The following is a 144,179-nucleotide window of genomic DNA, read 5'->3' on the forward strand; positions in this document are numbered from 1 at the left end:
ACAGTCTGCAATTATGTACACTTAAGAAATGTACCTTAGGGAAGTCATTTCTCGCTATATATCTCAGTTTCCACATCTATAAACGGAGAAACTTAAGTAAGATAGCTCAGAAGTACTTCTCTTCTTTAAAATTAAAATTATTCCATGATTCACTGAAAAAATTTTTGTTACTGGACCTTAAATGGTGATTCAGTTTACAAAAATGTGATTTACATGCAAATTTGGGGGAAATAGGTCTACAGAATGAGGCATACTGTTTTTCCTTCCTTGCTGAGGAATATAATTACTTTAAGGTAGGAAAATCATCATTGATATATATATTTTTAAAAATTCTACAAAATAATTGTGCTGTCATTAATTCAAGGTCAGGCTTTTCTATTGTTATCTTCTGAAAGCATTCATTATCAAGTTCTTTGCATTTTTTTTTACAACTGACATGGCCTCTGCCAAAGAGAATATGCCAAGAAAAGGTCAGTAAATGCTGAGGTGAATCAATTTGCATAGCAAAAAAAGGAGGGTGTTTCCATGGCTTCTAATAGAAGCAAAGAGAGAAATGTGAAAAATGAAAACTAGTTTGCAGTGGCAAACAAAATGAAATGGTCTATAAATATTTCATAATTTTAGCCCCATAAAGTCTCATTGTTTGGTGGTTATCTTTATTATGAGTAATCATGGGTTGCTTTTTTGTTTGTTTCTGGCTTTTTCTGCTGATCTCTGTGCCATACATCTCTGAAATAGCACCCACTAATTTCCTTTTTATTTACCTCATTCTGGTATAGAGCAAATGTTTGTAGTCATCAAGTAGGAAGTTAGACATAACTATCCAATTTAAACATATAAAGTACATTTTTAGAGTCAAAGAGTATGGTGTATAAAAATGAAAACCCAAAGATAAAGTCCTCAGTAATGTTTTCCTTATGAAATAGAATAATCTTTAAGATACTCTCTGTTTTCCTAACAGGTTGGGAAGGTCCTCAAAGGAGCAATTGTTTTGCTCCTCATGTCTTGGAAGGGTGTACACGGCACATCAGTAGCAGAGATGGGTATGGAGTAGCCCTCTTTGCTCAGAAGTGGGGCACGCACCTCTTGTCTTTGCCTGTGCATGGCCATCCTCTCTTCCTTTGTTGACAGTGATTTCATTCTCCTGAGGAGAACCACCGCTTTGTAACCCTAAGTTCAAGTGGTCCAAGTGGGATGACCCTCATATGTGTATCATCACACCCCCACATCACAAGCCTGTCCAACAGCACATTCCATCCCTCTGGCTATAGTGATTGGCTCAGAGATGACCACCTAGCCCAAAGGAGTCCACTGAGACTCAATCCTGGGATTTCTGCTGGAATTATTGGGGTGGGGAGGGTTACAGCCCCTCTTTTGGGAAATGAGGAATGGGGAGAGTGTCAGTCTGCAGCTGCTAGGGGCTACCTCATGTGGCAGAGCCTGACAGAGGAGACCAACCCAACCCAAAACACGACTGAAGACTAGCCTGGACCCACCCCTGGTCGTTCCAATTTCTAGAGTACATAAATTTTTCTCTTTGCTTAAGTCAGTTTGAATTGGATTTCATTTCTTGTAGTTGAAAGATTCCTGAGGAATTCGGAAAGTCAAGTTCTGCAGAACCTGGAGAAGAGTAAGGGCTCAAAGATGCCTGTGGAATGGAGTAGAAGAAGAATCCATGTTTGTTTAGGGATCTGTACATAGCTGGCAAAACTACAAACACATGTTATGAAATGGTTAACAAAAAAAACTCAAGATGGGGCCGCCCCATGGCTGAGTGGTTAAGTTCGCGTGCTCCACTTAGCGGCCACGAGGGTTTCGCCAGTTTGGATCCTGGGTGTGGACATGGCACCGCTCATCAAGCCATGGTGCCACAGCATCCCACGTGCCACAAGCAGCAGGACCTACAACTAGAATATACAACTACTTACTAGGGGGCTTTGGGGAGAAGAAGAAGAAGAAGAAGAAAAAGGAGATTGGCAACCGATGTTAGCTCAGGTGCCAATCTTAAAAAAAAAATCAAGATATGTATTTAGGGAAGAGAACGCAAAGGGCAGTGTTCCAATGCTGAATCTGGGTGTCGGCCACACAGGCACTTATTTTATTATTATTTTGTAATAACAAATTTTATACTTTTATGTTCAGATTATGTATTTCTATTTTTCTGAGGTTAAGAAATTTGCACAAAATCACAGGGCTTCTAAATGGGGTAGTATGCATACTTATCTCACGGGGTTGTGAGGATTAAATGAGACAAAGCATGTAAGGCTTTAGCATCATGCCTGACACACGGCAGCTGCTCACTAGATGTTAGATGTGGTTCTAATAATAACTGTTTGGGAATGTTGGGAGGATTACAGAAGAAAATGCATATTAAACACTTAGCACAATTTCTGGCATCTAGTAAGTGCTTATTTTAATATTTGCTGTTATCATTTTTATCAGAACTGGTTAATATGTTTTCACGGCCAGCATCTTCCGTAGAAGCACACCGTTCATAGTATTTGTGAGCTGAGCATTTTTCTCCTACCTTTCAGGCTGTCATAGTATAACACATTGCGTTGAAAAAGGATATGGTTAGAAACACTGGTTTATCTTTTGTATTCTTTTCCAGCCTTATGTTTCAAGAATCTTCACAACAGTGTAGAAAAATCTGAATTTGTACCTGTATTGTACAATACAGTAGTCACTAGCCACATGTGGCTATTTAAATTTATATTAAATTGAAAATTTTACTCCTCAGCGGCACTAGCCACCTTTCAGGTGCTCCGTAGGCCTGCGCGGCTGGTTGTGCTGTCACGGACTGCACAGATATGGAATATTTCCATCACTGCAGAAAGTTCTATTGGACTGCACTGTGCTGTCCTGGGAGTAATTAAAACCAGAACTGGAAAAGCATAAAGCCCTCCATTTGTGGAGCTGGGAGGGGTTGCACTTTCTGGTGAGGGCTTCCTGGCTGTGTCCCAAAAGAGGTCAGAGAGTGGCCTCACCTTGATCCGGTGACAATAATCCAGTGTCTCCCTGAGCCTTGCAGACTCCGAGCCTGACCTGGTCTGCACCTCCAGAGAGGGAGCAGGACACGTGTGATAACCAGGCCTCCTCAGTTTGGGTCATGAAATCAGAAGGCCAATCTGTCAATTTAGGATGGAAACACTCACAGCCCTCTGGCTCCCACACCTCTCTCTGTCTGTATAAGCAGAGGGGTGGTGATCCACAGTCAGAGCAAGGGCAGTCGCTTGTGTGGTCTGAATGTGCGGTTCTCCAAGTAGAGGGGAGACGTGCCTGTCACTGGGTCCAGACAGGCACGTGCTCAGGCCAGGAGCCTCGGGCCTGATGATGGTCGGCATTGCTGAACTGTACTCTCGGAGCCCCTTTTCCTTTCTTTTTTATTTTAACTCTTTGAAATAATTTTAGGCTCACAAGACATTGCAAAAATAATACAGAGAGTTGCTGAGTACACTTCCTCCTCCTTCCCCCAACACTAGCATCTTACATACCAGAGTACATTGTCAAGACCAGGACATTGACGTTGGCACAATACCCTTTTGCTTTGATAATCACAAATGGGTTTTTTTGCCCCTTTTTTGGGTTTTTTTGTGAGGGAGATTGGCCCTGAGCTAATATCTATTGCCAATCTTCCTCTTTTTGCTTGAAGAAGTCTGTCGCTGAGCTAACATCCATACCAATCGTCCTCTATTTTATGTGGGATGCCACCACAGCGTGGCTTGATGAGTGGTGCTAGGTCCGTGCCCAGGATCCAAACCCATGATCCTCGGGCTGCCAAAGTGGAGCATGTAAACCCAACCATTCTGCCACCAGGCCAGCCCCCCACATGTGTTTTATTGGGTCCTTACACTGCACCAGGCATATTGTCGTGACTACCCTATACTGGAGGTATTATTACTATTAGTTCCATTTTGTTGATAAGAAGACTGAAGCTCTGAGAACTTAAATATCTTTGCCAAAGCCAGTCAGGCTGTAAATGGCAGAGCAGGCGCTGGACTCCCCAAGTCTGACTCTAGAGCAGCGGTCTTTAAATATGAATCAATGCGGCAACTTTAATAAGCAGGCCTCAAAGGCCAGACCAGAAAGCATTTCTGTGTGTTCACTTTCACATCCTGCGTCTCCGAATCGATTCAGTGTCTGTTAAACCTGCACTTGCCTCAGTAGGGGGAGGGGAGAGCAGTTGACTATAGTCCCCAAATTCTGACAACTTGCTGCTAAACACAAAATTTGCTCAAACTTTTGATAAATTTATCATGTTTCAGAAAGGTAAGTAATAGCATTCAAAATATAAAGTGTAACACAGAGTAGTTGTACATTTTATAGTCTTCGGCTTCAAGAGCTCATCATTTGATATCATGGCTCATTATAATTGGGACAAATATTCAATAATCAAAAATATCCACCAGAGGCCTAATATTGGGGAAAACAGAAAAATTATAAACAGACTTACATTTGGGAAACAGGAATAAAATAATAGAAGTAATATGCAATGATAGTAGCTAACAGTTTTCAAACATTCTTATATGACAGGCACTGTTTTAAGCACTTTAGATATTTAAATATGTCACTTCTCCTATTCCTTACTCCATGATCTCATCATCGTCATCATCGTCGTCATCACCATCTAGTAGCTAACTGACAAGGATTGGGCACATACTGTATGCCATGCCGTCTGCTAAGCACTTGACACGATCGCATTTAGTACTTTCAGTCCTTGTTGTTATTACTCACCTGTCATCTCCTACCTGTTGGGCAGGTGTGAGGATACTGATAGCTTACAGGTATTGAGCTCTTAGAATGATGGATCATATTTATTCATCATTTCATTTAGTTCTCATAACAACCCTCTGAGGGTGGAAGCATCATTATCCCCATTTTACAGATGAGGGAGCTGAGGCTCAGAGACATGAACTAACAGGTAGCCGGTGAAGGAGCCCTGATTCAAATCCAGATGTGTCTCTCAAGTGGTCGAGGCGTACACTCCAAACGCTCTCCGATTTCAGAAAAGGAAGTTAAATGTGGGCCGCCGTCATTTAAAGAGGAGGCGACGCAGAGCTTTGGCCTTGAAGAGCGAATAAGCGAAACAGGAGAGGGACAATGTGCAGGAGTGAAGGCAGAAGCAAGGATGCTCGTGGCTTGTGTAACGTCAGGAAAGAAACCCGCCTGATTAGAATTCAAAGGTGAGACTGCTGAACGAGACTGGGTTCAAATCCCAGAGAACCTTGAGTGCTTTTCAGAGGAGTGTAGGCTTAACGAGACGAGCTCTTAGTTTAGGAAATCAGTTTGGACTTTGCACATGGTGACGGGGAAACTGTCGCTCTAAGGAGAACCACCTGGCAGCAATGTGCAGCATAGACTGGTGCTCGCAGCATTTTTCTCCCAGTGCTGACAGGCACAAGCAAGGGGACCCAGTGGGTCTCTGGTGAATGAAATTGCCTGTGCTCTCCCTGCCCAGTTTCCCTGCCATATCTACATATAAGAGAACCAGAAAAGAACGGAAACCAGGAAGAATTTTATCTGACAGGATTCTTATGAAAACATAGGTGTTCCACTAGGAAAAAAGCAGTTTGAAATCTACTGTTTTATACCAATGGAATGTACAAGAGATCGATTTACAGATCAGATTGTCAATTAATTAATTTAAAAATAACTGAGTAACTGGAAGCACTTAGCACTGGGATAGGATTCAGGGGTTCTCATCAGCTTTAAGGAAGATTGTGAGTCAAGGCTGTGTTCTGGAGCCCCGCCCACTTTGTAAGGAAGATGGATCCACTCAAGCAGCCCAGTAGACACGTCTCCTGCCCACTCTCCCTCTCTCTCCTCCTCCACCTCCAGCCACTATGATGAGGGCCCATTAAACAGACAAACACAAGAGAAAATGGAGGGGAGAATGCTGTAATAAGATCATAAAGCACAATTACCTCGGCTCATTGGCGAGGGCTTGGAAATACTTTCATTACAGTGAATTGCATCTATCGGCTCGAAACGTTTTCAAAGTAAACAAATGAGTTAGCAATTTACCACTTAGGATTCTCAAAGTGAGAGTTTATCCCACCAAAAGTAATTTTCCATCTCCTCCCCCTCAAGCCTATGCTGTCCTTTTGGCTACAGCATGGGCCAAAGGTTGATAATACTTCTGTATACATTTAGCAAACCCAACCTCTACCAAACTAGGGGAACGGCAAATGATACCGGTGGATAGAGACCCAGGGTGCTTTAACGTCAAATGCACAACTTGATGGCCGTCTCTCACCGTAGGACAGTGGAACAAGCAACTGCAGTGACTCAACATGAAGGGCAGGAATCTCCATAAAGTAATCTCCTGTTATCAGGAAATGTATTTATAACTATTTTGTAGATGGGTACCCATGTCTCAAAGAGGCATACGTATAGTCGAAAAAAACTTGAAGTAGGAAGCAGGAGGACCACGATGTACTCCCAGCTCTATCTCCTAGTTCCTCGGAGATGAAATCATTTGAATTCTCAGTCTCCTCGTTTGTAAAGCAAGTGAGATGACTTATGGTATCTCAACATTCCTTGTATCTGATTGATGAGCTCATCTAAGACTGATTACCTGTTCAAAACACTTACTCTAAACTTAGTGAGTTTACTTGTTGAGCCCTACATGTGGCCAAGATAAGGAATTTAAATTTGCTTAAAATTTTACCCCTGACACATACAAAAAGTGCTCTGTCACCAAATATTTTGGAAATGCTGCGTCGCACCAAGTTGGCCTGACTTCTTCTTACAGGACTTCTCAGGGCCTTTAATGTGTTATACAAATTGCGGCTCCTTAAGAGGTCTCCAAATTTATTTGATAATAAGACTCAATATTTTTCTAAGGAGAAACACTCACTGGCAGATGCTGTCCTAGGGTCCTCAGCCTCCAGTGTTAGACTCATTCTGCCTAAAAAGACAAGCAGGATGCCTTTGATAGACTACTTACCTTGAGAGCAGAGGTACCAGTCTTCTCTCCAAACTCTGACAAACGGACCTGCAGAGCAGAAATACTGATCACCTGTTTCCCTTACAAGATCTGAATCCATTTTTTTAGGGAATCCCTCTGGAAAAAATCCTGCCAAGCCAATGATCTAGAATTGTACCTGTTCTCCGCCATTTTGTTTTGAAGTCTTGATCTCAGTTGAAAGAGAGAGAGAGGAGAGGTTTAACATGAGTTTGAGGAAAATTCACATCATAGTGAGCGTTTTTTGCTTCTGGTTATTGGCTACCTATATTTTTCATGGCAACATTTAGGTAAGGCATATAAAGAGGAGAAGAAGCTGTAAAATTGAAGTATCTAGCGTCAGACCTACCTGGGTTGAAACCCGGCTCTACTACTCAGAAGTCACTGTGCTTCTGTGTAACATAGTTAGTCTCTCCGAATCTCACTTTCCTCATCTGTAGAATGAGGACTGTGATAGCAGCTACCCTGGAGGGAACTGGGGGTATTATGTGAGATGTATTGAGATTTACTGAGTACCTCCATGTGCAAGGCATAGAGATAGCAAGGCTTTACATTTGGAAATGGAGGCTCTGTTAACTGGTTTCTGTCTTAAATTCCTTTATCCAGATGCCTTATTATTCCAAGTCCTTTTCCTTGGTAGAAAAATAAATATGGTTCAAATTTAGGGGAGAAAAATTAATTGCTAAATGAAATTTACTTGTGTGGAATAGCTAATAAATATTGATCTGAAATAATAAAGAAGTAATTATCTAGCCCCAGTTTTTATCTTAAGAAAACTCTTTAGGGGCTGGCCCCGTGGCCAAGTGATTAAGTTTGCGTGCTCTGCTTCGGCAGCCCAGGGTTTCACCGGTTCGGATCCTGGATGCAGACCTAGCACCCCTTATCAGGCCACGCTGAGGCAGCGTCCCACAGAGCACAACCAGAAGGACCTACAGCCAGAATATACAACTATGTAGTGGGGGGCTTTGGGAGAAGAAGAAGGAAAAAAAAAAAAGATTGGCGGGGCTGGCCCCGTGGCCAAGTGGTTAAGTTCGCGCGCTCCGCTGCAGGCAGCCCAGTGTTTCGTTGGTTCCAATCCTGGGCGCGGACATGGCACTGCTCATCAGACCACGCTGAGGCAGCGTCTCACATGCCGCAACTAGAAGGACCCACAACGAAGAATATACAACTATGTACCGGGGGGCTTTGGGGAGAAAAAGGAAAAAATAAAATCTTTAAAAAAAAAAAAAAAAAGATTGGCAACAGATGTTAGCTCAGGTGCCAATCTTTAAAAAGGAAAACAAAAGAAAACTCTTAACTATATGAGACTTTCTCTTTTTCTTTTTCTCTCTGGAAAGTTACCAGATATGCTGCAGATTTGCATAACAATCTCTTCCTTTTAATGGAGTACGTAATATATAAGCCTTAGCCTGAAGGCCCATCTTAAGTGCTAAAAATATGTATTAAATATATTCAGCATTATAATGAATAAAACCTAAATCTTTTAGAACTAAATGTTCATCCTGACCCCTCGTATTATTTCAAATGCATTTTATATTAATTGTTTTAAGAAAACTCATCCTCCTGGATTAATATTTCAACTATTTAAAAATAGGTAAACTTTATTGTACATTATCACTTCAATAGACCAAATAATTTTAGTGCCTCCATAGACAATTGGCTTTCAAATTGAAGCATGGTGATTTATTTTTTAAAATAAAGAGAAATTATCAGCATTGAAATAGATTAAAATAGATGTCTTATTTAGAATTACAAAAGCAATTCCATTTTTCATATGTCACATTTAAAGCATGATTATTATTTTAAAAAGATATTTCAGACTGATATTGTGGGTTTGTTAATGAGAAAAGCCACTGTGTAATAGTGATAAAGGATAAACAGTGAAAAAACAAGCAGACTATCTCTTTTACTTCTTTTGAACCCATCTAAATGAAAATCATTTACACAAAGACAAATGGGACTCAGTTATGAAATTACCAGGCTCACCTATATGCTGTAATAACCAGAAGCCATACGAAGAAGATACACAAAATGTAATCCTCCAGCAAGCTGGAGTCAATTTTAAAATGAGAGCTTCATATACAAGAGTAATAAAATTCTCTTCATTCATATAGCGGAGACAATGTTGCAGCCTTCCAGTTCAAGATGGCAGACCAAACACACTTGTATTGCCCTTCCTCCTCAAATTCCACCATCAAATATTTGAGCACCTACTATGTAACAGGCCATTGAAATGAAAGTGCATTTAATGAGCTAGTGGGCCATCAGGAAGCCAGCTGTTGGGGAAAACTCCCAAACTCAGGAAGCAGAAGGATTAAACTGACAAGCCAGAGAGAACATCAAAATTACAGCCTGTACAGGACTAGGAAAATTTGGTGGTAATCTATTTGCCCTGAGGAGCAACAGAGAAAGTCCAGACTGCTCTTCTTCATCTTCATCTTCTTCATCTAAAGCAGGAGTCGGCAAACTTTCCATAAATGGCCAGATAATAAATGTTTTTAGTTTTGCAGGCCATACAATCTAATCTCTCTCTCAAAAATACTCCACTCTGCCCTTGTAGTGTGAAAGCAATCATAAATGAGACTAGACAAATAAAGCTTTATTTGCAAAAACAGGCAGTAGGTCACAGGGTTGGCAATTTGCCATTGTGGCTATATTCTGTGAAATAGAGAAATAAAAAAATTTTAAGAGGAAACTACCTTGCCAGAATTTTATCTCCAGTCCAGTCTCTCCTCTGCACCCCAGGCCTGTTTCCTGCCTTTCCCCACACCCAGTAATTTCCAGCACTCCCAGCACGCCCGCTGTCAATAAAATGAATATCAAGGATACAGTGAATCCTGGGGATGAATCTTGATGCTTCCTTCTCCACTCTTTGTCTCAACCAACAGTGAACTCGATCTGTTTCACTTCTTAAGTGAATCAGCTCACTGCTGTCCCTCTTTCCTGCCAAGGATGTTAGTAGAAGGCCCCTGGACCACTACCACAGCCTCCCATCAGATCCGTTCTCATCTCCCCTTTCCCACCTCCAATCTCTTCTCCACATTTTCAGTAATTTGTTCAGCGAATATTTATCGAGTGCCTATGTGCCAGGCACTCTTCCAGGCACTGGAGATAAATTGGTGAACAAAAGACAGTTTTTAAAAATCCCTGATCTCTCAAGGCTGGCCCCGTGGCTGAGTGGTTGGGTTTGCGCGCTCCACTGCAGGCGGCCCAGTGTTTCGTTGGTTCGAGTCCTGGGCGTGGACATGGCACTGCTCATCAAACCACGCTGAGGTGGCGACCCACATGCCACAGCTACAAGGCCCCACAATGGAGAATGTGCAGCTATGTACTGGGGTGCTTTGGGGAGAGAAAGGAATAAAATAATATCTTTAAAAAAAAAAAATCCCTGATCTCGTGGAGTTTATATTCTGGTCTACATGTGGGGTGGGTGGGGCGGGGCAATAAACATAATATAGAAGAAAATAATAGTGTGCTAGAACATGTGAAGTGCTGTAGGACAAAGCAAAATATGAAAAGGAGTCGAGTAAGGGACATCTGGAGTGCTGGGGCAGGTGTGAATTTAATTAGGGTGGTCAGGAGAAGCCTCCTTGAGAAGGTGAGATTTGAGCAAACTCTTGAAGGAGGTGAGGGTGTCCATCATGTTCCTGTCTATTTGGGGGAAGAGCAATCCTGAAAAAGAAGTTTCAGGACGAAGTTCCCAATGGAGGAACAAGCCTGTGTGTTCTAGGCCCCTCCAGGAGGCCAGTGTGTCTGGAGCAGAGCTGGTGAGAAGACACACGGTAGCTATAGTAGATGAAGCCAAAGACCTAGAGTGTCTGTGAGGGAAACGAGAAACTACTGCAGGGTTCTGAGCAAAGAGTCTGACTTACATTTTGAAAAAAGAGCTAAGGTAGCTGGGGTGATGAGAGGATGTAGAGGGCAAGGGTGAAACCTCCAGTCAGGAGGCGATGACAGTAATCCAAGCTGGAGACAATGGTGGCTCAGAACAAGAAGGGCAGCCATGACAGAGGGCAAGGTGGACGTGGTTGGATTCTAGATATATTGTGAAGACAAAGTCAACAAGATTTCTACATGGGTTGGACATGAGAGAGAAAGAGAGGGTCAAGGGTGACTCCAAGGTCATCTGAGAAGGATGGAGTTGACTTCAACAAAAGAGATTTGGAGTAGAGGCCACAAAGAGTTTGGTTTTGGACACTTGTCACACCGCAGTGGGGGTCTTCTTTTCAAAATCTACTCCTGTCATGCCTGGATATCATTATGTTTTCCCTCTTTCCCGGCCATACAAAGACTGAGACTACCAGTGTGGCCTAGGTAAGGCCCTCATTGGGTCCCTACCATCTCTCTGGCTCTGTATTTGTATGAGACTTACCTTTAGACTCATTCTTCCAGCCACACTGGCCTCCCTCCCTTCAGCTACTTGAATATGGATGCTCTTTCCAATCTCCAGCACAAGCTAATGCATGGAATGCCCTGCCTGGAATGCCCAGCCACCCTCTACTCCCACTGCGCCCATTCTTTATCTCAGTGACATCCTGCTCAGGCTTCAGAGCTCAGCTTAGATGCCACTATTTTAAGGAAACCTTAGGTCTCCCCATATGCTCTCTCCTAGTGCACGACATTTGTTTCCTGTAATTATATAATTGTATGATTATCTGACTCACATACTTCTTCCCCCTAGACCATAAGCTCCCAGGGGGCTGGATTCACGTCTGTTTTGCTAACATTGTACCTCCAGTGCCTTGCACAATATCTGGCATATAGTAAGTACTTAGTAAATGTCTGTTGAATGAATCAATTATGGTTTACTATCCACTAAAAGAAAATGCCAGCTTATACATTTCCTCTCTTCCAGATTCTTTGTGTAATTCTAGTATAAGGAATACTGAACTAGAAAAAACATGAAGGAATTAAAACAACATTATCATTTATAATAATTAGTAATATCATTATGCTCATTAAGGAGTCTAAGCCATGACTGATCCCTTTCCGTAAAATGTGGCAGGGCTCACCGGATTTCTGGTTCTCAGAAACCAGCTTCTATTACAGACTTGCGTCGTCCATCCTCTTGAAGACAAAGTCACGTGACTTGTTTAGGCCATTAAAACATGAGCAAAAATGACGTGCCTCAATTTCAGGCAGAGGTGTTTGACAGCTGGTGCGTAAACCACTAACTCCACCCACCTGTATTCATTTCCTGTGGCTGTCAGAAGAAATTACCACAACTGGGTGCCTTCAAACAACAGAAATCTATTCTCTCACAGTTCTTGAGCCTAAAAGAACGAAATCAGGGTGTCAAGAAGGCCACTCTTCTTCTGAAGGCTCTAGGGAAGAATCTCTCCTTGACTCTTCCAGGAATCCTTGGTGTTCCTTGGCTTGTAGATGCATCACTTCCATCTCTGCCTCCGTCTTCGCGTGGCATTCTCCCTGTGCGTCTCCTCTCTCCTTTCTCTTATAGGGATATCAGTCATTGGATTTAGGGCCCACTCCAATCCAGTATGACCTCACCTGAACTTGATTACTTCCGCAAAGACCCTACTCCAAATAAGGTCACATTTACAGGTACTGGGGGTTAGGATTTGAAAATAGCTTTTAGTGGGACACAATTGAACCCGTTACACCATCGTACACTGGCAATCATGAAGCACGTGTTCAGATGGAGCCGTCATCAGCCTGGGTCCCAGAGTGACCGCAATGAGACAGGTTTGTGTCTCCCAGTTCACCTCAGTTCAGACACACATCCGCTGAGTAGAGTGGCAGGCTGAATCACCTGCACCAGGTAAAGTACTCATCCCTGTAGCTTTCTGATGACTACATTTAATTGATTCATGTAAATTAAATGTGTCTACCCTGTACATCATTTCTTGTGCCCTGTCTCCAGACTGTCCTCCATAGCATATATTCCTGTTGATCGTCAATTACTTACTGAGTGCCTGTTGTATGTCTATCATTGTGCTATGTGCCAAGAGGGATGTGTGGGAAATTAGACACAGGGATCCTAATCTCAAGGAGTATATAATCTAATCTGGTGGGCAAGATAGGAAAAACTATATGAGTATTAGCTGAAATTGTCAGAGGACACCAAATAATAAGACTTGACAGGCAACCCTACCAGGGCTCCCAGTCTATTCCAGGCCCTGTGCCAAGCACTCTACAGGTATTACTCTTTAAACCCCATGGAGGTGTACCCCATGAGGCTCGTATTTTATACCCACTTTACAGGTCAGGAAACAGAGGCTTAGAAAGGTTTCAGCAACTTGCCCAATGGTCACTTGGGATTGCAATCCAGATCAGTCTGGGTCACAAAAGCAGGGTCCCCTGGACTTTCCTGTACTGCCTCTTCAATTCAGCCGAGCCTTGACGGGACGCTGGAATATGGTAGTCTACACTCTGGACTACACAAAGTTAGGTTCTGCTCACACAGTTCCCCGTGAGCTGAACTGCTCATGTGGCTATATCACCAGGGTGCAGTAAGAAGTAGAATAGAACAGTTAAGCTATTCTTCCATTTGTATTTCAGCGTTGGCAGGTTGGCCTTCCTACCTAACTGGTTTTTACGAACTAATCCAAACTCAAATTTTCACCTTTCCTGTTATAAGATGGGGCTAACTTTCACACTTCAATTTTCTGTCTCAGCCATGGATGCAAAGATTTTTCATTTGGGGGCCTCCATTTCTCCTCTGAAGCATTAAAACAATTAAAAGAAACAACATGAAGCCAAACCAACCCTATTCTTAAGTGCTTCCAACCCTGTTTCAATACAGCCTTATGAGGATTGTTTTCCAAACAGCTGTGTATGAAGCCATCCACTTTGAAATCTGTTCTTCCTATGTAGACATAGCCTGTTGTCTATGCTTGGAGAAGCAGGGAATACCCAAGCTGGCACTCAATAGTAGCAAATATGAAATCGACCATTAAAAAAAGAAAAGTTGTAGGAACGTTAAAAGCCAGGTTGACTGGTTTTTACATTTCCCCGGCAGCATTCCCATGCTAGCGTTGGCATGGAGACTAGAAAAAGAAACTTTCCACCAATCTGTCACTTGCTACTGTTTCCACTTATTTTACTGTAAGTCCAATTTTAACAATTTTTTAAAGTTAAAAAAAGAGTTTGATTCATTTTGTTTTCTGTTTCAGGATGTTTCTCAAACATGAAAACATGGGTAAGAAAGGTTATAAAAATAGTCAAAGCCTTGGTTCTCCCAATATTCAGCTGTTTAACATTCAGATAATTGTCTGCTTTTTTTTTTTTTCTTTCCACAGTTTGTCTGAGTGCTTTGGCATGGGGGAGCCCCACAGTCTGAAAGTAACTTTGTCCCGACTCTCCTCACTGCATTTATTAAAGAGGCTGAAAGACACATCTGCTTCTCAACAATTTGTGGATCTGAAGGGAACAGGGAAAGCTGGAGCTCCTGACGATTCAGGAACAAAGTTGGTCTTCTCAAAACTTGGGTGCAAGCAAGTTTGGCGAGGTTACACTCAGGTATTTTTTAAATCATTTTCGCTGAGGAAAAACAGGCTCAAGATTTGGAGTGAGGCTAGGGTCAGAGGTGGAGACAAACTTGTCGCCAGTCCTCTCATGGGCTGCCTAGAATCCAGGAGGCACTCAATTCATGTTTACACAAACGAACGAATCTCAGTAACGCTGCATGGCATCTTATAAGACGGAAAGGTGATTTTCCTGGGTTGGAAAGGAACAGAAGAGAGAGCTGCCTACCTAGGGCTTAAGGGGCCTCAGGCTGGCACCCGAAGCCAGGCGTTCTCATTTCCCTTTGGCACCATCCTGAACTGCCAGAAGCTGGCGCGATGCTAAAGGAGGGAGGAAACGCATGTGAGGAAAATCAGAGAGGAGAGGCTCGGGAACAGATGTGAGTATAAAGGGAAAGCATTTGAAATGAAAGAAATAAATTGGACTCCCACAGCTGGAAGGACAAACCCCTCCATGTCGTCAGGGATGTGGGATTAGGGGTGATTTCGCTCTCTCTTTGTTCTTTTCCCCCTCATCCACGCTTCCAGTTTATGTGTTTGATGTCTGTCTTTTCTGGTCAGTTACCGGACCACGAGGACAGACCCAGTGGCAGTACCTGGCATAGAGCTGGGTATGAAAGACTTCCTGAACAAATGAACACCGTCAGAGGCTCTTGTTCCCACCCCACACCCCCGGGCCCCCCAGCGCGCTCCCCCAATGTGGCCACAGCGCCTGGCGCGTAGTAGGCGCTCCCTAAACATCTGTAGAGCAAATGAGCTGCAAGTTTTCGGCGCGGAGCACGTGGAGCTTTGGAAACCAGGACGGCCGATGAAGTGGGTGTCAGATCACAAAAGCGACCCGGGCGCGTGCGACAGGCGGCGGCGGGCGAGAGGCGAGAGCGCTGCAGGGCGCGGGGCGCGGCGCGGGGGGCGCTGCCTGCGTGGCGCCCGAGGCGGGGGCGTGGGGGCCGCGCGCCGGCACGTGCTCGGCTTGGCTCGGCTCGGCCGCTGGCGGGGCGGCGAGGGGCGCGCGGGTGCGCGTGCGGGCGCGGGGTGTGTGCCCGCGCCGTGCCCCCTGCGCGTGCTGCCAGGCGGGCGCCGGCGTGAGTCACGGCCCTGCTGCCTTTATAACGGCCGCGAGGCGCGCGGAGCCGCCCGCCCGACCGCTGCTCCGCGTTCCGGCGAGCGCGCCCGGCCCGCGCCCCCAACGTCCCCCAACCGCCGGCCAGGCCCGAGGGCGCCATGAGGAGCCCGCGCTGCGCCCCGCTGCTGCTCCTGCTGCTGCTGCCGCCGCTGCTGCTCACGCCCCCCGCCGGGGACGCCGCCGTCATCACCGGGGTAAGCGGCCCGGGCGCACCTGTCTGCCCCGCTGCGCGCCCGCTGCGCCCCGGGCGCTGGGCAAGGGGACGCGAGGGGCACTGGAGGGTCGCCCCGGGCGGGGACACCTGCCTCAGTCGCCTCTTGGCGCACTTGCAAGAGCGCGCTGCTCCAAAAGCAGCAGACGGCCCGGGAAGAAAAAGGGACCCAAGTGTCACCCCACCGCTTTCATCACCACCTCTCCCGCTTGCTTCCCCCTTATCCCCCTACAGCCTCTCTCCCTGGGTTTGGTCTCTTTTTCTGTTAAGCAGAAAGAAGTTTTCTTTCAGTGTCTTCTCAAACGCTTTTTCGAGACCTTCCAGCCTTGAACCTTAAAATTTCAGGGCTCCTTCCTGAAACGCAAGGAGCAAGACGAATACCCCAAATCCCGAGTCTTAAGCCCACAGTGAGGAGTTTGCTCCCCAATGCATCCTCCGCAGAAACCCTTTGAAATAACTTGGTCGTGTGGGCTCTTCCTGCTGGGTTCCAGGGCTTTTTTTTTTTTCAGCATCTTGAGGTTCTCCCCGTAAAAGTTTTCCGTTTCCAACTCCTGATAAAGCACCTCCAGCGCTCCCGGGTGATTATGGAGCAGGTTGCCATGTAGATGTTTCGACTTAAGACGTCTTCATCATTTGGGGAGATGGGAACTAGTTCAAGCCCCTGCTGCTCCCACCAGCAGTTTTCTTTGTGTGAATCTGAAGGATGAGTTTACAGTACAAAGTAGAAAAGTCTAGTCTTCTTTACATCAGCAGTGCAAAACCGCTGCCATTTCCTGGTGGTTCAACTGCTTCACTCTTTTTTTTAAAGTCTGAAATTATTTTACACCTCCCTTAAATTATTTCGAATACCTAAGTGCACATTATAGGATTCAAATGAAACTTCTATGTTGAAATGATGATATGTAGATAATGAAATAACCTTTAAATTTAAGGGAAATGTCTTTTTGTCTTGAGAAACTAAACCTCTTCTTGTCTCCATGTTCATTAATAGGCTTAGAGCATATTGAAAGCCCTTGTACTTTAACAATATTTAGTTATATCCAATAGATATTTAGTTATGTGTCATGTTATTTACTAGAATAGTTTCGAGGTTTTTTAAAAAATATATTTGAATAGCTTTGTCAGTAGCCAGTCCATGTGGTTGAAAAGAAGTTTTTCCAGGTCTTTCTAATACATGAGAATTGAAACATGATTGGTTTTTTCTCCCCTCTTCCCCTGCTGGCTCATTTTAAATTTCTGCTAATCCTCTGAGCCCAAAATTCCTGTGCGATATAAGTATCTTTTTGTTCCATTCACAGGACAACACTGTTTGAATAGATCTGCAATGAGTTAAGGATGAAGGGCATTAGGAAAACAGCTGTCTAATTAAAAATATATAAACCTAGGCAATTCTTTGTAAATATTTCCAAGAACTGGAGCTTTTTGTTAAAGAATGAAATTTTATCACATTGGATGTTTATCTGTTAGAAAGGTTTAGACTGAGCTTATTATATAGTTATGTGTGCTGTTTTTGTTGTTTTAACTCAGCATTGCAAAAAGAATTTTAAAAAATTTCTCTAAAGCAACGTGGCAATAAAGAAATGTAGTTATGTCTCCATGACAGGAACCATCTGGAGTCAAATGAAAAACTCAGTAACTTATCTAGATACATCGTGTATAGGATGTTAAACATCCAAGTGATTGATTGAATTTTAAAAGATTTTGGCTGGATTTTGATTGTCTTATAAAAAGAGCTGGTGGGGCTCCGTAATTCCTGGTCTTGAGCATCTGTTGAAATAAAATACTGCCTGAAACCTTCACCTTAAATATTTACCTTTTTTTAGTAATATGTGTAGTTATTTAAAAATTGATTTATATGTCCACATAGATTTGTTAAAAGCATATTGGAAAAGATTGCGTACTGAACATCTCGTTTATGGAATGTAATGGCCACGTATACATGATTTCTGGCATACAGATAAAAATTGGAAAATGGAAATGTTATTTTCCTATAAATGTTCAAACACCCCAAGGTCAAAATTGTGGTTTTGGTCCAGATGCTTGTTTTAAATAGCCTGAGAAAAAAAATTCTAATCGGGGAAATAGACCAATTCTAAAGCAAGATATTTAGTTGGTCACTTTTAATGAAAAATAACAAACAAGGGTGTGCCCATATATTTATGTTTTGAGAAGCCCCCCAGACTAAGAACTTTGGAGTGTTTTAGTTGTTTCCAATAAATGTGTATTTAAATTTGGGTCTGAATTATAGACTTTTTAATTTCTTACATACATAGTACAGGATGTTTTTACCTTATCATTAGCAAAACAGATTACTGCCTTCCATTCGAACAAAGCATCCTATTTTTTTTGTTGGTTCTAGGAAAGAACAGTAGTTCTTCAGATCTATTTTCATGCAAATAAATTTAGACTTCATTATTTCCATTTAGTAGGGTATGTGAATTCCTCCATAGTTGATTCTTTGATTATGTGTATTTACAGTTTTTATGTTGGGAACAGATGCCTTGAGTAAGCACTGTTGATAGCTGCATGTGTCACTTGCGTTTCTAAATCTGATGGATCTTATAGAATAGTTCAGCTGAGTTTGCAGTGTACACAAAGGTATATCCTAAGCCAATAATTACCTTTTTGCGGGTTACTCACCCCAAAAAAGAGTAACATAAAGGCAAAAGTCTTGGTCTGTCCACTCTCACCCTATGAGATTTCTTTCTTTAAAGAGGAAATGGTGAAAATCAAGTCAGTGGTGTGAGAAACATCAAGTCTCATGAACCAAAATGCAAATATTTGAAAGAGAAAATGAGCACTTCTGAAATTTACATCAGTGCCTTTATGTGTCTGGAGCATTTCATGCCAGATTTAGAGACCATTTAAATCCCTTTTTAACATTGGGCCCAATGTGTTCTGCAGTTAATAGTCATAAAATCCTGTGATTCGATTTATGTCGTTCCTAATGGCCATGTATGGTATAAGACTAATATAGACTCTTTCTTCAAGTTCAAAGCCAATTCAGCCATAAAGCACTAGAAAAAGCAAGCTGCTTTTGTTTTTTTAAAAATCCTTGTTTATTTAAGATTTTCATAATGTGTGGGCCATTATCTAGGCCATTTTTTAAAAACTAGGAAAATCTCTTCTGATCAGATTTTATTGTGAAAATGTGCAAAGCAAAAGCAAGTGAAGATTACAGTTCTTTTTTATATATGTGATTATTAAAATCATAGCAGTTGGAATACCCTATGACCCAGCCATCCCATTACTGGGTATCTATCCTAAGAACCTGAAATCAGAAATCCCAAGAGTCCCTTGCACCCCAATGTTCGTCGCAGCATTATTTACAATAGCCAAGACGTGGAACCAACCTACATGCCCAGAAACTGATGATTGGATAAAGAAGATATGGTATATATACACAATGGAATACTACTCAGCCATAAAAAAAGACAAAATTGGCCCATTCACAGCAACGTGGATGGACCTCGAGGGTATTATGTTAAGCGAAATAAGCCAGTCAGAGAAGGACAAACTCTATATGACTCCACTCATAGGTAGAAGTTAGTATATTGATAAGGAGATCTGATCGGTGGTTCCCAGGGAAAAGGGGGGTTGGGGGGAGGGCACAAAGGGGGAAGTGGTGTACCCACAACATGACTAACAAAAATGTACAACTGAAATCTCACAAGGTTGTAATCTATCATAACATTAATAAAAAAAAAAATGTACTTCAACCAGAAAAAAAAAAAAAATCATAGCAGTTGGATATTTAAAGAGCATTTTTTTTTTTTTGCCGCTAATTTTAGATTTCCTTAGTTTGAGTCTTACCCGCTATCTACATTTATCTGTTTGTTTATTGCATTTCAGGCCTGCGACAAGGACCCCCAGTGTGGTGGAGGCATGTGCTGCGCTGTTAGTATCTGGGTTAAGAGCATAAGGATTTGCACACCTATGGGCAAAGTGGGAGACAGCTGCCATCCGCTGACTCGTAAAGTTAGTATGTATATTTGTATTCATGGTGGTTCTCTTACGTTTTGGTGCTTTAACCCTGAGCAAGGCGTGTATGACATGACCCCAGGGCAATGTGCGTGAAATGGGAAGTTAGAGAAGATGACAACAGAAAACCACCGCCTCTCTCCTCTCTGCTTCTGTTTTAAAGAATTGTGTCCTCTACCATCTTTATTTTGGTGATAATTTTCATATCATTGCTCTCGTGGCATTAGAAACATTTCATTAAAATAATTCTAAACACATGAATTTGCTTAAAAATTATTTAGGACTATATATATGTATATATATATGTGACTATATGTGTGTGTGTGTTATATATATATATATATGTACTGTGTATCTTCTTTGCAGACATCAGAGTCTAGAAGTTCTTGGAAAAGACTTTTGGTATCAGCCCTACCAATGAGGCAGAAGTAAATAAGTTTGTGTTTTGTTTTGCTTTTTTGCAGAACATCATCGAAAGTACAATTACTCTTATATCTTAATTTAAAAGTCCTATATTTTGACTCTATCTACAAAAGATTGTTTGTCATCCTAGAGGTTAATGATATTTAATTTTTCAATTTATCTTATTATCTAATAGCTCCACACTACAGTGACCTAAACAACGCTTTTGAAAAGTTATTGACAATGAGTGGCGTGACCGGACGATGGCGGATTGAATGGGGCTCTAGCCGCTGGGTTGCGGGCTCTCCTGTCTGTAGGGGCCAGGCGCATTTACGTGACCTCAGGCGGGGTGGGTTGGAGACAGGAGGGAGCAGAGAAGTCTGTGGACCCTGGAGAGTCCTTGCCCTTCAGATTCACAACTTTTGAAACACAGTTTGATGTCAGCAAAATCTCCTGGGGATGCCAGGTTGCAGCGTCTTGCTCTCCCAGTCCCACCTCCTGGTCTTACCCAGCAGGAAAGTGAAGTCCAGAGGCACCGAAGGATGCGTCCGAGGCTGGGTGGCCGGTGGAGGCCCAGCTCAGTCTCTCTGCCACGTTCTCTCTACACATTGTGTACTCTCATTTTAAAATAGACTGAATATTTTCAAAGCAAACTGAATTCTACCTTCTGCCTTTTTTTTTCTCATGTCATAGAGTTTAAAACTGTGGTAGAGCCAGACATCTTTCCTGTACTCCACAGTTGCAGAAAGCAGTTACTGTTCGGGCATTGCTGGAATGAACCTCATGAAATAAACTGGCTCAGGTTTAGTGCTATGAGCTGTAATAGGGACTCTGGTTGTTTGGACCCATCTGAAGACTGAATTTGGCTTTCCTGTGGTTTCCTTGAGAAATACTTCCTGTTACGTGTAGACTGTGCCTCCCCATGCTTTTACCACTCGAGACTAGACTGTCATTTTTAAACATGACATGCACCTTCTATTCTTGGCTGTTTTAGAACGGGAAAGGTTCTAAACCATTAGTCGTCTGTCTCCATGCCAAACTCCCCACAAGGAGGTGAAGCTGGCCCAGCCACCTTTGGCACTGATCTCCATTTTTTCATCACCCTTATCGAATGTGAGTCATCTTTTGTACTTTTGAACTGCTGTCGCTGAAAAGTTTACTCTTGACTCAGCCTTCTCCTTTAAGAACGAGGTTGTTTTCGTCCAGTGTGGGTATAACCTCACACGCCCCAGGTACTAGAACCATGCAGCCTGTTTGCTAAAACAAGTGACGAGTGACACAGTCCCTGGAACTGTTTTTGTATTAACAGCAGTAAGAGTTGCCACTTGATGAATGCAGTGATGTACCAGACGCTCTGTGGTAAATGTTGTATTTCTTGTTTAATACTCACAACAAGTCTGTGAACTGGGTTTATTTTTGTCGTGCTTTCCATACAACAGTAAGCCTTGGAGGGCTTTCATAACTGGTGGAGGTCGAAGGTAATAGGTCAGAGGGCAGGCACTGGACTGGACTTCTTTCTGAGGCGCCGTTGTCTCTGCGGTCTCAACCACCATACTCTTCTACTTCCGTGAAAGCTATCATGTTTAATTTGAACATTTTTTAGTCGAGTTAACCAAAACTGATTCGTGTGGGTAAAATGGTCACTGAAATAAAGGATAACGGTCCAGAGTGGGAATTTGTCACATCCTATAGTTCCGATGAGTTTTCCAAATTTGAGGTATCTTTAAAAGAGAACCAAATTCTGTTTCCCCGGTTCCTATATAGTTTCTGGTTCAGGTTTAGTGCAGGGTCAGATCTGAAAGTAAACAAAATCATTCTTCTCCCAAAAGTCCACCGGCAGCTCTACGCTTTTGATTTTATCAAGGTTTTAATAATGAAGCCTTTAATAACAGATTATGGTTTTCATAGCAGAATTGAATGATAGAAGAACTGAAAAAAATAAAGTTTTACATCTGATCTGAACTTTCCTCATATTCAGATGCCCACTTGAAATGTGTTTCTAGGGGCCGGCCCCGTGGCCAAGTGGTTAAGTTCACGCTCTCCGATTTGGCGGCCCGGGGTTTGGCCAGTTCGGATCCTGGGTGCAGACATGGCACTGCCCATCAGGCCACTCTGAGGCAGCGTCCCACATAGCATGGCCAGAGGCGCTCACAACTAGAATATACAACTATGTACCGGGGGGCTTTGGGGAGAAGAAGAAAAAAAAAGATTGGCAACAGATGTCAGCTCAGGTGCCAATCTTTAAAAAAAAAAAAAGAGCTGACTCTTTCTCACCAGTGTCAGGCTACTTCTAAAAAAAAGAAAGAAGAAATGTGTATCTAGAACTCAGTGTTACAGCTTTTCCCATTGGTTATTTTACTGTCTTGAATATACATTTTCATAGGTCATTTCAGTGACCCGTTTTTAGTCCCAGAGTTGTTACTTGTACTGGATGAAATTAACCTATCATGGTAAAAATCTAGTTTCTTCCAGAATATCTCTTGACTATTTTCTATTCAAAACAACTTGAGAAAAAAATTTTTTATAAATATATCCTAGTGAAACTCTGCTCTGAAGTTTAATGGCTCATTAGTAGATGGTACAAATGTAAACACCCTATAGAAAATTCTGTTTTAATGTGATGTATTCATTACCCCCCCCATTTTTTTTAGAAAAAATGAATTAACTCCTTGTAGTCAGAGGGATTCGTGTTTTAAAAACACAGGCTATGAATATGTGAAGGTTACACCTGTTCACATTTTAAACTTTCCATTCTGGTTTGGCTTAGTCATTAACCACAGAAGTCTGTTGTTTTAATAAAGTGAACAATATTTGATGAATGAAATTGAGAACTGTCAGTAGGAACTGATGGCCACGGAGTTCAGCTCACTATTTTATTCCAGATGCATCAATTAGCTTGTACCGTTTAAAGTCACTGTTTGGCTTTCATTTTGTAATTGTACAGTTTTTAACTTTACATTTGGTAATTCAAAACCGGAATAAAATATAAGTCCACCTAAGAAGAACAGGATGCATGTTTTCTAAACACAGTTTTAAGCAAATAATAGTTTTAGCCTGTATTCATTTTGAAGAATTAATTTTTTAACAAGAGTGAGTTACTGAATCATTTGTCTACGGGGAATACTTGGCTGTTTTTAAAAAAAAAAAACGCTAATTTCTATTAATACCTACACTTTTCAGAGTGTACAAAGATTGGCCATTTCCATCCCATTCTGATTACTGATTGACTTTGGAAGTTTATGATTATGTGATTAATACTCATATTTTTATTGCTTATTATGTTATTAATTTTTTCCATTTAAATAGCTGTTTCCTCAAAAAAATTCATCTTGTTTGTTTATTTTGCTTATGTTTATTTTGTTTTATGTTAAAATTTTTAGCATTAGTTTTGCTTTTTTTTTAGCTGCACTTTAAAACTTGACCAATACATTTTCCTTTTCTGAAGAAAAATATTTCAGGTTAAAATGTAGATCTTGTTTGTGTAAAAAAAAAAAGTGGAAGACTTAAAAAATTATTAGCTCTTTTTATTTTAGAACCAACCTAAATGGATGGTTGGTTCTAAAATACACAATTTCAGAATAGAGTGTAAAATTTTTTTAAATACTAACTAAAATATAACTAATATAACTACAAAATTTATTGAAAGATGTGTGGTAGAAAGCACAGTATGCTAATTTCCTCGCCTTTCTTGTCACGGATGTCAAGAGCCACCATCTCCATTTGGCAGCATCGTAGCTGCGATTACAGGTTCAAATCGACAGAGAGACTCACAAGACATAAGTGTGCTTGAGTCTGGTGCAGGGTTTCTCAGCCTGGGCTCTGTTGACTTTTTAGGCTAGCTAACTCTTTGTTGTGGGGGCTGTCCCGTGCACTGTAGGACGTTTAGCAGCATCCCTGAGCTCTATCCACTAGATGCCAGTAGTCCCCCTCCCCAAGTTGTGACAACCAAAAACGTCTCTAGACTATGACAGATGTCCCCTGGGAGGGTTTGTGGGGTGCAGGTTGCCCTGGTTGGGCACCACTGGTCTAATGCTACATTTACAGGCTTACAGGACACAGTATAGGAGATGCAGCATCCTGATTTCATTGGGAGCTTAGCAGCTACCCAAGCACACAGTTGCTTTTGCCTCTCATCCACATGGGGTGCTTGTGGCTGCCACAGATGAGAGACAGGGTGTGTGGGGGCTTCCCTTGACCCACGGAAGCTACTGCCATTATTTCTTGCAAATCTTTTATGCCTTCCTAGTCCCAGAGGCCCAGGGGCATGAACAGCTCCCCCAACCAACTGAGGCCAACCCCCATTCCCTGTTCTCCTTTAGTCTTTCCAAGGACACAGTGCAGTGGGAGGCCCAGGGCCATGTCAGGGCGCCTCCATCAGCCAGGGCCACGTGTTAACCCTTTACTCACAAGAGGGGAGTAGGTAAATAATTGCATTATTTAAAGTTATATGAATATATACCTATTCCAAAAGAATTTGAAGAAACAATTTGAAACTTTACCAAATTAAGATACAATGGCGCTCTTCATAGTTATTAAAACCAGAAAGTGTGGGAGTGTAGGATTTTTAGTTTTTATTTAATGCACTATTATACCATTTGAATTTTTTTGAACTATGTACTTCTATTGAAAAAGCTATAACAAAACTGATTTTATCAAAAAATATAATAAGACCAGTGCTTTTTATGTCACATGACTAGGCTTTTTTCCATGTATCTCATTATATTTTCTTCTTTGACGTAATTGGCTGTTTTGAGAGAAATCACAAAAAATACTTTTGTTTCATATCAGTGCTATTTTTTCTTTTAAAGTGTTGCAAGTGGATAAGAATCATACCTTCCTGAAAGTGCTGAAGGTTCTGCCTTGGGAATTTCTAGAATTTACTGTTTGGAATTCTAGGCTATTGGAAACGTTGAGTTGAATGCATAGTTGGTTCTAAAGTAAACCGTCAAGTTTGGGCTGAATGGCTAGCTCCTTGGCTGTATTCATACATCTGAATATGCGTCTTCTGTAAACACTCTGTCATGCGTTTGTGACCTTCAGACACCTATTAGGGTCGTCACACAGTGTGTGTAGATCTAGAAGTGAGTAGGCCGTTCAACAAATGGGCCAGTATCTACTGAGCGTATCAGATCAGAAATCGCGGTCTTTGTGGTTAGGAGCTCAGAGATGGAAGGGAGAGGGGAAACTGCTACGAGCTGGCGCAGTTAAGAAAGGCTTGCGGGAGGGAGGGAGGAAGAAACGCAGACTGGATCTTAAAAAGGGAACCGGATTCCTTAAGAAAAAGAAAAGGGCATCCAGGTAAACGAGGACCTCCAGGACAGTCTAATCCTGATGTTAAGGTTAGTTGGGACAGATCTCGGTTGAAGTTTATGCAATCTTGCTGCCCTCAATAAGAAACTGAATAATACAAAGATGTTTTTGAAAGTGTCGCAAAAACATATGAGCTTGTGGACACACTGCTGGGGTCCCTTCGAGGCCCTGGAGGGGCCTACACAAGTGAGGGCCTGTGGCTTCTTCGGCTGCGGTGTAGGTCCGTCTGAGTTTGGTGTTGTGAGTCACGTTGGCCCTGCCCAGTTCCGGGCAGCGGTGTGCAGGTCATGGGAAGCCCCAGGACCTGAGAAGGTCACCCCTTTACCTTCAGGAGTTCACAGCCTATGGGGGGGCATTGGTGAAAGACGGACATTTCACAGATCTTTTCTTTGAGTGTCTCCTGTGTACCAGGCTGAGTGCTGTGTGCTCGTAACTAAGAGTCCCTTTCTGAGAGAGCTTGGAGTCTGGGAAGGGGTGCTGTTTGAGAAGAGAGCAAAATTTGGAAGAAAGTAGGACTGGGTTTGACTATGACCTGTTCCCTTTTTAGCTGGGTGACCTCAGGCGGGCACATTACTTCACCTCCGGAGGAAGCCGCTTAGCTTGTGTCAAAACAAGGCAGAAATCTGGCACACGGGTTTGGTGTGATGTTCAGACACGATGCCTTATGATGCTTGGCCCGTGGCAGGCTGCCAGTTTGACATTCCTTTTCTGCTGCTTTCAAGGCACCAAGAACCAACCTGACAGGCCAAGGAGTAACCGGGGTGTCATGATACACCAAGCGCAAGACTGTAAGCACCATGAGGGTACTTAGTAGTAGCTGACACTATCTTACTGGTTATCTATATTTCGTCAGTAAAATTTAAACTCCATGGTGGGCAGGGGCCTCTTCCTGTTTGTTCATCACTGTGTCCACAGCACCTAAAACACGGCCTGATATGTCGGTGACACTCAGTAAATGTCTCTCGAAAGAATGAGTAAAGGAAATGTGCTTGGTGTTTTCCATGTGTAACAGCTTGACATGCTCCTGAGAGTTGTAGTTCACTTATTTCAGGCTCCTTTTCCTTGAATATTGCCGCGTATGTTCGTTTGTCTCAACCTCGGCCCTGTTTGGCATTTGGGGCCAGATACGTCTTTGCTGTGGAGGGGTATCCTGTCAATTGTAGGATGTTTAGCAGCATCCCTGGCCTCTACCTACTTGATGTTATTAACACCTCTTCCTCCAAGTTGTGACAAACAAAAACATCTCTGGACAGATGTCCCCTGGGGGCCAGAATCGCCCCCAATTGGGAACCGCTGGCCCACGCAGTAGTTTCAGGCTTAGTGAAAAGAAGCTCTTAAAGTCTTAGGGTCAGGACGGATCGTAAAGGTCGTGGGTTATACCTTCTCTACTATCCATTTATAAGTGTCCAAGCCAATCCAGCTGCACCCACCTCCTCTGACATATTCTCAGTGCCAACAAATGAGCCAGCCAGCCATGCACCCTTTGACACACACAGTGACGGAACCATTCTGAGCACATGGCTGCATGGAGCCGGCCAGGCATGGTGCCCATGTGTAAACACTGTCGTTAACGCCTTGAAAGCAATGCCCTTGCAAAAAGATGGAGTTGGAACAGCTCTGCCTGATCGCCACATTCATGCCCTGCCCTCCTACTGCTTCCCTTTCTTCCCTTTGTTTTTATTGATCTCAATCATCTCCCTGGCCCTTCCAGAAGCATTTTGAAAATGGAAGGCAGGAAAGAAGAAAGAGGAAGAGGAGAAAAAGGAAAAAGGAGGTAAGAAGAACATGAGTGTGGCACCACCCAAAGATAACACCCAGAATAATTAGCCTTGACCATCGTTGGGCTCCGTAGAGTTGGATCTGTCCTATCAGTGCAACCTAAAGATGAGGTTGGAATGGTTCTGCCACTGTCTGCAGGCAGGCTTTCTCTAGGGAGAAAGAAATTGTTTAGAAGGCATCTGGAAGGTGCATCTCAGAGTTTCCCATAAGGACAGGTAATTGGTTTGGGGCGGCCTCTTTTAGTGGAATAGAATAGGAAATACTCTAGAATGATACCTAATAAAGCATTTGAGTTGGGAAACAGGAAGGATGCATTTTTCTGCCCTGTGTAAACTGTAGAAGGATCCCTGAGGTATGAGTCTGTAATATCTTGCCTCTCTCGCATTACCCTGAATTGGAGTAATTTGCCATCCTGTTTCATGGACTATCAACTGCCTCCAGGCCTGGGGTTCAACTTTCTCCCTCTAACTTGCAAAGCAGGCAGATTCTCAAGAGGGCGCCATTCCCAGGGGAGGGAGAATGATTTTTGCTCTTCACCTCTAGAAATCATACATATTTTGAGGGTTCTGCACTTGCCCCTGGCACAGAGAACTACCATGCCGGTTACTGGTTGACCTCCTCGACCCAGCTTCTCTGGTGGCAGGGCTCTTAGAAATATCAGTTCAGTGACTCTTGGAATGACGCTGACGTTTCACTGCTGGCTCTCCCTGTATCGGGGTTTGGTTTGTTCCGTTTCTGCAAATCAAGCTTACCTCCTTCCCTAATTTTCCTTTTGTTCCCTCCCCCACCATCACCACTGGAATTTTGACTCCTTCTGACATCTGTGTGTGAACTTATATATCCCTCATTGTCAGTGAATTTGCATTTGCTCATTGTATAGATGTGGTCATGCCCATAATGTTATGCTCTCTTTGAGGAGCTTCAACAGCAGGACACTATAAAAAGAACTAAAATGAGAAAAGTAAAAGGCCGTATAGCTTGGTGGTTAAAAGCTTGGTCTTTCTGATCCAGCTGCCAGCCAAACTGCAAGTTCTGGAGATGTGACCTTGGGCAAGTTACTAATCTGTCTGTGCCTCAGTCTCTCATCTGTAAAATGGGTGTAATTAAAGTATTTGCTGTCTTCACGGAGTGGTTGTAGAGATGGGAAAGGATAATCCATGGAAAACTGCTGAGCATATGGCTTGATGAATAGTTAACATTCAATAAATGCTAGCTAGTATTATTAAAAGAAACTTCTCAAGAATAGTTTGGCTTTTTTTGGTTTTTTTGATGTTTCCTGCTCTGACTCAGTGTTCTGTTTTATTTTAGGTTCCATTTTTTGGGCGGAGAATGCATCACACGTGTCCATGTATGCCGGGCTTAGCTTGTTTACGGACTTCGTTTAATCGATTTATTTGTTTAGCCCGAAAGTAATCACTTTGGAGTAGAAACTTGAAATGTGAACAGCCGCACGATGTCTGTAAAGTCTATTTACTTGTGATTGTGCCAAACAAGTAAGATGCCAGAAAGAAATGCTGTTGCTTCCTCAACTTTCCAAGTAACAGTTCTAGCTTTGATTTTTAAATGATGGTTTTTTTAAATTGAAAGAGGATTTTAATTTTGGACAGAAATGTAAAGTGCAAGGCATTATGGAACCAGTTCTCATTTCCCTGTTTGTGTTTTGGTTTGGTTTTGCTTTTTTTTTTTTAATGCCAATAACTCACCCATTTTCACAAAAATGAGGAGAACAAGAATTTGATATTTTGTTACAGAAACTTATTTTTCCTTAAACCCCTGTCCCCAAGCCCTGGCCCCAGATACACACACACACACACACAGCCCTTTGAGTCTCGTCTCTCACTCGTCAAGGAATTTTAAGTCTGTCACTTTATTCTTTGCCATTTCCCTCTCTGACCTTCTAGCATTTTAAAGTGTGCGCGTGGGGTCCATGTCCTTTAACTTGCTGGCAGAATCACTGACAAGAATCAAGCTTTTTGCTTGATACTTAAACAGTGGAAAGAGTCTAGTGGAACCAGCTGCTCCAGACTTCTCTTCTGTGGGGTGGAGGTTGGGGTGCTTCTGAATTTCCACTGAACTTGCCTCTGAGATGGACTTCAGGTCTGCTGTTTGACTGGGGGGAGGACAGGAGGCATGGAAAGTCAAATTAGTCCAGATTTGTAGATTTGGGGTTTTTTTTTTTTGAAGGCTTTTCTAATACAAGATTACTTTTATTTCTCTTTCTCTTTATAAAACTTTTTTTAAAGTCTCATAGTTAGAGATGTTCCAGAAAATGTCACTTGAAGAGGAAGTATTGATTTTAATCTGGCATAACACTAGTTACCATTTTTAAATCGGTATTACGTTGTAATTTAAACTTTATCTGTAACCAAAAGGTCTGTTGTAATGGATTGCCTGACATCCTGCCATTTGTACCTGTATCAATATTGTGTAAAAATTCTGTATCAGAATAATGACAGTATTGTATATCATTTGATTTATTTTAATATTATATCCTTATTTTTGTCACAGTTGTCGTCAGTTTTTATTACAAGGAAACTCCTCTATAGCTCACATTCTAAAGTGGGTAAAGACTCCAAAGTTGGTAAAATAGCACTAACGGCATGTGCATTTTCATTTTACATACAGGAAAGTTCTGTTTGCATGAATTTTAAGGTAGTACAAAAAATAAACAGTGTGTAAATCAGTGAGGTTTTGGAGCACAACGGAAAATTATGACATGCAAAACTGACTGTAATCAGGAATGGACTCATGGGATTTCACTGTGTTGATCTGGCCAATAGTGCCGGAGTGTTTGTCATGGTTAGGCAGGTGCTAGCCAAAAGGCGATGCCCGTGTAGCCTGGCCTTGAAAAACCCACGGAGTATTGTAAATGATTGAACGTCGCAAATAAACAACTTATGAAATGCGTTCAACTGACTAAACTTGACCATGCCAACCCACTAACTGTTTCCAAAAAAAAAAAAAACTGTCCATTTGTAGTTCTTTACTCAGCCAGGGCTTACAATTGTACATTGTGTGTAACTTTACCCTTGGGGTTAACACGTCCCATGAATGTATGGGATTTTGCTGTGCTAATTGCCATACTTCATCATAGAAGTATTATTTTTGGTTCAGTTAGTTTGTTTTCAAGAAGCTTTCCTCAGCCCAATGGTGTAGTGGTTGGGTTTGCGTTCTCCACTTCAGCAGACTGGGGTTCCCGGATTTGGATCCCGGGCATGGACCTACACACTGCTCATCGGCCATGCTGTGGCAGAAACCCACATACAAACTGGAAGAAGATTGGCACAGATGTTAGCTCAACGGCAGTCTTTCTCAAGCAAAAAGAGGAAGATTTGCAACAAAGGTTAGCTCAAGCCCAATCTTCCTCACCAAAAAAAAGAAAGAAACATTCCTCAGTGAATTTGTTGAAAAAAAATTCAAGTGGAATTGTGGGAAAAGAAACAGGCACTTCCATAATTTTGCTCAATGTTGTTTTTATATAGTGTTTGATACATCCTTTTTCATAAGTGGTGAAAACTTAATAGGGTCAATCATCGATTTTCACCCAAGTTAGAAAACATATAGCTAATTTTTATAAAATTTTACTTTTACGGATACCAACTCAATTTTTCGAAAAATCACTACCTAAAGAAGTAGACTGGGGCCAGCCCAGTGGTGCAGCAGTTAAGTTTGCATGCTCTGCTTCAGTGGCCCGGGGTTCACTGGTTTGGATCCCCAGTGCAGACATGGTACTGCTTGGCAAGCCACGTTGTGGCAGGCGTCCCACATATAAAGTAGAGGAAGATGGGCATAGATGTTAGTTCAGGGCCAGTCTTCCTCAGCAAAAAGAGGAGGATTGGCAGCAGATGTTAGCTCAGGACTAATCTTCCCCAAAAGAAAAAAGTAGACTGTGTGTTCATAGCCAAGAGAACTGTACCTACTGACTCACTGCCATCCAAAGAAAAATGGGACTTTGTCATTTGTTACCTTTCCCCTGGGTTATTATTTTTATTGAGGAGTAATGCTCCCTTTTTTTAGTGTACAGTTCTATTTTGTTATTATTTTTTAACTTTTTATCAAAATTAATTTCAAATAATTGTTTCAAAAAACTTGTAATCATGCGTCGTGGAGGTTCATACAAAGTTTAGTGCTGTAAAGATCATAATATTGCTGCTTCTAGCCCTGGGGATAGTATCTCCCTGAAGCTGGGACTTCATTGGCCAGAATTTCTATAAGGTTAGGTAAAGTGAGAATTTACACAAGAAAAACTAAGTCAACAATCTACGGTGATGTAATTTTTTTTTGCTGAGGAAGATTCTGCCTGAGCTAACATCTTTGGTAAAGTTACTCTTTTTTTTTCTCCTTGAGGAAGATTAGCCCTGAGCTGACATCTGTGCCAATCTTCCTCCATTTTGTATGTGGGGCACCGCCACAGCGTAGCTGGTGAGTGGAGTAGGTCTGCACCCGGGATCTGAACCTCTGAACCCCGGGCCGCGGAAGCAAAGCACCCGGAACTTTAACCACTACAACACAGGGCCGGGCCCTACTTTGAGGTAAATATTGTGAATGGATTCCATCTATTCTAAGGTAGAAATAGATCTGATGCCAGAAGCTACGGACCAAATTCAAGTGCAAATTTGAATTTCTTTGCAAACTTTGACTTTAATGAAAAATGTCATTTCTGACTTCTACCTTTTTTAAAGCAACATTTTTTTAACCATAGAAAAATTTGTGCCAAAACCATTTCCATAGAAACCCTCCTGTCTAACTAAAGGTCTCCATCCTTCCAGCATTTCAGTCTATGTAGTCCTTTTGTTGGAACTTGACAAAGTCAGTCCAATGATAGATCAAACACGTAAACCAATTTTCCTCCTCATTGATTTTAATATCAGAAATCTCATCCCACTCTTTTCTAGCTTCATTTTATAGAATATTAAAGTTGGGGACCATTTTAATTTTAAAAACAGGACTTTTTGGTATTCAGTGAGTGTCACTGTCTAAAATTCACCAGCAACATTTTATGATCTTTCTGTTTCAACATGTTGCCATGTATTTCAGGTAATATCCTCAGAATTAATATTTCTTTCATTCTCTAATATCTTCTCCCTAATTTGTTAATCCTCAGTGCTTCCTTCTGCATTAAAGAGGACTATGTTTCTTCTAGTATGTTCTCCTGTGTCTCGAAGACAACAATCATTAACAACATAATCCTTAAATTTTATTACCCTCCTCCCTGGCACTTCCAGAGAACATAGTTCCCAGAATCAGAGGTGCCATTAATATGCTGCTCTTGAAGTACCACTCCATTGTTTCCATCATCTGCACCCTCAGAGATTCTGGTTCCATTTGTCTGGGGTGAAGCCTGAGTGTTGGGATTTTTTTTTTTAAGCTAATCGTTTAATTCTAAGGTGCCCCATGGTTGGCAGCCACTGAGAAAGAAAAGGAATACGCCTCTATAGAAAGGCTCCTGCTTCCACATGACATCACTTGATGAGACACTTTCCTAGTTAAATTAGAAGTCAGGAGAGCAGCTAAATGTCTTTTCTTGCCCCCCTCGAAAGTTCCCATGATGCTCAAGCATAAACGATTCCACTTTCTTTCTCCCATCGCTACTTCTAGCGGGAAGCTCGCAGAGGGGTCCCACTTGAGAATGTTAGTGGCAGTTCTGTAGCTCATCTGAGGAGTCTATCCAAAGTTCCTTAGAATTAGATTAGGGAGGCAGGCCCGGGTCTGGCAGGGCAGGGAGCCGCAGCTGCCCAAGATTCATGCCCTGCCTCTTCCTTTGGGTGCCCCTCCCAGGTGAGTCAGTCTCGGAACTCCCGAGCAGGTCCTCCACTCTCCCATCTCAGGATTTGTCTATTTTACTGGGCCCGTAAATCATCAAAATGCTTTAGAAAGTCCAATATTGCAGCAAATTGTAACTGAGTAGCTCAGACTAGTAGGCATTTCAATCAAACATATATATGTCACAAAAGAATAAAAGCAAGACAGTGGAAAATTATGGCGTGAGCATGATTTCTGATGATGAGATGCACAGGCTAACCGCTATTATGTACATACAGAGTATGTGTCCTTGTGTCCACGGGGCATTTTCATTATTATGAAGCCTGGAACACCCACTCATGTTGTGCCAGCTAGGCAAAACCATGGCCTGCTCCTTGAAGAGACCACTGCGAATATTTCCAGGCATTCTCTCACTTTAGCCCAGGATTTCTCAACCTTGGCACTACTGACTTTCTGGGCCAGATAATATTTTTGTTATGGGAGACTGTCCTGTGCATTGTAGGATGTTTAGCAGCATCCCTGGCCCCTACCTACTAGATTCCAGGAGCTCCTCTGAGTTGTGACACCCAAAAATGTCTCTAGACAGTACCAAATGTACCAAATAGGTGTGGGGAGGGGTAAATTGTCCCCCTGGTTGAGAACCACTGGTTTAGTCTGAAGATATTTTGTGTCTGCTTGTGTAAAACTTGTTTCAGTATCAAACAGAATTTGAAATGACAGTATTAAAAAAAAAATTAAACCTCCAAATGAGGCTTTACAAAATTGGCATCCTAAAAATAAAAAACTATTGTTTTGCATTCAAATTAGTGGAAAGCTAAATATTTGATACACTGTAATAGTCAGTCAAAGAAATATCAGTTATCTGTCAGCTCTGTAGTTTACTGTTTCAAGGAAGAAATTTTTATATTGTCACTCTTTCAAGCTGAAAGCAGAGGGCTCAGATAAATTGACTTCAATCATAGATGAAAGATTTCACATCTTTAGAGTGCACTTATAAGCAAATTTCCACATTGTTTAAATTTTCATCATCTTGATTAAAATATGATGTAATTTATGAAAAATGTTTTTGTTGCAGAAATTCAAAAGCTTTACAAGGAAAATTGGAGAAAATGATGTTTAAGTTAGATCTGAATAACTGTTGAGAAGTTTCACAAATTGAGTTTTCTCAGTCTGTCTGAGAACAGACACATTCCCCATAGACAAGATTGAGGCTGGCACGAGTGTATTTGCTTCATTCCTGAAAACAAACTAGCAAAACAACAAAAAACATTTTATTATGGAAAGTTTTAAAACATAAACAAAAGTAAACAAAGTTGTATAAGGAAACCTCATATATCCATCATTCAGTATTTTATTATCGGTTATCATCTCTGTGCCAGTCTTGTTCCAGCTCTACCCACCCAACCTCCAACCTCCACCTCTCCTGTATTGTCTTGAAGCAAATCAATTTGGTCCCTTCTTGATGGGGTCCACTAGTCACTATCCACTGTGGGAAAGACAGCCATATTCTGTGTGTCACCAATAACATCAATCTTTTTTCGTACTTTCTTTCTTCTTCTTCTTCTTTTTTTTTTTTGGTGAGGAAGATTGGCCCTGAGCTAACATCTGTTGCCAATTTTCCTCTTTTTTTGCTTGAGGAAGATTGTTGCTGAGCCAATATCTGTGCCAATCCTCCTCCACTTTATGTGGGATGCTGCCACAGCATGGCCTGACAAATGGTGCTGGGTCCGTGCCCAGGATCTGAACCCCCAAACCCCAGGCTGCCAAAGTGGAGTGCACGAACTCCACCACTACGCCACTGGGCTGGCCCCTAATCTTTTCTTTTAATGACAGCTCTCTGCTTAGATGTTTCCAAGGTCCTTTCACTGATCAACCTGTACTCTTGAGATATATTTTTGAAATCCCAAGTTGGCTTTGAAATGGAGGAACAAACTATTTCAGGCCCAGAATGTGTACACGAATGAATATTTGCTCCTATATAAAATTTTAAAAGAAAATATTTGCTGTGCTGGCCCCATGGCCTAGTGGTTAAAGTTCTGCATGCTCTGCTTCAGCAGGCTAGGTTCATGGGTTTGGATTCTGGGCACGGACCTACACCACGTGTCAGCTGTGCTATGGCAGTGACCCACATACAAAATAGAGGAAGATTGGCACAGATGTTAGCTCATGGCTAATCTTCCTCAAGCAAAAGAAAAGAGGAAGATTGGAAACAGATGTTAGCTTAGTGTGAATCTTCCTCAGAAAAAAAAAAGGAAAAGAAAATATTTGCTGTTCAAAGTAAAAGATTTACAGAGGATATTGTCAACAATGGCGGTGTGATTGGGTTCTGGAGAGCTGAATGCTGTCTGCAGTCGTTAGTCCTTTGGGCAGCAAATGTTAGTACTCCATTAATTTTCCTGGATTTGGTTAGGAGAGGGAAAATCTCAGAATGGAAGACATGGCCAGCAGACTTCAATTGTTTTCCACAATTCATTCATCCATTCTCATTTTTTTTCTCTCTCTCTCCCAATCCACCACCTAGTAGCTTTAGCTGGGCACGTGACCGCTCATCTAGACATCTAGGGACTGCATTTACCAGCAGCCTTCAGCTAGATGTGGCTGTGTGACTAAGTTCTTAGCAATAGAATATGAGCAGAAGTGACCTACCTCACTTGCTTCAAAGGAAATTGCACCCCACTTCCTCTCCAGTGGGGAGATGCAACAATGAATCTGGCTACTTTGGACCCAGAGAATGAAGGCCACTGGGGAAGAGAGCAGAGTTGACCCACCAGCTGGATCGCTGGATGACCTCCTGAGGCAGTCACCCAGAGCCCCAGAGAAACAATTAAGCCACCCTTATTTTGGGTCTCTGTTAAAGCACGTCCACCCCTACCCTAACCAATGCAAATAGAACCCTTCTTTTCAAAAGTGTATCGTTTGGGTATATTTTATACTCCCTTCTGTTGCCTTTGAAACATTGTTTCTGTGTTCTTTTTTAGTGGTTGCTTTGCACAGGGTGGGATCAACCCTCCATCCAAAATGGGTTTGGATGTTGCACTGATGATATGGCACACATCAGGAGGATGGGACAAGATTCATCACTCACAGCATGGGATTTTCTGGCGACAATAAAGCAGGTGCAAGTTGGTCCAAGTGTCAATAGCGAGGCACTTTGGTTGGTTTTAGATTTTTGGGGGCCAGAAGGCAGAGAATTCCTACCTGCTGGGGCTGGCTAGCCCAGGTGTGGGGCACAAAGGAGAGGGGAGGGTGGGGCCTGAGAGCTGTTAGTGTTCAAACATCCAAAGTAGAGTTTTCCCTCTTTATCACAATCCTGAAATAATATCTTAAAAAAGAACCTGATAACCAGATGGAAGAATCATCTTCAAATCAGAAATGGTTAAACTTACTTCTCTACTTTGGTCATGAGAGCATTAATATTCCAAACACAAAGACAAGGTGTAAATCCCTTTCTTGCTGCCACTGTTCCAGGTTCTGAAAGCTGTCATCTATCTACGGATTAAGAAATGATGGAGACAGGGAAAGGCACTGAGGCCCATTACAACAGTAAATTTTCTTATGATGTGTAAATGAATTTTAATCTGGCCCAGAGATGCTAGAAGAAAAGAAAAAGAAATAAACTTTCAATGACAAACATTCAGTGAACAAAGCTGCTTTTCAAACTAGCCAAAACTAAAGTAATATGCCGTTAGCAGAAGACTAGTCACACCTTTGTATAACTGTGTTCCTTTCAAAAGAGGCAAGTTATTAAATATATATTTAAAAGTGTTTAATTCTAATAGCCTTTAAAAAACTTACTAGGTAACTTACAAATGAAAAAAATCTTTTGTCAGACCACATGTCACCATACTTATAAAGGATTAGAACAATTATGCAAATAAATTCTAGAAATAGCTCTGGGTATCCCATAATTCCTCAAGATAGGTATGCAAATTAAGCTGATCATGCCTGTGGGTTAAAGAATTACACACTGTACAGTTACCCTCTTTCATGTCACTCTGCAGAATGAATACCTGTGACAGAGGTTCTTTCCTGTCTCCTCTCCATCTTCCTCTTCTACCAAGCAGATTGTCATGCAAATTGGTCAATTCTCAGGGAAGTATATGGGGAAAATGTATGTGGGAATAAAAGGGAAAGAAAGAAATGCTAAATGAAAAAGACAAGGAAAAGTTTCATCTTGTGGATTTTAAATTTCATGATCTCTAGAGAATATTTTAATAAGGTATGTATTCAGTCAGCATTGAAACTTTAATAATATTTCAAAGCCTTTTGAAATTACAGTACATCTGTATCTTCGAGAAAATGAAACCATTTATTGCACTGCCCAGGTTCCAACACAGATTCTAACTAAAAGGCAATGTGTGCTGCTCAGATATCACATCTTGGCAGAAAATAAGACTTCCATCCTAGAAAGCAATGCAGACTGGCATAATTCAGGTAATATAAATGTATCAGAGAAATTTTTAAATATACACTTTTCCAACAGTTTACATGTTCTCTACCTAGAGAAGGCTGGCCACTTAGAAACTTAATTTATAAATGACTAAATTATTCCTCCTAGAAGCCAAGCAATAATAGCTTTAATTTACCTGTCTCCTTAATGTTACGGAGAAATAAGAGTATTGCATTTACGCCTTGACATTGCAATTTAAAACATTTTGTGTGTTTGCTCTGTGTAATTTGAAGTGACTTCAAGACTTCAGGCTTTCAGATATAAATTTCAACCTGTTTATTTTTCTTCAATGCCTGCAACCAGGAGACAGAGTGGGTTGAGTACCTACTCAAGCTTTTCCTCCTCTTTTCCCTTGACTAAAAGCACAAAATACCCTTTTTTGTAATGTAAACTGCTACTCCCCCTTCCATTGGGAGGGGAGTACAGTGGTCTTGAGGGCTGCCTGTTTGATTTTGATTCAGTTCTGGCGTATTTCTAATCAATAGCGTCTTTGCTGGCTCTCCTTGCAACAAGATTTTATGTAACAAACTTCCTCCATTCAAATGACCACAGGCCTTACTGGCACTCGAACTTTCTGATAGAATCGCAACAGAAAACTTTGAAGAGAGAATTTATGTGGTTTTATTTCACTTAGAGGAATTTATTTTAAAAATGGACTCCAGAGTGAGGAGAACACAGGCATCAGAAAGAAATGTAAGAACCTAGGAGGAGGGAGAATATGGAACGTGGACAATTTTTGTTCCGGTCTTCTGGTTTCTCCTGTTTCCTCAGTTGGGTAACCAGAGATAGAATGCCTAGGGCCCTTTGCAAACAATTATTATCCCCAAGCTCTTTATCTAGATCCCTCTTTTGGCATCTGTCATGTTCTGCCTTGATTTATGCTTTGGGGCACGTTTGCCAAGTTGCTCTGATTAGCTTGCTAACTCATTAGCAAGAGAACTGGACCTTGCTAATCCCTGTGTCCCCATGCACTGCCCAGCACAGAAACTGGCTTCTTTTTAGCTTACAATACTATCGATTACATGGATTCATTCAGGTGGTCTTCTGGATTCCCGTAACTAGATTTATGATATCAAAAAGCTTAAAGATACACTGATCAAAACAGTTTTATAAAGTGCATTTAAACAGAACTAGCCTAGTAATAGATACCTTGCTAATCTTGTAAATTTATTTCAATCTAAGAAGTCAAATCAAGTCTATCTTACCATATTTCCAGAGCTGGGTTCATTTAACAGTTAACAGCAGGCTGAATGATCTGATAGTTGGAAAAAGTGAATTAAATAAGTCTTAAGTTTTAAAAAATTTGTGAATACATTTCAGGATATTAAGCATACCTGTCAAAGGAGTGGAGGAGACGGAGCAGTTTTAAGTGTTGTAGCAGTTAATTGTTGAATATTAGTGCCTGAAGCAATAGTAGTTTTTATTTCAAGACCAGAAGTCTAGAGATATGAAGCTGCTTTTTTGGTTAAGCTGCTCAGCAAGGTTAAAACAGATGCCTACTCTTTATCTTTCTGGTCTGCTATCGTCACTGTGTTGACAGTATCTCTTCTCATGGTTGGAAGATGGCTGCTGTGGCTCCACACATCACCAAAAACATCCCAAAAGGAAAGAAGAGACAGGACAAGAGCATTCTCTTCGTGGGCTGGGTTAGACCCCAAAAATCTTGTTCAAGTTGGAGAAAGAGCATAAGGAAGCCCTTGGACTCAGATCAAATTTGCTTTTAGCTCCGTGTACTCCAGAAGCAGCTAATAAACAGTGCAGAGGATGTTGATATCAGTCTAGAAGATGGGTGGGTGGAGACAGTTTTCCATTACTTCCTTTGCCCCTCACAGAGGGGGTCCTGAAGTTCAGTGGTCTTGGCAGGTCACACAGAGTGACACATCTGCCTGGTGAATGGAGAACAGTATTTGGGGTCTGCTAGATTTTATAACCCCAGCTGCCTCAGTGCTCAGACAACTTAAAATGCAGTAAGACAATGAGTCTGCTACTTAGAGGGCCATGGCACTCGGACCTAATGACTGAGTTTGGAGCCTTGAAATTTTACAGGGCCTGCACAGGACATTCTCCTCCTCTCGGTAGAGGCTAGTCCACCCTTTCTGTCTAGGAGTTCACTTCTTATGTCTGATAGCTTAACAGCAGTTGAGTTGGAGAAAGAGGGAGTGAGGACTTTGGACACAAGGAGCAATACACACAAAGGCATGTTGGTGTGACACTGTCTGATATGTTCAGGGCACTGCCAATGACTTGGAGTGGCTGGAGTACAGGTCCTTAGAAGGGAATGGGAGGAGGTGAGACTGGAGAGGAAGCAGGAGCCGAAGGCATGCATGAAGCCCAGGAGTGCAGACTTCATGGAGGTGAATACAATGTACCATGAGAGCACAGAGGAGGGGCGATTGGACCAAGAAGGGCTTCCAGAAGTCTTGGATCCAGGTCCAGCACAGATCCGATGTTCAACTAGGACCCAGGGCTACAGTTGTACAGGTTAGTTAAGCCCATGCCATCCTATTGCTAAGCATTGTGAAGCTTTCCAGGGAGAGCTTATACAAAGGTAATCAGAGAAGGGAGAGATGGAAATATGATGGGAGGATGAGGCCAGGGTGATGGAGGGGCCAGACCATGAAGGGCCTTCTGTGGCAGGCAAAGAAGCTTGCACTTGATCCAGTGGGCCTTGGAAAGACAGTGAAGGGTAGACCCAATCCCACCAACTCAACGACCCACTTGCAAAACTGAACTCTGGCTCAGCCCTAGGACCCAGGACCCTCTTACCTCTTAGAGGACAGGGCATTTGAGAATGTAAATGGCTGATGGTGAGACCAAAGATGGTGGAAATAATTGTCATGTTTTATTTATTTTACTTTTGGTGAGGAAGATTGTCGCTGATATAACATCTGTGCCCATCATCCTCTATTTTGTATGTGGGACACCACCACAGCATGGCTAGATGAGCAGTGTGTATGTCTGCACCGGGATCCACACCTGCAAACCCCGGGCCGCCAAAGCGGAGCACGTGAACTTAACCACTATGCCACTGGGCCGGCTCCTGTGTTTTATTTATTTTACAAAGATAAAAGAAGGAAAAGAAGAAAGGAAAGGGAGGGAGGGAGAGAGGGAGGAAGGAAAGGAAGAAAAGAAAAAAGAAAGGGAAAGAGGAGAAAAGGGAAAGTAGAAACCAATATGGCAAAACTGACAAGATCTGGTGAGGCTGAATGATGGGCAGAGATTATGATGTATCACTATGGTTATTGATGTGCTATATGATTCCTCACTTTGCTGGAGATGGTTCATTTTTTTAAAGATGAACAGACACTTCACTTGGAAATGTAAATAGATATCGTCTTTCTTCAAAGCTATTTATCAAAAGACCTAAAAATGCTCATTTTTGACCCAATAATTCCATGCTGGGACATGCAGACAAAGATTTATATACAAGAAATCTGTTTTCATTGCTTCAAGGACAGTGACAACTCTCCCCTGGAGGGCAGGGGGAGGCGTGCTAAATTAACTCCCCAAGTAAAGAAAATGAGCTATTTTAAGGGAAGTCTTCCCCAAATACACTGTATATACTGTACCTGTCCTGGTACAACGAGTAGAATATTCTGAAACACAACTAACCTTTTCCTGATGACTTTTTATTAACACAATTAACAATCAAAGTACATGCTAACAGATTCATTGATCCAAAAGGCTGTGGAGGTGTGAGGGGCTTTTTGCCCCTACATGGCTTGTTTCTCCGCCTCTCTTGGTTCTTCCTCCTTTTTCCTTTACAGTCGGCTGTCATTTCTCATTACTCCTCACTTGAACTCTCATTAGAAATCACCCATCAGAATAAAACAAAAACAAACCCAAACCAGACAACCCAGTTTGTACACAAGGTGTGTAAAGTAAACCACGTCTGAATGGAGGCCTGGAGGTATGCCTCCAACCGTCTGGGGAACTTGTTCAAAATGCTCTTTCCTCCGTCCCACCTCAGTCCCTCCTAATACGAATCTCTGGACCCTGCAAGCACTTAAAGTCGTTCTTATAAATGTAAAAATTTGAGAATCACTGGCTTATGGATTCTCCTATGAAAAAACATCCATGAACTCAAGGCCATATAGAGCCAAAGGGTTGTCTCTGTGCAGTCGAGCTGCCGCCTAAGGCTTGAGTTATTCAGGAGTTGGCCGTGATGGCTGGGGTCCTGTGTCAGGCCAGGTGCTAAATAGTCTGAATATCACATGGGCTTAGTGACTTCTATTTTTTGAACTTGCATCACTTGGGTGGGTGGGGGATTCGGTGAAGAGAGGTTTACTTCCTGGTCCTCTCTTGTCTTTAGGTTAGCTGAGATTTCTGATGAGGGGCCCTTGGATAATCTCATGACCTGGAGAGAAATAGGGTAATAATTACTCATATTTTCCAAATATGAGACTGTCTGCCCAGACTCATTGACTTCTACAGACAAAATAAAACAATGCAGACCACTTACCAGAGATAAATTAAACTGGCCACATCCTCTTATTATGACTTACCATAATAAGACTGAACTTAGTGGACTGAACATTTAATAGTTTATATTATGCTCAACTAAAATAAGCTTCAATAAATTTACTGCACCCATTTTTAAGTATTATTTTTATCAAAATGATTACTTTGTTCACATTTTTTTGGTATGTTCATAAAAAACAGTTTTAAAGCAGTATACATGTCTACTGCTTTTTCCCTTTAAGGAGAAGATTTGCAGATTTTTATCTTCCATTTTAAGTTAACAAGCCTCTGAATGTCTTAGATATGCTGATGGTCAACCAAACTAAACAGCATGCACCAAAGGCTAATAGAACATGAGTACCACACCTAGATGCGTATTAACTCTAGTCACAGCCTCAAACAACAGCAGCAACAAAAAACCACTCCAGAATGAAAATACTGGTATATTTGTATAATGCAAAGAGAAATACAGATATAAATCCTCAAAACGGAAGGTACATTAATAAAAATGTAGCATTATAAGCAAAAAATATACAGTACTTGCAGAATTTAGTTGTTCAATTTAAGGTTACGCGTCTAACAAAGATTATTCGAAATTATAGTTCTCATTATTAATTTTTAATAACCGTCAGTAGAACAGCACAGCTTAACCTAGCAAACATTTTAAGGAAATGCTTTATCTCCTAGAAGTAGAGTATCATTATATTCCATTCATTTATACCATGAACAAGAGAAGAACAATTTTCAAAGTGGAAATCAGTTTCATAAAACAGAATAAAACCGGGCTCCTCAAAAAGCACAAGCTGCTTCCATAAAATTATTTTAATTTTTATTGGCAAAAAATACCTAAAGTTTTGATTTAGCACTCTGCTTCTCGGAACCCTCCCTGTCCAGGAACCACAATCAGCACTTACAAAAACATGCAATACCGTACTTTCTCCACACCGTTACGAACCAAAACACTTCACTCTTTTGAAAGTCACAATTTTACAGAAATGTTTCCACGCAAGATTGGTATAATACAGAGAGCAGCTGTCGCTGACGTGTATTTTCTAGCGGTATAAAGTAACGTGGGAAACACATCTTGTTACTTGTTACTGCTTAAGAAACGACTGCCTTGCTTCTCGCTCCCATTTCTGCTCTTCAAATTCGGGATCGACCCTGAACAAAGTTCTCAACACTTTCAAGAACCAGAGCAGCCCAAGTGAGCCCACGGCTGGCAATCCAAAGGGAACTGAAGACAATCTTGCCCCCAGTCCCCTGCTTCCAACAGAAGACCCTCAAGAAATCGAACTTGTGAAGTCCCCTAGGTTCCTCTCCTTCACTGCACAATGTAATGCCACTTGAGGTTGTCAAAAATAGCTTCTGTAGAAAACTGGCCATGGTCTTTAGGAAACGTTGCATGAAGAAAATTAGTTTAGCCTTTATTTAAAAAAAAAAAAAGAAAGAAAAGAAAAGAAAAAAGAAGAACACACGGAGTAAAAGACGTCAGTACCAGTACAAAGACGCCAGGGCCTATTGTCAGGATGAAAATATATTCAGGAGACCAATGCGGGGAGGAGGGGTGGGGCTGGAACACGGAAACCCACCCCTTCCCGCAAAAAAGGAGTCTGTACCATCCAAGGGTTTATCCTTTTGGAGAGTCATTTTGAAGGCAGCTTAAAAAATTAAAAAGGGGGCAGAAGGGGAGAAACGACGTCACCGTCCAAGCCAATGGGAAAGGCCGGGTTGGGGCGCACATGGTGGGAGAGCCCTTCATAGCCCGATGCCTTTCAAGTCGCAGGGGAGGGGGGCCTGGCTGGTCTGGGGGCTCTGGCAGCAGGGGAACTGGGCCCGGAAGCAGTCCCTCAGCTCCCTGTTGAAGAGGAAGCACACGACAGGGTTGATGCCGGCCTGCGCGAAGGTCAGCCACACGGAGGCCGTCAGGTAGGCCTGGGGGACCGCGCCGGGCCGCACCAGGACCCGCAGGTAACTGGCCACGACGTAGGGCCCCCAGAGAAGCAGGAAGAGCAGCGTGACGGCGTAGAACATCTTGCACAGCCTCTTCTCCGTCTTGAACTCCTCCAGCACGAGGAGGCGGCGCGCGCCGCGGCCGGGCCCCGCCGGCCGGATGCCCACGAGCGCGGGCGGCGTGGGCCCGCGGCCGAAGCCCGCCGTCCAGTTGGCGGCCGCCTGGCCGGTGGCGCCGGGGCCGTGGAAGGTCCAGTCGTGGCTGACGGCGGGCACGAGGCGCGCGGGCCGCATCTTGCGGCGGTCGTGGATGAAGAAGAGCAGGCGGAGGTAGACGAGGTGCGTGGCGCCCACCACCACGGCCAGCAGCAGCAGGAAGCCCAGAGCCCCCGGGGCGCCGTCGGGCCGCTGCTCCAGGGCGCACGGCGCCTCCTCGTCGTCGCCGCCGCCGCCGCCGTCCAGCACGGGCGGGAAGGCCGCGGCCAGCGCCAGCGCCCAGGCGGCGCACACCAGCATGGCGGCGCACGGCCAGCCGGCCAGGCGCTCGGCGTAGAAGCGGTGGTGCGCGATGGCCAGGTAGCGGGTGACGCCCACGCCGAGCAGCAGGAAGGCGGCGTGGAAGCAGAAGAGCGCGGCCAGGAAGGCGAGCAGCTTGCAGCCGAGCGCGCCCGGCGGCGCCCCCGTGGCGGCCGCCGCGCGCCGCGCCGCCAGCATGACGGCCGGGAGGCAGGCGAGCGCGCGCAGTCCGTCGGCCAGGCACAGGTCGAGCAGCAGGTAGTACGGGGCGCGGTGCAGGCTGCGCTCCCGCACGATGAGCAGCGCGAACAGCACGTTGCCCGCCAGGCTCACGCACAGCAGCAGGCTGAGCGTGGCCAGCTTGAGGCCCAGCGCGGCCGCCTCGCCGCCGCCGCCGCCGCCCGGCTCGCTCGCGTTCGCCATCGCGGCCTCCCAGGGCCGTGCGCGCCGCTCCCGGGCCGCTCCCGGCCTCGCCGCTCCGCAAGCCGCCCGGCCGGGTTCCGGCGCCGCGCGGGCCCTGGGCGAGCTCCCGGGCCGCCGGCGCTCAGCCCGCGCCCGGCTGACCCCTCCTCGGCTCCCCGCGCCGCCGCCGCGCCGCCGCCATCTCAGGAATGATGCGCGCAGGAGGCGACGGCCACTCCCTGCGCCGCGGGCGCCGCGGGCTTCACTGCGGACAGGGCCGCGCCGCCGCCCGCAGCCCCCCGCATCCTCCTCCTTCTGCTCCGCCGCCGCTGCCGCCGCGCCTCCTGGCTCTGCCCCCCGCCGGGCCCGCCGCCGCCGCTGCTGCCGCTGCCGCCGCCGCCGCCGCCGCGGAGCCCCCTCCCCTCCGCCGGAGCGCGCAGCGTGGCCGCGGCCGCCAGCTCCGCCGAGGCCGCCCGCGCCGCCCGGGCCGGGCCGGGCTGGGGGCGCCGCCGCGGCAGCTGCGGGGCCGGGAGGGAGGCAGGGCCCAGGACGCAAGGTGGCGACAAGTCGCGTTTGGCCCCAGGTAACGGGGGTCCGGCGGCGGCGTCCGGCGCCCGCCCTCGGGTCACGGTGGCCGTGCGCGGACGGGAGGATGCTTGGGATGGCAGGGTCGGGAGGCCTCCGGGGGGACAGGAATATCTGGGATGAGCCTTCTGCCCGCAAGCTAGTAATAGTTAACAGTAGTAATCACCATCCTCCTCATCATGGAATCGCTAATGTTCAGGGAGCGCTGATGGGGGTGGCCGTCTTCTGGGGAGCTTTACAAGTATTAGCTCCCTCTCAACGGTCACAATAACTACGAAGTTGGTCCTGTTCTCAACCCCACTTGTACCTGAGGAAGCAGAGGCTTGGAGGTCAAGGGAGTTGAGAGCCGGTAAGTGGCGGGGCTGGCGTTGGAATTTCACTGGGTCTGATTTCCAGGGCTGGACTCACAGCGACTCTGGCCACCCCAAAGTCCCAGTGAAGACATATGTCAGGGACAAGAAATTCAGCCTTCTCTTCAGTGACTTGGAAGATGAACCCCATGACCCCTTCCTCGCAGGGTGTCTATTTTCTGGGTAAGCCTGAAAGGGCAGCCCATGTTCTGGTCCTCAGACACACCGAATTCTCTCGAGGCTTTGCACATGCTGTTCTCTCTGCCTGGTCCAGCCCCACAGAGGGCTCCCCATCCTTTGGGGCATCCTTTTGACCTGTCATTCTTACTCTGTATCACTGCCCATTCATTTCCTTCTAGCACTTATAATTTACCATTACATATTTTTATTTCTTTTTAAAATCTTGTCCTTCCAACTAGTCTCTATGCTCCGTGAAGGCGAGGGACCATGTCTGTTTTCTGCACCACTGTATCTGAAATGCCTAACATAGCAAAGCCAGATTTAGGGACTCTGTTGTTTCTCAGGTACACTAATTTTTTTGTTTTTAATGCAGAACCTTATTATTGCCTACCTACTACGTGCATGGCAGGCACTCTGAGGGGCATTTCCAGCATAGCACGGGATCATACAAGGCCTTGATGGTTAGGGTGAGGAGTCTGAACTTTAGTCTGTAGGCAGGAGCCTCTGAAGGTTTTTGAGGAGAGTGACATGATTTGAGCTGTGCTTTGGGAAGATGATTTTGGCAGTAGTGTTTAAGAGAACTGACTGAGCATAGCCTGGAAATCTAGTCCAGAGCCTCAGACTTTAACATGCACAGAAATCTCTGGAGACCCAGTTAAAATGCAGATTCTGATTCAGTAGGTCTGACATGGAGCCAAAGATTCTGTGTTTCTAACAAGTTCCCAGGTGATGCTAATGCTGCTGGTCCACAGACTACACTTTGAGTAGCAGGGACCTTGAAGACAGTTTGGACATTTTGCACAAATCTAAGTGATGGCCAATGATGACCAGACTTAGGACCTCCAAGTGGCCAGGGGCAAGTGGCTGACCAGGCAGGTGTGCAAATATTTGTTGATAAAAAAGAGAAATACATTTTGGGGGATATTTTGGTTAGGTATTGCATTTTGATAATTATAGCTAAAAAATGTACATGAGTTTATTTTCCTCATAAACAAGAAGTCTGGAGGTCAGTGGTTGCCATCATTGGATTACTGGCTCAAGGACTGAGTCTCTGAAAACCCTTTTAGCACTTGCCTTGTGATCAGTAGGCTGCTGACACCCCAGTCATTGCTTCTGCATTCCAAGCAGAAAGAAGAAAAGAAGCAAAGAGCAAAAGTGTTCCTGCCATCTGAGTAGGCCCCCTCTGAAGAGATTTTTAGAAGTCCTATGTTATTAAAAAAAAAAAAATCTTACACGTCACTGGCTACCACTATCAGGAAGGGAGGTTGGGAAATGGTTTCTTTATTTTTTAGCCATAGAGAATGAGATCCACCTTGATGTGGACATTAGCACTTGGGCTGCCTCTGTTCCTTGTAACCTACACAAATACACCAACTCTGGTTCCTTTATGATAGTATTAACGGCAATCTCTGTTTACTGAGCAGTTGCCGTGTGCCATGCACTGTGCTGAATACTTGATGCGTGTTCTTTCCTTTAATCATTATGTGGCTCTGTGTGGTGGGTCCTGTTACAGTCTTCATTTTGCAGTTGAAGTAGAGAGATTACCGGATTTGTTCTGGCTTTCACCACAAGTAAATGTGGGAGCTGGGATCGCAAGGCAGAAAGTCTGACTCTAAAGCCCACACTCATAACTACTATACATATTGCCTCTTAATCATAACTGCCGAGAAAGGTATTGAGTTTATAAAAATAAAAAATCAAAAAACTGCTGATGTTCATGTTCACAAAATTATAGCCCCTTCAGAGAGAGAAGGATTTTTCAAAACCATCTAATCTAACACTTTTCTAAACATACTCATTCATGACTGAGTGGGACCTAGAATCCTGGTTTTCTCCCTCCTAGGTCAGTACCCTTCCCACTTAGTTGAAATGAAATAATATTATTTGTTCTAATGAACACATGGCATTGGACAAGTCACTTAACCTCTTGGAATCGCAAATGTTCCCTTTTACGAGATAGGACATTGGCCCAAATGATTTCTGAGTGTCCTCAGCTCTGAAGTTCAGCTTGTATATAAGAAAATGAAAGTTAGATGGTTATATAATCATCCCAAATGGGGAGAGATTTATTCCTCAGAAAAAGACAAAAGAAGAGACATTAGTCCCGTATAATTTACATTTCTCTGTGTTTTCTACTTCTCTCTATGGCTCACTATGCTTCTCTTTGGGATTTGAGTTGGTTTGGTCATTTGCCCAGGATCAAATAGCAGAAGCAGCAATATAAATTATATAAATCATGGCTCTCACAGCATTTATATGTCTGCTTCTTTCATTCTCAACATTTGTTCAGTAGATTAATACTTAAGGAAAAACTATTAACATTTCAATGCCAGAATCACCTTATTTTCCTTTTATTGTTTCTAGGAAGCTTCAGACAAGAATTTAAAATAGTTTCTTAGGCACCAAGTTATGTGTCTGCATCTCAAAGCAAAACAGCTCTGTGAGATTTTTCCCTATAAGAAAAATTTCCATTTTGCCTATAACCAAATTCTTCCTTTTTAAAATTTTTTATTATTTTTTTTTGAGGAAGATTAGCCCTGAGCTAATATCTGCTGCCAATCCGCCTCTTTTTGCTGAGGAAGACTGGCCCTGAGCTAACATCGGTGCCCATCTTCCTCTACTTTAAATGTGGGATGCCTGCCACAGCATTGCTTGCTAAGTGGTGCCATGTCTGCACCCGGGATCTGAACTGGCGAACCTGGGGCTGCCGAAGCGGAATGTGCGAACTTAACTGCTGCGCCACTGGGCTGGCCCCCAAATTCTTCCTTTTGCACATAGATAAGTTGGGATTTCCCCCCAAAATCAGTTCTGTCCCTTCTGTGCTGTACATGTTGATGGTGTGAATGGTAATGGACATCTGGACTGTTGAGAGGAGCTAGTTGACATAGCTTGACAGATACAGTCAAGGTCAGAGGTGCTGTGGTCAGGGGAGTCAGTTTGGCTGATGTCTCCTCCCAACCTTGGACCCCTGGCCATTGAACACCAGGTTAGAAGAGGTTGGTTTGACACTACCCTATCCCAGCTCTTAGAAAATGTGAACCAGAGTCTATGTCCAGTGAACATTGGGTTATCAAAGGATAGCATGGAGTGACCTCTCCGTGGGAGGGAGTTATAGCTTCAGGAATGAAAATGGACTTGGGGTTAGGTGTATCTCGGTTCATCTCCTAGTCCCAACAATTACTAGTATGCATCCTTAGCCAAGTCCCTTGCCTCCTCTGAACTTCAAAGTCATGTTGTGAGGAGGATTCCATTAAATGTAATCTATTTACAAAGAGTGTAGGACAAGGTGTGCACACAGGTGATGTGTGATAAATGGTAACTACGGTTCTTCATGTTTGCCCTTACCGGGCTATAGATGCCTTGGCTAACCATGTCTTGATTGACTTTTATATTCCCCACCCCATCTTTGCCTAACCCTATACATAGTGGGTTCTCGGTATTTGTATAGCAGTTATGAATGTCAGTTTATGCAATTAGGGGTGCAAGAGATATAACCGCTTTCTAGAAAACTAATTCTGACTCCGAGTCGCCATTTTCCTTGCTGGTGGGAAACAAATGTAACTTTAGTGCTTCTTGGATTTCCTCATGGCCCTTTGCTTCTTCAGGATGTGATATAATCCCAGGGTGGTGCTCAGGTTGCATGGTACACAGACACTCAGGGTAGTGTTTGTGTGTGCATGTGGGGTATCCCATCTGATGTTTGGTCAGTTGTTGCCATGTTGTTCCTATCCTTGCAAGCCATTGTGGTTTAGTGATTCTTTGCTGCCTCATGCCAGACTTTGGGTTGAGAATCTGGGCTGAGGATGTGCATGGTGTAGACACATCCACAGCCACTCCTTTCATCAGTATGTCTGGGAAACTGGGTGCAGACCCTCTCCTCTCAGTACCCTCTTCTCCTCTCTTCTGCCTTCATCTCTGGGGACTCTCTATCTGCTCTGGCAGAGGGGAAAACAAGTTCTTCTTTGTTTCTCAGGACAATATAATTGGTCAGTTCCCCTGGGAATTTGTGGTCCCAGAATTTAGGTGTTTGGGAAAACAAAAGCCAGGAAGCTACCTTGCCATAAACCTCTCCTAGGCAAGGAAGCCTAGAGCCTGCTATAAGCTTGAATGTTGAGAGGGAAAGGGAAAAATAGAGGAAGAAAAATTATCAGTTCATATCTCAAAATATTGTTCTTAATGCATATATTCCTTGAATGAATGACTGAATATGTGTATATGCATGGCCTATTGTCACACTTCAGTGAAAACTGTTTAACAGCTGATTTTCTCCACATGCAAAGGAATGAAGTTGGATCCCTACCTCACACCGTGTACAAAAATCAACTCAAAATGGATCATAGACCTAAAAGTAAGAGCTAAAACTATAAAACTCTTAGAAGAAAACATAGGAGTAAGTCTTCATGACTTTACATTAGACAATGGTTTCTTAGATATGACACCAAAAGGACAAGTAATGAAAGAAGTAGATAACCTAGATTTTATTAAAATTGCAAGCTTGTGCTTCAAAGAACACCTTCAAGAAAGTGAAAAGACAATCTTACAGAATGGGAACAAATATTTCCAGATTGTATATCTGATGAGGGATTGTATCCAGGGTGTATAAAAAACTTATAACTCAACAATAAAAAGACAACCCAGTTTAAAAATGGGCAAACGTTTGAATAGACATCCCTCCCAAAAGACATACAAATGGCCAGTAAACTCAAGGAAAGATGCTTGATTAACATCATTAGTCATTAGGAAAGTGCAAATCAAAACCATAGTGAGACACCTCTTCACACCTACTACTTATCAAAAAGACAGACACTAACAAACGATGTGGAGAAGCTGGAGCCCTCATGCAATGCTGGTGGGACTGTAAAATGGGGTGGCTGCTTTGGAAAATAGTTTGGCAGTTCCTCAAAAAGTTAAACGTAGAGTTACCTTATGACCCAGCAGTTTCACTCCTAGATGTATATTCAAGAGAAATGAAAACACGTCCACACAAAAATTTGCACACAGATGTTCATGGCAGCATTTTTCATAATAGCCAAAAAGAAGAAACAATCCAAATGTCCATCAAGGGATGATTGAATAAAATGTAAGATAGCCATACAATGGAATATTATTCACTCATAAAAAGGAGTGAAGTGCTGATACATGCTACGACATGGATGAACCTTGAAAACAATGTACTAAGTGAAAGAACTCAAACACAAAAGACCACATATTGTACAATTCCATTTATGTGAAATGCTCAGAATAGGCAAATCCATGGAGATAGGAAGTAGATTAGTAGCTGCCAGGGTTAGGGGAGTAGAGGGAATTGGAGAATGATTGCTAATGGGTACTCGGTTTGCTTTGGGGGTGGTGAAAATATTTTAAAATTAGTGGTGATTGTTGCACAACTCTGTGAATGTCCTAAGAAACTACAGAATTGTGGGGAAAAAACCATTTCATATTAAAGTCAGGTTACCTCTGTCACCTTTGGAAATATCTTTATTAAAAGGTGGCTAGGGGCCTGGAAAGTGACGTGAACTTCCTGTTTTTCCATTCTTAGTAAATGTAGGCCTTCAAGGTGTGACTTCTTGTGCCCTCCATTGGAGGTGGCCACAGAAATAAGTCATGCCTTGCCATATGGCCACGTGTTGCCCCTTTGATCTGCTTCAGCATTTACGTGCTTTGATGCTGAAGTGAACTGGGGGGAGAGATTAAGAAATTCTTATTCAGTCAGTGCTTTCTATTGCAGTGTCTATCCACTAGAAAAGTACCATTTTTTTAGATCCAGTAGTACACTAAGGAGTTTTGCATACTTTAATTTATTCCTACAAAACTCTGTTCCCCCATTTTACAGATGAGGAACCTTGAGTCATAGTAATTAGAGCAGTTAATTACATACTCTGTGGCCACACAGCACAAAGTGGCAAAGCAAGGTTAAAATCTAGTCTGTCTGGTGCTGGCCTGGTGGACTAGTGGTGAAAGTTCCATGTTCTCCGTCCGCTTTGGTGGCCTGGGTTCACAGGTTTGAAAGCCAGGCATGGACCTACACCACTCGTTAGTCATGCTGTGGCAGGTGACCTACATACAAAATTGAGGAAGATTGGCACAGATGTTAGCTCAGGGCTAGTCTTCTTCAAGCAAAAAAAAGAGGAGGATTGGCAGTGGATGTTAGCTCAGGGTGAAGATTCTTCAGCAAAAAAAATCTAGTCTTTCTGCTCTGAAAGCCTGAGTTTTTAATACACACAGGGCTGTGTCAACTAATACATAATTGAGGGGAAAACCTATCAATATAATACAAATATTAAACTGGGGATTGCATCACCTGTTACAGAATTAAGAAAAAACGTTATGCTGTAGGCAGTATTTTAATCACCTAAAAATGAATACTTCCAATATTGAAAAGAAACAAAAATCTACGCTAAGATGTTATCACCATTTAAAATCTCATTTTTGAGGGGCTGGCCACGTGGCCGAGTGGTTAAGTTTGCCCGCTCCGCTGCAGGCGGCCCAGTGTTTCGTTGGTTCGAATCCTGGGCATGGAAATGGCACTGCTCATCAAACCACGCTGAGGCAGTGTCCCACATGCCACAACTAGAAGGACCTACAATGAAGAATATACAACTATGTACCAGAAGGGCTTTGGGGAGAAAAAGGAAAAAATAAAATCTTTAAAAATAAATAAATAATAAAATAAAATCTCATTTTTTATATTTCTGTGATAATTTTTGCCAAAGAGTTATAGCCATGGCTCCAAGTGAGAAAAAGCCTTCTATTGTGGGGCTCCTCTCTTTTCCATTATATTTAATAGCTATTTAATCTCCCTCTTGTGATTAAGTCATGTTGCGATCCTAAGTTTTACTTTTTAAAGGTTGAATGCAACCATCAGGACAAGGGGGCTACCATGAGTGCAGAAGATTATAGGATCAAACCTGTTCCTTAAATGTTCTCTTCTGTGTGTGGAATAATGGTGTGAATATTATATAGCAAAGCTGCTACTGCCATAATCCTCTCCTCTACCTCCCTCCTCTCTTATTTATTCAAAAGTCATGTAGTGCATTGACTGTTGTTACTTTCTATTCTAGAGAATTATGGAGACTATACTTTTTAAGATACAGATTTTTGGGGGGCACATCCTTATAAAATGCTCTAAGCTATGGAACTGAGGCCCACAAGACACATCTTTAGGGATGTACCTACTATTTCTTGATTTTCTATCTTGATTGTCTGTTGTCCAGTGACTTTCTTATAACAAATAGTGGAAGGCGAACTCTTTAAAATACCCGCCCTCTATATACCTACATCCCACACACATATGAATTCTTCCTCTCCCCCAAAACCAAGGTTTGCATTGGGTTTTGATTTAGATAAGGCACAAACTCTTTCATTGGCCAGAATAATTGTCATTGTTGGGGAGAGTATCTGCAAAATTAACACGGAATCTTACCTTAGAGACATGGCAGACAGATTTTTATGGTGAACAAGTCTCATAAAAGGGACGACTTTGTCATATTTATCCTTAGCCTGCCATATGACCTCGAGGAGGTCCGATTTCAGTGTCACAGGCATTTTGGTTAAACAGCTACATTTCTCAAAACCCCTGTGCTGCCACCCTTCCACCACTTTCTAACAGGCACAGAACAGTTTCATGAGGACAAGTTAGAGTCTGCTTGGCATCAGTGAGGTGTGGGATTGTAAACTTCCACCCTGTAGTATGGTTCACAGCTGAGCCATAGATTATAACTACATTTTGTAAATTGTACAACTTTTGGTTTTCCTTAGAGCTAATGATTGTCTTTTTTTCCCCGCTTAAAGCAGTATGTGCCTATAACTTACTTGACCCCAAACTTTCTGACAGAACCATACAATTTCACTCAGTATAGACAAATTCATCATCCAATCAATTGGTTGTATTTTTGTCCTTGGAGACGTCTATCCTGGAACCTGCATCCTCTTTACTTCAAGCTGGTCTGCACAGCTATTGCCCTGTCACTTCCCTTCAGCATCATGCTGGTTTCTTCATTCCCTTCCTGTATCAGAACTCTTGTTTCCTGGAATCCACATCTTTCTCTTTCTTGTTTTGTTTCATTTCATTTTTAGGTGATGTGCATACATCAATAGCTTCCTGAGAAAGGTGATTTGGAGGTAAATGTTTTAAGATTTTAAATAGCTGAAAATGCCCTTATTTTACCTCCATACTTAATTGATAGTTTAGCTGGGAATAGAATTTCTACTAGGTTAGAAATAATGACTAACGATGTAGAACATCTTTTCATGTGCTTATTTGCCATGTTTTCTATGTTGATGAATCTGTTCACATTTTTGTCCATATTTTTTCATTAGGTCATTTATTTTTTATTGACTTTTGAGAGTTTTTTTATGTATTCTGGAAGGCAGATCTTTTTCAGATATATGATTTGCAAATGTGTTCTCCTAGTCTGTGGCTTGTCTTTTTAATCTTTTAATAGTGTGTTTTGAAGAACAGAAGATGTTAATTTTGAAGTCCAGCTTATCAATTTGGGTTATTTTATGAATCCTGCTTTTGGTGTCCTATCTAAGAAATCCTTTCCTAAACCAGAGTCACAAAGATTTTTCTCCTGTGTTTTCTTCTAGAAGTTTTATTTGTTTTAGGTTTTACATGTAGTTTTATGTTCCATATTGTGTTAACTCTTGTAAATGGAATGAGGTGTGGATGGAAATTCTTTTTTTTAATTTTTGCATATTGACCATGTGTCTTGAAATTTTGCTAAACTCACTTGTTAGTTCTAGTAGTGTTTTTGGTTAAATTCTGTCAGGTTTTCTATGTAGACGATCGTGTTGTCTGTGAATGAAGACAGTTTTACTTCTTTTCCAATCTAGATGTTTTTTGTTTCTTTTTCTTGCCTTATTACACTGCTAGAACCTCAAGTACAATGTTAAATAGAAGTGATGAAAGTGGACCTCATTGGTCTCTTCCCCTACATTACAGGGGAAACATTTGGTTTTTACCATTAAATGTGATATTAGCTGTAGGCCTTTGTAGACCCCTGTAGATGAAGTAGTTCCCTTCTGCCCCTACTTTGCTGACAGTGTGTTTTTGTTTTTTCAATCAGGAATGAATGTTGGATTTTGGCAAATGCTTTTTCTGAATCTATTGAGATGATCACATGGATTTACTTTTTTAGTTTGGTAAATGATGAATTATAGTGGTTGACTTTCAGATGTTAAACCAACCTTGCATTCCTGATATAAACCCCACTTGGTTGTGATGTATTATCCTTTTTATATATTCTTGTATTGTACTTGCTAAAATTTTGTTTGGAATTTTTGCATATATATTCATGAGAGTTATTGATCTCTAGTTTTTTTTTATTATTATTATGCTGGTTTTGTCTGATTTTTGTTTGTGGGTGAGGCTGGCCTAATAGAATGAGTTGGGAAGTATTCTCTCCTTTACAATTTTTTTTGAAGAGTTTTTGTAGAACTGGTATTATTTTTCCCCTTAAATGTCGGGTAGAATTCACAAGTAAAGTCATTTGATGCTGGATTTTAATTTGTAGGAAGATTTTTAATTACATATTCAATTTCTTTTATGGATATATGGCTATTCCAGGTTGTTTCTTCTTGAGTAAACTTTGGTAGTTTGTGTCTTTTAAAGAATTTTTCTATCTCATCTATGTTATTAATTTCTTGTCACAAAGCTGTTAATAACATTCCTTTGTTATCTTTTACATATCTATAGAATATGTATTGACATCACCTATCTCATTCCTGATTTTGGTAATCTGTGTCTTCTCTATTTTTTCCTGAATAGTCTGGCTAAAAGTTTATCAATTTTTTGGATCTCAAAGAACCATATTTTGATTTTATTTGTTTTTTCTCTTTTATACTTCATTGGTTTCTGCTCTGACCATTATCATTTCCTTTCTTCTACTTAATCTCAGTCCAATTTGTGCTTTGTTTCTAGTTTCTTTCTTTTTTCCTCCCCAAAGCCCCAGTGCATGGTTGCATATCCTACTTGTAAGTCCTGCTAGTTCTTCTATGTGAGCCACTGCCACAGCATGGCAACTAACAGAACTCTTGTTCTGTTATGTGGCCCGTCTCTTTTCCATTATATTTAATAGCTGTTTAATCTCCCTCTAGTAGTTAAGTTTTTGGTGGATAGCATATTGTTGGATCCTGGGGTTTTTGGTTCTTGTCACTGTTGTTTGTTTGTTTAACCTGCTCTGCCTGGTGAAGGTAGAAGCTGAAGTTCCCCTCTTGGTCTTGCTGGCTTGGGTGGACATGGGGTCACAGTTTTTCCCATGGTGCTTGGTTAGCGTAGAGCAGTTATTGCATAAAAGTTTTCTGTCTTGTAGGTTTCTCCTTTTCTTGTACTTTGGCTAAAGAAAGAAGACTTTTCCTGGGCTTTTTTTTTTTTTTTTTTTTGACTCTGCTTGTTGGCATTTCCAGGGTGCCCAAGTATGGGATATATGAGGCAAAAAGAAAACCGAGGGAACTCACCACCATGTCATTCCTTGGGGCCCAAGATCCCCAGCAGGTGTGCCACCTTTCAGAGTCATCTTACATTTGTTTTATATATAATGTTTAGGTTTTTCATTGTACTTAGTGGGAGGAATTAGGAAAAGCATGTCTATTCCATCTTTGTGGAAGCAGAATTCTTCTCTGTTGTTTCTGAAAAGATATTTCACTGGATATAGAACTCTAGGTTGACAGATATTTTTTCTTTCAGTGCTTTAAAGAAATTGCTCCAGTGTCTTCTTGCTTGTGTTATTTCCTATGAAAAATCTTCTCTAATTCTTATTTTTGTTTCTCTGTTCATAACATGTATTTTTTCTGGAATTGAGCAGTTTGATCATGCTCTGCCATGGTGTGATTTTCTTCATGTTTTTTGTGTTTGGAGTTCACTGAGATTCTTGGATCTAAGAGTTTATATCTCTTAAATGGTCCCTCTCCAAAAGCAGACGACTCAACCAAACTCATGGCGAACGCTAACCTGCTGTTACTTTGTAGTTGAACTCTGAGGTTTACCATGTCCCATATTGTTTAAAGTGCAATACATACACATACATACAGGCATTAATGTAGGCATACGTTAATAGGCTTACATATGCTTTGTACACCAGAGAAACAAGCACTTTTCCACAGTGCTCTGTTTTGAACGTTTTGGGGCATAATTTGAATACTTCCCCAAGTCCAAGGGTGACCTCATTTTTCATATGATCTAGAGATGCCTTCAAGGAGGTGAAGCTTGCCCTCAAGAGGAGAGTCTGCAAGTGTGAGAAGCACAGGCTTGGAACCCAACCAACTTGGGTTTGAACTCCGTATCTCTTACTGTGTAATTGTGGGAATGTTGTTTAACCATTTTGAGCCTCCAGTGTATAAAATGGGGATCACAATCATACCTACCTCCTAAAGTTGATATGTCGAGTAGATGAGATAAGTAAATGTGTATCATAGTTGAACACTCATGAAATGGTAGTTGTTACTGCTGTTGGTATTTTTTTATTGATAGCCTTTATTTTTTAGAGCAGTTTTAGGTCACAGCAAAATTGAGGGGAAGGTACAGAGATTTTCCTTGTACACCCTGTCCCCACATATGCCCAGCCTCCCCCACTATCATAAAGCCCACATCAAAGTGATACATATGTTATAATTAGTGAACCTACATTGATACATCATTATCACCCAAAGTCCATAGTTTATATTAGAGTTCATTCTTGGTGTTATACATTCTATGGGTTTTGACAAATGTATAATGACGTGTATCTGCCATTACAGTATCATACAGAATAGTTTCACTGCCCTAGAAATCCTCTTTGCTCTATTTATCTCTCTCCCTACCTCCTGACCTCTGGCAACCACTGATCCTTTTACTGTTTCCATAATTTTGCCTTTTCCAGAATGTTTTTGGTATAATGTTATGTGGCCTTTTCAGACTGGCTTCTTTCACTTAGTAATATGCATTTAAGGTTCCTCATGTCTTTTCATGGCTTGATAGTGCATTTCTTTTTATCATTAAACAATAGTCCATTGTCTGGACACAGTTTATTTATCCACTCACCTACTGAAGGACATTTTGGTTGCTTCCAAGTTTTGGCAACTATGAATAAAGCTGCTGTAAACATCCGTGTGCAGGTTTTTGTGTGAATATGTTTTCAGTTTCTTTGGGTTAATAACAAGGAACACAATTGCTGGATCCCATGGTAAGACTGTGTTTAGTTTTGACACACTTTGGTTTAGTGTTAGACAGCCAAACTGTCTTCCACAGTGCTTGTACCATTTTGCATTCCTACCAGCAAGGTATGAGAGTCGCTCTTTCTATACATCCTCGCCAGCATTTAGTATTGTCAATGTTTTGGATTTTGGCTATTCTAATAGGTGTGTAGTGGTATCCCATTGTTGTTTTAATTTGCAATTCCTCGATGACATATGATGCAGAGCATCTTTGCATATGCTTATTTGCCATTTGTATATTTTCTTTGTTGAGGTGTCTGTTCAGGTCTTTTGCCCATTTTGAAATCAGGTTGTTCATTTTCTTAGTGTTGAGTTTTAAGAGCTCTTTGTATATTTTGGAGCTGTCAGCATTTTCATTTGAATTATTGTTATCTTAATTGCTTGAGCAAGGGCTTCATTGAGACCTCAGCATTCTAGGCTGCAAAACATGAAAAATCATTTTTCTATTGTTTTGGAGGGAGGTGGGAAATTATCTTCACCTGAAAAGACATAAAACATGTTCCTCTAGGATTACCTTGATCCAAAAAGAATTTCAGGCTGCCTCTTACATACGACTTTGACTTCACAGGCCCTCCATGCTATAAATCTCTCCCCACAAAATTAGCTCATGCCATGTGTTTCTCAACAATTGCCTTATTAAGTAGTGAGAAAAGCCTGTTCAACATAGCATTGCATTTCTTCTGTGTCTTCCTTGGAAGTCTGTGGATGAACGAAGGATTCTGCTGTCATCAGCAGTGGTGACAATACACCTGTTAGCAAGTCACTCCAACTTCCAGAGAACTGTTCTGGCCTAGATCATTCTGTAAAAAATAGTCACTAATGCTATAGAAGAAAAATATGTCCCACTGTAGGTGAAGGAGGTGTTTTATTATCTGATTTCCATTCTCCCACCCCTTCACTATGTGTCAATAGATTTATATCATGGGATTCATTTTCATTTTATGTCTTTTTATTTACGCACCAATTCTTTTGCAAGTAATTTTAATTCTCCTTTTTATGAGAGTGAGGCTCTGTGTCTGTGTATTCCTATATAAAATTCCTATATAAAATAATTGTTTTTAATGCAGATTTGAAAGAAATATAATGGATTTCAGCTACAACGATTTCTCCCTATTTAGAGGAGATGAACACCTAGTTAGATGAAGAGCGTCATTCCTCGTATAATTTGAATACATACTGTTTCCATGACAACTTGTACTTACCAGCTTGCCTGGTAAAAGAAGTGTTTGAATTCTTTCTTTGATAAAAGATTTGACCAAACACCGGGGTTCCAGTTTTTTAAATTCCAATAATTTAATTCAAGTTGGGGGCTATTTTTGCTTTTAACTTGGGCTGCTTTTGAGGAAGAAAAGCCTAAAGACCATTTTGGGGGTAACTTCCCCTTCAAAATAAAAGGAGAGGATTCACAGGCCAAATGCTAATGAGCATAGGAAACGAAGATATTTTTGCAGATCGTGATCATTTCTGATATCTTCCAGTTAAATTGAATCAACAGAGATGATGCAACAACTTATTAAGATGCTATTTGATTTGACAAAGAATGATTCAGTTATTCATTTCCATCTGGACATTATAATCATTAGGCTTGTTTCCTCACTGCTAATTTATATCTTGCCTTTATGGGTGGTTTGTGCCCTCTTACTGCTGAATTTCGATTCTTCTTGCAAGGAGTATGGTTTTATTAATGATTTTCCCTCAGAATGAAAGATAGGAAATTATTTGCATCATTAACTGTGCTTTTGCAAAATATGAAAAAGATGTTACCATATGTTATTGACAAGATTATGCTTCATATAATATAAAATATTTTAGTCCATAAGACAAGAAAACATGACCCTTGGGCATTTTAGGAATGAGAGAGAATTAACTCAAAGTTAGGATAATTCAGAGTTTAGTTCTGAGGGATCTGGAATGTTTTGAAAGAACAAAAATGATTCTTGGCTATCTCCAAGATCATTGTCAATGATAGTAAATATTTGTAACACAAAACACATGCAGACTGATCTGTGGGGCACCATGTTTATCATAACCCCCCCCACACACACACCTTGGAGAGACCACATTTTCTAACAGACTAGTGTGATCAATATGTGCATATCTTTCACTTCTCAGAAAAAGACAGCATCTTACCATAAAAACTAAGAAACTTCTAAAGAATTACCACATCATGCAACTTAACATCATATGCATATTATGTAACAAGTGAAAATCAACAGAAAAGGAGTAACAAGTTAACAGTATCTTTCCGTACTGGGAGAATGCCATTTCTGCTGATGGTAAAAGGAAAGAGATTAAGTAACTGCAGAGGTTTCGTTGGCCTAAAACGCTGTCTGAACGCATCTTCATGATTCCTATTGCAGCACTTTGCACAGTAGTTATGGTTCTGAAAATTTTATGCAATTACAGTATTTTTGGAAAACAAATAATGTGGCTTCATTTCAGAAATTGCTTTATTTTTCCTTTCCTAATTGCCCATCAATTGATAATAGCTTCTCAAATTTTAGTGTACGCAGCTCTCAGGAAGTAAATGGCTTATAAAATATTTCAGTATACATTTCAGTGAATATTTTAATCATAGAGGGATTCATTATCCAGATATTTACTGAAGACCCACTACATGAGCAAGCTTTACAATCGTCTGTGAGGGCTACACAGGTGAGCTCCCCACCGCAAGGAGCTTAGGCATCAATAATAGGGCAGTACGGTACAGGGGGTCATTTCGTAACATGGCACAGCACCTCCTAGTATTTTGCTAAGTTTATATTTTCTGTATCAGGATTTCTTACGCCGTAATATGATGTGATTATTTAAGCTTAAAAATAAAGCTTTGGAAAGCACAGTGCCCTTCCTCAGAGTACTGGCCTGCAGAATGTTCCCCTAAATGATGTCTGAGCTGTAACTGAAAGCTCAAAACAAAAGCTTATCCCAAAAGCAGCTAGCTTCTTAGCTGCAAAGAAGTGACCAGCTTGCTGCTGACTTATCTTAATATGCAAGCAATTGTCAGCTTGCAGGGGCCAGTGGGGGCCTGCACGATGAATGCAGAAAGCCAAGTGGCAAAGGCCGTGCTCTGTGGACCTGCTCCTGGCTTGACCAACCATTCCCGTTTGTCAGGACTGAGGAGGGGTTTTCCTGGACTTCCAGGACTCAAGTCCCAGTAGTCTCACGCAACTGGGACAGCTGGTTGCTCTATACACTCCTCTAAATCTCCAAAGAGCACAAAGGAGAACACCCGTATTGAACCCGCGTAAAGCTGTGGGGTTATCCCAGCAGGAAGTGTAATGAGGAAACAACAGCTGACTCTTGTGTGGCACCTTATGGCTTGGGCATGGCCTCCCCTCCAGACAGCACTGTGACACTGCTATCATTAGCGCACTCGTTTTTAATTGACAAAAAAAGGAGACTCAACGAGGATAATTGATTTGTCCCCAAATCACACAGCTGTTAAGCGTGGGCTCAAACATACATTTTTGGATTTTCCTCTGATCACATTGCCTCTCTGCTGTCCATCTTTTCCTCTCCTTTAAAAACTGCCAAAAACCAAGTTGAAGCTTGCTGGCCTTCCTCTCCAGGTCCAGTTTTTAATCTCAGTGATGCTCACATCTCTGGCTGATTGATTGGCCTGGGGAGGCATTAATAACTACTCTTTGATAAGGAGCCAGTGATTTGCAGAATGTATTTATTGCAGGGTTGCACATGATGGAGGGGAACCTTGGTAATCTAAATGCCCGACGGTAGGAGTTGGTTATATGAATCATTGGCTCTCCGGTCAGTAAAATCCTGTGCAGTCACAACAAAGGTCCCTTAATCTGAATTCTTAGACTGGCCACAGAGCCAATGTTTCTGAAATCATGGGACTTTTTTCTTAACCACGGAAAAGCATGGTTAGTTTCCAGTGTTCCCTTTGCCAGGGCAACGGGGTTCCTGCGGAAAGTAGTTTGGGTACCTGCTTAGCGATGGCTCTTGAGCTCTGGATCTCCTGCCCCTTTCAGGAGTGTTTGGTGACTGAGCTCCTGTGATGGAACTTGCCCTGGTCCTTGAAGGATGGTTAGAGCATTTGGATGGCCAGAGAAGAAAAGAAAGGTCTCAGGCCAAAGTGTGGAGATGTGAGCGCACACAGTGTGTTTACTGAGTGGGGAGTAGACAGATCATCGACTGAGTCAAGTTGAACCTCCCATGTGCCGTCCTAGGAACCAGGGAGGCAGTGGTGGAGGAGTGGTGGAGCTCAGGTCGTGGCAGAGCTGAAGGCGCACGAAGGGGAAGAGGGTGTGTTGAAATATATATATTTCCAAATACCTATGTTTAACATATATTTATATATTTCCAAGTACATGTAAATATAGGTATATATACAACAAATGTATTAGGAAATATGCTTGCAAATGCACTTGGAGAGGTGGGTTGGGTGGGGAGGACTTCAAATGCTAGACTGGAGATTTCAGAACTCAGCCTGTGAGAGCCAATCAGCCATTTAGGGCTTTTGAGCAAAGAAGTATCAGGGGAAAAGTACTTTTTAGGAAAACAAATATGCTGTCCACAGAAAGGATAAACCAGCAGAGGAGGAAGACTAGAAATGGGGAGATGAATTCACAGACTTTTTTCTTTTTTTTTCCCCCCCCAAAGATTGGCACTTGAGCTAACAACTGTTGCCAATCTTTTTTTTTCTGCTTTTTCTCCCCAAATCCCCCTAGTTCATAGCTGTATATTTTAGTTGCGGGTCCTTCTAGTTGTGGCATGTGGGACGCTGCCTCAAAGTGGCCTGAGGAGCAGTGCCATGTCCTTGGCCAGGATCCCAACCAGCAAAACCCTGGGCCGCTGAAGCGGAGCACGCGAATATAACCACTCGGCCACAGGGCGGGCCCCCAGTCACAGACTTTTTTCAGTCAATAGCTGTTGTATACCCAGTTCCTTTCCTTAACAAATCTGGGTGGTGTGCCATCCATGCGGCCCGCCCTGTTCTAGGCACCGGGTGCACAGAGGTGAACAAGAGGACCCCAGCCCTCTTGTAACTGATGTTCTGGTGTGGGAGACAGGCAGTAGATCAGTGCAGCTTTGACATGTGCTATGAAGAAAATAGTCGGGGAGGAGAGAGGACCTGCTCTAGAGCTGGAGGGTGCGGAAGGTCTTCCCCAGGGTGCCTGAGCCGGAGAAGGGGCCAGCCATGCACAACCGAGGCATTGGAGGCTCAGGAGAGGGGGCAGCATGTGCAGATGCCTCTCGGCCGTGGAGACGAAGGAGGGAGTGCAGCCATGCTCTTAGAAAGGCAGGAAGGATCCAGAAGATGCCAAGCCCTGTTGGCCACCGGGAGGTGTATAGGCTTTATCCCGAGAGCAGTAGGAAGCCAGTGAAGCAGTTCGGGCATGATCAAATTGGCGTTTGGGGACAATTGTCAGACTGCTGTCTGGCAGTGGGTTGGAGGGGCAAGTGCTAGAAGCAGGGAGACTAGCGAGGAGGGTATTGTGCTTGGCTGGAACTCGAGGTGAGGACTAGGAGTGGGTGGTACCACTGGGTATACAGAAGGGAGATGAATGCAAGGGGCAGGAAGAGCAAAACAAGAACTCCAGGGCTGATCAGTGGATTTGAATGTGGAGCGGGGGGACAACTGAAACTCGACGTCACATTTTCCAGGCGTGGTAACTGGGAGGACCTCAGTCTCCTCATTGCAAATGCTTAACAAGTGCTATTTCCTTCCCCCTTTCCCCTTCCACCTGCCACTTGGAACTAGACCCTCAAGGATCTTTTAGATTCCAGATAAGTAACATTGGTTGAGCTTTTTCTGTGTGCAGCTTGCAAGGCACGTTAGACATATTTTCTCATACATGCCTCAAAGCAGCCCCCTTAGGGAGCTCTCGCCATTATTTCCATGTTCAAGATGAGGAATCTGGAGCTCAGCAAGGTTAATAACTTGCCGAGGTCACACAGCTTACCCCTGGCAGGATCTTGGTGAAAGCAGGATTTAATCTCACTAAAGCAAGCACTCTTAAACCACGCTACAGTCTCCCCCGACGCCCTCAGTGTCCCAAAGGCAGTTCCAGCCTCCCCCATCCCTCCAAGCCATTGCCCTCAGACTGACCGACTGCAACACTTGCCTTTGCTGGAAGTGTCAGTCAGGGCCTGAACCCCAGGCCTTTGCCTTCCTGTGCTCCGTATCTAGGGACACTGAGGTCTGCCATCTAGTGGTCACTGCCTTCCTCTTTCTTCTGAGCTTTTAAAAGAAAGGAAAACAGAATTCCCACATACAAGACAGCCCTGCATATTTATAGCATCACACCCTGTAAACAGGAAACTTCTCAGTCTTAGAGAAGCAGCCCAGTAACATAAACATAGCACATTGCCAATGAGTTCCTCCGCCCATTCAAGAAACATTAAACATTAAAAAATATATATGTGTGTGTATATATATATGTTCATTCCACTGGGAAGTAAACTCCGTGAGACAGGGATTTCTTTTTCTGTATTCCTTCCTAATGAATCTCAAGAGCATAGAACAGTGGCATTTGCATAGTAGACATGCAACAGATATTTACTGAATGGAGAATAAATGAATACCTAACATTTGTTGCATCTTACTATACCAGGCACTTGACATGTACATTTTCTCATTTAACCCTAATGATGACTCAAGAGGTAGGGACTGTTACGATGCCCATTGCTCAGATGGGGAGACTGAGGCATAGAGAGCTTGCCAGATTTCGAGAGAGCCAGCTTTTGACTCAGGTTTTCTGTCTTTAGAGAGCCTGGGTTTAAGTACTGTGATAGTACCTCCTATGGACATCTGCTGTATGCCAGGCCTTGTGTGTGGCATAGCCACCATTTAGACAAGTGGTAGAAGCACCTCCAGGAGACCACGAGCCATTACCCTCCCATGTTTTGACTCTCTTGAATGAAGGTTCCCTTCCTGCAGGGCTGTGATAGAGGCGATAAATGGAGTGAATTCAGGAAAGGCTGGCTGGCCAACGAGTCCCTGTCATTAGCTGGCTCTGTGACTGTGTGACCTTGCACACTATACCCGAACATCAGTTTCCTTATCGGTCAAAGGAAGAGACTGAGTTAGGATCCTTGCCTTCCCTTCCAGCTCCAACATTCTGTTCCTGTGACTCCCAGGGAGCCGGATGTGAGTGGAAGAGAGAGGACCACTTGTTACTAGGCAACCAGCACCCGCCTCACCCATGTTGCCATGGTGATGATGAAAGTTGGGCTGATGGGATTACCAGCTCCTGCTAATTGCATATGAGAGCTCAAGGTCTCTGTCTCTTTCTTGCTTGCTCGCTAGCTCTTACTTTCTCATTCTCCTAGGGACTGTGGAGAGATCTCCTCTCCTCCATCTGCAGCATCCCTAAGATAGCCCTAGTGCAATGGAAAGCAATTGGGAATGGAGCCTGGCTGTGCCCATGAGTAGCTGTGTGACCTTGGGCATGTTACTCAGCTTCTCTGGGCCTCCATTTCCCCATTTGGAAAATGAAGGTGTTGGCATAGTGATTCCTGTCTTAAGGCTCTTCCCAGCTCTCAAATCCTTTGATGCCTAGGGAACATGTCAGGGGAGCAGACCACACTGTTACTAGGCAACCAGCAGGCACCCTGCCCAAGTTGCCTTGGTGACCGGATGCTGAAGGGGAGGGGTATAGCTGCTGCAGCTAATTGCTTAATTATTTATGAGTGCCTCAAGTCCTTTTTGTTGTTTTTGTTGATAGGGGCTGTGGGGTCACCTTCTCTTCCTCCCTCCTGCCACCCCAAGTCGTCTGAGTTGCGTGTTAACGCAGTGGGAGAACACGTTGGCCTGGATCTCAAGCTACCCACGTTCTAGTCCTGCCTCTGTCATTTCCTAGAGCTGTGGCCTCGGGTAAGTCACCTCACCTCTCTGGGCCTCAGTTTCCTCATTTCTAACATGATGGGTCTGCTTTGATAATCTCCAAGTTCCCTTTCTACCCTGAATTTCTAATTCCTGATGTCTGGTTGCAAAGTGGGGAAGGTCAGGGGAATTTTCCTAATTTGTTATTTTCTAAGGATGATTGTCAAGAGCAATAACAATAGTTAAGTCCCTTAGACATTTCAAACAGAAAGGGACTGGAAGTTACGCCCATCATTCTCTCCTTGCCTCTCCCCTTAACCATGTTGCCTGACCTCTTTTATTAATCTTTAGATCATTTACATTTTATTTTTTTGTATATCACCTGCTTCCACAATAGATTTGAGGGGTTCACAGTATAACATACATATGTGCGCAATTAGGTCATTAAAATAAAAATAGGAATAAATTAACATAAAAAGAGTGATGGGTCTTCCTTGGTTAATATTAATGTTATGATTGAGCTTCAAATGTAATTCTGAGCATCCTGGAAGCCAAAGCAAAAAGGAAGGGAGGTACATAATTGTTACTCAATAAAGAGAAATTGCGAAACTGTTCCTACTTCTAAATGCTGAAAGTAATTTATCATGTGATGCGTGCTCTCTTTTAGAAACGGCAAATAAAACTTTTAAAATAACCCTTTCTTGCTGAGGGTATTGGTAAAGGACATAAGGAAGAAGCTAGACTTGACAGTTTGACTAGTTCTAATCATTAGAAAGCAAAAACTCCCTTTCTACTGTAGACTTTTACAAAGATAAATGTCACTTAGTAAATATAAATTTTCAGAATCAACCATTATTTATAAATCAATTATACATAAATTCCTGTAACCACTTTGCACAGTAATTTAGCAATATGTGTCAAATTTTTTAATGCAGGCAAAAATTCTACCTCTCCAAATTTACTCTGAAATAAACTTGTGCAGATGAGAAAAGACATTAAATATAAAAATGCTTATGGTAGCATTATTTATAAAAGAAAATGACTGCAAACCACACAAATCTTGAGGGCTTGTAAATTGAGTTATATTACATCTTTTGAATGGATTCTTTGCGGCCCTTAAAATGAAGTAGATCTGTATGTTTTGATATGGAAAAAAGCCTTCAAATATATAATGTTGAGTAAGATAAGGAGGTGAAGCAATGGTATAAAATGCTTCCATTTCTGTTATAAAAGATACAGATAGGTATACAATTTATATATCTAGCTATATGCTTTTATGGGCATACTTGCATTTTTCTGGAAGGAAACTGGTAACACTGGTTTCCTCTGGGCAGGAAGATTGATAGTGTTGGGAGGGGGAAGCCTTACTATTCATTGCCTTATTTTTACTATGAGGACCTGTTAGTTTTCCAGTTAGACAGACAGTAGAGCTTGACAGTTAAAAAAGCCTAGACTCTGGAATCTGAATTACCTGTGTTCAGATCCCGGCTCTGTCATGTACTGTGTGACCTTGGGGTAAGTTTAACTTCTCCATTCCTCATCCATAAAAAAGCTAATAATAGTACCTTCCTCATTGGATTGTCGGGCAGATTAAGTGAGTTAATAAGTATAAAGTGTCCATAACAGCCTAAACAATGCCATAAATGCATTTTCCTGAAAGAAATAAAAGCAAAAAATAAACAAAAAAAAAAAAATGCATCTAACCAAAAGGACCCACAATATCTCAAAGCTGGAAGGACTTTATAAATATGTCGTTGCTTCCAGTATCACATGTTGTATAGAAATTATGTTTGAAGCGGAGATCCCCTAGCAGTGGTCTTGTTTTCATTGTTGTCTTTTTATCTGACCTTGAATACCTGTTAGAGGAGGCACCTACCCTGGGCTTCAGAACAGGCATTCACGATGCCCGTGAAGCCCCAGAACCCACCTGGTTTTGCGGTTCCTGTTCGAGACCATCCCAGTGAATGCTCTAGCTAAGAGCAGAACATATGCTAGGCCAGGTAGAAAACCTATGAGGAGGTGGAACTCTACATCCACAGCTCTTAAAGGCCAGAGACGGACTATCCGGAAATTCAAGTTTAAAGAGGGTGTCCATGCTCATGCCGGTTATGACGTGCGCTTACATGCTTTCCTCCTCCTTCCTTGCAGGTGCTTTGGGGCAAGCCTGGAAAATTTTGGCTGACTTTGGGAACCCTTCTTTGAAACTGGTCACACTTTGGGCCAGGCTTGGGCCCCTCACTGTGGGCACATGGTGGCCCCAGAGAGGGTGGGATGGGGACCCTGGTTCCTTCAAGTCAGCTGGGTTAGGAAATGTGCTGTCACCAGGAGGAATGCAAAGCTGACCTGTTACAACCACATGCCTGAGCCAGTGGTACCTGGCTTCTGTCTGTCTGGCCCTTTCTTTCTGCACTCTTGAGCATTCCAGTCTCTTTATCCATTTGGCCAGCGGTTCCCCTTGCCATCTATCTGTCTCATCCAACTGTGCTTCCATCTGCCCTTCCATCCTTCCTCCAGCCATCTGCCAGCTTTGCCACCCATCCTTCAGACTACTGGTATCTCCATCCACCCTTCCTCCCCTCCCACGTGTGCGTCGGAGACTCTATCCACTGGTCCATCCATCCATCCATCCCTCCATCTTTCTACAGCCGGCCTATCCATCTCACCGACCTCCCGTCTGTCCGCTGAACCAGCCCCATGACCTCTGTTCCGCTCACCCCCATAGCCCGTGAATCCATCCTCAGCCTCTGCTCTGCCCTCCCTCGGGCCGGCCTGTCCATCAGTCCCCTGCCCTCGGGGTCTGTGCCTGTGCCGAATCTGCCCTCGACCCCCCCGTGGGCCGGCCTGTTTTTGTTTGGCGGCCGGGGTCAGGCCGTGTCCCCAGCGGCCCCGCAGCGCGGTTCCCAGGCCCGGCGGGCGGCGGGGCGGGGCGGGGCGCGCGGGGCGGGGCGGCCGGGCGGGCGGGGCCGGGGGTGACTCAGCCGCCGCTCGCCCCGCGGTCCGCGCGTCCGCCGGCCTGGCAGGCGGGGCGGAGAAAATGGCGATGCCCCCGGCCGCCGCGCCCCCCGCAGGAGCCAGGGAGCCGCCGGGGCCCCGCGCCACCGCCGCCGCCGCCACCGCGCCGCCGCTCGGCCTGCAGCAGCTGTCGGCACTGCGGCCCGAGCCGGGCGGGGTCCCGCTGCACTCGCCCTGGACCTTCTGGCTCGACAGGTGAGGGGGCGCGGGCCGCCGCGTCCGGGCCCGGCCCCAGCCTCGCCACCACCGCCGCCACCGCCGTGCGCCCGCCGGGCCTGCACCGCCGCTTTGTCTCCGCGCGGCCCCGGCCCCGTGCGCTTGGGCGGCGCGGCCCCGACCCCGCTCCGCGGTGGCTCAGACCCCGGCCCCGCCGCGCGGCCGCGGCCCTCCGTGCGCCCGGGGACGCGCGCAGAGCCGCTCGGAAGCCGAGGTTCGGGCCGGGGCGAGCGGCTCTTCGGCGGCGTCGCCTCCCGACCGGGAGAGACTAAACGCAGCCCCAAAAGTTTCAGCAGCACTTTCCCCTTTTCTTTCCTGCAGAAGAAGGATGCCCGCGGGCGGTGGGAGATGGTGGGCCAGTCGGGGGTAATCGGGTCCTCGGTGTGAAGTGGGGAGAGTGATGCTGTGCTGGTTACCCCCTGGGGCTCTTGGGGAAGCTCAGGACACGACCTTCGCCTTGACAGCGCTCGGGAAAGTTGGGCAGCCCCCTGGGAAATGTGCGGGGTGATATCCTAACGGCACAGGGACAGCGGGCCCCTCCACCCGGGCCCCACCGAAGGACACCGCTCTGAGTTCTTTCTCATCCACTGGGCAGGCACTGCTTGAGCACTTCCAGTGGAGCCACGTACCTGCCAGGCGCTGGGGATTGAGTGCTCAGCAATTCCTCACCTTGTCGGCAAAGTGGGGACAATTATAGCTTTCTCAGGGGACAGCCCAGGTGCCATCTCCTTAGAAATGCGTCCCTGACTGCTGCACCGAAACTTGCACACCCTCTCCCCCATCATTCCGTAGTCTCCTGCCCTCCCCTGTTTTTCTTCATATTTAATGCTACTGCATTGTTTTATGTATGCATCTGTTTATTTTCAATCTGTCAACCCCTCAACACTTCCCCTCTGTTAAAGGTCAAAGAGCAGGGACTGTTTTGACACTTGCTGTCCCGGTATCTAAAACTGTGCTTGCTCCGTAGTAGGAGCACAAGAAATTTTTGACAAATGAATAAATGGATGAATGCAAAGCCCCTTCTTAGTAGCTGTCATGCAGTGGGTGCCCAATGATAACACCTCAGGCTTGTCCCAACAACTTACAGAAATTTTGATGACACTGTTTCTACTATGGTTAAGTCTTAGGAGGAAATGTATGTGACAGTTTCTGTGAAATTTACTTAATAGACACAAATCTGGTCTTAAAAGGCCTTGCATAAAGTGCCTGGAAGACTTTTAAAACTGATATTCATCTTTTTTAGAAAGATAAGCTCATTCCTTTCTTCCTGTTGGAATTAGTGCTCATTTATAAAAATTGACACTTGGAACCATTGTCGTTTCTGGGGACCCAGAGAAGTTGGGGGTGGGGGAGATATGTGAGTCTCATTTTTCAAAACATTTTCACTTTCATTATGAGATGCTAAGAGAGCATTTTACTGTCATAACAAGAGTGGTTTTGGCAAACTTTAGCAGAATGAAATTATGTGTCTTTGCTTTCAAAGGTGTGCTGTAACTGCTGTTGTTACCTGGTGTCTGGTTTCAAGGTATTAAACCTGGACCTCTGGTCTCAATTGTGGGACTGTTGACTGGTGGAAACAGTATCAAGAGAGTTTCCTTTTAAATAGGTCAAAAATTAGTCTACTTACAGGAGCAACATTTTAAGAATGGTCTAAGATATTAATACTACATAACAACAAACAACTTTTTAAGAAGGTCTGGGAGCTTTTAAAATAAGAACTCAGTAACTTCAATGAAGTCACAAACTATAGCTTTCCTACTATCTATTTGCACATTTTTGTTCTCTGAAAGCCATTAATCAAATGAAATATGTTATTGCCACAGTGTCCAAATCTTTAATAGAAATGGCTATATTAACTTAAAAATTATAATTAGTTCCAACGTTGCACATAGGAATTCATTTCGCTTGATCACTCATCCCATGGCTTTTGTTGAACTTTCTCCACTTCTCTGGGAGTCCATTACACTTAGGTAGTCTGCCCCCCATCCCCTGGGAGTTGTGAACACGTGTTCTAGAGGTTCGTTTGTAGCTTTTCTCCTGGAGAAACAGGATTCTAGGGAGCGTGGTAAGGTTCTCAGGAGAGCCCTCCAGGGCAGCCTTCACCCCAGCATGGCTGATGTCTGCCACCCATGGCATCACTTTTGAGTTCCCTGGCATCCAAAGGCCTCCCGCTACTTAAAACCTTCCTTTGCCACCTACCTCCTGGCCTGTCCTACCTTCCAGACTACTGTGTGATGAAGGACAAGCAATCTGGCCTCTCTAAACGTCCCTTTCATGTTTGTAAAATGGGGATAATCATAGGATATACTTCATAGGGCTCTTCTGAGGATTAAAGAAGAGCAGTGAATGTAAAAGATCCACACAGGTGTCTGGTATAGAATAAGTGCTTAATAAATGTTAACTACTAACGTTGTTATTCGATGCCGCAAATGACCAACCCCTCCTCCCCAGCAGTCCCTGGAGCGGCTTGTCTGAATTCAGTGTTAGGAAGCCAGCAACCTAAATTCATTCCTCCCATGCATGAAGCGGAGAGCCCTTCCGTAGAGTTATTGCATTTTCAATAGTAAACTCCAATAAGTGCTTATTTGGTTTTTAAAAAATTATACTGTATGGCTGAGGATTTAAGTACTTGGTGGGTACTTCTGGTTGAGGGTATAGGAAGAAGAGTTTTCCTTGCCTTTTCTGGATATTTAAAATCCTGTCCTGTCTTGATTCTTGGGGGCCACTCTTGGTTGTGTATCTCCGAGTGCTTTGTTTTCATCTCGTGGTGACCCCCTTTCCTCTGAGTTTTATCCACAGGACTCAGTCGTCAGGCCGCCTCTTGTCCCCATCAACACCAGTGATATCCAGTCACAAAGCTATCAGTTCCATCTATATGCCAGTGATTCCTAAAACTTTACACTCGTGCATCCAGCTCCTCCTCTCTGTCTCCATGTGGGTGTCTGATACACATCCAAACTCAACATGTGCCAAACCACCTCTTCAACTTCTCGCCCAAACTTGCCTTCTTCTGTCTGTCCCATCTCAGTTAACAGCAGTTAACAGCAACTCCATCCTTCTAGTTGCTCAGCCCAAAAATCTTGGAGTCATCTGTGACTCTCCTCCTCATCTCCCTCCCTTTCTCTCTCCTCTTCTCCATCCTTTTCCCTCTCTGCTATGTCCATTATCAACAAATGCTATTGATTCTACCATCAAAATGTATCCAGCATCCAATTCATTCTCACCACCTGCATCCTAGACGCTGGACCACACCATCTCTCTCACCTGGATCAGGACACGAGCATCCCAACTGCTCTTCCTGCTTCTACCCTTGCCCCCTACAGTCCATTCCCATCACAGTAGTGAAAGTGGCCCCTTTAATATGTGAGTTAAAGAATGTCATTTCTCTGCTCCCCATTTCACTCAGAGCAAAAGCCAAAGTGCTTATAATAGCCCATGAGACTCTGCAGCATTTCCTGCCTGCCCAGTACACCTTCCGCAGTACAACTCCCCCGTCTCCCTGTCACTCTCCCTCCTGCCCTTGCCCTTCTAGCTCACTTGACCCTTGCTCTTTCTCTGTCATCCCAAGTGTGGGCCTTTACCGCCAATGGTGCCTCTTGCCTGGAATGCTCTTCCCTCAGTCATCTGCTAGGCCTGCGCTTTCTTCTCCTGATCTCTGCTCAGATGTCATCTTCTCAGCAAGGCTGTCCGTGACCACTGATAGAAAATGGCATGCACAGCCTGACACACTCCCCATGCTCATGACCCTGCTTTCTTTTCTCCAGTGGATTAGTACTATTTGCCTGTCTTCTCTCACTAGAATGCAAGCTTCACAGAGTTCTTTTCCCCAGTGCTCTGTCCTCAGCTCCTAGATCAGAGCAAGCCCGTCAGCCTGCACTACATATATGTAGGTGGTGGTTGAATTCTACCCATAGTGCCTTTCCTGTCTCCTGTGGTGGTTCATACTACTCTGATTACTATTTCCAAAGCTGCATCTCTAACTCTAACCTCTCTCCTGAGTTCTGGACACACACTGCCTACCACGTGCTGGTTGACTATACCAGCATCCTACAAGTCTCTCAAAGTTGGAATTTTCATTTGGTCCCTGACTCCTCTTCTCTCTCAAGTACCCTACTCCACCCAGTTCTGTCCTTCAGATTATTGGTTCACATTGGAAAACTTCCTTCAAGCCTAAGCCATCCCCTCCTCTCTGTGTCCTTCCCTCTGCAGGCCCTGGTCCCCCCTAGCCCCTGTTACACACTGGCCTACCTGCTCCCAAGCTCTTCCCTCCTCCAGGCATCCCCCACCTGGGCTAGCAGGATTAGTCTTCCACCCCGCACGCCCCCACTGATCTTGTCATTCTGACACTCCCCTGCCCCTTTTCTCTGCCATGGTATTGGGTTTTACCTCTGTCTCTCACCACCTAAGGGTGCCTCTGTTGTGGAATTGTGTGCTCCAGACAGGTGGGATTCTGCATCTCGACCCCTACTTTTACCAGAGCAGCTCTGATGGTTTTGTTATTGTTTCTTTGTTTTTAGAAATGGACCACTTTTCTCCAGCTTAAAAAGAAAAGAAAAGAAAGAAATAAAAAACCATAGACTTACAGATTGTGGTACAAATTTCTACATTCCTGTTTTTAATATGACACCCACCTCCTTTTTAGCCTCATCACCTACCTCTTTCCAACTCCAAAATACCACTCAGTCTGTTCAGTAACAGCAAACTACTGGCCCTTTTCCTGGATAAACCATGGACTTGCCGGCCTCTGAGATTTGTCTCATGACGTTCTTTCTGCTTGGGATGCCCTTCTTCCTTTAGTCTACCTGAAAAGCTGTGATGCATACTTCAAGGGCCTACTGAGATGCCAACTCTGTAATTATCCTTGAATAGTCCCTGGTCCCGGCAGGATGAAGCCCACCACCTTTGTGTTCCCACAGCATATTTTTATAGGCCAGTATTTGTATTATGGATCATTTTTTTTTTTTTTTTTTTAAAGATTTTATTTTTTTCCTTTTTCTCCCCAAAGCCCCCCGGTACATAGTTGTATATTCTTCGTTGTGGGTCCTTCTAGTTGTGGCATGTGGGACGCTGCCTCAGCGTGGTTTGATGAGCAGTGCCATGTCCGCGCCCAGGATTCGAACCAACGAAACACTGGGCCGCCTGCAGCGGAGCGCGCGAACTTAACCACTCGGCCACGGGGCCAGCCCCTGTATTATGGATCATTGATGCTTCCTCTGTCCCTCCCTCTTGACTGGGAGACTCTCACTGCCTCCTGTCTGACTCCCAAGAGTGTACATTACAGTGCACATAGTAGGTGCTTAGTGAGTATTTGTGTTCTGTGTTTTTAGTCACAAAGGTGGCCCATCACATATGTCTCTCACCAACCCCACCCTATCAGAGTTTAGCTCCGCTCAGCCAGTGTTTCTCAAAGTGCAGCCCCTCACCACGTACATCACCTGACTGTGCTCCTTAAAAGCAGGCGCTGGACCCTGCCCCAGAGCTACTCATTCAGACCTCCGAGGTGGAATGTGCATTTGTAATAAATGCCTTAGGCATCAAAAGTTGAGATTTACTGCTCTATTGCTGATCAGGTTAATTGAGCATGTTACTTGCCAGTCACTGTTCTAGGTGCTGGGAATGCAAAGATGATGACAACATGGGCCTGGGCTTCCCAGGAGGGGTGTCTCACGTGCCATATGCTTCAGTAGCATCAGTGAAGAGTTCCACATATGCCGAGTTCTAGAGGGACCCACCTCTCAGGGTGTGGTGCTTTCAAATGCATTCCAATGGTGTGCTCCATAATAACAAATCTCATATGGGAAGGTGGGGCCAGGCTTGACAAAGAGGATCCCACAGTCATCCTTGTTCATAGAGTGGCCTCGTGGGACTGGGTGAGAGGAGAAGGCTGCGTGGAAGGCTATAGTTGATAGGGAGAGAGTGGCTGGCATCTCGACTTTTCCTATTTTTTCCCACCTTGTTGCCCTTCTGAACCCACAGGCACTCTTAATGGCCCAGGATTTTATTTTCTATACAAGGCAAAGGGTCTCTGGGTAGATCTGACAGGGAAAGGACCTGAGCAAGGGGCTCACAGCCTTTCTAACTGTGGGTCAGTGGTGGTTTCCTGCAGACAGGCCTGAGGTCCTTAAACATCTTAACTCAGAAAAGTACTAGTCCTTACCCGTACTAGCTGCTCAAAATATATATTTTCCTGCTTTTCATATTACAGATGCCATTTACTTATTTCCAAACGTGAGGCAGCTGGCAAGACTTTAGTTATCTGGCATGATGACAGTTCAAAATGTGGCCTTACTTAGTTCTCTTGTAACTCTTAATGCCGTTATAGTCATGCATTGCTTAACGCTAGGGAGACATTCTGAGAAATGTGTTGTTAGGTGATTTCATCATTGTGCGATCATCATACAGTGCACTCACACAAACCTAGATGGCATAGCCCACTACACACCTAGGCTACACGGTACTAATCTTATGGGACCACCCTTGTATATGCAGTCCATCATTGACCAAAACATCGTCATGCCTCGCATGGCTGTACTTCTCTTACACCCAGCCCCCATGTTCTGAAGGATTAGTTATATATCAAGGTGAAAAGAACCCCAGTTGCTATTTTCAAGGAGCTTATAGGCTAGGAGTGACAATAGATGAAAACAGGGAGAAATCAAAATCAAATAAACAAACATGTAAACATAAAATGTTTAGATTGTGTAAATAGTTTCACTAGTTTCGTCATTAACTGTTAATAATAGGCCTTGGACCATTTTTGTATGTGACTCTCAAACAGGAAGCTAGTGTAGCCACAAGCCACAGATGTATCTAAAAATGATTACAGATGTATCTAAAAATGATTACAGTGAAATCATCATTAATGGAGTGGAGGATGTACAGGGGGTGTCGGTTGCCATCTTACTGGGTCAGTGCAGATTTTCCCTGCGGTGGCTGAGCTTGAGGTTAGTAAGTTCAACAGGAAGACTAGCTTTTAGGAGCTAGATCCCTGGCTTTAAAGTTTTCCCCCTTAAGGTTGTTCTCTGGGTTGAAATGAGATGATCTCTCATAGAAGGTAGAATATTATCGTTCATTTTGTCACCAGCCATTTATTGTGTGCCTGTGCAATGGACATGTGTATCCATGACTTGGATATATTGTACCGTGTTTTGCATATTGTGCCATTAAATTTCAAATGTCTTTTCCACTTTAACCTTTTAATATTAACTACCATTTGCTTCAGTGCGCTAGGCACTGGACTGGGTACTGTTCACAGTTATCCACAGAATCCTCACAATGAGATAGGATGTATCAGCAACATTTTACAGATGAGAAAATTGAGGCCCATAGACGTAAATTATCTGACATCACACAGCTAATAGAGAACAGAAATGGGATTTGAATTAAGGACTGTGTGACCCCAAGCACTGGCATCCCTAACCCCACTGAACGCTGCTTCCCTGTGATTGGGATGCAGTTCTCCCATATTCCTTATCCTAAAATACGGGAGCTGCACAGGACTTGAGAGGTAAGCTGGCCCCGTGATTTAATTTCACAAATAAGGAAACCAAGGGCCCGTTTCATGGGAGATAATTAAACCAAGGATTCCCTGCTTCGAAATTTGCAGAGAAAAGAAGAGAGCCCTGCCTAAAAACCCGTGTTTATGTGCCTTTGTAGGCTTGTCCTTCACATTTAATAATAATCTCATCTTGATCATCTCTTTAGGTGATGAACAAAAAAAATCTGTGAGAATGGTCATTTTTACATTTTTCTTTTGATGCTATCATTCGTTAGCTTTTACTTCCCAAGTGGTTAGCATTTCTCTGGTGACTTGATTTAGATGACGTTGGCCAGCATGTCTCAAACTTCAATACAGATATGAATCACTTGGGATTCAGAGGGCCTGGAGACTCTGCTTCTCTAACTAGCTCCCAGGAGAGGCTGCCAGTTGATGGACCACACTTTGAGTGGCAAGGATGCGGCAGGGTTTGAGGAAACCTTTCAGCTTCTCTTTGTGAGAAGCATCTCCAGGTGTCCAGGTGGCTGGTAAGTGGTGCTGTGGCCCACTGAGAGCTAGCCAGGCAGTAGGATAATTTCCTTAGGTGTTTACAAAGGCCACTGTCCCTATAAACTCTATTCATGAGCATAGCCTGCAGCCTGTCTTTAAGGGTGGAGTTTAATGGAGAAGACACATTTGGACTACTGGGAAGTCTGAATTGAGGATTGCAAGCTGAAGGAGGGTTGGGACTATGTTTGGTGCAGAGTTGTGTTCGTGGCACCAGAGCGTGGGTCATGCAGTGCTCAGTTTAGGCTGGTGACTAAGAGCAAGGTTGCCAGGCAAACCTTGGTTCAGGTCCCAGCTCTGCCACTAACCAACTGCGTATCTTTGGGCAAGTCTCCTTACAGCCCTCAGACTTAGTGTGCTATCTTAGTTTGCAGAGTGGGGGTGCAACCGTTGTTTACCTCGTGGTGTTTTAATGAGGATGAACTGAGATAATGCATGCATGTAGCACATGATATGAGTCTTTCCAATTATTGGGGGCTCAGTAAGTATGTCTTGAATAAGAGAGCAGTTAAAATGCCTTGAATCATTTCAGACTTAAACTGGGCTGAAAGAGTTCTGTCTTATGGGGATTCTCAGAGACCTGCTTTAATGGGTAAAGATGATTTGTAAATAGCACATTAACTTTTTGCACGTAAATGGTGCTTAGGTGCCTGGAAACCATTGAAGTAGAACAGTTGGTTCAACCTTATTGGAGTTCCTGCCTTCTCCTGACTCTCCAGATTAAAAGGAATTTTTTTTTTTTTAAAGATTTTATTTTTTCCTTTTTCTCCCCAAAGCCCTCCAATACATAGTTGTATATTCTTCGTTGTGGGTCCTTCTAGTTGTGGCATGTGGGACGCTGCCTCAGCGTGGTTTGATGAGCAGTGCCATCTCCGCGCCCAGGATTCGAACCAACGAAACACTGGGCCGCCTGCAGCAGAGCGCGCGAACTTAACCACTCAGCCACGGGGCCAGCCCCAGATTAAAAGGAATTTTAACCAGTTCTGGATAGAGAATCTTAAGATGCCTTTCCTGTCACTGTGTTAAATTGAAGACATACGGGAGCAATATAAAACTGGACTTGGGAGTTTGGGTCTTAAGTAGCATTAAGAGCTCCCCTGGCATCTTTGCACTAATCATCTACTTGACCTCGGAAGATCCCTTCCCACTTCTGCCTTATCCATAGCAGCTTCTGGATTCGCCGGGTCCGAGTGGAAGCAACCCTCACTGTAGCTGTGGCCTTAGGCCCAGAGAGGCCAGCACCTGATGGGCTTTCTTTCAGAGGCTGGATGTAGGGGTTTCTCAGCTCTGCGTGTAACTCTCACAGACTTCTTAGCATTCTTACTCTCTGCCCCACAGATTAGAAAATGTGCTTGATGTCTCTTAGTTCGAATTGCTTTCTCTTCTGTTCCTGTTCTTCTGCCCATGATGATGATGATGACGACGATGATGACATCAGCAACGATTGCTTATTAAATGCCAGGCACTGTGGAAATGCTTTTTATAGCAGTAGCTCATGTAGTCAAAGTAGCAGAGCAATGGGGGTAGAACCCGTGTTCTCAGAGAGGGGACGTGAGGGTCAGAAACGGTCAGGCTTGTCACACAGCTGGTAGGTGGCAGAGCTGGAATTTGAATTCAGATCTGTTCGTTCCAAAGACTATTCTCTTAATCCTTCTGCTTTCCTGCTTCAGCTCATCTGTGGTTTTTGTTTGGTAAATATCTTTTTCCCATGTCCAGCCCCAGAAAATGACCTGTAGATATGTTCTTCCTGAATTGGGTTCCTTGTCTCACATTTTGGGGTCTCATTATTGCCAGGGACTCTGGTGGCAACCAACTCTGTCCAGCATCTCTGCTTCTGCCCCCTCCCAACAGTGGCTACATGGATGGTGATGGAGGAGAGGATGGCAGGCAGGAGCAGTGGGTGGGCCAAAGAGGGAGTAGATGGCCTCAGAAGGAGTGAGAGAGGAATCATCCTAGGATGTGCTGTATGCCATGCTGACAGTGACTGCCTGGTTCTCACTGAGAGGCGTCCTCGTCCAAGAGGAAGACCATGGGCATCACAGCCAGACAGACCCAGAAAAGAACCCAGATCTGTTACTTCAAAACAGGCTCACTAAGCCTCAGTTTCCTAATTTGTAAAGTGGGGATAATGATACCAATTTGACAGGATTGCTCTAAGGATTAGAGATAATACATGCAAAACCTTCTCGTATAATACGTGCTTGATAAAAAGAAGCCATCATTACGTTAATATCCTTAAATCAGAGGGGAAACTCCTGGTGGAACAATTCAAACCCCTCAATCTGATCCATCCAGGGGGCATTTATTGTTCCATTGCTGTGTTCTCAGCTCCGGCTGCATACTGTGGGAGACTGGCATCAAATTCAGAGAATGAAAATAGGTCCTGATTCCCTGATTCTGTGATTTTCCACAGCTCTGATTCTCTCTCCTTCTAGGAATGGTCATCATCAATGTGTGTATTCCTCTCTCAGCTTTCTCTCCCACTTCCTCCTTCCCAGGCAAATAAAAGAGGATCTAAGTGTTGTTTCTTTGCCTTCTGGGGAATTCAGAGAGCAGGGGTGCCAGTTCTAGAACATAAATTCCATGAGGACCAGGGCTTTGTCTAGAATGATCATCGCTGTATCCCCATCAGCTAATAAAGGTGTCCAATGAATCTTTGTTGATTAAATAAATTATACATCCTCTGAGACTATTTGTTACTTGTCTGTGGCAGGGTTTCTCAGCGTTGACTCCACTGACATTTTGCACTAGATAATCCTTTGTTAAGGGACTGTCCTGGGCACTGTAGGAGGTGCCACAACAGCCCAGCTTCTAGCTACTAGATGCCAGTAGCATCCCCCTCAGTTGTGACAAGCAAAAATGTCTCCAGATATTCCCAATTGTCCCCTGGGGGGCAACAGCACCCCCAGGTGAGCACCCTTGTCTGCAGAGAGAAGGTTTGGTTAAGCTTCAGTTGGGAGGTTTAGGTTTGTAACATGAATGAACTAAAAAGATTTTTAAAGATATGAGCATATACTGTATATATGATAGGAGTAAAAATGTTCCTTTCCTTGAAACCCGCTACAAACATTTACCTTCTAGTCGCTACAACTGTCTCTTAGAGTGACAGGGAAGACGGGCTGTCGACTGTCTGCTGCCAAGGCTGCAGCTTTGCCACGAGCAGCCTGCACTGCTACTTTAAGAAACAGTAATAGTAGACGATACAGCTTCGGCTTCAACTTTGAATCAGCAAATCCAGTACAGACTGACCTGTTTCCAAGGCAGGTCATTTAAAAGTCTCAGCTTTTTGCCCTTTTAAAATGGGTTCTGTGGATACGGCCCAGTTTTGCTTGTTAAAGATGTCTGAGGTTCAGGCACGAGGTTGAAGCACGTTGCTGTTTTTCGGTGACTGTTGGAATCAGATTTGGCTTGCAGAAGAATGCTGTTCCTTGCACAGGCCGAGCCAACCATTTACTACCCTCAGAAGTTCTGACAACATTGTTTTTTACTTTGAAACCTGGATATTCATAAAATTGTTCAACAGCTGGAAGGAACCTTTAAGATCACAGAATCCAGCCTCCTCTAAGAAATTAGGAAACTTAGGAGCCGGCCCGGTGGCGCAGCAATTAAGTGCGCACATTCCACTTCGGCAGCCCAGGGTTCGTTGGTTCGGATCCCAGGTGCGGACATGGCACCGCTTGGTAAGCCATGCTGTGGCAGGCGTCCCACATATAAAGTAGAGGAAGATGGACACAGATGTTAGCGCAGGGCCAGTCTTCCTCAGCAAAAAGAGGAGGATTGGCAGCAGATGTTAGCTCAGGGCTCATCTTCCTAAAAAAAAAAAAAGAAAAGAAATTAGGAAACTGAGTTTCCATGGAACCTGACACGTTTTCTTTCAAACGCCAATACATATCATCAGATGTTAATCAGAATAGAGCTGTCATTGAGTGTGGTCCTGTTGGTTTTAGTGAGGATCTTCTCTATCCTGGTCTATTGGAAAGACTATTCTAAGAAAGTTATATGGACTACTATCTTGTATTTAAAATGGAATTCAGCAAAAATGATAGCCTTGATGAGAACACACAGAGGATTAATTGCAAAAACTCCATTAAAGAATGTCACTGTGGGGGTCAGCCCAGTGGCATAGTGGTTAGGTTTGCACAATCTGCTTCAGCGGCCCAGGGTTTGCAGGTTCAGATCCTGGGCGCGGACCTACACACCACTCATCAAGCCATGCTGTGGCAGTATCCCATATACAAAATAGAGGAAGACTGACACAGATGTTAGCTCAATGAAAATCTTCCTCAAGCAAAAAAAGAGAAGGATTGGCAACAAGTGTTAGCTCAGGGCCAATTTTCCTCACCAAAAAAAAATATGTAAGTGTGTATATGGCTTGGCTGGACAGTTCAGTCAGCGGTAAAGAGCAGGAAATCTCAGACAGGTCACCTGTATTCACATCACATTTTTGTGGCCTTGGGCAAGTTACAAGCCTTCCTAAGCCCTGGCTTGCTCACCTGGAGAATGGTGACAAATAGTATTGACAGCTGCAGAAGAAGGTTTGCAAGGATTCAATGCTGTAATGAAAGTAAAATGCTTATCACACTAGCAAGGTTTCAGTCTACACAGATTAGCTGTTGCCATCCTTGTCTTACACTGATAAGCACTGCCTAGTCGTCATTTTGTTCTAGATCCCTTTCTTGGACTCTGGATAGTAGATTTCTTCAAAAACACATGGACAGTGAGATCAAGCGGACCCTAAATGACTTTGTATAATTGTCTCCTGCACTAGAATATGAGTAAAAGACCAGAACATGGAGACAGAGGCATTTAAAAAAGAGGCATATTAAGCAGATGTTTATCAATGGTTTTTTTTTTCTAGGTTAAATGATATTATCCTGACATCGTATTTGCTTAAATTGATGTAATGCTGTATGAGGTGAACATTCAAATTATACTCATTCTAAACTCATTCTATACTCCTTCTAAATCACGAATTGAAGTGTAACTTTAAAACATAGTAAACATATGAAATACACAGTTTTAAAAATGAAAAAAATGCCAAGTACATTGCCTCCCTTTGGACCCTAACAACCCCCACCCCACCCCGTATCGAAGGAGGCCTGTGTATACCCTCCCGTGTGCTTTGGGTGATCCAGGGATTATTTGCTGGGCATATTTGGTGGAGAATTCAGCTAAACTTTTCAAAGGAAGAAAAATCAGATTGGAATAAATGCCAGAAGATTTTCTTATAAAAGCAATAGATCGTTCATGTGAAAATCTATTCAGAAAAAGTTCGAGGTTTTTTCCTTTTAGTTTTTTTCCCCAATCCTTTTATAATTCAAACTAAAAACAGCATAAAACCTCCATTAAATAGCTAATTGATATTTATCTAAGTCAATGCTTTCATATCCCCAAGCCCAGGCAGTCCAGACAGACTGATGGATGTGTCGCGGGCCCCAGCACTGTCATAGCAAGATGTCGAGTACCTCCCTCTTGACCACACTCTTCATCTGTTGTTTTAGGCTTCATGTCTGGCAACAAAATGCAATCATGGTGGTTCTTGTGGATTGACTTTTTAAAAAAACAATGTCCGGCATATTTATAAACAACTAGAAAAGAGTTGTAAACCCAGTGCTTTCGGGTAGATTTATTTATCGGACTTCGCCTACTCAACAAGGGTCCCCCGTTTGTGCCCATGCTAGTCCATACTTGTCTTCCTTAGTGACCTCCAAGCAAGGGAACTGTATTCAGAAATGCATTTTTGATATTCCAATTAGACACCAGGGAGCATTCATTGGTCCAGGGTTCCAAGAATGGAGTCTGAGAGCCCTGCCACTTGTGCCTCCCGCCCACCCCACATCTGGGCATGGTCCTTTGCTTTGCCATCTTCCCTCCCTCTGAGCTAGGTGAGTTTTGTGCACATCTCTAGTGTGTAATGGTTTAATTACTGTCCAGAAAATTCAACACCTTGAGGTTCCCTGGGGACTGTGTCTCTGAGGGTCAGTGGCTGCTAAAGAGCATCCCTTTTATAGATTCCAGATCCTAGTGGGTCACCTGGGAGCTGATACTTTTTCCTCTCAGCAAGCCTCATTTCTCACCCAGCAACCAGACACAGGACTTTCGAGCACTATGTGAGCGGTGAATTTTCATCTTAGGCCTGATGTAACTGGACCCCAACATTCTTGAGCAAGAACTGCTAACTCAGTATAGGGAAAAGGAAAAGGTGGCAGCAATTGAGAGTCTGAACTCAGGATCGAGGAGAGCGTGTCCTGTTACCCCCAATCCCAGGAGATGGTGTGAAGCTCGCAGTATCGCATGGTTTTCTGGGGGAACAAACCTGTAGTGTGTTGCCATCTAGTGGCACATAGGCAAACTAAAGATTAATGTATTCTGACCACAAAGTTCAGCAGAGCTAATTAAATCAGCCGGAAAAAATAACTGAAAGTATTTCCTAAAGGCAAGTGTTTTGGAAACCCATGCAAATTCAGGTGAAATTAAAATTGACTTTTAGTAATCATGTTTTCTTAAAGTTGGCAGAGGTCACTGTTTCTCAGGAGTTCATGAATATTTGCCACGGGGAAATTAACAAGTTTTTCCAACATATAGCCAGGTCAGGACTCTGCATTTTCACTGTCGTCAGTACGATAGGCACAGTTTCTTATCCAAAGCCCTAGGCAAAAGGCTTGGTTATTGCAAGGTTATTTTAGTGTTTTTTAAAATGTGATTTTAAGGTTTCCAATACTTTTTTCACTTACATTTGTGTTTTTAAATTAATTTTCCACAGAATAAATATGCCTATTTTTAGGTGAAGCAAAGATGTAACTTCACAAAGTTGGAATTTCACATTTTAAACTCTAAATAGCATCCCAGAAATGCCCAGTTCTGTGGTAGACCTGCAGACTTGCACTGTGAACTGGTTCATGAACACTGACGGCCTGTTTCGTTGTTTCTTGCCCTTTTGCTTGTTTGCTCAGATCCCTCCCTGGTGCCACAGCAGCTGAGTGCGCGTCAAATCTGAAGAAAATCTACACAGTGCACACAGTACAGGTAAGAGCGAGAGAGGGACGCACCTGAGTCACGTGGGACGTGTGTCAGTCACTTAACCACCCAAACTGAAAGCTCCCTCTGTGCCACAGCCCTGTCCAGGGTTCTGCCCTGGCCTCGGCTTTCGCATCCACTTTGCTGCAGCTGCCCTTGACGGGAACTACCCCATGGGCTGGCTGACCATGTGCCTAGGTGGCGTGCTCTTCTCTTGGTGACCTGCTAAAACCATCTACTCCCTAAACCTTTCACAGACCCTCATGAGAAGCAGACTCTGGTGTGGTTTTGAAGATGTCCGTCTGTGTTCCCATTCAAACACCAGCTCCCTCCCTGAGCTCTGTTCTCATCTGGGAGAGGCCCTGGCACCTATCTGCGGGGTTGTTGAAGGTTACAGGTCACAAAGGAAGTGCGGGATAGTGTTGAGCTTGAAAATGGAAGGTCTCAGACCAGTTTCCTACTTCACATTCAGATTCCATCATCCTATATTGGGCCAAGTATCATCCCCTTTATTCTGTAAAATTGGTATAATGATAGCACCTCGTGGGTCACTGTGAGGATTGAAGAAGATAATGTTTATACTGTCTCCAGCAGAATACTTGATGCAGAGTAGCTTCTCACCAAATGTGAGGTCTTAGTTCTCTTATTTCTCTCTCTCCAACTCTTAGGATGAACAGTTCTAAAAACCCCAGTATTCAGTTGATCACATTTCTGTTTTTTCCAAAAGCAAATTCTGTCAAGATTCTCCCCCTTTTCTAGTTTAATACACTGTTATAGACAGAATAAGCCTTTTAAGATTGCTTCATGCTTGCACTGACCATATGTCCTGAATTTTCTAGAAGGGCCAGATTTAGATTTAAATAGTTTTCCTGTTGTGCCCCTAAATCTTCTAATGTCTTAGAAATTCCAGTGGGTTGGCATCTAGATTGTGTCTCTTAGGCAGCCTATCACATGCAGAAGTAGCACAAAGATCCTTTTTTCAGACAGTGCTTCTAGGATCTGGTTCAGAAAATTGGGTATTCATAGTTATGCGGCCCCAGGAATCTGATTGTAAGGTGCCATGCATAGCCACTGAGGGCAGTAAGCTGGGTGGAGGACACAGTCCTGACCATGGGCCATTTCTGATCTAGTTGGGAAAATGACATAAGCATGTGGAAAGCAAAATAACAGTGCTGCTGTAAATAATCATTTGGTGCCAAGAACAAGCAGTGTCACAAGGGAGCACGTGGGCCACTGTCCAGAGGGATAAATGTTCTCAGAGTCGAGGAAAGGCCTCCCCTTGCTTCTCGCCTGTGGGACTTTATAGATTTTTGTCACCTCTTCCCAGCAGCCATTGTATAAACCTCCGGGCACTTGACTTTACAGCCTGTCCTCATATGGAAGTTCTTAGATCCCATTGATTTTTTGAGGTACTCATTAGCCTTTTTCTACTCCATTATGATATTGGATCATCAGAGCTTTGCCTGGGATGGCAGGGCACACGTTGGTAAAGTCAGATTAAGGGGTCAGTTTGTTTCCCTGACCCAGCATGATGACAACAGAGCTTTTGGTTGCACCTTGGCATCTGCATCAAGTTAGACAAGGGACTGATTTAAAGGACCCAGGCTGGCATATACTAGGAAATACTTTCTTTAAAACTTCCTTAAAAACTATATTGGGCTATAATTTATATTCAGTAAATGCAGATTTCTTAAGTGTATGGTTTGATAAATTTTGACAAAGGCATGCAAACATGTAACCACCCAGATCAAGATAAAAAAATTTCCATTATTCCAGAACATTCCTTCATGCTCTTTCTAGTTGGTCCTTCTCTTCCAGAAGCAGTCACTGTTCACGTTGCTATACCATACATTCATTTTGTCTGTTATTGAACCTTATATAAATGGAATCACAGAGTATTATACTGTATTGTGTCTGGTTCCTTTCACTCGGTGAATACTGAAGCATTGAATAAATGAATGAATGAGAAAAATAAATGAACCCCTTTCCTGAGTCACAACAGGCTCCTTGCATAAGGATCCATTCAGCTGTAGCCCACACATTCTCAATGTGGGCAAAAATTGATTCTCGGTGGGGTGAAAAAAATCTTATTCTTTTTATGTACAAAGCACAGATATATGTGCAGTACATATACAGATATATAGTCTCTCTGTGGTATTAAAATTTCACAAGGGAGTAATTAGGAAAAGGGCTTCTTGGGGTAGGGGGTGATAATGAGACACTGCTTTAAGTGGTCAGGAAGCCCTGTCCTATCTCTGATGCTCTGTCCCCCTCAGTTTCCTCACCTGTAACACTGAGATCATAACAGTGCCTACTCCCCAAGGTTGAGCGAGGGTTAAATGAGATTGCATATAGTAGCTCTTAGCAGTGCTTGGCACTAGTGAGCCCTCAGATGTTGCCAGCTTTTACTAAAGTGTTGTTGGATTCTACCCCTCGGCTTCGTCAGTTGACTGGCGAGGCTGTGGGCGAGGGTGTAGGATGGTTACACTTCCTGGGTTTGTGCTGTATCTGGTACTTACCAGCTTGGACAAGTCGCTTAACTTCTCTGTATCTGCTTACTCATCTTTAAGATGAGAATAATCATGATACCGATTGTATCATGAGGTTGTGAGGATGAAATGGCACAAGGAAGTAAGAAGCACATAGTAAGTGCCCACTACTAATAATAAGCTCGTCTGCCATCATTTGCCTACTTCTATGGAACAGGATTTTTTACTTTCCTCAGTCACGTTGTACATCAGAAAACTGTGTCCCACTACTTCTGGATTGCGTATTTCAAGCAGTTATTCCCCAGATTATCCCACTGCTAACACTTCTACTGATGAAAACATATTTAACTTATCAATAACTTTTGGGATTCGAGCCTGTGAGTGTCCTTAATATCTGTGAATAGTCCTTAGTATTTAAGAACTAGCCTGGGTGCCCATTTTAAAGGCAGCTGAGGACATGCTTTTGTCCCACCGTCTTTTTATTCTGTGATTGTAGGTTGATTCTTGAACTCTCACTCTGTCAGGACTAGAAAACCGCATCCCTAACCACGCCTGTGTTTTCCTCCCATATATGTTCAGATGAAATGTAGGAATGGCGTATTATTAATGATTGCTTTGCATAAGGACATAATACGTCTTTTTGTACTTGAGGCTCTTCAGGAAATCAGAGATGTCGGTGGGGATGGGGGAGGACTTATTTCCCCATTTATTGGGTGGAGAGACTGAGGCTGAGAGCTTAGTGGCCCAGAACAAACAGTCATCCGTGCCTCTGGGACCAGAACTCCCTCCACTTCGAGTTCAGTTCTCTTTCTCTTACTCTGCCCTGAATGAGGACAGACTGAAGAGTGAGGAGGTGCGTGCCTCCAGACGGCCCAGTGACCCCTGCTGAGGACACCCTCCTCAGGCCAACAATAATTCTCTCTGCCTGGAGTTAAATTTATTTCCTACTTCCCTGCCCTGCCTTTCTTGGAAAATTCCATTTTTCGTCTAGATGTGTATTTTTTTTCAGACGCATATTGATTCCTTTTACTCTTTTGTAAACATTTCCAAATTTTCCACATTTCTCCTGTGTTTTCATGTCCTAAATGGATGCAGGAGAGAATAGAAGACAGCTTCTGAACAAGCCTGATCTTACCTGTGGGAGAATGAAGAACTACTTTCCGTATCTTTTGCAAGAGAGGGCTCCCTCGTCCCCGGGGTCTTTCAGCCTCGCTACCGCAAGACCAAAAATTCCCCCCCTGAAAACTCCTTCCTGTCCAGCATTCTATCCCCCCTCAATTATTTGTGTTATCATCATCAAGATTTTGCCATACTATGTTCCTCTTGTACTGTGTTCTATACCCAGTATTTCCCGTAAATTGGCTTTTTACTTAAATTTTCATAAAACAGAAACTTTATATTTCTTCTGTAAATGGATATCCAGCATTGTTTATCATAAACAGAAGGTCTTAATAAAAAATATATACAGTCTATTAAAATTAAGAGGCTGTTCCTTCTGTACCTGTGTACTGCCAATGATATCAAGACATCATCCCTTATCACGAGGGTGTGGAGTCGTGGTGCTGTCATAGGTCCTTAAGTTAGACAACAGATTGCTTTCCAAATCCTTGGGAAATAGGGCTCTCCTTTTCAGGAGGAGAGGTTTTTTAGGTCAGTATTGATAATGGAGAATGATGGAAAGATTGATTCAGAGGACTCACTGCCCTGGACACAGATGGGCAACCCATAGAATGACCTAGAATGAACCACTTGGGTGAAGGGAGGGGTCTGAGGGAAGAGAGAGAGAGAGACTCCACACTGAAAAGACAGAGAGAAGGACCTGAAACAAGGTCTGGTTCATAGTTCTGTCTAGCGCAGTCTCAATACCTAGGATAACAGGATTCTTTATCCATCATTTCATTTATTCATTACATGTATAATGGGATCAGCATGTATAGTCATAACCCAGTTATGCAGAAATAGAACTGAAGTCAAATTACCTGTGGTCCTCTGTGTCTGCTGGCAGTGGAGGCCCTTATGTGGGTGGGGTGAGTGTTGAGAGGGGAGATTAAATCTTGCAAAGTAAAAGTAATTCAGTCACTTCAAATGTAAAACTGGGTCTCTTCTGGAGAAGATCAGGTTATGCCATCCCCAAATATGCCACTTTAGCATAGGGATTATCTTGAGCTGAAGGCAACTGAGAAACAGCAGACACAGGAGGAGCGCTCTGCCCTGCTCCTAGTTGCCTAGAATCAGGGCATAAATTTCCGTTTGTAAAGGTATCCCCCTGTCTCATCACTTGAGCCTGCATAACAAACCTTACTAAACAATGGTTATCTACCATATATTTCCTGGTCTCCTTCCCACAATTTACCACTTCTGGAGACCCAAACCCCCTTGTACTTTGGTCACTTCTCCACAGTTTGTCACCCTTTGTTACAGTGGCATAGAAGCTTCCCGGTCCAACCACTTCTTTGGGTTTTCACTTCAGTTCTGTGAAGACATGTGCCCTTAAAAATAGTAACATCCATAAAGAAACAGATACCTGGGGGCTTTACCCAGAAAGCAGGGTAAACACTGCTCTGCTCCGTTTCCCCAAACTTTTGTGGAGGGCTCTCTCCTGTTCTTTCAAAGTTTGAACCCCGTTTAGCTCCTCAGCCCAGACTTTGTTATCCATCGACTTCCTGTGTGGTGGAAACGGCCCTAACATCCTGTCCTTCATCTTAGGTACTCTTATGATAGGTCCTCCAAACTTTGGTCTCACTTTACGTCAAGCCTTTTTGGAATTCAAAGCAATACTCATCTCTGTCTCAAGTACCCAGCTCTTGCAAATCAGAAGCAGTTTGCTTTCAGCCTGTTGTGTCTTCTGTGAGTTAAAAACATCCATTAAGCTCTTCAGTTGCCTTCTTTGTTCCAGGCTCTGTCTGCCCTCCTCCTAAATACCATTGATCCAGTTGGTGGGAAGCAAGCCCCAGACAATTAGAAATACATAATGAACAAAAATATTTGTTTAATATTTCAAAAATACTCTCCTGCTTCACCTGCTATGCCCCTCAGAAGAAATGCTGGACATCCTGGGTTTTTGGAGTTGTATTTGCTGGGTGTTTTTGTTTGTTGTCTGTCACCACATGGCATTTTTTTCTTCTCAAGTATGTTCTCTTTTATTTTCTTCAGAAAATTCCAATAGAAAATTGAGGAAATTTGAGGAAATTTGCCAGTTTTCCTGGTAATGAATGATTATCTACTGGGCAGAAGACTGTCCGATGAGGCATAATTGCTCCAATCAGAACTGGTAGATTTGGGATTTATCACGTGGTCACCATTACACACCTCGCTTCCTTACATTAGGCCTACCATGCACTTTCCCTTCGCCTTTAATCATTAGATTATCCAATGAAATATCTGTATCAGACCCATTCTACAGAGAAGGAAACTTGCATTTCAAGGGCTATGTGGGCTGTGAAGGTTATCCTGAGAAGCTTGGTCTTAAATCCAGGTAGACTCCATTGGACAACCATCAGTCCTCCCTCAGTTCTTCAAGGGGAGGTGCCAGAATGATGCTCGAGAACTTACCCAACAAGGAGAGGACTCCATGGGCAAAGGGTGCCCCTCATACATTCCGCTCAGTTCCCTGAGGACTGGTCACATTGCTCTGCCCCTAATTGCTGTCCACAAATGTTGTCTGAATGAGTGATGCCCAACACTTACACCTCTCCTTGTCCTTGGGTTACCATTAAGGCTTTTGAAAAAAGCCCTGAACCATTATTAATAAATATTGTGCTTGGTTTTGCTTTTACTACAATCTACTGTTCGCAGGCCAGATACAATTAATTATAAATCTAATGGATTTTGAAATCTACTTGCAAGGCTCTATCTATAGTAAAATTTAGGTGTTTCAACTAAAATTAAAATGTGTTACAGAGAATACGATCAAGAATTATCAGGCTTCCAGGGAAACAGCCCTTTCACTTCCAAGTCCAGGGTTCCAAGGAGCTGTGTAGTGCTCGGTTCCTTCCTTAAGATATTTCCCTGTCATACATACCTAACAAATATTCCACATGTTGGTTGAGGTTTGCAAGAAGGAAACAGACCGATTTAATGCCACTTACTTCTTTAATGGGACTCTTTTCCATGGTGTCACCAGACGTTTTGTTCCCACTTTGTGTTCTTGCACAAATGGGTAGATAGGTGCTTCAGTAAGGACGTTGTCAGAGTGAAGTCTATCGCTGTATCTTCTTGGGCTGTAATCTCCTCCTGTCACATTTGCCAAGACTAACAAAATCAGTTGTCTCTTCTTGTTTTTAAGAGAAGCTTCTAAAGCTACAAACCTTAGCACGATCCTTGCAGTGTTGTTCTTACCTTTGGAACAGGAGAAGCATTTTGTTGTTTTTTCAAGGTGCTTCAAACACCAGGCAAAAAGTCAGGATTTGAGAACTTTGGCAGGGGTGTGAGGGCAGGTGCTCTGGTTTGGGATGCCTTTTAGGAGACTTGAAGTTTGTCAGCACCAAAGTCCTCTTGGTTTTACCTAAGGTAGGGATTTTTAGTTTAGCATAATCTTGTTTATATATTCCTCACAGGTCATTACCACATCATAGCTAGAGTCCCATGCTAGAGCTAAGGCAAGCTACCATACTGGATGTGGTTAAGAGCGTCTTCTGGTGGGAAAAGATCTTCAAACATTCCCTCATTCTGTGACTCCATGACCTGGTCCATGGCTTCCAAGACTGGAGAAAGATGTGCCTAAGACATTGTACCATCTTCAAAGGAAATAGCTTAGTGGTTAAGACACAGGTTTTGGAATCAAGCTGCCTGGCTTCAGATTCCAGCTCCACATAGTCATGTGCACAAACAAAATGAAATATTAGTGTAATCTTATTCTTAGCACCCAAGAGCAAACCATTTATAGGGTCCTCCATAAGGACAGATACTATTTGAAGACTTACTGTTACTTCAAATCTCTTTTCAGCTACTCCCTACATTAGCACCATTTTAGAAGAAGGGATCCAAGGTATTTCTAGTTAATAAATCAACTGACATGTAGTTTTTTGCTTTCAATGTAGTTTTTTGCTTTCAATGTTATCTTACCATTTATTGTTGCTGCCCTTGCAATTACTTCAGCTTTAATTTTTACACAAGACAGGCTCGAACATCCCATAAGGGTCGTCACTCAAGATAGGTAAAATTTCATTCCACCAATGCTACTCCATTCATGATGCCCTCAGATTCATTTTTCTCATTGTTCTATTGCTTGTGCTGTCTCCCCAGATCCACTGGGAGACCCAGACAATCCCCCTTTACTCACCTTACGCATGGCATGATATTTCTCATTTGTGCAGTAATTCTATGCATATAGATTATAGTGTAGCAATTCCATGGCCCATTCCAAACAAATGGGGAAGGGTTTTCTTTTTTGTAAACTCCATCTTCATCCTTATGCTAAAGGTGATACCAAATAGTCATGCTTGGACAGGTTAGTCTCTGTGCCTCAGTTTCCTTATTTATAAAACGAGGATAATAATTGAACCTCCTAATGAGGTTGTCATTAGGACACTTTACATAAACATGTAAAAGTTCATAGACCAAAGCCTGGACTATTACTATTATTGCTGTTACTGTTACTCTATTGTTTTTACATAACTGTTTCTATCTATCAGCCACCCTGTGCCTTGGTTGGTTCTGGCTGCTGTAACAGAATACCATAGACTGAATGGCTTAAACAACAGACGTTGATTTCTTACAGTTCTAAAGTCTGGAAGTCAAAGATCAGGGTGCCAACCTGCTTGGCTTCTGGTGAAGGCCCTCTTCCTGGCTTGCAGACACACAGCCACCTTCTCATTGTATCCTCACATGATGAACAGAGAGAGGGCTGCTCTCTTCCTCTTCCCATAGGGACACTAATCCCATCACGGGGCTCCATCTTTATGACCTATCTACCTCCCAAAGGCCCTTCCTCCCAATACCATCCCGTTGGGGGTTAGGGTTTCAATATATGAATTTGGGGAGGACACAAGCATGCAGTCTGTAGCACCATGAATCTTGGGCAACTTGTTACTTCAGCACCTGAGCTGTTCGCTGTTCCATCTAGGAGGGGAAAGGAAGGAGGATAGAACATCTAAGGTGATTCCTCTTTTCCTCCTCCTCTATACCCCGTCCCCCAATCCGAAGGGTAACAGACTCCTTCTAGGCTTAGACAGGAGACAGAGTCTGTGTAATAAGGAAATATGGTTCAGTACATATATCCTGCACTGCAGGCTTTCTTAGATGCCATCTACCTGTCAGAAAAATCATTAGCAAGATCCTTTCCCAGTTTTATGTGGAGATACTTTGCATAGGAATGTTTGCTTAACAACCATAGCTTCCTGAAGTGTAGAACTTGGCCCGACTTCAGCAAGGAACATTCTTTAATGTTATGTTACATTTTCTAGCAGAAAATTAGGAAGAATACTGAGAAAAATCTATTTATAATAGATCGGACTTAATGAGAATCTGATTTTTTTCTTTAATGCATTAATTTTATAATGTAGTGGCATAGTAAATCAATACTGGGTGTATTAAACAAAGTGTTTTTCTTTTAAAGATATTCTGGAGTGTGTACAATAATATTCCTCCTGTGACTAGCCTGCCTTTGAGATGTAGTTATCATTTAATGAGAGGAGAGAGGCGACCGCTTTGGTAAGTGTCTAACATGTAATTTGAGGTAAAGGTTGGAAGGATATGGCTGAGAACCCCTTAAAATATTTACTTCATGCCAAATTGGAATGCCAAAGTAATTTTCTCCCAGTGATGTTGGAGAGTAATTTTAGCTATTACTTAATTATGAAATAAGCCCCTGCCCACTACCCACTTCACCTTGGGCTCTAGGATGCTGAGTCAGTGCCTCAGTGTTCCCCCACTGAGCACCCCATTGCAGTCTCAACATAAGTAGTCATTATTAGCACACTGAGGTATGATGCAGGTCTCTGTATGGGGTGTTGCCTCATTTTGGTTCTTTCATTCGTTCAACAATGACTCGGACAGTGGAGGGAAAAAGCTTATTGGCTGGTGGGGAGATGAGGGGAACAGATGTGGTCTCCACGTCTATTGTATGGTTGAACAAAGATCACATCACCTCAGACATATCTGTCTCATGGACCACATAGAAAGTCTGTGTTACTGATCATGCCCAGGGCCTAGGGGAAGGCGTCCTGTAATAGCTTAGTGTAGTGATGAGGGTGGGGGCAGTAAGCCAGTTTACTTAGGCTGGAGTCCCAGTTAGTAATAAATCCTTATATCATGTCCCCCAACTCTTCTAAGTTATTTACTCCTTACTAAAATAGAAATATATCTTGGCTCACTTGATAGCATATGACAGAAACCTAAGCTGAGGGAGAAAATGGAGTTTTTTTGCCCCTGCAACTGAGACGTCCACTGGTAGGGCTGATTTCTGGCAGATCTGGGTGCTCAAATGTTAGTAGGAATCTGACGCTCTCCGTCAGATTGTCTTTGCTTTCCTCTGTGTTGGTTTAACGTTCAGGCAGGCTCTCCCATTTGTGGTGGCAAAATGGCTTTCGTAAGCCCCAGTCTTACACCCTACAAGGTTACCAATGACAGCATTCACCAGCCCCAATAAAATGCCAGGGCTGCCTCTCATTGGCCCACCATGGGTCGCCTTTCCTTCCCTGGCCAATCACAAAGACTAGGAAGAGGCAGTGTGCTATAGGCAGCCCTGGGTCATAAACCCGTCTCTGAAGCTAGGATGTGGAATCTACCCTATCGAAATGGGTCTGACATAAAAGTAGGGGACAAGTAGCTCCTTAAAGGGAAATCGGGGTGCTCTTACCAGAAAAGGGAGCAGATACTAAACAGGGGAATACAGCGATGCCTACTACAGGGGCCAAGTCTCCTCTTAGGCCTGCGAAATGGAAAGGCCTTCACACAGGTGAAGCATTTGTATTAATTTGTCCATCCCCAGAAAGTCTAGGAAATCTAATCCCCACCTCCTTGAGGATGAGAACCTGGTGTCCCGTCACCTTCCCTGCCCTTGTGGCCACTGAATCCTACTTCCTTCCCTCCCCATCTCCACCCTCTTCCTTTTTCTTTCATCTGCTTCTCTTTACAATAAGAGGACTGGGGGAGAATTTATTGACGAATGTGCCGTTGTTTTTTGTTTTTAATGTCATTTATTATTAAACTTAAATGTCTATAGAACTACTTAATTGTTGGGTATAACTTTAAATGTTGGTCTTTGATCCAGGGAAGAGGAGAGTAATGCAAAGGGTGGCGTATGGAAGATGAAAGTTCCCAAGGACAGCACGGTAGGTTTGTTCTGATCCCTTTCAAGGACTGGCTAAGCTTGGGATTGTTGTTGAGTGCATATGATGAGCATCTTGTGCTTTTTAGACAGTCTGCCTTGTAGTCTCAGAATAGGACGGAGGTGAGAGATTTCGTTCTGACCTTGGTGATTTTCTGCCTTACACTGTCACCTTGAAAATGTATTATTGTGTTTCTCTATAGAAATGGTCTAAGAGTATGACTGTATCATATAGTCTGAAGACCTCCATGCCTGGAAACTTTCCAGAAAAGCTGCTTATGGCAGTCTTTTCCTCACCAGCCATAACTAACCTGTAGGAATAGGTTTACATGGTGAGAAGCAGGATCCTTCCCATCCGAGGCCCGTCCCTCTTCCCCGGGGGGCAGAAGCAGTTCTGAAAATGCCCATGGCTTGGGGAATGGGGATGCTCGGGAGGCCTTGCATCTCACCATTCTTTTCAGTTTCATGGGAGGCTGTGCCCGGCCTCCTTCTGGGGCTGAGGAGAACCTGGTTGGTGGGATGGTCTGCTGGGACACCGCTTTGCAAGCCTCAGAAACCTAGATTTCCCAAGATTGGGGTCTAATTCATCGTACTGACTGAGAATGAACATTCAGATTTATTCTTAAGCCCCGGGAAACCAAAAAGCTTCTTTGAAAATGGATGAAAGGGCAAATGCTACCCACTGCCACCTTTTCCTGGTTTCTTTCATGTGGATAAGCTCAAAGAATTGAAAAGTCTCCAGGGACTCGTAGGTTTAAGCTGGAGCCATTTCACTGTAAGCACAAACCTGAAGATAGGACCAGATTTATTTGTTAAAGATGGAAACTATCACCAAGGTGTGTAGCTCCAGGATTTGCCGATTCTTTGGCATATATGATAAAAAATGTCGGGGGAGCAAATAACAAACCAGGCAGGGCTAGGAAGCTCCTCCTGCCCCTCTAAACAGGAGGGAAGGCAGAGAATATAAGAGAGGGAGAGGGGGTAAGTTGTTTTTCATCTCAAGAAGAACAAGCTTTCCTTTTCATGTCTTTTATTTACTCACACTAGACTTTGAATTCTAGTAGAAACAATCGTGATGTCAGCATTCGATGAAAAGTGGCTGAAAGGCACATTTGTCCTTTCTCTCCTTGTTAGCCCACTTGGCCACATTCAGTCACAAACAATAGTGCTTTCATGTCTGTACAAATGTCCTCGTCCCAAGTAGTTCAGCCCACTCTGTCGTCACCAAGTGGGAGTCTGGTGGCCAGCCTTGTCTGAATTCAAAACAAGACAGGGAACTTTCCCTTCCCCTAACTTCCTCTCTCCACCCTCAGCTTTGTCCCTAACGTGTAAGAGACTGCACATGGGAGAGAGAGAAAGTGGAAAGGATGCTCTCTACATGGCAGACAAGTAGACCAGAAGGGAAGGTCTAGGAAAGAGAAAAGAAAATCCTCCTTGAGAGTGAGAGGTCATCATGGTTAACTGCTATCGTCTTAGTTAAAAATTCAGCTAGGCTGCTTTCAACTCCTTAGAACATGGTAATAAACACTCTTATTATAGTTAATGTGTACTGAGCACCTGGCATATAGCAAACACGCAGCTATTTATGGAATGGATCTTAAATGTTGAGTCCTTTTGTTGCAATCACAGTGCTAAGCCCTTTGAACGCATTTGTTGACTAATGTCATGGTCACAACAACCCTGGGAGGTCGGCCTTGTTATTATTCCCTCTGCACCTAAGGAAACTGATGCTCAGAGAGGTTGATAACCTGCCCAGGTCACAGATACTAAGCAGCCTGTCAGAATTCAAACCCAGTTCTGGGAGAGTTCAGAGCCTGTGAACTGTGGCAAGGAAGATAAACGGGACCAAAAACGTTTTGATGGAGAATATCTAGAACTTTTAGGCCTCCAGTAACCTGTGAGTTGGTGCTGGCTATTCATTGGATGGCATTAGTAGTCCTAAGTAGAAGGGTCTCCAGTTTTTCTCACTGGTAGGAAGTAGACGAAAGTGTGTACTAATTCTTCCAGGGAACTGCATACGTCTACCCGTAAAGTTCTGTCTCTTATCATAAACAGTCTGTCTCAAGTGAATGGAAATTTGCAAGTCTTTAGTAGTCAAGAAAAGAAATTTCCTTAAGTGTTCTTTACTTGTATAACCCTTGAAGTACCTTATAAACTGCAAGAAAAACAGAGGAAAGGGTTTTGAAGAGAAGGATTTGACTAATAGCATTCAAATATAACCAGTTGATACATTTTCAGGCAGTGAGTGGTAAAGAAACCAGAAGGTTATGTCATTTGAATGCATTTTTCCCTCATTCTTCTGAACTTCATCAGGAGTTTCACTAGAAATTAGCTTTGTAACTTTGGACACCAAGTTTTTTGGACACGGAGTCTGTGACTTTGGATCACTTGTATCTATCTGAGTAAAGTTATTTGTAAAACGATACAATATGTGACACTATTGTGAGTGTTTACGCCTGTGATTTGGAGATGTGGGCGGGCTCCAAATATGGGCACGGAAAGTGCATGTGAAGTTAAAGAGAATGTGACTTGTTTAGCTCCTGAGGATAACTGTCTAAAAATACATATGTGTCCTTTTTTTTTTGTTTGGTTTGTTTTTTTGTTTTTTGTTCTTTTCCCACGCCAGTCCACAGTTTGGAAAGAGTTGTTGTTAGCGACTATCGGGGAGCAGTTCACAGACTGTGCAGCTGCAGGTAAAGAAGCCCACTGCTCCGGTCGGTGCCGCTGCTCACGTGTGTGTGGCTCATGCTTGTGATTTGCAGAAGTTTGTTTTTGTGTGTTTGACTTTTGACATGTTTTGAAGTTATTTTATAACTGTGAAGTTACTAGGTTTTTCTCATGTGATTGTGCCCTCTTTCTGTTATATGTGCATGTACACGTGTATATCATGTGTATATTATATTTATGTACATATGTGTATATGCATATATGTTTTCCCCTGTAGCTCATCTTAATAGTTGCCATAACCAGCTGTCCAAAATAAATAGGCAGAAAGAAAAGGAAATTTGGTATCAGTTGGGCTCTTCCCACAATACGTGGTAGGTTTCCTATTTCAGTTCTTCCAGAAGGGGAAAGTGCCTTTGGTGTCTACTGGTTGGGTAGGCACAGTCTTTTCTGTCCCTACCACTCCCTTCCCCCTGCCCTTTCTTGGTCCCCCCTCAAAGAAAGTATAAAGGGTAGGCAGGGATGCGCTCAGCATTATTACCTGTGACCCCATAATTGAGACTAAAATATAAGGTCTTCAGGACTACACTTTGGAGACCATTTTCAAACCCTGAGTGGATTTCTGAGAGCCTCCGTGAGTACATTTTTATTTTGCATTGTTTTTATCATGAAACCACTCAAAGAAGAGAATCGAATTGCTTGTTTAAAGTTTTTTTTTCTTCTTGAGTAGTTCCTTCTGAATGCTCCTGCGGTTAACATTTAGAGTAACATTTCTTCTTGTTCAGCTTTTAGTTAAGTTTTTTTTTTTCTTAACTAGTTGGCATTGATTAATTTGCCCTTAGATTTCTTAGCTGGTGCTCTCTTTGGGAGCCCGCATAGGCCAAGCCAGTGCCATAGCAAGTTTCAGATTCATCTCACTAGCCATTTCAAAAATTCTACTTTTGTTTTGCTTACCTCTTACACCACTTTTTATTCACTTAAGGCAAAACCTGGGTTAAGATGAAATTGTCTTAAAACTACAGATTCCTTCTGTTTTCATAAGGAGTAGTTAAGCAACCTCACGATATGCAGCCAAAAATGCGTCCTAGGCATAATTATAAACACATAAATTTCTGGGAGAGGAGGTTTCTGTATGAATTATTCCTGTTTCCAGAACCAGAGAAAATAGTCTAAGTAATAATAAATAGCCAGGATTGAGTAAAGAAGACCTATTGTTCTGTGGTTGACTTGGGAAATAAGAGGACCATTAACTATTAATCATTAACTCTTCCATTAACCCAGCTCTGCCACTTGAAGCAAGTCAGCTAATCTCTCTGGGCCTCACTCCCCCATCTTTAAACAGAGGCTCCTCCAAGCTCTAATGTCTTATGCTGCCAGTACCCTAAAATAATCAGGGTTTTGCTGTTGATTCTGCTTATGAAGATTACACGCTTGCTGATAGATCTGCCTTTGTATGAGAGCTGCAGCCTTTTTACCATGCCGTTTCCGAAAGTGCGGGGCTGGGAGCTACACCCAGTTCCCAGAAGCCAAGCCAAACTGAAATACTGACAGTTCAGCATGTTTAGCAGCCATCAATTATAGCACCCTCTGACCAACAGTGTGGAAATGGGCAAAACCAAAAGACTGCAGAAGGCCGATTTTTCCCCAAAAGGCTGATCTGGTGACTTCCTGGTCATTCTTGAAAGTGGTGAACGATAAACCTTCCCTCTTAACTTGATTTTATGTTCACATAAAATTTAACATTAAGCTCTAGTAAGTATATTTTAAAGGTGTAAATTGAAAAAATAAGAAACCTGCACATAAAAGACATTTCTTGATGGAATAATAAGTTCCTATGGATGGCCGTGATGAGGTACTATTTTTTTCTTTGGAAATTTTTGTTTAAATGTGACATATATACAGAAAAGTACACAAACCATGATGTGTATAGACTGATAAATAGTCACGAAGTAAGCAGATCCCTGTAACAAGCCTCCAGATCAAGGAGCAGAATATCACTGACCCCACAGAATCCTTCCTTGTCCTCTCGTCCCACAAAGGTAGCCACCAACCCAACTTCCAACACCACAGGCTGATTTTTCCTGCTTTCAAACACTTATGTAATGGAATCATTTAGTGTCAGTTCATACACAGTTAGCCAGGATCAAATTCATTTAAAAAGAAAAGAAGGGAGGGAGGGAGGGCATGGAAGGAAGGATGAGCGAAGAATTATTTTACTAAAGATGAACTCCTTAAGTAAATTGAACATGTCCTTATTTAAATTGTATCTGAATACTAGAATGTTTTAACCTTCAGAAAAAAATTGGGAAAACTAATGGCATAAATATTTAGATTTACAGAAAATTAGACAAATTAGGCAAAGCATGTTAACGAAAGCAAAATTTTCTAATTTCAATAATGTTTACCTTTCTCATTTGACTTATTGATGCTGAATAAGCGAGTGCAGAGAGCTGAGCCTGTCTCATTAATAGGTCCTAAACATGTAAACCAGGAGTCAAAAGTCTTTACCCCTATCATTTTGCTATAAATTACTGTACACAAAGTGGCTGCAAGGGAGTGTATAACAGGTACAACAAAACCTTACTTATCCAGCCAACGTTCTCAAATGTCTACAAGGCAGCCCCACATCCAGAATTTAGTTTAAAAAGAGAAAAAGACCTCCATTAATCGATGTAGTTAAATGCTTTCATGACCATTCACTGAAAACTGTAATAGCAGAGCCACTCTCAAGAGATATTTACTCTTGCTGTATACACAGTGCTAACAGATGGTCATTCATTCTCTAGCCCAGAGTTAAAAAACCCAAAACCAGCAGCAGGATGGCTAGAGGGAAGCACTAGAGAGCAGGAAGAATTAACAGGGAAGGAGCAGACAAGCAAACCACAAGAAGCAGAAGGAACAACTCAGAACACACTGTCTGGGGCCGGTTAATGTGGGGCAAATAGCACTAACCACCCCAAGATCCCTGAACGCTTGGCAGGAGGTCAGGAGAAATACTCGCTGTTCTTAACAAAGACAGTCAAGCATCGAGGAAAAGTTCATGTGAGTTCACTTGGCTTTCGAGGGCAAAGTATTATGCAACTCACTTTAGAAAAAGTCGCAACAAAACAGTAAGAAATAGTCAAAAAGCTTTGGTAACATGTTAAAAAGGGTAAATTACTTATCTGGAAAATCGTTTGGCTGGAACACTATGTTTATCTAAGTCCCTGGATAAATGCAATGTGACTGCTGCAGCTTTTGCCCACTAACTTGCTTTTGTCCAACAATTCCCCTTAGAAACAGTATTTATTACAGGTTCTCTCGTGCCACCTTTTTATCTTCTTATCCATAACTTACAGATAAACTGATAAGTGCTTAAAAAACAACGCAGGCAGACTTGAAATTGTCACTTATTTCTTTTTTCCCTGCCTTCCCCTCAGATGACGAAGTCATAGGAGTCAGTGTCAGTGTTCGAGACCGAGAAGATGTCGTCCAAGTCTGGAATGTAAATGCCTCTTTAGTGGGTGAAGCGACCGTTTTAGAAAAGATCTATGAACTTCTGCCCCACATATCTTTTAAAGCAGTATTTTATAAACGTAAGTGCTTCATTTCCACTTATTACTTTCTAGCTTATTCTCTTATACTTTTAAAGATAGAAACTGTGTTTCAAATGAGGTAAAGGCAGAATCACTTGAAATTCTATAGTCCAGAAAATAATTCAATAAGATACAGTCAAGTGTTTAAAAAAAAACCAATTTAGTCTCAGAAATTAAAGTGAGATTTTATTTTCGCCTAAACGTGTGGATCAGAAAAGGAGATGCATATTGTATTTGTTATTTCAAAAATTTAAACCTGATCTTACATTTGTCATTCTCAGAAGAAATTGCCTTCTATTGGAAGCAACAATAACAAAAATGTTATTATGTGAGCTGGCAGGTAGATATTCAATCATCCCTTCATAAATAGGAATTTATAATGTGTAACATCTGTATTTGTGGAGGAACTCCTGAGCACAGGCGTGATTGAATGTGCTACTGGAATGCTAGTACTTCCTCATTACGGGCAACCGTGACACAGAAGCGGAGGAGCATTCACGCCTAGTGGTAAAATGTTAACAGTATGAATAGGTGTGTGGACCATTGTTTCCATCATGATTCATGTTCATTGCTTTTGTGTGCTCTTTTGAAAAAGTCATCTTTTTCATAATGAAAACAGCTTAGTGCTATTAAACCAATGTTTGGTAGATCAAACAGCAGGTTACACTTTTAACAATGAGTTAGAGGAAAGGATTGACAGCCCTACACGTATATGATACATTTCCTATTTTGCACACTGTGCTGAGAGTCAATAACCCAATTCTTTTAACTACTGTATTTCACTGAATCTAAGATGCCCTTGATGATAAGTATTATTTTAGTATTACTAAAAAAGAAAAATAAAAGGCTTCCCATCAAACTATGACACATATTGATTCTAGGGATCTTCAAATGTGGGTTGGGCGGGTCGGGGGAACGCATCTTAGAATTGCTGAAATACACTTCAGGATTCTTTTGCTTTTCCCAACCCTTTGCCAAAAAGGAGGAAAAAAATCAGATTTTATTTCATGATTGTCTTAGTATGATAGAGGATGTCAACAGCAAGGCCTCCCTCGAAGGAATCATGTAATCACAGGCGGAATGATTGAGAGTTTAAGCAGCTGGGCTGATCAGGGGCTGCGCATATCCAGGAAAGGCTGGGCGTTGAATTTTAAATGAAAGTTTCAATAAAAGAGATGGAAAGATGGCGCAGCAGAAGTCGCTGATTGGCTGTGCAGTGTGGAAATTGCACATTTGTAGATGCAATTTTCATTCCTTAGGGAACATTAATTGTATTTTCAACCCAGATATTAATTGAAAGGTCACTGAGGGGCTTTTCCTTGTTCCACTCCACAAGACTAACCCCAGCAGAAACTCTGCTTCTGGAAGGAAGTGTGTTTCGTTGCCATTTATGAACAGGGCTAAAACATTCTTTCCACCTTTGAACCAGCTGCCCATTTGACTCAAAAGAGGAGAAAAGCAATTTGGAATCATTAAATCAGGCACTCTGGACCTTTGTCCCACTTCAACAGCATGACCTTGAGCAAGTCACAGCTTCTCATCCTTTCTCTGTCTCATGTAAATATCGAGGAGGTTGGTCTTAAGTGATCTCCAAGGTCCCTTCCACTCTAAAATTCTTTGATTAAATTTCCAGGGAACACGTTGGTTAGCATCAGGTTCAACATGATACGAGTGTTTCATGAGATAAATAGGCCACAGAGTGGTTAGGCTGGTTTTTAGGGCAGCGGCCATAATCAAGTAAGACTGAACAAGGAGAAGTCACTGCTTAGCTATCGTGATGGCTGGGGCAAGAAAAAAGCCTAACGAAGGGGGAGCTTTGCAGCCTGGCTGGTTGAATCAAGCTGAATAGACACCAGAAAGATAGAGGCCACTCTGAAGTTTGTGAGTAATGCAGAACTGGCTGCAGGTCTCAGCAGAAATCCACATAATGGCATAAATTAACATTTAAAAACTCAAAGATGATTCAAAAAAACTAAGTTGGAAAAAACAAGCAATTCTCTTTATTTTATAGAAAGCAGGCAGTCCTTTACTCAGTAGGGTCATACACCACGTGCTGCAGAATTGATTTGGAAAAATGAGGTTTGGGCAGAAATCTTATTCCCAAAATGATGAAGAACAGTCGTAGGGTGAGCTGAGTTAGAAATGGCCAAGTCCACGCTTTTACGCCATCTTGTTAATAGGATCCTGCTGTAAGTATTCACAAGTGTACAGGAGCTAGGTGACAGGGCGGATTTTCCACGTAGAAAGCCCTGGCGTATTCGTGAAGGCCTCCAGCAGGGTGGGTGAGGAACGGGCTGTTGATCGTTAGATATGATTTGCATTCAGATTGGTTATTTGACTGAGAAACTCACAATGTACAGAGACCCCCCTCCCCGCAAATTCTCTTAGGTTCTTCAGAGCAGCTGAATGACGAACGTCTTTTCCGATGTGAGAATTGTTTAGAGCAGAGAATTGTTTAGAACCTCAAGCCACATCGGCCCCTTCCCCCACCTGCTTTTGGATGAGCTGCAGCTAAGGAGGTTTTTACATTTTTAAATGGTTGGAAAAAATCGAAAGAAGAACTACTCTTTTTTAACACTTGAAACCTGTATGAAATTCAAATTTCACTGTCCATATGTATATAAAGAGTACTGGCGCCTGGCAAAGCCCATTTGTGTACTATCCTCTATGGCTGCGTTGGTATTACAGTGGCAGAGTTAATAGTTGGGACAGAGATCCATGGCCCGCAAAGCCTGAAGTATTTGCTTTCTGCCCCTTTCCAGAAGAAGTTTGCTGACTCCTGGCTTCAAGCGTTTCTGTATTCCCTGTCTCCCAAGGCAGCCTAAGGCTGACAGAACTTCCTCTGTTCCCAGAACTCTCCCAATTCTGAATGTTCTGTTCTATTATCTCTACAACCCATCAACATGGCAGTACTTCAGTGTCTCAACCATGACCGCCTCAGACTGTCCCTCGCACTTGGAAGTAATAAAAACCTTCCAACAGTCCATATCTCTTGATTTATAATTTGGAGCCCAACATCGCTGAGAGGTCTGTGGCTCCTCCACTTGACCCAGTAGCACTGTATATTTTATTGCAGAGCAGACCATGTTTTCTTCGGTGTCTGCCCTAAAAATCTTTCCTAATAAGAAAAAACAAAACGTACAAAGTAAAATATTTGTGAAGTTCTACATGAATAAATGTTCAATTAAATCAGTTTGGATTACAAGGCACTCTTGGGAATTTGGCCAACGCAAGGTTACCGTGGGAGCGGTAAAGTGCGTTTCTCTCACTGTTTATGCTAGGGAAGGGCAGGCTCAGGTGACATCCAGGATGATCCTGAAGGAAAAATGGTCCTGTTCCCTACCCCCTACTCCATATTAGTCTGAAGAATTTAGTCCATATGAAAAACAGAGAATTCAGGCACCTGCCCTGTGGCCACGTGGTTAAGTTCACACGCTCCGCTTCGGGGCCCAGGGTTTCACTGGTTGAGATCCTGGGCACAGACATGGCCCTGCTCATCAAGCCATGCTGAGACGGTGTCCCACATAGCAGAGCCAGAAGGACCTACAAATAGAATATACAACTATGGGGGCTGGCCCCGTGGCCGAGTGGTTAAGTTCGAGTGCTCTGCTCCAGGCGGCCCAGTGTTTCGTTGGTTCGAATCCTGGGTGCGGACATGGCACTGCTCATCAAGCCACACTGAGGCAGCGTCCCACATGCCGCAACTGGAAGGACCCACAACGGAGAATACACAACTATGTACCGGGGGGCTTTGGGGAGAAAAAGGAAAAAAATAAAATCTTTAAAAAAAAAAGAATATACAACTATGTACTGGGGGGCTTTGGGGAGAAGGAAAAAAAAATGGATTGGCAACAGATGTTAGCTCAGGTGCCAGTCTTTAAAAAAAACAGAATTGGGAGGGGCTTAACAGGTGAAATGGGCCAGCTCACTGATGCCTTTCAACGGCATCCTTCTCTGCCTGTGGGGTTAGGGTGTGGAGGGACAAAGCCCAGAGGGTCCTGAGTCACCCTTGACTTTATCATTCCCAAACCACAGCAACTTTTCCCCTTGAGAGAAGAGGAGCTGCCCTTGCTTTATGATGATGGTCAACCAAGTCAGAAAATGGATTTTCAAACTTGGCCTCTGCCTTGGACGAAACGTTATGTGTTTCCTAGGTCTCCCGTCTCCCACTTCCGCTTGATAAAATTTCAAGTCTTCGGAAAATATTTTTGATAGCATCATCTTTTATTCTAGAATTCCTAATTATAATTAGTCATTTGCAAGCCAGACAGGAGGGATGAAAAAAAAACCATGATTGGGAAAAATAAAAGACCCATCAATTAAATGAAACGTCATTTCCCACAGAGGGTGTTCAGAGGTGGCGGGGGACATAACAGACTTGCTGCCACCCTTGTGTTCTTTATGTTGTTTTATTTTTGTTTGATTTTATTTTTAAAGCTGGACTGTGAACAGCCCTGTCCTGGGTACTATCAGGTCCCCATGCCTTCTGCAGGGCACGTAGTCCCCTCCAGCATCTGCTTGCAGCCCCCCATGTCCTCTCCATCAGCTTGTCGGGATTACTCATCCTCTCCAGCACAGCGAGAAGATTCAGGCAGCATTCCCACTGCTTGTTTATTCCTTGTTTTAATTTTCATTATTACGTTTCTCAGGAAATGCACGCCTTAGCTAACAGTTACTGGCACAAAAAGGTATTTGAGTTCTTGCCAACATTTGGGGAAAGTGAATGAGATGCCTTAGAGAAGGGTTGCCCCATCCTTCGCTTAAAGTTTTCTTTCCTTTTTTTCCTTTTTGTTTTTTTCTGTCCTTTAGCCCATGAAGAGCATCATGCTTTTGAAGGTGGACGTGGAAAACACTAATTGCACTCTGTAAAGAATTCTTTGTCCTTTGCTGATTGATTTTGGAAACGGTCTTAACAGGAGGGAGAGTGAAGAGAAGACTTGCCGAAGCCCGATGCTGGTCAATTTAGAGTGGGTTTCTGTCCTTGCAGATTGGGCAATTAGGACTCAAAGTGGCAGGTGGGGTGGGGGAAATCGTGTGGGTTTCTCCCGTCACATTATTTGCTTTTTTTTTTTTCAGCTTTCTAAATTCTCTGTTCTTTTCACTCTGATTTTTTTTTTTTGCCCTTTTAAATTCCTTATTCAGTCTAATTATTGTTTTCTACACTCCCCTTTCATTGAGGCACAAGAAATCGGTTTCCCTTTAAGTAGCTCTGCTGTACCTAGTTAATGAGAATATGCATAATCATGACAATACTGCTTTTGAAAAGCACACTGTACTGGGAGGAATACTAGCTTGGTGAAACCTGTCTTTTGATTATTTGTTGTGACACATTCCTACATACTATGCACTGGGCATTGTTTTTTCCTGTCCCAGGGAAAAGAAAAACCATACTTAATGTGATTTTGCACTGACAGCACACACATCTTTTATTTTTCCTTTTTAAGACTTTTTTAGCGATGAAAGGAAAATAATAGTTGGGTTGCCTGACATGAAAACTATAATCACAGTTGACTGTCAGGATATAAATCGAACTGTAGGTCTTCGGACTCTCTGTGGAAATATTTCTAACTAGAATTTCAATTTGGCCATTTCAAAGGAAGACGTAGAGTGGTAGCAAAGAATTTCTCCCGAGAGGAAGCCTTATATTTCTGATTTAAAGAGGAGGAGATATTTTAATTGATGGATTTAAGCTGCTTCCAAATTTTGAGTGTGTGTACCAGCCGCTTAAGGCTTTCCAAATCAATTCGAACACGTTTTGTTAAATGATCCCCTTTTCCTGCTCACGTTGTACGGTTTCCAATAATCAATAGTCCTCCCGCCTGGGCAGCTTCCCCCTCCCTTTCTCATTTAGGAGCAGGAAGTTAAATCTGATTTCCAGGATGAATGTGAACATTCAAGGAGTCGAACTTTGAGTGCATTCTGTTCCTATTAACTTTTGGAATTGTTGATATATTGTGTTATATAAAGAAATGGTTTTAGTAGAAGGAAATGGCCACCCTCTGGAACACTGAGACTCACTCAAAATGTGCCGATTGCACTCTCTTCAGTTGTGCCCTCTCTTCACTCTGCCAGGCCTCCTGCTTTTACCTGAAAAAGGGCGGGGCCGTTTGAACATGCTTCCGCCTGCTGGCTGTTTCTGGAGTCAGAGGAGCTAGTGCATGCTTCTACATTTCACAGAAGGGCCAGGCACTCAGAACTTCACTGGACTCAGGATTTGTAACTCCTCTTGCAGTACTGACCAGCAGAGAAAGGTGGGGCTACTTCAAGCCTCCAACATGTGTTTGTAAATAAAATTCCCATACAAACGTTTTAAAGGACTTTCAACAATATCTATTTATAAAGTTGTGCCCTTCCCTTGCCTTACTAACCACATCAACCACTAGAACAATGATCATAGTTTTGAAAAAATGCTTTGTTTCTAAACTTGAGTTTCTCCAGTGATTTCAAAATGAGGTATAAGGATTTCAGATCCGTTTTTCAAAAGCCTGGAACTTATTTCTCTAAACATTGTACTAACATCCAACTTGTTTTTAAATTATTCATCGAGGATTTTAAAAAATTATTCTGGACATGAATTAAAATTCTTTTTTATAATATAAGTATTTTTCTGATAGATTAGAAAAAAGGATCTAATTGACTTATCTTCATTATAATTGTCATATATATTTCCATAAGTAAATGGATTTTGAAGTATTTTTATTTTTGGACTTTATTTAAAGCATTGTGATGACATGTTCAAATTTTGCATGTATGTAGCCTTTGAAGTAAAAAGAAATAAATAAAATAAATAGGAATGTTAGGCTCACATTAATGTTTTCTAGTTTCTATTGCTTATGATCACGAAACATGGCTTAACACACAAAGTAGATTTTTGTCCCAGAGAACTTGTGCAACTCTTTCTGACCCTGTGGAAAATACCAACCGTGCGAAGGATTTAATTTGCCTAGGTTAAGAACCTATCATCTAAGTTACTTTAAGAGAGGATTTTGTCAGATTTTGCTTTGGAAATTGTTTTAATTGAATATTTAGTTCATGAGAGACGTTGTATGAACTAAGCTGATTTAATCAGTTTAAAAACCTCTCATTACCTCCTTGGATTAAAGAAGCTAATACTCTCGAGATACAAGGAAATGTTTTGTGGAGCATGTGACTTTTGTGGTAGGCCAGCGTACCCATCCCAGCCAAGCTGGGGAAAGTGGGAACTTAAAGTAGAATCTGGGTTTTTTCAGCCAAGTCCTTGCAGACGGAGCCTGTACTCCACACACAGAGCCATACAGAAGCCCAAGAGCTCACCTTCTTGTCTTTGTCATTCCTGGGGTCTGTGATGCAGAGCCAGGGACTCTGATGGAAACCAGGATGCTGCTTCTCCTCCCAGTATTCCCTGGGTTGTCAGACCTCAGGTGCTTGATCACATTGGGAAAGTCACATCCCTTAAATAAGGACGAATAATATCCATTGAAAGTAACTTGTCTAGATTTCAATTTTCTTTGTTAAGCACTTTCTGAGGAGCTAACTTACTCCATTTTAAAACTCCCCCTCCCCCACTTTTCCACCTTTTGGAAATGGGGGTGTAGTTTACAGTGAACATGTACATTTAATATAATGTGGCTATTAAATTCATGGTGCAGTTGATGGAGAAAAAAACTTAGAAGAAAAACACAACTCCAGCAACCTTCAAGTGGGTTTAACTTGACTCTCACCTTCTCAACTCTCTGCTTGAATTTAGCTCACGTCTATATCATACGCACAAAGGACTTCATAGTTGAAAGAAACTCCGGGTATAATTAGGTCCACTAGATACAATGTACAATCTGCCGACAGACCAGAGCCTTGACCAAACCTGTCCCTTGTGAAAGGACTTGGGGCTGGCAAGCAACAGAGCTGGATATTGGAGTCGGTAAGCTACATCCCAGGCCAGGCTTCCGGAACCCGAGAACACTCAAAGTCTGTCAGCCTGACTCCAGGATCAAGCACTAAATAGCTGATCCAGTCTGGCCATTGATAGCGCTATACACAGTGAGATGCCCTCGTTATAAACAGGTCTCATTCTCCCCCTCTCATTCTCAGTGACTGAAGCGGTGTTACAGTTCAGCGTTTGAAAATAACCTTATTACAGGAGCTGGGCCTTTGCTATGAGGTGCTCAGGTCTGACAGGATCCCAACTCTTGTACTTACACAAAACTGACAACATGTGGAGCGATCACATGGTGGCGCTGCCTTCCAGCCAACAGTGCTGGCTCAGCAGCATGATTGATGCAGCTATGTTTGTCTAATTATTTTAAGATTCGACTGCATTTTGCTCTTAAGGTTTTATGAAAATTTGATGAGGTACTACCAGTGGAAGTTTAGCTCTCCTACACCTAATAAAAATATGTCAAAGATAGAACTCTCTGGATGTGCTTTAAAAATCTCAAATCTTAGGCTCTCGATGAGCCTATAAGTGGTTATGAAGAAAAAGAATGAAATAAACTAACATATGAAATACCCGAAATGTTTCATCAAATATTGTGCTCAAAAGGAGAAGTAAAATTAGGGTTTATTTTTTTTTTAGCTTTCCAAATATGGAACTCCCCTTTAAAAATGTAAGTCTATGATTCGCCTTTCACATGTTTCTGTAAGATTTCACTCATTACGAATGAAAGTAGAGGACTGCCTGTGGGTAGTTTATTTCGTAAAAGAATATATGCAGACCGATTCAAAATTACTTAAGAGTTTGGTGACTCAGGATTGTGAAAGCCAGGATAATTGCCTCAGCAGCTGAGAGGAGTCAGAGGTGAAGAGGAACAAGATAGAAATGGAGGTGCAGTGACAAACACTTTGAACCTGTGCTCCGGGACAGCAGTTAGAGTGAGTTCTCGGCTTCTCCCATGAGGAAAAAAGCCCCAGCAGATTCCTTACACATCTGATGATACTGTTCTGCTTTTGTTTTCTGTTTTTACATAGGCATCAAAATCTGGGAACACTTCCTATTTAGGTTAACCCATTGAGGCTAAAAGTCACTCTCTTGTGTTGTAGAGATATTTTCACCTTGCTGACACAACTCCATTGTTAAAACTCACAGACTCTTAGAATTTTAGAATGGAAAGGACCTTTGAGATCATCTACCAGCGCTTCTCACACCCCTGAGCATGCAGAGGAATCACTGGGGTGCTACTTAACATGCAGATTTCTCTACCCAGCCCTAGAGATTGTAATCCAGCAGGTCTGGAAGGCCCAGATAGCTGCCTTTTTTAGCAAGTGTCCAGTGATTCTAATGCGATGGTCCTCAGACCTCACTTGGAGAACCCCTGATTATAACCAACCCCCCGCATATAACAAATGAGGAAAACCTCCCACCTCCCAAGCCCTCTCAGGTGACCTGGTTCGAGTGTATAATCCCAGCAACCTCAGGAAAGCTGGAGAAAGCCATTCTCACTAAGACTTGAGAAGATGATGCTCGTAAATAAGAACTTTATGGCGAGGACCACAGCAGTAATAGGGAGCCCCTCTCTGGAAGTCTGTCATAAAAAACCTTCAATACAGAGTGGTGGCTTTTCCCTTTTCTAAATACCATTTCAGCCTGTTAAGGAAAAAGAAATTAATGTTCAGAAAAAGTAGTTACTCCATATGTGCAGTAACTGCTTTTCTATAATGTCTTATGGCATCTGGGGTTCAGCATCATTGAACAAAGATTAAATGAACGTTACAGAGCTATAAAATTGCATGTAAAATAACGCAAAACTGTTCAAATGACTATCAAAGTGGCCTGGGAATGAATTTCCACTAAAATTAATTGTCACTCCTAGACATAGCTTAGCAAAGCTGTTACTAAACTGGAGGGGTTCTTTGATACATAGAAGTGTCAAAAAAATCAAATAAGGATTCCCTAAATCATGTGAATGATAAGCAAAAGTCATTGTGAAGTCAATATTTTTTTGTTCATCATTGCTACTAAAATTTAGAGTCCCATTGTATATGTGTGTGTTGAATGTACCTTATCAGAATATCCAATAAAATAGCCTTTTGGATATTCTATGCTCCTGTGTCCTTCAGAAATCGTGGGGTTGACGGAATCTGTGTTAAATGTTTTGTTTTGGTTGCTGCCTTGAAAAGATTATCAGCTCATTTAACGAAATGCAAGATTTCTTTACGAAAATTTCAACTTCTAATGTTGAAATCAGAGAATTTTTCTTAAACTTTTATTTTGGAACAAGTGTTTGAGATTTATTAACCGGGAAACTTTGCATTAGAGAACGGGGCGTGAAGTAAATATGACCATTTCTGAGTTTTCTATAGAAAATTAACGGTATCTCTCGTCTTTTGACATAACAAAGGTTTAAGAAGGTGAAAATTTTAATTTTAGCACTTTATAGGGTGAATGGGGACTATTAAAGGACTTTGAGCATTTTAATAAACTTACAGGGTTTCTGTTTTCAAATGGAGCTATTAATTTTGCGGGCATATGTTAAATTCCCCTGAAATAGCTCAGACCTTAAGCAGATAATATGGCTTACAACCACTGTATGGTTTTTTTAAAAAGTTTTAACTCTTCTCAGTAATCATTTAATGAGTCACCATCACTTTCCACATATCCTCAGCAAGGTTTTGGTTTCATTTAAATTATTACACAAAAGGATTTCAGAGTTTAAACTAGTGAACACACTTTTGCTTGGACATCTAGCACCATTTGTCCCACATTTAAAATCTTATCAGTTGCCATCAAAATTATTCATTCTTTCGAACTGTCTTACCTGGGTAAGTTGAAGCAGGTTTATTCACCGTATGTTTTGGATCTGCTGTGCCCCCCACCTCCCCACTGTATACCATCTGTGCCCTGTGCATTTGGGGCCCTTTCACATATGGCTACAAGCTGGTGCAATGCCCTTTCTTTTGATCTGGCTTCATCTAGTGATTTGCTCAGTATTTTTAAGGTCAGACTGAAAACTTTTCTGTTCTAGTTATTTTTGATTTTATATTGTGTGTTGTGTTTGATGTTCAGATGCATGTGAAAGTTGCTTCTATAAGTCAGTAATTTTTATTCCAGCATTTTACAGCAATAAGGTAAGACGAGACTGAACTTTTCTTACTTGAAAATGTAGTGATTTATGTGTTTAGGGCAAATGTTTAGATTTTCCATGCAAAAGTTCTTGCAATTTTCTAACTTGGGATGATATTGCTATGAATTTGTGCTCCTTCCTTTTGAATGTTATATCTTCGTGGGGTTTGTTTTAAATGTTTATTAGTTTGTAGACCTTTATGTTGAGAAATTTTCTAACTTGTTGGCATCTAAATCTCGCTCTGTATTTGGGTCCTGTAGTATAGCAGTGTCATTCTTCTCCCTCAGGATTACGATATCATGCAAGTTTGTTGACCACATCACTTCATCTTAATTAGGTTCCAAGTCTATGTGTGGTGATTGTCATAACCATGGTATCCAGCACCTATTGAAACTTTCTGTCCAACTTCTCTGTGTGTGAAGCTCCTAGCATGGTGCCTGACACTTAGTCGGTTGTGTCTGCTACTCTGCCCAGAGGGAGCTCTTTTTATTTCTTATGCTCCCCTATTGAACATATTTGGTGATGGGCTCATCGTGGTCTCTTAGAAAACACATTTTGTGTATTTTAGTTCTTTTTCTCTGCCCTTTCCTAAGAATGGTTTCATTTTAGAATAACCCCATTACTCTGGTTTCCCTTTTGTCCTCCAACTTACCTGTAAGATTCAGTTGTCCCGCATTTAGCCCAAGTAAAGTGAATTTACTCTTCCTTTCTGGCGGCCTCATATATCCTTTTAAAAACAAACAAAATACCAGCAAACTCTTATTTCTCCCATTCGTCTGTAGACTTTCCTCTCTCTCACTGTAGAAGCAAGCAGTTCAAGGCTATGTATGTGATGCCCAGTTAATTTTCACACAGAGAATTTCCTGGGATCTGTGAGGGGCAGGGCATAACACTCTGAAGGCTTTAAGATGTCCTAGGGTCCCCTGCTCATATCTGAGTCTGCTTACTGCTGCCGTGTAATCTGTGTGTACTTTATCATCTGGTGGTGATCAATGCACTTTGTGGAATGTGTTCTTGGTGGTTTTATAAGCATAGGCTCTGCCTTCCCACCTAAGATACAGTTTTTTAGAGATTGACACCCATGTTTCTTTTAGTGTAGTAACTGCTGTTAAGGAACTTTTAACTGCTTTCACTAATGAATGTACTGTATTAAAAAAAAAAAAAAAAACTCTGGAATCCTACCGGAAGATAGGTCTTTTGTTATAGGAAGGAAAGAAAACAGTAGCATTTACAAGGCTGAGCAAGTGAAAATGTATATCATTGAAATATGTATTTATTTCCTATCATCTGGCTAGGCTATGGTGCTGACTACCTTATTTCTTGCCAGAGAAAATAAGTTTAAATCATAAGCATATTTAACTAGGAAGCATAAATCATAAGGCCTTCTAATCATAAGCATGTTGAACTCTGGTACCATTTGTACAGATGGTATGGTTAAATATGTGTGCTCCTCCCAGCCCTAAAGATGTGGACAAACTCCTACTCCCCAATTTCCTCCTTCACTCGGGAAACTTAAATCATTTGCTTTTTGCACATGCAGAATTCTAGAAAGCACAGAACTAGAGGAGGGTTTCAGATCCTAGGAAAGTTTTGGGTTTTGTAACTTACTTTTACTGGAGAATGATGAAAATGAAAGTTAAACACTGAAGCGATGTTCCCCTTTTAAGGCAAAAATAATTGGCGTTTCATGAAGGTAGTCATGTTATGAAGGAGAGGACTTTGATTTTCAGAATGTATCTTTTAAAAAAAAAACCACATCATGGAGTCATAAATAAAATTTCAACAGAAGTCTGTTGGCTTTCAAAGAGTATTCCCCAGGTGGCTGGTTCTACAGAAATACTTTTAGATATTGCAAACAAAGCTCCTATTGTAAAATATATATTTTTAAGTATTTTTAAAAGTGTAGTAAAACAATAACACATCTATACTGGCATGCACTGTGTGGGAAAATGTTAACATCTTGGAAGCCAGTAAGCATAATTTATGTACTATTGATTTTGTTTTATGAAACATCACTTTTTAAAACCTTTGCATTGTCAAATAAAACAAAGATACAGAAAAACACTCAAAAAAAATGTGTAACTTAGTGAATTGTTGTAAGAACACTCTTAGAACAGCACCCAGGTCGAGAAACAGAACTTTGCCAGCCCCCTCAGGAGCCCCCTTCACGAGTCCCCTCCCAGTCACGGCCCCCACCTTCCTTACTAAAACAACCATTACCTCGACTTAGAGGAAGCGCTTCCTTGCATTTCTTCCTGGTTTTATCACTCAAGTGATAAACATCACTTTTATCTTTTTATATAGAAGCTCCTCTGCTTATGAAAGTTGGGTTCAGAAAAGTTATTTATAAGCTCTTTCAATGATAAGTGCAGAATGACACTCTGTGAGGAATTACTACCCCCGTCAGTGAGTGAGTGGGTGTGATTTGATGTGCTTCTGCTGTAATGTGTGGCTCTGTTCATAGCTACAGTATCAGTAATAATAATAGCTAATGTCTATGGAGTTCCGTGCCATCTAAGCACTAGATTAATTAATTGACTTCTCCTCCAAACGCTGCAAGGTAGATACCTCTGTTGTTGTTCCCATTTTCTGTATGTGGAAACTGAGGTTCAGAGAGGTGAAATAACTTGCCCAAGGCCACACAGTTAGTCTGTCACAGAGCCAAGATACATCTAAGGTGGTGTGGCTCCAGCCTGTTCTCCCAGTGCTGGGCTCCTTGCTGGAAGTTGAAGATTCCAATGTCCAAGAATTTTGAGATTCCTTAGAAGATACTTTTCTAAAGGAAAGGATCTACAGCTTTAAGAAAAAGATTGAAAACTCGCTGGTCTAGTTCAACCTTTTCATTTTACAGATGAAGAAATGACCCAGAAAGTAGAAAGAATTTGTTTAAGGTCACACGAGCAGTTGGTGGCAAAGTTGCAGCCAGATCCCCAGATCTCCTGGCTGTTCAAATCAATGCTCTTTCCTTCATTCCGTACCTTCTGTGGAAAAAATACACATTTTCTAATCTGCTTTTTTTGCCTCCGTTCCCCACAAGCAGATTTGACTTGAAACCAGTTTATAACTAGGAGACACCATCCACTTGCTTATTTTCTCAAGGTTTTAACTGGAAACTAAAGAATTTATATCTGAAGTTTGCTTTTCTGTCTCACTTATTGAGTACCCAATCTGTAGATGCACATGCCTTTCGGTCTTCTCCAAAGAATGTACAAGAATAACACGTTTGACTGGTGTGGATGGCAGGTGAAAAAGAATCACTGTTGTAGTGTGGGTCCCTCAGCATATTCACGGCCAATTCTGGATTATCCCAGCACAGATGGATGCTGCAGAATCCCTCGTCTACTTCTAACTGGTGACCTTCAACTATTTGTGTTTGCAAATGCTTCCACCAGAGATTGGAAAGGAGAAGAGCAGAGAAGGTGGAATTCGGTTTCTTGACCTGAGTGTTAGGTGTCCTGGTGATAGGTTTGGTGCTTTTGGTGGGAGACTGTGGGATTCTCTCTGGGTTGAACTGCTCTGGGATGCCCAATTTAGTCTTGGATGTCAACAATCAGGAGGGAAGCAAACTGGCATAAAGAGCTCAGTTTGGCATTTGCTTTCTTGGGTTGAAATCCTATTAGCTTATGTCTTGAACAAGTTACTTATCTTCTCTGAGCCCCAGTTTCCTCATCTTAGAAGGGAAGAAGGTAGAGCTTCTTCAAAGCAAATAACGTATTTAGGCCCCCAGCCCGGGACTTTGCTCATGTAGAGAGTTAGTAGGTGGTACTTCCGTTAGTTGACTGTCCCCGTTAGTCCATACAGTAAAGAGAATGAACTGATCCAATGAAACTTTCTCACTTTACTCTTGAGGTATTGGTCCAGCTTAAATTGTTCGAGGTCCTGCAAGTTGTTGGTGGCAACATTGGGCTCCTAACACTGGACTCCTAACTGCTTGTTTACTGCTCTTTCTACCTCATCAGGCCATATTGGGAAAAACAAATCTGCCTTCTTCCCTTGAGCTTTGTATACCTGGCTTCTGAGTCGATTTGTCATGAACTAATTTAAAACCTGAGTGAATCTTCCAATTAATTATTTTCTAAGGATGTTATTGCCATCATTACTCAGGAATATAAGGAAGAAGTTCAGTTGATGAAAATGTTTTCCAGGCTGAACAAATTCTCGTTGAAGCATAAGTTCCATATTGTCCACTGGATTGTCAGCACTCACACTTACTATTTGAAGGGGACTGTAGGGGCTCCCGAGAGTTCCTTGTATTACATGTGTATTCTTTTAATCCTGGATACCTTAAAAGAAGTTGATAGGTGCTAATATGGCTGGGATATGGATTGTATGAGATATTGACTCGTTCACTCAGCAAGTATTTATTGAAAAACTGTGATATGCTAGGCGCTGAGAATACAAAAATAAACAAGACAAGACATCGTCCCTTCTTCGTGGAGCTTACAACTTAGTGGATTGGTAAATATCACTAAAACTTGAACTACTAGACCGTAAGAAAGGCAGGAAGTATATCTTAAACATCTTTGAGTTCCACATACCTGCACATACTACAAACTGAATGCATGTTTGACTGAAGGAATGTTTGAATGTTGTCGTAAGCAGAGGTTTTGTTTTTTTTTAAGTCCAAATATCTTTCGATTTCTAAAGCTCAGTGTTTTCACTAATCTCATTATTGTTTTAAAATTCTCTAATAATAGTTTTGACACTGAACTCAGTAACCACAAAGGCTGCTTATAATTTGTTGGTGCTTTTCAAACATCTTTAAAAGCCAAGCGAGCCCTTGACTTTTGCTTGGTAATTTACTGTGTCTTTGTGTATATACCTGAGGGGTAACCATCAGAAAAAGGCCCGTGCACCAACATGCTAAATAGAGGGATTCTTACACTGTGGAATGTCTAAAGATTGCTTCCTCTGTAATTTTTAAAAGCCCTGTAATTCCTTATAAAGCGTATATAGCATCTGAACAAGAAATACGACACTAAGTCTAGGATTAAATAATATCTTGGGGCCACTACCTTATGCGTTTTCAGCAGTTTGGGAACTCCACTAAGTGCAGGTTAACAAGACCAGAGCATCATAAATGAGCATCTGTCCCATGACCCAGCTGGAGACCCCTTCCGATTATTCATTCCAGAAGCACATGCTGACAGCGAGTTCAGCCCTCTCGAATCTCCCACTCGCAGTGGTCTTTCAAGATTGGCAGGAGGTCACATCCTTCCCTCCCCCCTCCTCCCTTGCTTTGTGGCCTGCGTAAATGTTTTCTGGGTCTTGCTTTGTAGCCCTGATAACTCTTATTTTCAAAATTAAAGTAAACAAAAGGAGACCTTGGACAGGAAGCGATCCAGCTCTGAACACTTGCGCGGAGCAGGGGCTTTTTTTGTTGCTTTTCTTAAGTGTTTTAAATGAGAACAGGCAGCTCTGAGGACAAGAGCTTGTTCCATTCGGCACCACTGTTCTTTCGCCCGCTGACCTGGGCTTTTGCAGCCCAAGTTCATCCTTCCACTTCAAAGGCCTGGCTCTGAGCGGATCACACATTTTCCTTGATGACAAATTAATCAAACTTGATTTCTTGGATGAGATGGATACAAAAGAACTACAACTCCCCAAGGCCCGAAAGTCAATACGGCCCTTCTGGCTCTGATTAGAGCAACAAAAGGATATCTGAGAGCCATCTTCTTCGCTGCTCTGGCTGTGGGACCGAGCTGAAAGCAAGGCGGGCTTGTAAAGGAGAAAGGCCTTATTAAAACACATTTCAGCTGCGACCGAGTGCACGGCAAGCCCTCCTGACAAAAAACCTTTCTTTTTCATGGATGCTCACCTTTTGTCAAGAGCAAAGTTTCCGCTTAGAAGAACCTAGAAGACGTAGTATATTATGAATCTGAAATGTTTATAGATCTCCCCCTTTTATGTTTCTTCTGTGAAGATGAAGTTAAAGAAAAAAAAGCAGAAATTGGCCTGTGATCTCTGGCAAATGTTAGCGATAGCCCGAGTTTGGATCAGGAAATTTACTTCTACCTGGTTAGAAAGGAAATTCCCCAAGTCCAGGGATTTATGTACCTGTTAAGGCAGGCCTAGGACAAGGTGAAGTCGTGGGCTTCAAAATGCAACTGCTGTGGGTCTGCTCGGGCAACCCACTCATGTGAGAGAGTGAAATAAGCCTTCTGCTAAATCGGGGAGCACAGGATTTCGATGCAAAACCCTCTTAGCAGCTTTGTCATCCGCCTGTTCTGTGGAGCATCCAAGGACACCGCTGGCATCCTTCTTGTGATTGCTCTGCGTTCTATATTTAGAAATTGCTGTTGCACAAAATATGGTCCCCCGAGTATTTTACGCCTTTCCCAAAAAGACTTCAAAAAATGACGGGTTCATACCTTGATTTCACAATTTTGGAAAGAAGGCCCGGATGGTTTTTCCCTTTCCCGTGTAGGCAAAACACACAAATGTAAGCCTGGGCGTTCCTGATTTATAAGTTTGTGGGGTCTCCGTCCACGCGGCTGCGCCGCCGCCCTCTGCCAACCGCGGGTTGATGACCCTGTGCGGAGTGAAGTGGGGTCCCACTGGCCCATGTCTCATTTCTGACACCAGTATCTTTCTGATCCTGATGGGCAGTTTCCAAAATCTTTGTGGCATTCCAGGACCCTTAATAATTTAAAGCTGTATTTTAGATTCCAGCAATGAGCAAAATATCCCGAGGGGTCTGCCTCGCCCTGGAGCTGGCTGTGCTGCTGCCTGCTCTCGACCTGGGGGCTCCGAGCTGTGGCCGGCCAAGCCCCTGCGTCTCCAGCCCTCTACTTCCTCCCCTCCCTGCTCCCCTCTTTCCAGGGCTCCAAGGGTGAGCCAAGGCCCCTCTGCCAGGACCCCTCTGCCAGGAAGCCTGTTCTGATCTTTCAAGCTTGAGAGGAGTCCTCCTTCCCTGCAGGATTATTACAGGAGGCCCTGGAATTTTCCTGTAGCTTTCCCATGGCCCTTGGTTCATTCTAGTGTGTGTGCTTATTGGTAAGTGTGGCACTAACTATGAGAGTTCCCAGGCCTTTTCACACACCACCTCACACACAGCCCTTCACACAGAGGCTCTGCTGTTTGTTGAGTGGAGGAGTGACATGGCCACAAGCCCATCAGAGGTCCCATTTTGAGAACCCCATCCTTCAACCGTGGGGGATTGTTTTTCTTGTTGGAAAGAGCACTCTATTTTGAATGAGAAGACCAGCTCCTGCCTCCCCACACCTCAACCTGCTAGTTTTGTGACCTTGAGAGAGCTACCTGGCTTTTCTGAGCCTCACTTTGCTCACCTGGGTAACAGAGAGAATGAATGCCCCCAGCACTGGGTGAGAAGACTAAGTGAGAAAATATGTGTGAAGGCCCTTTACCAACTGTTAAGTGCTGTTCTTGTGTGGGTCTTGATGCTAGTACTTCATGGCACTGCAGTGTTCTGGTCAAAGTAGGCCTGTTTTTTTGTAGATACTTGGCCCCTTGTTTTAAATTCACATCCTAAAGTCCAGAAACCTTTTATTTTTTATGAAAATCCTTTTTTTAGGATAAACGTAATACATGCTCATTGTCACACATGCAAACAGTGACAGGAATAGCCCCCCCCCCAAAAAACTTTTTTTATTCCTAAATGATATTAGTAGGAAATAGCAGTGTTTATGGATATCTGAAGATATGCAAGAAAATTGGGCTGTTCAGGGCCAGGCAAGGGAGATACAAAGGTGGTAAGGAACACTGAAGACAAAAAAGGAGGGAGCAAAGAAATGTCGTGAGCCTTGCAAAGAGGCAGCCGCCTTACTCAGGTGGGACTGAAAAGTCATTTATTAACACCTGGCTCCTCCCCGTGTTTAGGAAATTCTTTAATGGAAGTGTAGCCATTACATTTCATTTGTGTGAGTCCAACACCTATAGGACTTCCTCAGCTCTGCACCTGCAGAGGAGCTTTGAGGGTAGATGAAAGCCCCCTTAGACTTTCTAGCGTTTAGAAACCCCCCTATAGCTCATTAAGTCGTCACTCACCTTGATCAACACATGTGCATCATCTTCACACCACGGGCAGAAAGTGTTGGCCCTGAAGAAACCTCAGTGGAGGTGTGTAGTCTTACATCTGATTATTTTTCTTGTCAGTGTTGTATCTTGTCCCCAGGAATGGTCTGTGCCCCTTGTGTTTATGTAGCTGAATTATAGTCATCGTGACAAGAGTTGTGCCCCGTGAATAGTTGCTACTGGACATTTTGACATGTGTGTCAAATTCCAAGAGTATAAAAATGGGAGTTCCTGTGGTCTTCTTTTCTGTTCTGCTAAATATTCTGATATGTCTCTTTGCCACGTGGAGCCCCCAGACAGAGCAGCCCTAGGATGTCCTTCAGATGAGACGGCAGAGGTCCGAGTCGTGTTAGGACTTTGCATCTCCTCGTGGAATTTCAGGCTGAGGCGGTGGTTTCTGCCTGTGCCAAGGCATCAGGGACTCTGACTCTAACATCCTCTTGTTCTCACAAATCTCAATAGGCACTTTACGTATCCAGTTGTGTATTTTATTTTTCACAAAAACAAAACTTAAAATCTCATGTTGCAGACAAAAACACCTAATAAGTTCCTAGATTGAACTGTTGGAGAATAAAATATATTTATCCATGACAGAGTACAGGTTTTAAAGGCAGATTGCGTTAAAAGTCTATTACAGAGACAGACTTCTTCCAATTCTTATACTTTCTTCACTGTAGGAACTTCAAAGTCGGTGAAAGCGTCTATTTTTAAAACTGGTAGCAATTCTCAGGTTAATATTTAGCGGAAGAGGGAAGCAAAGTGCTCAGCCCTCAGCTTCTTTCAGAGTCGCTGCCCGAGTGCCACCTGCCAGAGAGATTCCATGATGGGGAGGTTGGACCGGGAAAGTCCTTGCTCTCGGCCGGCCAAGTGGTGGAGGAATGTTGGCTCTTGAGCACAGTAGGGCTCCAGCCAGCCTGGAGACCCTCTCCCGGGGCTGCCGTTGGAGATTTCCAAGTTGGGTCCTCGGGGGTTTGTCACTCACATAATTCCACTTCCCTGGGCACAAGCCAATGCTGAGACCTTCTCAGCGGCACCTGCCGGATACAGACAGGAAAGTGTGGACTTTCCTGGAAAGAAGATGCACCTCCATTTACCTTTGGCTATGAATGGGCTTCCTAAATCTGCATTAGTCCACGTTTGATTATTCAAAAGCAGCCTGGGAAGAAGCCACGTGCCTGAGTCGGGGTCCCAGATAGTAACACGCCCTTATTTCACAGCTGTGGATACTGAAGCTTAGAGAAAAAAGGTCCCTTGCTCAAGGTCACAGAGCTAGTGAGCCCCAGAGCAGGATCCCCCTCACTCCACATCCAGGTCCCTTTTCCTATGCAACTATAAGTTTACAGTTACTTAAATAATGCGTGCCCGTACTCTACTCTGCCTTCATTCTGAGAGCTCAGTTTATTCCGTACTTGAAATTTTCACTGAGATATTCTGCTTAATGTAAGAATTTAGCAACACACCAAATCTTTTTCAGTTGCATATAACATTAGGTGTATAGTAAGAGAAGGTCACAATGCAAGTAACAGTAGCACCATTGCATTAGGGCTACTTTATCACAAGTGACAGAAAAGCCAACTGAGACTGTCTTAAGAAAAAGAAAGTTATGAATGACATAACTGAAAAGTTGTGGAGCAGTGGCTTCAGGCACAGTTTGATCGAGGAGACCCAATCTCTTTGTTCTTTTCTTTGTATTGTCTTCCTACATCCTCCCTTTTCTAAGTCCAAAATAGAAAGAATAGGCCTCTTTCTTTCTCTCTCTCAAGAATCCCAGTAAATCCCAAGGTTGTATACCATTGACTGTAGCTGGATCACATTCTTATTCCCGAGCCAATGATTGTGGCCACAGGATGGCAATGCTGTGACTGGCTTAAGTCCCACCCCAGTCCCTACAGCTGGAGTGAAGTCATGGAGGTGGTTCTCCAGGAACGGAGGTGTTGATATTAGGTGACAAAACTCAAAAAGTTCCACTACAGCATCAAGTCCCAGTAGCCAGAGGACCCAAGGCAAGTTACCTGACTGCAAAGCCTCTGTTTTTTGGCTGCAGAATGGAGATGACAAAGGCACTGCCCTCATTTTGCATAGTACCCTAAGCTTCATATGTGGTCAGGTTCCGTACATCTTAGCCATTAGCAGGAGCTCAGAAGGCTGTGGGCTGGAACTTGGTGATGCGGTGGCTCCCAGTTGCCCTGTGGATAAATTCCTGACTCCTTGGTAAGCCCATGGAGAGCAAAGTTTCCAGCCTTTTCTGGATCCACTCCCATTATCTCTCTTCCCCCTGTAGGTGAGTGACCTCCCCAGGGTGCCATTGCTGCACTGTGCTTCCCCCCTCGTCTCCCCACCTCAGACCTTCCTCACGAAACCCCCTCCCCACCTCAGCATGCCCCGCACTGTTCTCTCTTAGAGCCCCTCACCTCTCCGAGTATAGCACGTAGCATATTCTGTTGAGAGTGCCTGTCTGTCCCTCCCCCACGACTTGGTGCAGACAGAGGCCATGGTCATCACTCGGGAGGCCTGGCTCACAGCAGGCATTCGAAGGATCTTTGGTATGTAGAACACTAGGCAGGCAGGGCATGTTCCAGATGAAGGCCTGTGGATTTGGTGCCCCCATGGATGAGGGGGCTTCGCCGTGACCTGTAGCTGCAGGTATTGCTGCCAGGTCTAGGCTACTGCCTTGCAACACATCCTGCTGATGCCCAGGGAGAGTGTGCTGGGCACAGAATAGATGCCCCCACCCCGGGCACCGTCCTCACCGTTGGAAAAACCCCAAGACCTAGGCCGATAGCTTGGGAACAGTCGCTTGGCTGACTGCAGAGACTCTTAACACTCCTTGCTAGGTTTGTAGACACTCCTTGCTAGGTTTGTAGACAACATTGTAGTTTTCTAATGAATTCTTACTTAGAAAGGATGAGCTGCTGCTTGATTCAAAAACAGGTTTACATCCACAAAAGAACTTTCCAGAAAGTATTTACTGCGTTAGAGCTTTAGGGTTGCTCAAGGGAGAAATATCCCTGACTAAGGGAAATTTGCTTTGGGAGGAAAATCAAAAACGTTAAAGAAACACAAATTTGGAAATAACACCGCGGGCCATTGGCCCCACCCTCTGCCTGCCCCCTGCCCCTCCTCAAGTAGGAGAGGCTACTGTTCCTGTCTTCGGATGCGGGTGCCGGCTTGCAGGGAGGGTCTTGGCAATAGTGAGGTATTTAACATAATTCTTTCCAGTCCAGTTTGGTTTTGACTGTTTCCCGCCTAGAACTCCAGAAAGGCTTCCTTTCTGTAGATGCTGGAGGTGAGCTGAAGCATTAAACCCAGCTGCAAAGGCATGCGGTACATCTGAGAAATGACTATCAGGCAGCTGTGCTCCTCGGGCTCAGCTTGCAAACTGTCTTCCCTCTATTTCTGCCCCCAAATTTCCTCCCGTGGAGCCACTCTCTCTCTTATTGGAGTATGTCCCATGTGTTTGCTAAAAGGGAAATCACCACCAAGCCATCTGCGGAGTCTCCAGGCTTTGAAGTACCCACAGGAAACGGTAGAGAGAAATGCAGAGTTACTTTGAGTCTCCCGGGTGGGTGGACATCATGTTTGTTTGGTTTGCTTTTCCAGCAGCTCGGAGTAAAGCCCAAACCCAGCGCTGGCACCACCGGAAATTGAAATGTCTTTGTTCTTCTCCTACCTGAAACAAGAGCTTTTCCCAAAAAATATTTTTTATTCAAAGGAACGAAAAGTAGAAGCACACATAGAAAAGAGTCCCCTCTTTCAAATGAAAATTCAGATCTTTGTGTGCTTTTAAAGTATATGTGTTTCTGAATTTGTAACTGTTTAAATACGTGTAGCATTTAAGAGTTTACAAGGTGCGTTTGTGTTCATCAGCTCAAGTCATCTTTCTAACAAATCAAGCTGGTTAGCATGTTACCATTATTTTACGATGAGTTGACTGAGAGAAAGACGAAGGACTTGCTTAGCATCACTTAGCCAGTGAGTGGCAGACCACAGCCTGTCTGATCCTAGGGGGCTTTCCAGCTAAGAGACACTTCTTCCAATTGACTAGGGGAAAGTGACGCAATCCTGAGCTATTTTTCCCTCCACGTTCCCCTCAAATTGTGGAGTAATCTCTTTCCTTGGGGGTGGAGGTCAGTGTTCATGGCTCCACAGACAAAATAGAAACAAGAAAGTAAGCAATATTCATAATGCAATTAATAATAACATTTATCAAGCACAAATTCCTTGCCCAATTCCATTATCAACTACATGTATGAACTGGCTTCATTCTCACAGGGACTTGCTTATCATGACAGTGAGCTGAGGTGAGCTGCCGAAGGTCACTTAGCTAGAAAGTGGTGATCCCAGATTCGAATGGAGGCAGTGTGCCCGCAGGCTCCTCCTTGTAACCACTCTGTATACTTATTGAGCCCTACTAATGCCAGACCCTTTGTCTGCACCATCTCATTGAATCATCACTGTCACCATTTTACAGATGAGGAAACCGAGGTTCAGGGTGGTTAAATGACCTGCCCAAAGTCCACGACTTAGGCAGTATTGGAGTCAAGAGCTGACCCAGGCTGTCGGTCTTCCATGCCCGATCTTGGACCCTCCTTCTCCATTCCCAGTCAAAATCTGCTGTTTACGCGGCAATGCATAAAACTGCCAAAGGGCCTTGAGGGGTGAACTCCAGAGGCTGTGCTGCCCAGCACGGAAAGAGAGTGCGCACAACTGCTCTGAGGCCTGTGCTGAACTGCCGAGCAAGCCTCTCTACACCAGGTCTCATTGACGTGTCTCATGGAGGCATTTGACAGATGGGGAAACCGAGGCCTGGGGAGGCTGACTGACTTGCACAAGACCATGAGGGGTGGCACCAGGATCTGAACTCAAGTGCTTTGTACTTAGGGCCCCGACCTAGGCAGTCGGGCACTTGGGAGGGTGCTGAACTTGAGAGGACCATCTGGGAGAACAGCATTTGGGAGCCCAGTTTCCATTTCTGTGCCGTCCCTGTGTCACTCAGGCATTAAATCCCCCTCCGATTCTCCCCTCCCCTCCAGGAACGGAGAGACTGCCACCCACCTTCTTCACAGGAATGTTGCAAAGATTAATTGGATAATTCCAGAATAGTTCTTTGAGCTGCTTGAAGGAAAGGTGCCATCCAGAAGAACAAAGTCAAATAATAATAATAATTATTATATTTAAATGTATTTATGAAAATCTCCATGGGGCAATTAAGAGAAGACCAGCTTGTACTTGTGGAAAATTCACAAGCTGGTGAAACGCCCGTATCGCTTCCCCACGATCCCCCTGGGTTGCTGGTTGGAGAGACCATGTTATGGGGGCAGATCTGAAGCACGTACAGGCGCAGGCCGGTGGGAGCTTCTGAGCCAGAGCCACCCATTCTTCTGTACAAAAATAACTTGCTGGGGCTGGCCCCGTGGCCGAGTGGTTAAGTTCGTGCGCTCCGCTGCAGGCGGCCCAGTGTTTCGTTAGTTCGAATCCTGGGCGCGGACATGGCACTGCTCATCAGACCACGCTGAGGCAGCGTCCCACATGCCACAACTAGAAGAACCCACAATGAAGAATACACAACTATGTACCGGGGGGCTTTGGGGAGAAAAAGAAAAAAAAATAAATAAATAACTTGCTCACCCATCTCAGGCCTGCAGGAGACGGCACCTGTCATGGCCTCAGACTGGTTACCATGCAGTGCTCATGCAGATCTTTCCAAAAACTACACTCCCTGGTCATCTGCAAAAGAGGACTTACTTCTGGGGCTTCAGCGTCTGTCCTATAATTAATTACTGCCCACTTACCACAGGGACAGAGAATTCCTGCCACCTCAGCTGGGTGCCTCAAAGGACTTCTTTCAGATCTGCTTATAGAACCTGTGTTTGTATTTAGCGGTGGGCCTGGCAGCTAATGAGGTTTTGATACCACGGAGCTATTTAGGTGAGTTTATTCTAGGCTCTCAGGATCCCTCGGCTGCTAACATCTGGTCTATTCAGATGTCGCCCTCTCCATTCAGAGGGCCTGGGTTTGGTGGACAAGATGTTCTCTTTTACAATCGACTTGCCTTTGATCTTCAAGACTGGCTTTCCCACTTAAACACCTGGCCGTGCTTAGCCTCTGTAGCAATTCCACACTCCTGCACAGTGTTTCTTTTCTTTTTATACACAGATGGCCATCATGCTGTGTGCAACTGCAACCACGGCCTGCTCATCATCCGAGAACAGGTTTTTTTTTTTCTTCCAGCCGATTCAGACAGGATAACCTCTTAGGCAAACACTTGGGTACCTTCCCATCTCTTACAACTTCATTTTCTGCTCTACGCCACCCCCCACCATTTCCTATCCACCTAGTGTGAGCAGAGGCTGGACCCCCTAGAGCAGAGCTTCTCAAACGGCCATGTACCTATGAATCGTCTGGGCATCTGATTAGAATACGGATTATGATCTGTCAGACAGGCGTGGGCCTGAGATTCTGAGTTCTGATCAGCTCCCAGGTGATGCCAATGTTGTCGGTCCATGAACCAAATGTTGAGTAGCAAAGTCTTAGGTTACTTCTGGAATAATCTCCACTCTGCCCTTCCCCTATAATGTTTCTCTCTCTTCCCCTTTCTCTTAACAAAACGTAACTGCCTTATATTTTATTCCCATAGAAACACCCTCCTGCCCCCAGGTGATTATTTCATACTCAAGCGCTAACAGCTGATAGAGAAGCAGGATGTAGAATCAGAAGAGTGTATCTTAGAGAGCAGGGTATAGGATCTATGTTGTGACCACTGTATGAGAATCACATTTTCAATTGGTGAGTCATCCTTGTTTTTAATATATCTTGATAATATTCTACCTTGATGAAAGTTTTTAAAGGAATAATTTTATTGACAATATGAAATTAGGTATTGACTCTTTTTATAAATATTCTCCCCTCACCCTCAGAGAACACAGAGAACAACAGAGGGACAACTCAGTCTTCACTCAAAGTACCCAACATAAAAATAGCGTCACGTCAACTTGTGGTCCAGAAGGCTAGCTGTGCACCGCCTAGAAACACTTCCATTCTACAGCTGAGACCCGTTCATTCCATTCAGTCTTGAGAAAAGCAATTTCCAGTAATGTCTGATAACATCATTAAAACGTTGTCATCACAACAGGATCCACGCTTGCCTTTTAACAAATCCTCAAGGGTGACATTCAAGATGAGCACGGACATCTGAAATCTACCCGATACAATGGCTCTCTCTAGGAGGGATGCTCTTTTATGCCATTGTTAAATGGGCTCTTACGATTCTCCCATTGATACCTTATGGTTGACAGACACGGAGTTGAGAATCTATGTCACCTAGATTCATATCCTGGTTTCTGGTTTTTACCGTGTTATTTAACCTTGTTTAGCCTAGCTTTCCCCATCTGTATAATGGGTATAAGTATCCTCATTTATTTGGGACTTCTCATGTGATAGGCTCTGTAGAATCCACATCTGTCCCTAGGACAGCTGCACAACACTAACAACTGGTAAGGCAGGGGTACCAGTTAATGAGAGCAAAGCGGCCCTTGCCGCTGGACAGCTCCTAGAGCCTCTGCTGTGCCCACATCTCCCTGTAGTTCCTGGGTTACAAAGTGGCCCATGATGGGTAGGGGGGTTCCAGGGAGAGGCTGCTTCAACCAGGACAGGGGGAGGGTGTGTGTTCTGGGGACTCAAGGCAACTGCTCTTGACTGTCTGGTATGGAAGGATTTCAGGTTTTTGACTGGCCCATGCCTGCTTGGCCAAGGAGAATACTGCGAGTTAGAGAGATTAAGCAAATTACCCAAGACTACACAGCCAGTGAGTAGTGGCCCAGGGGTGTCTCACTCTAGAACCCATGGCCTTACCCACTGAGCAGCCCTACTCAATATGACACGAGGTGATGCAGGTGAAAGTGCCTGATGCAGGATCCTGATGAAAGACCCTGATGCTGGGTACTCAGGAAATCTTACTCTTCTTTGCCCTTCGTCTACACTTGATTCCTGTATGTTTCTCCTTAAATTCAGGGCTGTCCTCATATTGGGGGCTAGGGTGGGGTGGGTAAAGCTTGAACCTTGGTGCTCCTCATTCCCCAGCAGGACCTGGTTGGGGCTGTGACTCACGGTTTCCAGTTCTCCAGCTGCACTGCTGCGCCCAGGGGTTTTCTAGCTACAGGTTGGTGAAGTCTTCCCAGGCAGGATGTTTCCATCCCCTGGAGGAATGGGCACAGAATCCAGCCAGCCCTTGCTTGGCAACCCGTGGCTGTTCTTTCGAGCCTAAGGCGCCCTGCCAAGCCAACGCAGGATAAGAAAACATAGCAAGGGCTGATGCGCTTCCATTTCACAGAGAGCATGATACAAGTTTTCAGGATGATTTATTTTCCTAAACAGGAAAATACAATGGATGCCATCCATTATTCAACACGCTAATGATAACCTTTACTCTCTTCTCGAGGATGATCTAAGGTGGTGCTCAGTTGAAGTACAAAGAATATGCAGAGAACACACACTCACGCAATCCCACGACACTCTGAGCTATGACAGCGGGAAAATTAATTGTGGAACAAGGGGACTTAAAACTAAGGGGAAAGGTATGTTTCCACATTTGCAACTTTCCAAGCATCATAAAAACAGGGACTTTAATTTTAGGTACTTGACTTGGAAATGTCCCCCATGCAAAGTGAATATTGATAACTCAATGCATGCTCTATTGTATTTTTTTTTTTTGCTTTATTGTAATGTTTATAATATGTATTTCTTCTGACTCACATTATTGAAGCCACATGGAGCAGAGGGCACAGAAGTGTATCATTTCCCAAGATCCTTGTTCATGGCCAAGTTAACACCTATGTGTGGGAGGTGGAGGGGGATGGCCTGGAATACCACTGAGAAAACAGCTGAGTGCTTTTTTCCCTGAGAATTACAGATAACCAGGAAAATGTAAAAGATTGTTTTGATTCCAAGCAAGTTTGATAGAGTGACAGAATCTCCCCTTTCAGATGAATGAGGACTTTTTCCAAGTAGAGAGTAAGTGGAATTAAAATTATTAACTTCCCACATGTTTAGTGATGTTATATATGTTCAAATGGATATCAATAAAAATTAAATCAGTACAAATAGCTTATTTCAGAATTAGCACCATAACTCAGATATTGATGTCACCAAACGTACATTCATTTCTAAGTTTTCCTTTTATTTTAAGCTTTTTAGGTAGTTTGTGGACCAAAGGAGTCTGCTAATAGGACAGCCTGGAGGATGTATGCATATGACCCTTATTAATGTCTTCCAGGAGACTCTATTTATTAAAGAAATTTAAAAAATAATAAAGGCAAAAGTTTTTGCTGGTTCCCTTAAATGGTTTTGTGGCTATGAAAATCTAAGCACCCCTAAAAAATTTTAATGGCCTCAGACATTCTCCCCAAATTTTCTCCATCTTAACTTTTAGATTTATGAGTGAAAACAGAAGGCAGCATTTCTCAATTCTGAGTCACAGTGGAATAGGCTGTGTTTGGGAGCAGCTGGGGCTTGGGTTCCGGAGTCGGTTAGCTGGGTGACCCCAGAAAAAAAATAACTCACATATATGTCACAGTTAAAAAAATAAAATGGAGAACTTAAGGAGACTTTCTCAAATAATACAGAGTCATATACTTAGAACTAATAAAAGAAGGTCTGTTTTTATTCTTCCATCCTTTCAGTAAACGTTGATCGAGTGCCTATCGTTTATAAGGCGCTAGGAACAATTTCCTTCTACTCCAGAGCTGGTGACACCTAGCTATGCAAGCGGTCATGTCTAATTTTAAAGGTTTTTCCAGCAGGAACAAATGGCTAGGGGCAATGCTACTAAAACCAGCAGGAGATAAAGTTGAACCACCAGGTCTCATTCTAGAAATTTCCAAAAGATAGTCCTAAAACTATGTTCTTCTTTAGGAAAGGACTTCTAAAATTCTTTAGGCTTAACTCCACCATTCCCTACTTGCAATATCATGTTTAGGATTATTCTAAATGCTTCTGAGACTTTCCACAACTATGTCTATTTCAAGTCTGTTCTCAGAAAATGGAACTCCACAGAAGGCAGTTCACGTGATTTTTAGTCCGAATCTATAAATAATTGGTGTATCCATTTTAGCCCCCAAAACTCCCATCTGGTTCTCTGTTCACACAAGACACTAGGCCCAAAGCTTGGAGGGGTAATAATATCCTGCGAAGCAGAAACATCGTTAAGATCATTGTGATTATAGTAGGTGTTCCTCACTTCCGGGTTTTTGAGGACTGTAACTTGGGCTTCCCCGAGGTAATTTGCACAGGATCAGCAGGCTGGCTGGGGGCAAGAATCACTTGTAGGAGGGCATTTAATTCATCTCCCCCGTTCACTTCACCTGCATGTTTGCAGGCATTAAGACTCTCATGGTTCAGGATCAAGAAGGCTTGACCTATCCCTGCTCCTGTTGCAGACTTTTTATAATTCATGCCTGTGAAAGAGACAGAAGAACACAGCTTGTTTGGGGGATCCCAGATGGAGTTTGCAGGATGGATATTAGAAAAATCATCTCTCTTGACTGGTAAACTGAGAAATTTAAATTGGAACAGCAATGAAAACCCATACATGTTGGGAGGTGGGGTGGGGGTGAGGCAACCCATGATGTCACTTTCGCATCTGTAAAGAGTCATCTTGTAGCGTCGATCTGCACTTTAAGAATTCGTAATGGGTACAGTGAGTTCAGACTCCAAGCTGAATGTGTTGGAGTCTCTGATCATGTTCTTCTGATTCAAGGAGGGGAAAAAAAACAATAACAGACACACAAACACACTCAACAAAAGATGGGACAAATGTGGGCACCAGGCGTGTCCCTGCTGATTTGGGGATGGCAGTTGAAGAGAGAAGAACATTTCAAGTGCAGGGACTGAAGCAAACACAGCCCCCAAACAGGAGAGGGGAGAAGGGTCGGCAAAGGTAAGTTCGTAAGCAAATCAGAGGTTGAGGAGGGATGGGAGGGGTGGAGGACCTGATGCGAGAGTCAGGGAAGCAGAAAGGAAGCTGGCAACACCCACCATGGTGTGCTGCGAACGTTTAATTTGAAACTGTGTTCCCTACAGTGACTGAAAATGGGGCAGTGAAAAAGGAAAGCAGTGCGATGGTGACAGGGCAGGGAGAACCCAAGAAATATTTGACATTCAAATGCCTTTAAAAAAAAATTGCCTTTGTTCCAAAGTTCTTATTTTGCATCTGGTTAAATGCTTATTAATTTTTCTTCCCTCGTTATGAATCACTGTGTGTTCTGTGTCCTCTTTATGGAGAGAAAAGGGGTCTCTGAACGTGCAGAACTGAAGGATGCCCTCCCTGCCTTGCACCAGCAACTCAAACTTTTCCTCTTGACCCTATAGGAGTGATGAGAAAATAAACGGCGTAATCTGGAAAGGAGATGGTTGCAAACAAGAGAATTCTTGAAGGTGGGAGTTCCATTACTCTGCTAGCTATTGGATCGTTTTGTCATTAAAGAGGATAGGGCTTTTACTTTGGTAGAACCCTCGCTACCATGCCAGATCCCCCAGGAGCCCCATCTCATGGTCTTATTTCATTTACCCATAACCCCCCAAACAAACCTGCAGTTGAAACCATCTTTTTCCTGTGCCTTCCCGAGAGTGACTGGCAGCACAGCCAGAGAACTGACAAGACCTGATGAAGGAATTAAATTCAGGCCCATTCACGATGTACATTAGCTTTGTGGGTGGAATGAAACCTGGAGGAGAGAGAAGAAACAAGCCTTAAAGCCTCCAAAAGTTGGCAGGCAGACTTCCGGGATGAAGCTTCTCCATGGAATCTTCTCCTCGCATTAAACCTGGGACTGAAATACATTTGCAAATGATCAGGCTGAAAAGTGGGGTTGGGTTTCCTTGTGTCATGCTGATAGGGGCCCAGAGAGTGTTGTGGGTTTTTTGGGAGATGAGGAGGGAGAAATGATGTACCATGAGAACGCAGAGCTGGAATTTCCGGGCCACAAATCGCTTACTTAGACCAGACTCTCCCTCCGATGTTCTTCCCAGATACGTCACGGCATGCACGAAGAACGCTGCTGCTTAAATGTCGGATTACGCAGTAGTAATCACTGAATGAGAACATAAAGGCCTTTGGAAAAATTCATCGGTTGTCTTTAAGGTTCGTGCGGCTGCTCAAGTATTCTCTGTAGTGTTTGGCCGCCTGGAAACAGCTTTCTTCTTTACAGACCACCATTTTTGACACATTTATCTGCTGTGATTAATTAAAGATGATTTTTTTAAGCCCACATATTTCTTTAAAACGCTGAAGAGACAGCCAGAGTTTTTCCATCCATAAATGGTGGTCATAAACTACCATAAGATGGCACTGTAACATAAATTATGGAAGGAGTCAGCTATATGGTATAAGGACTGAAAGGCTTAAAAGTGGATCACGCGATTTGCAGGTGAGCATACGGAAGGATTCCCACGGAGGTACATTGACAAGGAACCATGTTAAGAGCATGTTACATTCGCGTTGCACTTTAATCAGAGAGACGCTATCCAGGAATTCAATGCAGACAGGCCCTTTTCCATTTTCAGAGAAAATGAATTCAAATGGAACGTGAAAGAAAAGATTTAAAACATAATAAGAAAGAAAGGAGAGAAATCTGACCGAAACCACAAGTGTAAGAATGGAAAGGTGTTTTGCACTCGTGGTTCTGTCTCCGGAATGTAGTAACTAAGGTCAAAATGAAAACCTCATTTAACCATTTTCCTCTTCTCCTTAGCTTCCCTGTCATGATGGGAGAAGGGATGTAGACATTCTCAGTAAAGTGGCCAGCCCCACAGGGCCTGGCTGTGGAGTCTGAGTGTCAGTGCCAGCACATTTATCCCCTTGTTTTTCACAAAGCAAGCCTTGCCTTTTACAGATGGGCACTGGGGAATAAAAAGTATTCTGGGATATTGATGCAGCAGGCATCATTGTCTCTTTTTTTTTTTTTTTTTTTTTTGCCATGCTCTCTTTGAGAAGGGCTCAGTCAGTGCTTCCTCTGCCAAAGTGGCCCTGGTTCAGTGGCAGTCCCTTAGAGATTAAAGAGGAAAGAGAGAAGGAAAACCTCATCCAAATTCCTTTGTAGGGGCTCCATAGCTTCAGGTGCAGTTGAAAACAGCAACCTCAACAGCGTGTTCTCTGGCTTCATAGAAAAGCTTTTTTTTTTTTTAATCACAGTTTCTTGGAGATCTTAGGCCATTGTGATACCAAGTGGGTCCTCTCTGTGGCTTGGCATAGAACCAGGTACATGCTTTTCTCTGCTTACCAAGCAGGTATCCAGGCCCTGTTCAAAACCGTGCACTTGGGGGAGAGGTACCAGATGCTGCTGTAACATCCATGCGATGGTTTTCTGGAGCGCTCAGCATCCCTGCAAACTGCATGACTACACTTGGCGAAGAGGAGGTCATTGAGGAGCCTGGCTTTATGTGGAAACAGCAGCTCCTTTCCGTAATGATTTTCCTCCCCAGCACCCCGGTAAAGAAAATAGATGGAACATGGGGCAGCTGACAATCCTGGTCGAAGTCCAGGCAAAAAGGCGTCAGGGGGATGGGGTAGTCTTGAGTGCCCGAGCTGGGTAATGTGGTCACGGAAGCCCGCAGGGCCCAACTTCTAGCTGACGCAAAAACCGATGGGTTTCTCCTCGGGTTGGTTAAGCTTCCATCTTTGGGAAGACAGCTTTGGCTAGTCTCTCTGGCATCAAGTCACATGCCAGACAATCTGTGGGACAGACATGGAGTAACGACCCATCTCATTCTAGCGAGCAGAGTTGAGGACCACCGCAGCCTCTCCGCTCCTGCTCCTGAATCGCTGTGGTATTAAAAGGTCTGTATTTCAGAGTGTGGAGAACATTAAGCGGAGGTTTGTTTGGGGATGGAGCAAGAGAAATGACTTGCTGCTTAATAAACTTGTGTCCTCTGCTTTCTGTTGGCAAAAATCTGTTGTGAAATCGCGTGCAGGCTTTGTTCCTCCACTTACCTGTTTATTTGAGAAGACTGAATTACTCCCCCCACACACACTCTCGCTAATTGTCCTCATAAATGTTATTTTACAAAATATTTTTTTCCAACGGGGTATATATATATTTTTCTCAAATGGAGAAAGTTATATCTTAGTTTATAGATATGTGAAAGTTGATATTTAAGGGTCCCAATTGCTTACCTGAAACCTTTTGTGCCAGAGTTTAGAAGTTGCAGGATTTTATAAAGATACTATGGTGCATAGACCATATATTCCATATCCTATAGCTGATACATTAGTATTTTTGTGGTGAAATGTGTGAATGTTCACACTAATGGTGTAAGTAAATTCTATAAAGATCTCATGTCAGGTCAGGACTTGCCAACATTGACTTAATTTAAAAAAATAAACCTGGGGCTGGCCCGGTGGCATTGTGATTAAGTTTGCGTGCTCTGCTTTGGTAGCCCAGGGTTCGGGGGTTCGGATCCTGGGTGCAGACCTGCACACCGCTCATCAAGCCATGTTGTGGTGGCATCCCACATACAAAATGGAGGAGGATTGGCACAGATGTTAGCTCAGTGACAATCTTCCTCAAGCATAAAGAAGAAGATTGGTAACAGACATTAACTCAGGGCCAATCTTCTTCACCAAAAAAAAGAAAGAAAGAAAGAAACCTTTGAAATTTAGAATTGTGAATAAGGGAATGTGGATCTGTATTGATATTGTGTATGTGTGTTTATATTTTAGAAGAAATGTAAAGTAGAAGTTACATTCAAAATCTATGGATTCTTAAGAAGGTAGCCTTTGAGATCTGGCTCTGAAATTGCCTCTAATCATAATCCTTTACATATTCATTGCTTTCTACTCTTTCCTTCTCACTGACTAATTAGAACCTCAGCCCAGAGGTTGCAAACTTATGTGTTTAAAGGGGCCAGAAAGAGAGTGTAAATGGGGTGGGTTGGGGTACTCAATAGGGAATGGTGAGGACCAGGGCAGAGGAGAGCGTCTGCAGCATCCAAAGAAGGCACCCGCCACCAGGCAGCTCTGGACGATGGCTGCAAAGTGGGAGAGTACCCCAGGTCGGGCCACTTACCAAAGAAATCAGAAAAACATCTTCTAGGAAATATTCTCAATTTTTAAATGTTAGCAACTAATTCAATTTTTTTTAAATTCCATGCAAAACGTATCCCTGGTGATGTTTTCACTAGCGCTCAAAACCGTGTGTACACAAAAACAAAACAAAGCAAATGCCATCTATATACCTTATCCTCCTCCCCCAACCCCAGATGTTTCTCCCATTTCCAGTGGTCGCTGTCATTTCCATTCTGGCTTTGAGGGCCTCCCTACTCAACCTTGACATCCACAGCCAAGTATCTCAGCTCTGCGTTGGACACAGTAAAATACACCCCTCTTCACCTGGACCTCGCATCATTCCGGTTATTCTGCTCGGTAGCTGTGGAAGGCCTCGGTCCAGCGTGCACTCATGCGCCCCTCCTGTCTTCTCCTTTCCTTCACTGGCCCATCTCTCCAAAGAGCCACACAGATTATGCCTCTGGATATTGTCCCCTCTACTCATTCACCATTTTTTTTAAATTGAGGTATAATTGACATATAACACTATATTAGTTTCAGGTGTACAACATAAGGATTCACTATTTGTACATATTGTGAAATGATCACCACAATAAGCTTAATTAACATGTCACCATACATAGTTACAAAAATTTTTTTTCTTCTGTTGAAAACTTTTAAGATTTACGCTTAGTAACTTTCAAATATGCAATACAGTATGATTAACTGTAGTCACCATATTGCACATTACGTCCTCATGACTTATTTATTTTATAACTGGAAATTTGTACCTTTTGAGCTCCTTCACCCATTTCGCCCACCCCCCACCCCTGCCTCTGGCAACCACCGATCTGTTCTCTGTATCTATGAGCTTGGTTTTTTGGATCCTTTTAGGTTCCACAAATAAGTGAGATCATATGGTATTTGATTTATTTCACTTACATAATACCCTCAAGGTCCATCTATGGTTGTTGCAAATAACAAGATTTCATTCTTTTTTATGGAAAATAGTATTCCAGTGTGTATGTATATATCAATCACATTTTCTTTATCCATTCATCCATTGAAGAACACTGAGGTTGTTTCTATATCTTGGCTATTATAAATAATGCTGCATAAATAGTGAACATGGGGGTACATATATCTTTTCAAATTAGTGTTTTCTTTTTCTTCAAATAAATACCCATAAGTGGAATTGCTGGATCATAAGGTAGTTCTATTTTTAATTTTTCAAGGAACTTCCATATTGTTTTCTGTAGTGGTCGCACCAATTTACATTCCCACCAACAGTGCACAGGCGTTCCCTTTTCTCCACATCCTCACCCACACTTGTCACTTCCTATCTTTTTTGATAGTAGCCATTCTAACAGGTGTGAGGTCATTGTGGTTTTGATTTGCGTTTCCCTGATTATTAGTAATGTTGAGTATCTTTTCATGAACCTGTGGACCATTTGTATATCTTCTTTGGAAAAATGTCTATTCAGATCTTCTGCCCATTTTTAAGTGGATTATTTGGTTTTTCCCTATTGAGTTGTATGAGTTGTTTATGTATTTTGAGATTAGTTCCTTTTCAGATATATGATTTGTAAATATTTTCTCTCATTCAGTAGTTTGCCTTTTAATGCTGTTGATGGTTTCCTTTGCTGTGCAGAATCCTCATTCACTTTTAATCTGACCCAAGAGAAACAAACCAAGTCCCTGATTAACAAATTCTATGGGGCTTTTTCTGGGTTCTTCTTGAACTCCTATCGTTTGCAACTTTTGACAGTCTCTCCGTCCAGCTGTCCATGCACTACATACTTCAGCTTTCTTCCTTTTTCTCCATCTGTTCACTGACCACAGTTTCCTCCTACCAGGTTCTGGCCTCAGCTTTCTTCTTCCCTAGACTATAGCTCCTTTATTCTCTCCCAGAGCCTAAAGATTATCTCCATCCTGGCCATTCCACAATCTAGACTTTTAGGTGTGCCTCTTCTCCTCAGAGATAAGACCTGAGCTTCCAGTTGGTTATTCCACAGGCTAGTCAAACTCAACCTCTCCAAAATAGGACCTCCCATATTCCTCTCTAATCAACACCAGCTCCTCTTCCTTATCTCCATTTTCCTGTCAGTGAATTAAAACCAGTCATCTGTGGCCCAACACACTTTCCATCTCAACAGTCACTGAGGCCAGTGAGGTACCTCTCCCTCGTGGTTCTTTTTTCATCCCTACTGACAGTGCCTTCCGTACTCTTCTTACTACTGTCCCCGCTCTCGGGCTCTCATCCCTCCAGTCTATCCTGTGAGATTAGAGATTACGGTTCCTAAAACCCAGCAACAACCATGCCATCCACCTGGTTCTCCAGTGGCTCCTCATTGCCTTCCAAATTAAGTTGATTCTCCTTACCAAGCTGTTAAGACTATCTATAAGACCACTATAACCTGCTTTATTTTTTATCTAATTGACCATGATTCCCGTTTGTGTTCACTGTATGTCTGATAAACTAGATGACTTGCTGAAACCATCTCATTCTTCTGGAAGGAAGTATGCTCTTCCTTATCTACACTGAAGACTTGCTTGACTGCCCAGAGGCTGAGGTGCAGTTGCTATAGTTTGACCAATTCATGGATAGTGCCACACAAATGTAAGCTTTTTCTGCCATCTCCATTTGGACTTTCTAGAACATGTTGTGTCTTATATCTACTCCTGATGATAAAATGGAAGAAGAGTTGTTCACGGCCTCTGAATATGTTTAAAACCTTTTTTATTGTATTAATTATTTCCTAAGTGCTAAATAGCTGTGAAACTTGGCTAAATAAAAATAACCTATATGGCTGAAAGTCAACAGATTAGTAACAGGTTATGACATACACCAAGCCGTGGGAGCAGGAAAAGTCAGGGTTAAATTTTCTGCTAATAGTGGCTATCAGCAGCGTCTGATAGAGCCATGGTAACTTAAAACTAGTTAAAAATGGGACATATTACTGAAATATGGTTTTATATCAAATATATGGTTCATTCAAAAACCCCATGGCAAGTGAACTTATTCTGTCTAGTGGAAAAGATTTCTGACTCTCAGTTTTGCAATAGAATATGTTAGAAAATACTGTTGGTGCATCAGCAGAGATATGCTGGTTTTTTCACTGGTTCTCATTAGAAATGCAAGTCCCTTGTGTTTTGTCAACACTGAGATGCAGGAATTTAAGCATTTATTTTCATCCTTAAGTCTCTTCATGATGCAATAGCAATGAAAATGCTTTTTTTCTATTATCACTGAAGACAGGTGGTGGCCCATGTACCCCAAGGAAATATCATAGCACCAGGTTAGGAGAGCATTTTGTGGAATCCATCTTTAATATATTTTTGCACTCTCAAGAGAGAATATGGAGAAATACTGGTCTCTTCCTCCTCTGAACTCCTAAGTTCCAAACCCAATGATGAAATTTAGGGGAGGAGGTAAATTAATCTTTCCCCACAGAATTGGAGTTGGATAACCAGCCTTTTAAAATGAATAGGTTATCTTTTTTTAAAAGTAGGCAAATGTATCCTAGCTTTCAAAATTCAAATTCCAACTCAAGTAATTGGAAATACTCACATGCCTTCCAGAAACCATTTGGTTTCTTGAAATATTATTAATGCCAAATTCAGATACTTTAGCATCCACCAACACAGCCACTGTGAATTGAGAAGGTATGATGACGGAGAGAAAACACTGGTGTGGTTTCACTTCCCAGTGAGACAGTGACACTGAGCTATATGAACACTTGCCCATCTGTATGTCCCTCTCTACTTTGAGTTGTGCAGCCTCGACTTATGCTGAAGGGGTCATTTCAGTTCAACCTCAAGGCTGTAGCCATGGCACTAGTGCATTACCAACCTATGGTTAATTATACAGTTATGGGAGCAAGTGTCAAGAGAATGTAATAAACAGTTGAGGCTTTTGAAATCTCCCCATACCAACTTTTTATCCCCAAATTTCTGCACGTGTGGCTGCGTAGCTGGAGAAGACGATTCCAACGTTATTACCCAAAGATAAATTCCAATATCTCCCACACCCCAATTATGTATTCCACATGTTGACATGCCAAAGAGTTGCTGTACACTTATGAGCAGCTTCTAAACACCTGCATGTAACAGATTATCAAGATCTGGCACTTGAAGTTTATTCTGTGTAGAAAACATTTGTCGGCTGAAGATAAATCGCTGTCTGAATCTCATTTGGGTAGCCATCATTTTACCCCCTTGCATAACCACAGTTTTCTTCAAACATCACCAAGGTAATTTGAATAGAGGTTGGTGATTTTGAAACACACTTCAAATGTCTGGTTTTAGATGAAACCTCTGCTCCTGCCTCTCCATCTCATTGATCCTCGCTGTGACACTCCACATCTGGTTGTGTCACTCCCGTTCTGTTTATGTAACATAGCCTGGTGTCAAGTGGTACTGGATTTGGCACAATCATCAGCCAAAGAGCTCACAAATCAAACAGTATTTCTGAAAACTGCGATAGAAGTGCCAGTATATTTTAAAATTTGTTCAGATTTTTTTTTTTTTAAGAAATAGAGCTATTTATTTTAAAGGCTTGTACTTCTAAAAGTTCTTGTTCAAAGAATTGCTGTTTCCAAAACGAGAGGGTAAAGAGTTTAGTTACTCAATTGAACAAATATTTATTGAATGGTTCCTATATGCCAGGCACTGTGTCTGGCACCATATTTATTTTCTGGGCTGCACAGGAGTGAGAGACAGTGTGTCAAATATTCAGTTCAATAAATGGAAATGGTGTGCCGACTGTTCCATGTGCTGACGATGCCAAATTTATGTCTCTAGTTCTCATCTGTCCCTTCAACCCCAGAATCAGTGCGTCAAACTGCCTTTCAGTATCTCCACCTGAATATCCAGTAGGCATTGTAAGCGCGCACGTCCACAGAGACAGAAGGTAGAATAGAGATGACCGGGGTCTGGGAGAGGGGAGACAGGAATTAATGTTTAACGGGTACAAAGTTTCTCTTTGGGATGATGGAAAAGTTTGGGAAATGGATAGTGGTGCTGGTAGCATAATGTTCTGAACAGACTTCATTCATGCCCCTGAACTGTACATTTCAAAATGGTTATATGTAAACTTTATGTATATTTTATGTACATATTATGTGTATTTTACCACAATAAAAAAACAAGTACACATCCAAAAGTAAACTCTTCATTTCCACTCCCCAAACCTGTTCCTCCTGCCATCCTTCTTATCTCAGTAAATGACACCTCCACTCACCGTTAGGCTCATGTTAAAAACCTCATGACACCATCCTGGGTTCTTTTCTTTTTCTCACATCCAATGTCCAGGCCATCCATAAGCCTCGGTGGCTCTGCCATCAAAACACATCCTGAATCCCACCACTTCTCATCACTTCCATCTTGGCCTCTTGGTCCAAGTCGTCTCTTGCCTGGACCACAGGAGCCTGCTGACTGGTCTGTCTGCCTCCACTCTGGCCCTTCTTTAGTTCCTTCTCCACATAGTACTAGAGTGATCCTTTTAGCATATACATTTGATCATGTTATTCTTCCTCCCCACATGTACCCATGCTTTTCCATCACAGGAAAATCAAACCCAAAGTCCTTCTGGACCTGCAAGGCCCCAGATGATCTGGCCTCTTCCTACCTTGCTGAATGCATCTCCTGCCATTGTTCCCCTCACTTACTTTGTTCAAGCCACGCAGGCCTCCTTGGTGTTCCTGGAACACACCAAGCACCTGCCTACGGCACGGCCTCTAACTAGCTATCGCCTCTGCCTAGGACACTCTTCCCCTGCTAGCATCCATATCCGCTCAAATGTCACCTCCTCAGAGAGCTTCCCAGCCATCTGTCTAAAATAGCATCACCTCCTGCATCATTCTCTTTCCCTCTGCCCTGCTTTGTTTATTTATTGTCTGTTTCTCCTCCACTAGGACAGAAGTTCCATGAGGACAGGATTTGTTTTGTTTTGTTTTGTTTACTGACTTACCACCAGTAACCTGGAACTTTGTGGGCTTTCAATAAATAATATACAATATGCAAGGCACATCACTATTTTTTGCTAAATATCATTCATGGTACGTTAGTTGAGCTTATCACAGAGAATTGAGTTATCTAATAAGCTGCCATTTGGGAATGAATTGGGTTTTTCTCCTTTCTTATGTTAAAATATTTAACTTATGGCCAAAAGAATTTTAGGGCAGGAAGTTAAAAAAAGGTAAAATTTAAAAATCAACAAATCTTAGGCAACTTAAGATTTGGGAAAACATGGGAGCAATTCAGTGGAGGTAAATTTAATTCCAAAACACATGGTTGAGTCAATCGTGTTACTCCAGGCTCTTTTGATTAGAAGACTCAGAGACCCAACTCACTTGCTTAAGAACAAAAGGGAGCTTCTGTCTTACTATGTAACTACAAAATCCAAGGCATAGACTTCAGGTAAGGCTGCATTCAGGTGCTTGCACGATGCGGTGAGCTTTCATCCTCTTCTCCATTTCTCAGTCGCCCTGTCACCTCTGCTGTTGGCTTTATTCTCAGGCAGCTCTAGGATTCTCTCTTCTTTATAGCTGGGAACTGCAAGGGAAGGAGAGCAGCTTTATATCATTACTCTAGCAAAAGCCCCAGGACTGAGTCACATGAGACCTTGGGGTGGCCAACCATGAAACAAATGTAGCCAGGGGGATAGAAGGCATTTGTTTGGCAGACCTGAGTCACATGCCCATTTTGCACCTAAAGAGAGAGGAGAAATTAAGGTCAGCCCCACTCAGCCACATGGACCAAGCACCAAGAAGGGCTTATTCAAAGGGAAATCAAAAGGAGGTGAAACGGATGCTGTAAGGGCAGAAACATCTGCTGTTCGCTAGATCAAGAGAAGAAACAGATTCCACTGGGCTATGTGATGTCATGCACTGCTCTTTGACTTAAATATTTTCAATTGATCTTAACAAGTTGTAGTGGGTTTAAGCTGGTTGTGAATGGATTCACATGGGCTGTAGAATGCGCAAGTGCTGTCCTTAGGACGGAAGAGATTGCGTGTGCGTGTTAGACCATGATGGCGGGAGATCGGAGGGACTTGGAGCATGGAAGCTAGGGGGATTGGGAAGATGCAGCTAATTCCTAGAACTTTCATTGACTCAGATGAGGTTTCTCCTTAAACGAGACAAATTGTCTTTAATTGAAAAAGTCATTGGAGACTGTGCAGTACAATGGTGAGAGCAACTGCATTGGCCTCATGAAGACAGGATTTTCAGTCCTGACTATGCCACTCGCTTTATTTATGTTTTTGGACAAGTTCTTTAACCTCCTCAAGCCTCAGTTTCCTCATCTGCAAAGTGGGCATGATACTGTCTACATCAGTGTATTGTGATTGTTGAAAAGAAAACTCGAGGAAAAGAGCTATGATAGCTCAGACTCGTAGAGCACTCAGTGAGTGATGTCTGTTGAATAAATGAATGCTCCATGCCAGTGACCATGCCTAACTTTAGGTCCCAGGCTTCCAGTGCTGCCCTGTGCCCCCATAGTTAAATTTTCTGGGTCTAGCCATGTCATGAATGGTAGAAACATGCCAGTTAGAATGAAGGGTGACTTGGTTGCAGGCAATAGGAACCAACTCTGGCCCACTTAAGCAAAAAGGGAATGTATTTGTGGGATATGGGGTGTCTCAGAAAACTGAAGGAAAGGCTGGACATCTGGGCCTGGAAAGTCCAGGAACTGGGGTCAGGTCCAGGAGAGAGGTGGCAGCCCCCCTGGGGCACCATGGTCAGGATGAATCGGCTCCAGAAAGCTTCTATCCATGTGTTATCCCGCCCAGGAGAGCACCTGATTGGTCTAGGGAAAATACACAACCCAGGCTTGACCAGTCAGAACACTTCCTAACCACACAGCTGCTGTAGAAAACATCACACCGATATATTACACGTTGTATGCTATGGTCATTGGTTTGTCCTTAAAATATTTATTAAGTCCCTAAATTGTGCCCTTTGCTAGAGTTTGAGATGAGAGAGACCAGTGCCTGCCCTTGTGTAGCTCACAGCCCAACAATGACTGAACTGGGTAGGAACTTTTGGTCCTAGAGTATAAGTTAGGACCTTTGTCCCACCAAGACAAGGTGTGGAGGGAAAAGTGGTTCTTCCAAGGAAAACTGAGGCACTATTAGCAGAAGAGGAGGATGGCTGCTGGCAGGAAAAAGCAACCGCCTGTTCCCCTGCACCTAATTAGTACGTTACTCCATCTTTTCGAGCGTTGGTTTCCTCATCTGTAAAATGGGGATAATGATGATACCCACCTCACAGGGTTATTGTGAAGATTAAATGGGTTAACACATGTGAGATGCTGAGAGTAGGGCCGAGAACATAAAATGCGCTCTACAAATGTTAGCTGTCATCATCATCGTCACTATGCCAAGCCCCTGCTCTTCTATTCTTTCTTGCATGTTGTTTTCATAATGGAGCCCTGAGAAGTGGCAAACTCCTGGCCGTGCCCCAACCCCCCAGGCAATACGACTTTTTGAGCGGTAATAAAAAATAAAAAAGAAGAGGGAGAAATTTGGCAACTTCTCCTTCTGCAATCGCACAGCCAGGGCCTTCTCAGGTTTCCCCTTTGACTGGGGATCTGCAGCCTGTAAGTGTTAATTTAAAGTGAACTCTCTAAATGGCTCTTGTGCGGGAGCCTCAGGCTGTACAGACAGAGCCCTTCTCTGCAGAAGGTTCTAGGCCGGTGGCTTCGATGCACCCCTAACCCTGCACATACTCATAACCCACAACTGACTGAAAGTGATTGAAATGCAAGTTTTTGTTGAGCTGAAATGCTAAATTCAGGATTGGGAGCATATGGATCGCTCCATATTTGTTTTCTGCATATCTGATGTTAGCAATTTAGAACATCACTGGGACGCTCCCGAGAGAATTTCAGTT

At 43.0% G+C, this 144,179-nt stretch overlaps 3 protein-coding genes and 1 long non-coding RNA gene across 11 annotated transcripts; 3 read left to right on the plus strand and 1 right to left on the minus strand.

The window, feature by feature from the left end:
• The first annotated feature begins 15,188 nt into the window (after positions 1-15,188).
• On the plus strand, positions 15,189-29,764 carry PROK2 (prokineticin 2). Of its 2 annotated transcripts, XM_070576786.1 has the most exons (4): positions 15,189-15,768; positions 19,638-19,763; positions 27,190-27,252; positions 28,566-29,764. In XM_070576786.1, the coding sequence occupies exons 1-4, from the start codon at positions 15,673-15,675 to the stop codon at positions 28,668-28,670; spliced, it is 390 nt and encodes a 129-aa protein (XP_070432887.1). In that variant the 5' UTR covers positions 15,189-15,672; the 3' UTR covers positions 28,671-29,764. The 2 variants fall into 2 exon arrangements, with proteins under 2 accessions (XP_070432887.1, XP_008520535.1); XM_008522313.2 differs by lacking the exon at positions 27,190-27,252 and having other exon boundaries at positions 15,223-15,768.
• A 12,590-nt stretch (positions 29,765-42,354) lies between these two features.
• On the minus strand, positions 42,355-45,366 carry GPR27 (G protein-coupled receptor 27). The gene has a single exon (XM_008522321.2). It carries the CDS (start codon positions 44,818-44,820, stop codon positions 43,687-43,689), a length of 1,134 nt encoding a protein of 377 aa, XP_008520543.2. The 5' UTR covers positions 44,821-45,366; the 3' UTR covers positions 42,355-43,686.
• Positions 44,326-107,985, plus strand: EIF4E3 (eukaryotic translation initiation factor 4E family member 3). Of its 7 annotated transcripts, none has more exons than XM_070576810.1 (9): positions 44,372-44,655; positions 65,179-65,346; positions 65,795-65,943; positions 84,118-84,190; positions 93,227-93,321; positions 94,883-94,943; positions 97,566-97,632; positions 101,023-101,178; positions 105,988-107,985. In XM_070576810.1, the coding sequence occupies exons 5-9, from the start codon at positions 93,296-93,298 to the stop codon at positions 106,032-106,034; spliced, it is 357 nt and encodes a 118-aa protein (XP_070432911.1). In that variant the 5' UTR covers positions 44,372-44,655; positions 65,179-65,346; positions 65,795-65,943; positions 84,118-84,190; positions 93,227-93,295; the 3' UTR covers positions 106,035-107,985. The 7 variants fall into 7 exon arrangements, with proteins under 7 accessions (XP_070432910.1, XP_070432912.1, XP_070432911.1 ...); XM_070576812.1 differs by having other exon boundaries at positions 44,372-44,643; XM_070576809.1 differs by lacking the exon at positions 65,179-65,346 and having other exon boundaries at positions 44,326-44,655.
• An 18,732-nt stretch (positions 107,986-126,717) lies between these two features.
• On the plus strand, positions 126,718-127,382 carry LOC139076127 (uncharacterized). The gene is made up of 3 exons (XR_011527408.1): positions 126,718-126,762; positions 126,886-127,034; positions 127,166-127,382. It is a non-coding gene; the product is annotated as an uncharacterized lncRNA (long non-coding RNA).
• Positions 127,383-144,179: the final 16,797 nt, after the last annotated feature.

The sequence above is a fragment of the Equus przewalskii genome, chromosome 15 (genome assembly GCF_037783145.1).
Source record: "Equus przewalskii isolate Varuska chromosome 15, EquPr2, whole genome shotgun sequence".
NCBI lineage: Eukaryota > Metazoa > Chordata > Mammalia > Perissodactyla > Equidae > Equus > Equus przewalskii.

Coding starts and splice junctions, on each gene's coding strand:
- PROK2 (XM_070576786.1), top strand. CDS start 15,673: ATGAGGAGCCCGCGCTGCGCCCCGCTGCTGCTCCTGCTGCTGCTGCCG. Junction 19,764..27,189: donor GCCATCCGCTGACTCGTAAA/GTTAGTATGTAT, acceptor TGGCCCTTCCAG/AAGCATTTTGAAAATGGAAG. Junction 27,253..28,565: donor GGAGAAAAAGGAAAAAGGAG/GTAAGAAGAACA, acceptor GTTTTATTTTAG/GTTCCATTTTTTGGGCGGAG.
- GPR27 (XM_008522321.2), bottom strand. CDS start 44,820: ATGGCGAACGCGAGCGAGCCGGGCGGCGGCGGCGGCGGCGAGGCGGCC.
- EIF4E3 (XM_070576808.1), top strand. CDS start 68,927: ATGGCGATGCCCCCGGCCGCCGCGCCCCCCGCAGGAGCCAGGGAGCCG. Junction 93,322..94,882: donor GGAGAGAGGCGACCGCTTTG/GTAAGTGTCTAA, acceptor TCTTTGATCCAG/GGAAGAGGAGAGTAATGCAA. Junction 94,944..97,565: donor AAGTTCCCAAGGACAGCACG/GTAGGTTTGTTC, acceptor TTCCCACGCCAG/TCCACAGTTTGGAAAGAGTT.